Consider the following 109,935-nt stretch of genomic DNA (forward strand, 5'->3'; position numbering starts at 1 on the left):
CTTCTACTATTCCATATAATCCTTGTCCAGAAGGGGCGTATTCGTCGCGAATCGAATCGCGCAAATTCATACGCGCGTTGTCAAAGTTCTAGACATCAATACATCGCGTCCACAAGCATCGCGCGAATTCTAAATATGGGCGTAAATGACGCGCACTACGCCAGACCACTATCTTTACTGTGGCCAGACTCTCGACGCGCGCTTGATTCGCGCGTATTACGCGCGAGTCGAGACGCCTTGTTGCGTCCTGTTAATGCACGAACTCTAGAGGGAACTCCATGTTTCGTACTGAATTCCTCTCCAAATGCTCGCACCTTGTGGACGCAACGGTCGCGCGTAATACGCGCGACAGAATCGCGGCGAATTCGCCCTTTCTGGACTGAGCCTTAGGTACTTCAGTTCAATACGTACGTAGCTACATCAACATAGGCCTTTGAGAAAGTTCCGCCAAACCCTTTCAGCGCGTAGTTTGTAACGAGAAGTTTGTTAATCGTGTTACACTTACTCGTAAATTCACTTTGCTTCGACAACAGCCTGCAGCGACTCATTTGCGCGGTGACCCAACAGTTGCCTGCTTTTACACTGTGTTTACGTACCTAACTACTTCAAATAGTTATCTTTTTGGGCAGTTCTTCGCGACTTCGTTCGCTTTTAGACCTATACAGGGTGCTCGGGAGTATCTCCCATAACTTCAAGGAGTTGACGAGTCCACTTATAGGAGCCGAACTGCATAACTAATTTTATTTTTCATACAAAGTAATTCAAATAATTCCGACTAATCATTTAACACACGCCTTTTTATTCTGCATTTTAAAATAGGGTAGTGGCACCAAAAGATGAACGTTTAAGCGTTTTGGTCAACTTTGAATGAAACGCGTGAAAACAAAATTCACGCAGACGAAGTCAGAAGTCAATACAGGGTTACTACGTCACGCGGCCGTCACTCCAAAACTACCTCCCTGTCAAATATCATCGTTGTATGTCAGTTTTCAATATTTCGTGAACAGTGACCTATCGCTTTCAATTACGTTTTTATACTTTAACTGGAGATCAGTTTGGTTCCCCAAAGTCTCCAAAATCTGGACCTCTGAAACATGCTAACTTCGAAGGCCACCACTGGTCCAAAGTCCATAATTGGCTTACAATTATTTATCTATGGTAGGAGCATAGGATGCTAAACTTTCAGCCTTCGTAAAATGAGGTCTGGCTATCGCAGGCTCATGTTCCACTTTTAAAACGTCAAGTTTGACTATTAGTAAATACTCTACCATCGGTTTGGACTTCGGACTTTGAAATAAATACGGGAATAGATACGTGTATCTACCTAGCTTTTTGACGAAATTACTAGAAAAGAGTGATTGAGTGATGAAAGCATTGATTTATAGAGGCAATGAAACACTACATAAATTGTAAATGTTAAACGAAACATTTGCTGTAATATCTACGAGTGGAGAATAAAAATACTTTGGAATGTTAGTTTTCTGGTAAACGATTTGAAGGCTAACTCGTCCAACCTGGTTGTCTATATAAAAGCTTTTCCATAAAAAGATCTACTACTAGTGTATTGTCCTATTAATTATATATATTCTGTAATGGATAAAAAGCGTTAAGACAGTTCACACCATAAATGCATAATATACAAAGATATAGACGGCCTCCGTGGCGCAGTGGTATGCTCGGAGGATTTACAAGGTCCTGGGTTCGATTCCCGGCTGGGCCGATTGAGATTTTCTTAATTGGTCCAGGTCTGGCTGGTGGGAGGCTTGGGCCGTGGCTAGTTACCACCGACAAAGACGTACCGCCAAGCGATTTAGCGTTCCGGTACGATGTCGTGTAGAAACCGAAAGGAGTGTGGATTTTCATCCTCCTCCTAACAAGTTAGCCCGCTTTCATCTAAGACAGTTCACACCATAGATGCCTATTATACAAAGATCGCGGATACGGACGAAGTAGCGGGCAACGGGTAGTAAAATTATATACCTACTTATTCGTAAAAATATTCTCATTAATCATATCTCTCATTTTACGGAAGTAAGAAATTTTACGAAACCGTGAATAAGCTTATAATGAAAATTATGAATCTCGCTCCAACCAAAGATTTTATACTATCAGATATGTCACTAACGCGTCGAAACTGAGACGAACAAAGGCACTTTGTCTTCATTTCATAAATCGCATAGTAAACAACGAAAGTTATTTAATCAAATAATATCTAAATATTGTCGAGTTGTGTGTTCAAATCTATATGTATAATAAATCTGTACAGAGGTCAATTTTGTACATAAAATATATTTCCAAAATAACTATCAGGGGCTGATGAGTGATCGATACTGATGCCAAAAATGCAATCAGTAAAATTTTCGTCTGTCTGTCTATATGTTCGTTACAGAAAAAAAAACTACTCGACGGATTTTGACGAATCTTGGTAAAATAATTCTTCATACTCCTGGGCAGGTTATAGTATACTTTTCATTACGCTATGATCAATAGGAGCAGAGCAGTGAAGGGAAATGTTGGGAAACGGGAGAAGTTACTCCAGTGTTACAGCGATACTACTGTAAAGGCTGGATTAAAGAGGTCTAAGGGCGGACGAAGTCGCGGGCGTCCGCTAGTTTATAATATAAGTAAACACAAAATTGAGTATGTGTGCTCTCAATGGAGTATATATACTACACCCATACACGATGTGTACTGTTGACCAACAAACAAAATATTAGACATGAAGTTAGAAAATTTTAATAAAAAATAATAAAAATTTTAATAAAAAAAATACAACCGACTTCAAAACCTAAAAACGTACCCACTAAACTAAAAAGCGAAAAATAACATCATAATATGTTCTACCTGCTGATCAGTATGAAGGCGATGCTAAGCCGGTGATGTATTAATTCAAGCCATGTGAGCATATCTTATAGATTTAGATTTTGCAGACAGTGTTGTTTCATGTGGTCCTGTCAGAAATGGCTTAAATTAAGACAACACCGGCTAAGCACCGCCTTCATACTGATAACATGAAAAAAAAATATCGACCGAATTGAGAACCTCTTTCTTTTTGAAGTCGGTTAAAAATTAAACCAACTTCAAAAACATAAAAAGACTAAACTAAAAAGCGATAGATAACATCATTTTGTGTTCCTGCTGCTTTGCTGTTGATGCTACTGCCCAATTTGCTAACCCGATTAGCACCCCCTAAATGTATTAATCTAGAGTAAAATCTATTTTCATTCCAAATTTCAACCAAATCGCTTCAGTAGTAGCGGCGTTAAAGAGTAACAAACATCCAAACATCTATACAAACTTTCGCGTTTATAATATTAGTAGGATTGGTTTCACTTTTTGCGCTGATTTTTGACATAACGTATTTAATATCTAATACTATAAAATATCGTTGGTTCCAAACCAAAATAGTGGTTCGAGTCAGCCATGCGCCACTGTATTATGATCAAAGGATTCGGAGTATTTTGATTTGATGACGAACACAAGATTGTCTCCGCCAATTCACTCTTGTATTTTCTTGACACGATTAATTCTAAAATAACGGGAAGAAAATTCAGTAGGTACAGTTGGAAACAAAAGTGTTATTTTGCCAACTAGCGGTTACCCGCAATTTCATTCGCTAGAAATATGTATAGGAAAGTGTATGTTTGTGTCGTGACTACAATAGGGATGATGACAGTTTTTTAAATTGTATATAAATTAAGAGTATGCTAATAGTAAAGCAATTTTGTAAAAGTAACAGGGTATCTGCGATCATTACTTTCGGAGCTACAGGGATTTAAAGAGCCAGATTTGCGGCGCTGTCGCGGATCCCTGAAAAACGCCCAACGATAAAAGATTTTTAATAGATTTTGAATTTTTATAATCTCATTTATTTTGCAAATATCCAGTCAATCTTTGCTTTTTATGTATAAATTAGTTAACATTGACCTTATTTACCCGAATGTATCATAAAAATAAATATATTCAAACCTAGTCATCATCCCCATTATTTATGCCACTGTCGCGTAATGGGGGGTTTTGTAGCATGAGTGGTAGAATTGTCCAGAGTGCCATTAAACAGATTGGTGAAGGTCGTTTCTAATACAGATCTTAGACTATAAATTCAGTATTTGCTTGAAAAATTAAAATTAAATTTTGTCGGTTTTAGGCTGCTGAAGTAGCAATGCGCAGGCCACATAGTTCGAAGAGCCGATGGACGTTGGGGTCCCAAGGTGCTGGAATGGCGACCCCGCACCGGAAAGCACAGCGTTGGTCGACCCCTCACTAGGTGGACCGAGGATATCAGGTTGCAGGGAGCCGCTGGATGCTGGCCGTTCGAGACCGTTGTGCATAGAAGTTGTGCGTAGAAGTCTATGCAAGAGGCCTACGTCCAGCAGTGGACGTCTATCGGCTGATAATGATGATGATGATGATGATTGGACTGGTGTCACTTGAGCACCATTCAGTCACATTATGATCAAAGGATTCGCGGTATTTCGATGTGATGACGAAACCGAGTACGTACGAGATTATCTCCGCGGGTTCATTCAACCCGACGTATTTTCTCGACAAAATTAATTCTTATAGGTACATCTTACTTCGGAAAAAATTCGGTATCGTCGAACACAAAAACGTTATATTTTGAATTTTCGAATATGCAATTAACAATGTAAATAAAAGGTACCTACGAATGTTACCTACCAATGTTTCATACATAACAAAAATTTTAAATTTTGAAAAACCCCCGAAGGTCATGAAATTATTAATTACACTCTCGATCAAGCCATCAATATTCTCTTTCAGTGCGCTTTCATTTGAGACCCCACTCGAGTATATTTGCAGACATTCGGTTAATCTTTTCCACTTTAACCCCCCAGAACTTTTAAATGGCTCAACCTATTTTCATCAAACATGTCTAAGAACACTCGCACATAAATCACCTTTCAGACAGAATAAACTAAATTGAAATCGCTTCATCCGTTCGGGAGCTATGGTAACACAGACAGACTGACAGACAAACAGACAAACAGATAGACACGTCAAACTTATAACACCCCTCTTTTTGCGTCGGAGGCTAAAATATAACCCTTCCAACAAGTTCATAAGTCCAGTGTAGGTAGTTGCGGTTAAAGGAGATGGTCCATTTCAAGTCCACTCTTGTACCCCGTATCATAAAAATTAAAAAAATACAGGGTATTTGTTAAAATATAAATTAGTGAATAATTGTAACTAAATAAAAATAAATAAATAAAATTAAAACCCAAATTTTTGTGTTATATCAAGATGGCGCCCATAAAGCAACTATGACATGACAATTGACAGCAAACATCAAATCGACTACTGCATCGAAAACGTCATCAATCCGCCATTATTACCCATATTAGTGTTGGGAGAGAATGAATATTATGAATGAATTTAAAGTAAATTCGTAGATTTGTTTAATCAAAAATAGTTAAAAAAAACATTTTCTTTTATTGCCGCCAGGGTACAATGACTGATTCTGGGCTCCATACAAGTTTTTACCATCTCCTTTTGATAGGCGACGACAATTATATTGCTTTCAATCATTCATTTAATTTTTTAAATTTATCTTTCAATAAAAAAACATATCCCTGTAGTTAACCACCTGATCTCAGACTATCATATTTTATTCCACAAAATAATTCTGCTTATAATTATGATATGCATCATCAATGTCGGAAGCAGATGAAAATATCGAGTGTATTCAACACACTTGATTGTGTTGACAAAACCATTTGAAACCCATTGGGCCCATGATGAACCCATCTATTTACTAGCAGAACCACGCGGTTTCACCCGCGTGGTTTTCGTCGGAAAACTGGAATAAATTATGGCCTACTAACGGAATTTATTTTTTCACAATAGATTTTTCCGGGATAAAAAGTAGTCTATGTGTTAATCCAGGCTATATTTTATCTTAATACCAAATTTCAGCTAATTCGGTTCAGTAGTTGAGGCGTGAAAGAGTAACAAACATTATTTTCATCAAAATCATCAGTTTTCGCAAATCTCGGGAAATCATAGGTTTTTCGGCATGAAAAGTAGCCTATGTGTTAATCTATAGTAAAATCTATTTCAATTCCAAATTTCAGCTAAATCGCTTCAGTAGTAGCGGCGTTAAAGAGTAACAAACATCCAAACAAACATACATCCAAACATCCATACAAACTTTCGCGTTTATAATATTAGTAGAATAGGATAGTATAGCACTCAGAGATAGTGTAGCTTCCCAAATTAAAAAAAAATTTCAAATCGGTTCAGTAGTTTTAGAGCCTGTTCAACGCAAACAAACAATCAAATCTTCCCTCTTTACAATATTTGGCCCACTTGTATGCGATTTTCTGGGTGAGTCAAAATTATGAACGGAAATCTAAATGTCATCTTTCAGACTTCCGGCAAATATGCCCACTAAAAATTGTCCTCTAAGGTTACCTACCACTTGATTTTAAATTTCTTACTTTATCTATTTTACAAAAATCGGTTCTTAGGTTGCAAAAATTGCATTTTTTTCTATAGTTAGTAGTTAAATATTTTATTAAATAAAAGAAAATACAACCTAAAACCTAATTCTTATTTTGTTTTGTTAGTTATTTTGTTGTGTAACTTGATTTTCTTTTTCTATTTCCTGTAGAAGCACCGAAAAAGTTATATGACTGCGAAAAGCATGCCTGAGACACTTCTGACAATCGGTAATTAGTAACGGGCCTTGGTGACTTAAAACGAGGAAATGTGCGTAACGCAGTTAAAGATCGACTAAACGTGCGTACTTGCTCGACGTTTATACAATGAGATAACTATCGTACTTGCCTAGAAGGTTGAAGGTTATAGATTGTAATATAGGGACTTAGAGATCTCCATTAAAGGTGGTATGATATTTTCGTTTCTTTTTGACCTGTGGCCTAATTCACTATTTTGGTCTTTATTATCAACTTATTGAAGTGGACAACAAAGTGTCGTCTACATACTATATGATATACACCGTAAGTACCGGATGACATTTGTAATTTGTATCATAGTATGTGGATGACATTTTGACAACTGATTTGTTTTTAATTTTGATGGGTTGATAATAAAAACCCTAATAGGAAATAGGCCAGCTGTTGTTATGTGACGATGCAACCTTATGTAGAAGCAGGCTAACTTGGAATGAGGTACAACCTTAATTCTACTTTATCAATCTTACCATAGACCTACTAACCTCTATCGCGGCATTAGGCAGAAGGTTTCGGTTGGCGGTACTTCTACCAGTAGGATGGTAATGCTGATTCCTACCACCATACCTGATCTAATTTAGAAAATTCTAAATCCTTATTTGAGAAAATCACAGCATTAACACCAGAGACGTCATCGTCGAGGGTTTTTGCGGTAAAATATTTCCGACACCGTTAATAAGGTCATCGAAATGTTTGTTAACTGAATGTCTCATCGAGCATGTTCGAGCGTGGGTACGCGGCTTTAGATAGGGACCGATGACACGTGGGATGGACTGAACCCAGTTTTATTTATAATCCCAGTATCCATCCACGACGATCTCTCGCGGACGTTTACTTATCTAACGCGCAAAAAAATTGTGTCGGTGAAAAATTACACAACCAAGAGATACAAAAAAACCATTAAATCAAAAAAAAGACATTTTCTCCATACATAAATCGAGAAAAAATATACTTTTAAAATGGATACCTTAGAAGTGCCCGGTTATCCACCTCCACCGCCCCCAAAAAGACCAGATAAACCCAAAATAACCCTCCAAATCCCAAGTCCCGTACCGACCACCCCTAAAGCTCCCACTACAGCCTCAACAGTGTACTGGGGGCCAAAAACTACAAAGTATTACGGCAAAACCCCTCAAACCCCGGCGTCTCTCAGATCCGATCCCCACAACCCCTATTTCAACCCCTTCCTCCATATGTACCAAAACAAAGCTTCGGACTTCATGTTCAAACAGTTCGAAGGGTTCAAAGACTTCACCATGAACACGGCAAAAAGTGGCCTGAGTGCGGGTGAAAAAAGTGCTTTTTGGTTCTACAATAAGTTGAAGCTGCTCTCAAAGAAGTGGTTCACGCACTTCTTTTTGACGATATGTTTGGTGCTTTACAGTATCATGGGTGCTGCTATGTTCATGGCTTTGGAAGGTAAGTACCATATCTACAGCTCGTGCAGATTAACTTGACATCTGGCTCGAACTCAGACCAATTATTGTATAGGACCTGCCTCGCTAGACGTTACTTTTCTGTCAAAGTATATGATCACCGATCTAATGCGATTATAAAAACTGTCTCTATAGAATTGATGTTAAATAGTTCCAATCGTGTTCGTCGGTTAAAGAGCACCGTAAAAGTACCTTTTTGTGTAATTGAATTGTGTAAAAAAACGGGCAAAAACTTCTAGTTTAGTTTAAGATATATACCAAATCTAAGCTCGTTTTCCTCAGAAAATGACAGACAATTTTGTTCGTGACTATGAGTGCGATACAGGTCCTTCTATAATTGGTCTGAGGGCTCGAATGATGTTTGTACTGTGTTTGTGTGGCTGAGCTTAGTAGGCAGATGTCAAGTTGATGTTCGATTTATACAATGTTAATACTAGCAGTGTGTGATGTTACCCTAGTAATTTCTGTTGATGTGGTAGAGTCGGTATAGAAAGCTTAAGCGATATTCTTACTTTAATCTATCTTTTTTTATTGAGAAATAATACAATAAGGAATTTAAGCTTATCCTAATAACTATTCAAATCATGATATGCGGACGACGGGAGGAAAGACTGCGCGGGTGTGAAATCGTGCGTGCGGGGAAATGAGGTGCATCAGTCGTGGGTTTTTTATTCATCGCTACACGCCCCCCGGTGGACTATCGGGAGTGTTACGAACGAAGTTGCCAAGCTATAGGAGCATATGGTCTGAAAAACTTTGAGCTTTTATAATATGACGAAGTTCTGGCCGTTATAGCGTTTCTCTAGAAGATCATTACACCATAATAGCATTTTTTTATATTTTTTTTTCAATTCTGTACAAGTCAGCCCTTGACTACAATCTCACCTGATGATAAGTAATGATGCAATCTAAGGTGGAAGCGGGCTAACTTGTTAGGAGTACGGTACGTCTTTGTCGGTAGGGTAGTAACTAGCAACGGCCGAAGCCTCCCACCAGCCAAAATATAGAGGGAAAGATAGAAAGAGCTGCTAATTCTAAAACTAAAACTATGAACATCCACGACCCTTAATCATAAACTTGTTGTATTTTATTAGAAAAAATCATTAGCAGTGATTAAAATTCAATTAAGTGAATTCAATTAAGATTAATTCATTCAATTTGTATTTTCAATAGAATTCCCATGATTCTCTAATAACCTCTCTGATTCGAATAACGTTCCAATATTCCAATAAAGGAAATTTCCTATAAACCACCTCGAGCCATTTCCGCTTGGCAGTAGACGGGAAAATGGATTGATTACTTTTGTTGATTTACATTGGAACCACGTATTGCTTCTTGTTTTAAACAGCCCCTTTGGTACAGTGGTTATCATGTTTAGTAACGCAACATAATTGGATTAGATTCGAGGTATATAAATATTATATTTTTTTTTAAAAAGTAATTATGTTCATAAAACACAAACAAGTACTACAATAAAAAGAGAAAAATAACACCTATCAGTAAAAGATCCGTATTAGAAACGACCTTCACCCATCTGCTTATTGCATGAAAAGTGTTTTGTATTTAGTTCGTTATAAAATATTGTTGGAAATAGTAGTCTGCGACGGATATGACATCGCTCGATCTCGTGTTTGCTCATGCCGGCGCTAGGTGGCGTGACTTGTTTCGTAAAGAGAAGGGATTTAGAGAGGGGTAGCGATCGGTTGGCGGGAACGAATTGCGATATAAGGCGCTCGTCGTCTGGTCTGGCTTCAGACTTCAGTGTGCTCGTGGCGTTCGAGCCGTCCACATTACTTGTTGTGTAATTCTTTATGGGTTACTTGGGATAGGCGGGGAGAGTGACTTGAGTGGAAAAGGGGAGTGTTGGTTAACTATCAAAGACGTCTTTAACACACAATGTTCACAAGTGCGTGATTCCACTCAAGGTCATTCTCTGCCATTCTAGGGTCTTATTTTGGTTACAGTTCGATTTGTGAATTAAGTTGGTTTTCTTATTTTTGTAATTCCACTTCTGAATCTGCTAAAATATATTGCCTAAAAAGGAGATCATTCACGCTCCATACATTCTTGAAAGTGCCGACCAACAAATAAAAATAGCACGAATCGTTAGAACTAATCATTCGGAGCAATAGGTAATATGACATGAAAGTTGTAGGAGGGCTCTGAACCAAGTTATACAGGTTCGAACATTCGTTATTTCCATTCATTTTATCAATTTTCAAGTGCCCGCCCAGAAAAAGTCTCGTATCGTTAGAACTGCCCATTTGGAGCAATAGTTAGAATGGCACAAATGTTGTAGGAGTGCTCTGAACCAAGTTATACAGGTTCGATGACTCGTTAATTCTATACATTTCACAGAGTTTTGTAAGTGCCCACCAACAAAATAAATGATACGCATCTTTTTATCTAGCCATTTGCAGCAATAGTTACTATCGCATAAATATTGTAATGTAGCTCTGTGTCAAGTTATATAGTTTCGATGATACGTCAAATCCATATACCTATCATAATGATTTTTTAAAGTGCCGTTTTACTAAAATATGGTGCTTATCATTAGAACTGCCTATTTGGAGCAATATTTAGTAGGTATGACACAAATGGTGCAGGTTTGGTCTGAACCAAGTTATAAAGGTACGATGCCTGGTCACTTCTATGCATTTATTATATGAGGTCAATGATATAAATAGATGAAAAACTTGTGTTGTTAAAACGTAAAAGGTCCACTTGAAAACTTCAATATCACTGTTATACAATCTTTTTATGACTTGATCACTCGACACACCTAATTGATGATAACAGAGATAATATAGCAAAAGCACCTTTCAATATTGCTGTTAAGTCCTCTGAATGACGGACAGCTTTCATAAGCCATTATGGATTAACATTCTATAGTAGTCAGATACACCTACTTTTATGAAGCACTAGCTGACGCCGCGCGGTTTTACCCACGTGGTTCCCGTTCCCGTAGGAATACGGGGATAATATTTAACCTATAGCCTTCCTTGATAAATGGACTATCTAACACTGAAAGAATTTTTCAAATCGGACCAGTAGTTCCTGAGATTAGCTCGTTCAATCAAACAATCTTTTCAGCTTTATAATATTAGTATAAATGTAAAATTGTCCCTTCGCGCGATGGATTTATAAGACGGCGGTCTTGGGTTCGATGCCAGGCTGGGGATTGAGATATCCTTAATTAGTCCAGCTGGCTGGAGGGAGGCTTCAGCCGTGGTTATCACCCTACGTAAAGACGTACCGCCAAGCGATTTAGCGTTCCGGTACCGAAAGGGGTGTGGATTTTCGTCCTACTACAAGTTAGCCCGCTTCCGTTTTAGATTGCATCATCACTTACCATCATATCAGATTGTAGTCAAAGGCTAACTTGTAAAAAGTAAAAAAAAGCTAAGACGAGACTCTAAATTGGAAAATTGAGGGCCTGGACAGTTAGTTCTAAGTATTCAGGCTAGTACAGTAGCAACTCTTAGACATGGTGTTGTTGTGTGTAAAACTTTACAAAACTACGTCCTTTACTCAGCTTTTTACACAAGTGAGGCAATTCTGCAAACGACGCCTGATGAAGGAACGGCCTCATAACCATAAAACCACCATTGTCATCCCGCCCGTATCAAAAGTGTCTGTTTATTCCCCTACGTTTAGGCTGACTACACCATCGCGACTATCGCATCGTGCCGCGTTTTTGTACTAAAGCACAGTGATATCTATACTAATATTATAAAGCTGAAGAGTTTGTTTGTTTGATTGAACGCGCTAATCTCAGGAACTACTAGTCCGATTTGAAAAATTCTTTCAGTGTTAGATAGCCCATTTATCGAGGAAGGCTGTAGGCTATATTTTATCCCCGTATTCCTACGGGAACGGGAACCACGCGGGTAAAACCGCGGAGGCGTCTACTAGTCTAAAATATACGGTATGTAATTTATCATGAAAATAAATAATGTGTCTGTGTAAGATTTCAAAACTGTTTTCTCAAGTGATTATAATTATAAACTTTCTTCAATTTTTTGTCTCCAGCCTGTCTGTCTGTTTGCCCGTACTTATATTTGAAACGGTTAAACTTTTTCTATTTAAGGGACTTTTTGGGCATATCAAACAACATCAAGAGCCTTGTCCGTACCTAATATTCTCTATTTTATATTAGGTATGGAGTAGAAACTTGGAACATAAAAGCAATAGAAAGGCATAGAATAGATGCGTTTGAGATGACCTGGTGCTGGAGGCGCATTTTAAGAATACCTTGGACAACCAAGCGCACAAACGTGTCTATTCTTTCGCAGTCCCGAATCAAAGTTAGGCTTTCCTTGTGTTACCAACATAATACTGGGTATTTTAGGCACATTATGCGCTGTGGTGACAGATGACTGCACCTTAGATAGGTGGTTGATAGTAACAGGCGTCACTGACGGGAAAAGACCGAGGGGCCGCTCATCAACACTATGGGTTAACCAGCTGAAAGAGGATAAAAAGACGAATGTCTAACAACAGAAGCCGGTGGAAAACGTAAACCCGCAGGTGGTTGGGATCTTATCAGGACCACGATCTTCAGAAATCAAGGAATGATTGATGAGGACGTACAGAGAGAGAGAGAGAGAGGAGGTTTTTGGCTTCTTGTATCGCGACAAAATCCATAGTACCCGCGGGATTTACGATAAACTGAATATTATGCGGAAGAAGTCACTGGCATCCGCTGGTGGCTAGCAAGTAGTAGCTACTATTATGTAAATAAGCAATGGTAGACTTATGAAAATACACGAGATTTGTGAGATTTTTGAGACAACTTTCCGAACACCAAAATACAGATGTGTACGAGTTTAAAGATTATTACGTCTCTCTCTCTCTTCTGAGGATGATCTCGTTATTTTTCTTAATAAACCGACTAACATTAACCGAATGGAAGGTACGGTAGCTTGATTTAGATAACTTGATTACTTACGTTCTGTTTGGCTGATTTACGATCTGTACAATGGTAGTGAACAGGGACTTTTTGTCTATAGCCATTCAGAATGCAAACGTCTTAATTCAAGCGACTGTCGTATAAGCTTGTGTAGCGAGCCTTATTTCGCCGAGTGTATATTGTACTTCTATGTCCGAAATATAAAAACTCTATTAACCCTTATTGCCTTGACTTTAAGGGCCAACTTTGTATTTTTTACGCCACTCCATTTTATTTCGTCTAGAATTTTGTGGGTACAATAAAAAAGGATTATTTTTATGATATTCTGAAGAGGGCCGATCGTTTGGAAGGTGCTCATGTTTCGTATATTCAAAATAAGAGGCATAACGATGTTGTTTTTCGATACAATAACGTTCTCGTTGATTTATTGTGTTCCATTTTTGTTCCTGGTATAAGGCTGGTCATCAGAGGCGGATTATCCGTAAGGCAAACTAGGCACATGCCTAAGGGCGTGTAGTTTTAAATAAATGACACATCGAGGATTAAGAACTAAATGCTGATCTATAATCTAAATCTGTAATGATATATACATAACACATCATCATCTGTCAAAACACTTTAAGGCCTATTTCCCAGAGCAGAGAGGAATCATGAATTTCGAAGTTCGTTCTGTCGTCTCTCTTGATTTCTTCACAGTAATAACGTCATATTTCATTCGCGCATTAGCGTAAGTACAAGGGTCCTGATCTACAAAAGTCTAGGGTTTGATGATACAAAGTCATCGTAATTGCAAGAACAAATAGTTAAAATTTATATTTTGATAGCCATCTATGGCTGGTACAGGGGCGCCGATAAAGTGATTGCCTAGGGCGTTCTGGACCTTTAATCCGCCACTGCTGGTCATAGCACACTTATCGACTCAGAAAGAGATCGTAACCGTATTATTAATTATTATTATTATTATCATTATCAACCAGGCGTCGACTCAGTCAAATCGGTCCAGTTTGCGTTTATTGTTTACGTATAAAAATACAAACCTTTTCTCTTGATTATGGATTTTGGTAATATTTTGATTAATTAATCTTGTAAACAAAGGAGATGGTCCAAAATTGTATCGAGCCCAGGATCAGTCATTGTACCCTAGCGGAAATAAAAAAAAATATTTCTTTTAACTGTTTTTGATATATCTATACTTCTATACTAATATTATAAAGAGGTAAAGTTTGTAAGTTTGTAAGTTTGTCACATTTTTTAAATGGGGTAATCTTCGGAACTACTGGTCCGATTTTAAAAATTCTTTCACCAGTAGAATGCTACATTATCGGGGAGTGCTATAGGCTATATTTTATATTGGTATCATATATATTAGCCGAGTTATCACAGTTTTTGTCATACAGGTCGGACTGAAAATCCTCTTAAACAGACTTATTCGCATGCGCTGCCTTAACTATTGTGTAAAATTGAAATTAATGTACAGAGACTTTATGTATCTTTAAAAGTTCTACAAAAAAGTCCGCAACACCATATATCTATCTTCTATATATTAGCAGATATAGTACCTTTTGTGTTTTAAAAATTATTAATTTTATATACTTAGGTTTACGTCATTATTTATACAACTAAACTTTAATCCTTATTTAATAATCACAAGGATATTATGGAGATAAGATTTGCCCTTTACAGTATGTTAATTTCTTAAATAGTTTCGGAGATAATACAAAATTTCTAAAAGACGCAGAAATTCCGCTATATGACGCCCGGCGCTTTCATTCAGGGTAGGGGTAGGGTAGGGGTAGGGTATATGTAGGGGTTGGGTAGGGTAGGGTTGGGGTAGTGGTAGGGTAGGGGTAGGGTAGGGTAGGAGTAGGGTAGGGTAGGGGTAGTAGTAAAGTTGACATCGAAATTTACGCGGACGAAGTCGCGGGCGTCCGCTAGTACAAATATATTTTGATATATACAAATCTACAAAGGAGATGGTCCAAAATTGTATGGAGCCCAGGTCCAGTCATTGTACCCTATCGGAAATAAAAGAAAATATTTCTTTTAACTATTTTTGATTATACAAATCTACGAATTTACTTTAATTCTGTCGAAATAATATTCATTATTTCCCAAGAAATGTAACACCACGCAACACTAATACGGGTAATAATGGCGGATTGTTGACGTTTTCAATGCAGTAATGGATTTGACGTTTGCTGTCAATTGTCACATGTCATAGTTGCTTTAAGGTCGCCATCTTGATAAAACTCAAAAACTTGGGTTTTATTTTTATTTATTTCTTTTTATTTAGTTACATTTATTGACTTATTTAGATTTTAATAAAATCCTTGTATTTTTTAAATTATAATGATACGGGGTACAAGAATGGACCTGAAATGGACCATCTCCTTCTTTTAATACTATTATTTATATAATTATAACAAACTAGCACGGTCTTTCGAAAATATTTTTACGTTACCAAATTTATTTTTACGTTCTAAAAACAAATATTGAAACGAAGTCACGGACAGTGATGTAAATAAAAATAGTTCAGTTTCAATAACGAACGTTTGTTTATAACTTTATACACAAACACACAGTTACACTTTTTTTAATGATTCCATTCGTTTATTTGTTCGTGTCACATTTGGTTTTGCAGTCTTAATTATGACATTCGTAATTATCGTTCGAATATTTTAATAAGTTGATAATAAAGACCAAAATAATGAATAGGCCAGCAGCAGGCTAATTATTCACTATCTTTGACGTATAGTTGACATATAAGTATTCTATGTAAAAAAGTCATCCGGTGCTTACTGGTGGATATCACACAGTAGGTAAATGACATTTTGTCTATTGGTATGATGTTTATTTTAATAAGTTGATGATAAAGCCCAAGGCTTTTATACCGAAAAGTGCCATGTCCACAAATAACCTAACATTTAATCGATATCTATGTAATGCTGCAAATGTATACTAATATTATAAAGCTGAAGAGTTTGTTTGTTTGATTGAACGCGCTAATCTCAGGAACTACTGGTCCGATTTGAAAAAATCATTTCAGTGTTAGATAGCACATTTATCGAGGAAGGCTGTATATATTATCCCCGTATTCCTACGGGAATAGGAATCACGCGGGTAAAACCGCGCGGCATCAGCTAGTCATATCTAATTAAGTATTGAAGTACTAATTTACTTTTTTATAACCACATAAATTCATTTTTTGTTGAGATTAAAGGCCCTACTCACACATCTGCCGCAGGGGCAATCTAGGGTGTAGGAGTGGGGATGACCCTTAATTGCATCCTTAATTGTGATGTGTGTAGGCATGTCGGGGCAATTTGGGAGGATGGCCCTGCGGCAGGGCGGCAGGGGCGCGAGACTATCCTTGATCCCTAAGTCATCCCTGCCGTCGGTGCGTGTGTAGCGCGATTGGGGCAATTTCTCAGTCAGTTTGTCAGCAGCTGTCACACGGAGTGCACGTACAAACAGCGTAGAATTAAAATGTGTACTTTTATAATATTCATGTGGCATAACTGACTTCTTTTCTGTAGCTATTTCTTCACCCAGTATCTCCTTTTCCTTTTTTTTTGAGGTAGCACCACAGAAAGCGCCAAGGCTACTCCAATCTTTTGAGTGGTCGATAATATGTTTGGCTCGATGAAAGAAGGGACTTATTAGATCTCACATTCTTATACAAATTACTGAGAAACCAGATAGACGCACCAAATCTTCTAAGCAAAATTAACTTTAGAGCACCTAGTAGATACCCTCGCAAAGCTATTACTTTACTTGTACCGCAACGCACTAGAACTGTTTTTGGCGCCTATTCTACTATGCCCAGGCTATGTAAATTATATAACGCACTTAGTCGGTCTATAGATATCCACAAAGACTCACCAAGGACATATCGCAAGTTAGTTTTGCTAGATTTGCTAAACTAATTTTTCTTTTTGTTTTTACCAATTCCATTTTATTTTTTGTATTATATAGTATATCCAAATAGTAGTTGTAAAATGTTTCCTTTTCTTGTTATAAATGTTTTTTTTTCTTATGTAAACTGATTTAATGTAATCGTCAATTTATTTTAATATTACGGAAATGTGCATGCCGTGTCTACCTTCATTTGATTGTGCAGAGCCTTGTGTTTGTGTTTTTTTTTAGATTGTATTTGTGTAAATGCTGCGACAGTCACTGGTGGACCAAATAAATAAATAAATAAAATATGGGTGCCATTCTCAATACGTGTGCTCAGCTCGGCTTATTCTGGAACACTGCACGGCAGGCAAGTGTGTAGAGATACTCCCGATATCGCCACAACCGCCGTGCTCCCTAGTTTGCCCCTGCGGCAGATGTGTGAGTAGGGCCCTTTAGAAGAGAATTTAAAACTGACATAATTATTCTAGAGAGGCTGCTCTTGTCATTATTTTATTTTATTTTTTGACTATAAAAACACGAAAACAAATATGTTATTTATCTGTGGTGTTACTTTAATTAATCAATTTATCTGTAACAATGACGCACAGATTAAAAAGGTATCAAAAAATAATTGGAAAATAAAATGGAAAAATGTGGTTGTTATTTATATATTGTATTAGTGTAGAAAATTTTTAACGCCAATTTTCTACTCGTCTGTACATTATTCATATAATTTCCTAGTAAATGCCCTCTTCGATGTTTAGTCAGTGAGGAAATTAATCTGTGATCTTTTGGCGCGAGTCTCGTGTATTTTGGCGCCAGTACTCAGAGCATCAGATAGGTAACATTGATATTTCTGTACTTTTCTCTTCTGCGGTACGAGGTTTTTTGACCTCACACTAAAACTTTATGTGGTGTTTCTGTTTGTTTGTGTGTCCGTCTTTAGCGACAAAACGAATTGACGTGATTTTTTAAGTGGAGATAGTTGGAAGGATGGAAAGTACATAGGCTACTTTTTGTCTCTTTCTAACCCCCCACTTCCCTAAAATATGGGGTGGAAGTTTGTATGGAGTATTCGGCAATTTTCAAGGTAGATAGCTAAAAATTGGTATGCAGACTATTTGTGACAATTTTAGGGTAGGGATACCTACCCTAAAATTGTCACAAATAGCCTTACCTTACCCGTACCCTACGGGTAAGGTAGGGTAGGGGTAGGGTAGAGATAGAGAAGAAGTGCACATAAATCAAAGCGAAGCTTGACCGGGTCCGTTAGTATAATATGTATAAAGGAGAAAGGTCACTGTTTACAGTTTTACTTTACACGATTGATGGATTCGTTTTTAGTAAATTCTACGTCATAATAAGTACGTTTTATTTAAATTAGCGGACGCCCGCGACTTCGTCCGCGTGGAAATCAATGTAAACTTTCAAGCCCTATTTCACCACTTTAGGGGTTGAATTATAAAAATTTTTAAATCATATTATATTTCGTATCTTTTTACAACAAACAAATTTTTGTAATTTATGGTCTCAAACCAAGCAAAAATTCGAAAAAAAAATATTTTTAGATTCAGTATCGATTATATAATGCCCCCCCCCCCCCAACAAAATTTTTCAAAACATCTTCAATGTACAGAATGTAAAAATGTACCTGTTACATTTTTAAGGTCTAGATGGCGCTAGTAGTCCTTTTTGCTAAGGTAACGAACGTTTGGTGTAACAAATGGTGTAAGAAAAATCTCAAATTGCGAATTAATGTATAGAATTCGATCAGTTTTATTATAAGTACAGAGTATGTAGTTATATTTCATGTACACATAATTTGGCTTTTCAGTTTATATGAAGAGTATATTCATTATGATGAAGCAATATAAAGTGTTTCCACAAAATGAGGCGCAGCGTAAGCACTTTATTAAAAACATGGCGTGATGTTTCACACGGTTTCAAAATGAAAATTTACTTGATCCTATATTGTAGGGTTCCGTAGGTAAGTTCTTACCTACCATAAACATAAATACTGATGGATTAACAGCCTTTGACGCCAGGCTTTCCTATTTCTTCCTTCTACACTATAATTATTATTAGAAAGAGGATTTTTTTTTAATTTAAACTATCGTGAGTGTTATTTATTTATATTATTATCGCGAAAGTTTGTATGGATGTTTGTTACTCTTTAACGCCGCTACTACTTAAGCGATTTGGCTGAAATTTGGAATGGAAATAGATTTCACTCTGGATTAACACATAGGCTTTTTATCCCGAAAATATCATGGTTTTCCTAGATTTGCGAAAACCGATGTTATAAATGTTTGTTACTCTTTCACATCTCGACTACTGAACCGAATTAGCTGAAATTTGGTATTAACATACATTATAGTCTGGATTAACACTTAGGCTACTTTTTACCCCGAAAAAATCCATGGTTCCCGAGGGATTTGTGAAAAACTAAATTTTCGCTATTTTTTTTATAAAAGGAGGCAAAGGTCATATCCACTGGGCTATCATGGCTTATAGGCAAGTATGAAAATATAATAAAAATGTAACATATGAGTACTCATATAAAAATTCAAGACTCGAATCCAGCACTTAATGCTCTTTACTCACTCGGCTAACCATTGAACCAACAAGGCATTATATGATTGTAAACTGTTTAGATTACTACATTATGAATATTGCTGCCAGACAAATACCTCGCACGCTAATAAATCATTTTAATAGTTCTGACAACCCTAAATATATTTACTTAACGCAAAAATATCCTGCTTCGAGTAAATTATCGAAAGTATGTTTCATCATAATAAAGTGTTTTACGTAAAGTGAGTCACTCTATGAAAAAAGAACATTTTTTAATAAACTACGCGCGGTATTTTTAAAATGATATTGAATTCGTGTGGCCATTAATTTTGTTTTATCGTGTTTTGCGCGGGAGTTCTATATTATTTTTGGTAACCATAATATAAATATTGAAAACACTATACTGCGAATCATAATCACCATTATCAACCCATATTCGGCTCACTGCTGAGCTCGAGTCTTTCTCAGAATGAGAGAGGATAGGCCAATAGTCCACCACGCTGGCCCAATGCGGATTGGCAGACTTCACACACGCAGAGAATTAAGAAAATTCTCTGGTATGCATGTTTCCTCACGATGTTTTTCCTTCACTGTTTGAGACACGTGACATTTATCACATCATGTCATATCATATCATATATCTTTCTTTTTTATTACGGAACACTAACTTTATATACCAAGCTATTAAGTTGGGTGACGGGGACGAACATCTTAGCATTCCATGGATTCACCGTGCGTGTCCAACGAGTTGTAAAGAGAAAAACTCCGAGCAGAGTCCTGAACTTGTGACTACAGGATGTAGGGTAAAGGAATTCCTTGACGATCGATCAACACTCCCCGTTCTCTGCTCGTGTTGTTCTCCCTGCCTAGCCAAGTTTGGTAAGATCATATTAGAGCAGCTTTGGATACTCGTTCTAATATAGAACTAGCTGCACTAGAGAGGTCAAGGTCATTAAGCAAGTTATAGAGAGATTTTGCTGATAGTCCTTTCGCACCTATTTCTACGGCGTATGGACTAACTACATAGTCATTTTTAGTTAGTTCATTAGTTAAGTCATAATATTTATTCACTTTTATACTGTGGTCTGTAACCAAATCAAATCAAAAATCATTTATTTCAAGTAGGCTCAGTTTACAAGCACTTTTGACACGTCAGTTGACTATTTGTAAAGATTCTACCACCGGTTCGGAAGGCAGGTTCTGCTGAGAAGATACCGGCAAGAAACTCAACAGTTGCTCTTTTGAAAAAGTCATACAGTATTATAATTTACAATTGATAACAATTACTGTTTACATTTCCTATGGTTTTACTTTCTGTGTGAAGGTGGAAGCTGATCCAACGGCCTCCAAGCATCTTTATCATTAAGGAACTCATCAATGTTGTAGTACCCTCGACTAAGTAAATGTTTTTAACACATTGCTTAAAGCTATGCATTGGCAGGTCCATCACAGTCTTGGGGATCTTATTATAGAAGAGTACACCCAAACCTACGAAAGATTTTTTTACTCTTTGCAGACGATATGCAGAAATAACTAACTTATGCCCGTGTCTAGTAAGACGTGGGTTTAAATCTCCTTTTCGTTTGTACAAATTAATATTTTGTCTTACATATACTGTCTGTTATATATATATATATATATATATATATATGCCTAACCTAATGTCAACTCAGTAAACGTGTAGTTATTTTAAACCACATTTCTGGAGCGTGTTTTAAAAATAGACGTCAACTTGTCACCTTCGGAGCGAATTCCAGACATAACATGGCTACGTACCCAGTCGTAAATATTCTTTTTTATTCGATGGGTACTTACTACCTCAGACGAGAGACGTGATAGCCCAGTGGATATGACTTCTGCATTCGATTCGGGCGCAGGTTCGAATCCGCCAGGGCATCTCCAACTTTTCAATTATGTGCATTTTAAGAAATTAAATATCACGTGTCTCAAACGGTGAAGGAAATCATCGTGAGGAACCTGAGAATTTAATTCTCTACGTGTGTGAAGTCTGCCAATCCGCATTTGGCTAGCGTGGTTTAGCCTAACCCGTCTCTTTCTGGGAGGAGACTCGTGCTCAACAATGAGCCGAATATCGATTGTTAATGATGACGTAATAAGTTGTTGGTCCAGTGGTTAGAAGATTTCAGAAAACTGAATTGCTCTTTCTTTCAAGAAATTGGTTGAAATTTTCAATGTTTATATAATACAACATATAACACAAAACACTATCACACTAAAGCGAAAGTTTGTGTGTGTGTATGTTTGTTATTTGCGCTGCGGCTAATGAAGCGATTTGGCTGAAATATGGAATGGAAATAGATTTTACTCTGGATTAACACATAGGCTACTTTCCTCCCGGAAAAATCCATGGTTCCCGCGGGATTTGTGATAAACAGAAAACCACGCGGACGAAGTTGCGGGTGTCAGCTAGTCGTTACATGTATATTATATTATACTAATATTATAAAGCTGAAGAGTTTGTTTGGTTGAACGTGCTAATCTCAGGAACTACTGGATCGATTTTAAAAATTCTTTCAGTGTTAGATAGCCCATGCATTGAGGAAGGCTATAAGGCAATATATTATCCCCGTATTCTAACGGGAACGGGAACTACGCGGGTGAAACCGCGTGGCGTCAGCTGGTTATAAATAAAATGGAAGTGTCTGTTTGTTATAAAGAGAACTGTGTTTTCTCATTTCGTCTGTCTGTCTTTCTGTTAGTCCGTGCTAATCTTTGAAACGTCTGAGTCGATTTTAACGGGACATTCACTGGAAGTTAGGCTAGACTACATTTATCTCAAAAATCGGTTGCTGTAAAGTCGATTTACTGACGATAGTTGAACGTGACAACGTCAAAAATACTGATGGAATGGTTGCATTTTTCAAAAGGAAATGTCCGTTTTTCTAAAATACTGTTTAATAATCTTGATAGACCAGCATATACTTTATTTCTTGTAAAAAAAGTTGGCAACTCTAGAGCGAGGGAACGACGCATGACGTCATCTTTTTTCGAGTGTGCAGCCGTCTCCATCGAGTTATAAGAAGTTGTCACGTCAAATAGTCCAGGATTCCCCAGGGGTTTCCGCTTTATAAGTACTCGTAAGTATGTTAGTGGCTGTACAGATTATTGCGTCTTAGTTTGTCTAGAATTTCCCATTTTTCCACTAACTTTTCTATGCGTAGGCGTAATATAGACATTAGCAAATAACTGAACACGTAAACACCTCATAGTTATAAATACGAAGTGATTCTTTGAATATTTGGAAGTAAGAAATGAACTAATTTCAGTACAATTTGACTGACTGTTTGGATGAGTGTTACTTTATTTTTGTATCAGACGGCATTTGTTTACTCATACTTCGTATCGAGTTATGAAAATTGTCGCGAAGATTTACACGTAATAGGAGAGTTATTTTTATTGAATAGGGATGATGACAGTTTTTTAAATTGTGTATAAATTAAAAATAAAGCTTTGACGGAGGTCCTGGGTTCGATCCCCGGCTGGGCCGATTGAGGTTTCCTTAATTGGTCTAGGTCTGGCTGGTGGGCTTCGCCGTGGTTAGTTACCATCCGAGCGACAAAGCCGTACCGCCAATCGAATAAGCGTTCTGGTACGATGTCGTGTAGAAACCGAAAGAGATGTGGATTTTTATCCTCCCCCTAACAAGTTAGCCCGCTTCCATCTTAGATTGCATCATCACTTACCATCAGGTGAGACGTGGTCAAGGGTTAACTTGTAAAAAAAAACTGAAAATCAGTGCTGTATACTGAAGCGTTTGCTTGATGTTAGATAATTCTTCTTTCTATTGGTTTCTAAACAGGAAACGGGCATAAAAGAACTTCGTATCAATATTTTTTAAAATAATAATTAGGTTAAGACAGTTATAAAATAGGCTGTATTATGAATAAACAATGTAGTACCTAAGTAAAATTTTGGGTAGGATTTGCAATAATATAGCATATTCTAAAAAAAACGATGGTTTTACAAAAATCTTATTTACACTGCGTGCCCACGATACTAATTTATAAGCACAAGAGTCGTAAAAACGATACGTCAAAACCCAACATTGTCGCTTTTATTTGTTTTTATTTTAATTCATTCATTATTTCCATAGCTCAAAATTAAAAAAACAACAACACTGCTACTTGCAACACTGTTTGAAAAAAAGCGTCGCGTTTTAAAAACGCTGTGGTGTGGGAATGCATTTGATACCCATATACTTGGTATTGCAAGTTTTTGTTGCAGTTGAGTTGCATTTTCAATTTTGAGCGTTGTAAATAGACCTTCTTTTAACTTCATACCTTATTTGAACGCTTATTTAACGTCCGTTAAAAAAACTCTCGTGCGAATGAGGGCTAACAGAACGAGTTCAATAAAAGCTTCGTAAAAAATGTTCGTATTCCATTCAGTGTCTAGTTACACCAACCAACACAAGCTACGTCAGCAAAAAAAAAAAATAACATTTAATTTCAACGCGCCAGTATTTGTTCAGGCAACGGATAAAAATGAAATAAATGAAAATGTCGCAACGGTTTGTTTGTTTTCATTCGATTTTTCATTCGATTTAATGTGGAATATGCATGTGGTGGAGCTATGCTCTAAGTTTCTCTGAGCGATCGAATCAGAAATGAGGAGATCCGCAGACGAACCAAAGTCACTGACATAGCTCAGCGAGTCGCGAAGCTGAAGTGGCTATGGGCAGGCTACATAGACGTTAGGGTCCTAAAGTGATGGATTGGCGATCCCGCACCGGAAAACGCAGTGTTGGTCGATCCCCCACTAGGTAGACATAAAGCGGGTGGCAGTTCCGAATTTACGTAGAAAAAAAAACGAAACCCTTATAATATCACTCGCGCACATATAATATCACATTTTAATGTCTGTCTGTTTCTCCAAATGTACCAAACCAATCCCAGTTAATATTTAGTACACATCAATTCTTGTGACCCAAACGCAGAGATGTATGTGAGTAGGTGAAATTTGAATATGGTATGTTCGTTTCGTTCGTTCGGCCATGTTCGTTAGTTTATACTAACGAACATGGGAGGGTAAGATGCAAAGTTGAAAAGAAAATTGTGTAAAATTCATCGTGTGATACATCAAATAAAAGGTGAGGCTTGTGAGGATTTTAAAAATATTTTTTTTTGGAATTTAAAAAAAATCTTGCAAGTTATTTAAACAAATAAACGACAATTAACCATGCCCTTTTTCTCCGAAACTACTGTATGTAAAATTTTTAAAAAATACAAAAATTAGCTTTTGATGATTTTCGGAAACTTTGAAACCATTTTAAAACTCTAAAATTTATGTATATGAAGGTCACTTTTGGGGGCAACATGGAAAATTTAAAAAAAAACTCGTGTGACACATTCAAACAAGCGAGCTTGGTAAGAGGATGGCAAATATATTTTTTCTTGTAATTTTGAAACAAATAGTTTCCAAGTTATTCGAGAAAATAGACTTCCAGTGGGACCGACCGAGTGATGGACGATTTAACTGAACAGATAAAACTGCAGGTCTGTAGCACGCTTAAGACTAAAACTATAATCAATCTGTGACAGTAATAAAATAAAAAATTGACAACTGACAGCAATAAACACAAATTCAATATCAAAATTCTTTATAATGAAAATTCTGAAGTTAAAATAAAACTAATTTTGGTATCCATAACCACTTCAAAACATTTTACAAAGAAACAATCACTAAGATATTTGAATAAAAACAATAAAAAATATCGAAAATAGATAAAATCATAATAATCTTAGTACCGAGTAATAACCGAACATAAATATGCCGAGTAAGTTTTAGCTTCTCTAAATTATACTTCTAGGTCCATCATCATCATCATCATCATCATCAGCCATCAGCCGAGAGACGTCCACTGCTAAACATAGACCTCTTGCATGGACCTCCAAGCACAACAAGGTCTCGAGCCGCCAGCATCCAGCGGCTCCCTGCAACCCGCTGCAAGTGGGGGTCGACCAACACTGCGCTTTCCGGTGCGGGGTCGTCATTCCAGCACCTTGAGACCCCAACGTTCATCTGCTGTTAGAATTATGTGGCCTGCCCATTGCCATTTCCATTCCCTTCCAACTATTTTGAAGTTTGTGTTTCTAATTGAGAAAATTATTTCCAGAACGCAAGGAAAATGACATTTGTTTCATCGAGCCTCATAAGCAGAGAGCAGATTTTTCCCTTCTGAAATTCATTTTATCATGCCCAGTGTACATGATGTTTGTCATGCTGAGGATAATCCCAATTCTGTGTTACATTTGCCTGGGAATAACTTTCTTATTCTGTCAACTGGGGTGTTGTCTTCTTTTCTGTACATGACTATTGTATGTGAAAGGCACAGCCAAATGCTAATAGAAACATCACTTTAGTGTGTTGTATTGTACTATGACTGAACAAGTAGAATAGAAAAGTAAAGAACCCAGAAAGAAACTGTTCTATTCCTGGCTATTAATTATGCAAAAAGAACATTACAATGCTAATAGAAGAGTCGACTAAGTAAGTTGTATTTTGGTCATTTCTTGTAGCTACTAACGATTTGAAGAAGCAGTAAAAAAGAAGAGTAAAAGAAAGAAATAAACAACTATTTCCTTAAAAATAAGTGAGTTATATTATAACTATTGCTACGAGTATGTAGATCTACCTATAACAAGCGGAAATAGAATATAAAATGAAACAGTTTTTATGAAGTTTTGTTTATCTGATCCCTCTAAGCACGCAAACAAAAGCTTTCAATCGTTTTACATTCTGTGTAAGTTTGTAACGTTATTTCACCACGCTCAAAGTATGTGGTTTGAACACGCTGCGTATTGTCTGCGTGGTACAGATAAATATATTACACAGAACATGGAACGAAGAACTCTAAACACAATATTCACTTAAAATTAGATCTGATTTAAAGTATTGTGCTCTCGGGAACCATAGATTTTTCCAGGCTAAAAAGTGATCTATATTCTACTTCAACGTCCAATTTATCTTCATACTTTTTCGCATTTATAATATTAGTATGGATTTAGTGTGCTATTGCCACTTCAGTTTCGCGACTCGTTGAGCTACGATTAGGTGACATTCGTTCTTCTGCGGATCACCTATCTCATTCGATCACGCTGATTGATTGATTCAGATGCTCCGAGTACAGCTAGCTCCATCACCCGCTGAGTGCTGAGCCTTCTTATAAGGCAGTGCTTCTATGACAATATAAATCAACAATTCCAACAATACGTGTATTTCAGTATGCAGTAATATCCGTATTTATGGCGAATTAACGAGAATTTTTACGAGTTCCCCCGCTTTATCGGTCGTAAAGTCGTAACCAACCGACAGTTAAATCTTGTCCCCACATCACCGGACATATCTCATACAAACCTTTTTATTTGCATATTTTTTACAGCCGGCGAAACAACACACAATATATTTAAGTTTATTTTCTTTATATTTCTTACGTTTTTATTTTATCTATTTTATTAATGTTGTGAGCCGTGATAGCCTAGTGGATATGACCTCTGCCTCCAATTCCGGAGGGCGTAGTTTCGAACCCGATCCGGGGCATGCACCTCCAACTATTCTGTTGTGTGCATTTTAAGAAATTAAATATCACGTGTCTCAAACGGTGAAGGAAAACATCGTGAGGAAACCTGCATACCAGCGAATTTTCTTATTCTCTGTGTGTGTGAAGTCTGCCAATACGCATTAAGCCACCGTGGTGGGCTATTGGCCTAACCCCTCTCATTCTGAGAGGAGACTCGAGCTCAGCAGTGAGCCTAATATGGGTTGATATTGATGATGATGATTTATGTTGGGTATTGTATGGGTTATGCAGTTATTCGTATGTCTAAAATAATATACTTTCTTGATGGGTATTATAGGGTTAATCTCTGGATCTGCTGAACCGATATTGAAAATTCTTTTCTTCACTAAAAGGCTACGTTACTTGTGAGTGTCACAAGCTATATTTTAGCCCCATATTCTTACGGAAATAGAAAGTACACGGGTGAAACCGTGTGGCGTCTGCTAATTCATCTTAATATCATCATTATCAGCCTATTTTAACGACCTACTACCAGCCAGGCCTTCATTCAGTAGTTTCGGAGCCTATTCAATGCAAACAAACAAACAGTCAAATCTTCAAACATATTGAAATATTATAATTCTTGTAAATTGAAAAATTTTACCTTTTCACTGCTGTTCGAACAAGCTTTTATACCGAATGTGAAATATTTCGAGTTTTATTTCGATATAGCGCGCGTGCCGCAATAATATCCTTTTGTGAATACAGCAATCAAATTAAGCAAATAATATGCAAATTATTATTTGTATCCACAGTCAAAATATTAAATGAAAATCTTGATTGGCGCAGATTTTCACAGAGTTTACTTGATTTATTGACATGGTGATTAATGACTTTAAATTATGGCTCGTTTTGTGAAGTCTGAAAGTGTGCCAATGGCAGCATAACGTGACGGGTAGCAAGCGATTGTACCATCATTTAGTTTTAGAGGAAACACATCGAGCAGGTCCCAGGACTTGTGACCTTGGGTGTAGGTTTAGAGGATCCTTCCAGAATGCATTAACACTCGCCTTCCCTGCCCGACATGTTCCATATGCCCGCACTAAATCTTACTTAATATTATAAACGCGAAAGTTTGTATGGATGTTTGCTTGGATGTTTGTTACTCTTTAACGCCGCAACTACAGAACCGATTTAGCTGAAAATTGGAATGGAAATAGATTTTATTCTGGATTAACACATAGGCTACTTTTTATCCCGAAAAATCCTTGGAATCACGAGATTTACGAAAACCTTATGATTTTGATGGTAGGAGTGTTTGTTACTCTTTCACGCCTCGACTACTAAAATGAATTAGCTGAAAATTAGTATTGAGATATATTATAGCCTGGATTAACACATAGGCTTCTTTTTATCTCGGAAAAATCCATGGTTTCTAAGGCATTTGTGAAAAACTAAATTCCACGCGGACGAAGTCGCGGGCGTCCGCTAGTTATCTATATAACATGCGAAAGTATAAACATAAGGAAAGTTATAGGGGTTGAAAGTTAACATCGATGCACCCGCGGACGAAGACACGGATTGCCGCTAGTCACACTAATATTATAAAAGCCAAAAGTTTGTGTAAGTGTGTATGTTTGTAACCTTTACGCTGCGGCTACTAAAGCGGTTTGGCTGAAATTTGGAATGGAAATTGATTTTACTCTGGATGAGACAAAGGCTACTTTTCATCTCGGAAAAGTCTATGATTCACGCAGGATTTGTGAAAAACTGGATTGCAGACAAAGTCGCGGGCGTCCGTTATCAACCCATAGTCGGCTCACTGCTGAGCTCGATTCTCCTCTCCGAATGAGAGGGGTAAGGCCAATAGTCACCACGCTGGCCCAATGCGGATTGGCAGACTTCACACACGCAGAGAATTAAGAAAATTCTCTGGTATGCAGGTTTCCTCACGATGTTTTTCCTTCACCGTTTTAGACACGTGATATTTAATTTCTTTTCGCAGCCGTCCGCTAGTACTAAAATAAATACGTTACCTTCTTCAGCGAATAAAAATTAAAACATTTTTTGATGTCCGCTAAAACTCTCGGTTTTAATTCCCATACTAATTTCGTAATTTTCTTTCAATTAATTTTAATCTGTTAATAACTTTCACAAGATGCCTAATGAGACTTTTGGGGAGCCCAGATTTGATTTGATAAAAACCGATCTTTGAACTTAAGTAAAGTTGTTTTGGAAATTGGAAAAGTGTCGTCCCAGCTTTTTATTTATCGCTCCAATTTAACTGTTTTCCGTTTGAGTTTCGTTTCGTTTATATTCTTTTTACGTCCGCGGTTTGGAAATTAAATGTTTTTACAAGGAAATTCGGTTGGCTTGTGGTGACTGACTAGATAGTAACATATTTAAATGATTTGTTAAGATAACACATCAAAACACTGTAATTATATATTTAGATGGTTATTCATCAAGTACCTATTAGCTGATGCCGCGCGGTTTCACCCGCGAGGTTCCCGGTTCCCGTAGGAATACAGGGATAATATATAGCTTATAGCCTTCCTCGGGCTATTTAACACTGAAAGAATTTTTCAAATCGGACCAGTAGTTCCTGAGATTAGCGCGTTTAATCAAACAAACTCTTCGATTCGATTTGAAAAATACTTTCAGTGATAGATAGCCCAATTATCGAGAAAGGCTATAGGCTTTATTATATTTTCAAAAAATTAGGCATCCTTCCTGAAACTCCAATAATGTAACCCAAGGTGTACAAAAGTTTTGTTTACATGGCGTGCGATGCAAAAACTATTGATGTTAGAATAAAATAATGTACCTAGGACAACTTTGCAGAACACATCATTTTCTACAAAAAATGTCGCAACAGCATATATCTATCTTTTATATTTTAGCAGATATAGTACCTTTTGTAATTTAAATAATTATTTAAATCATATACTAAAATTCCTGTTCCCGAAAGAACACGGAGTAAAAAAATTGCCTATGGCACTCGCAAATAACTTCACGCTTTTTATCGGTGAAAGAATTTTCAAAATCGGTTCTTAAGGGTGTGAAATAGGGTTGAAAATTTACATCGATTTTCACGCGGACGAAGTCGCGGGCGTCCGCTAGTATAGTATACATATAAAATTTCATAAAAATCGGTCTAGCCGTTACGGAAGAGTATGAGAAAAAAACATCGTGACACGAACATTTTATATATAAGATATAGATTACGGAATAAGCCCATAAGTTTCTATTCTAATTGTCACTAAGCAAAGTCGGCTGGCCATAAAGAAGAACGTAATCTCTAACTTCCTTAGCGAATGTAGGTTAAATGCTGAAATCTTTATCTTCTGCGATATTTTGCCAGCAATATACTGCACTGTTATTGTCTATTTTACGGTTTAATTTTAAAACAGATTCTGTCGAGCACTAGCGGTCGTGTGCGACTTTCTCCGTGAGAAAATCTGTGTAAGCTTTCTTTATATCATCATCATCATCATCATATCAGTCGATGGGGTACACTGCTGGACAAAGGCCTTTTGTAATCAATCAAAATCAATCAAAAATCATTTATTTCAAGTAGGCTCAGTTTACAAGCACTTTTGACACGTCAGTTGACTATTTATAAAGATTCTACCACCGGTTTGGAAGGCAGGTTCTGCTGAGAAGATACCGGCAAGAAACTCAACAGTTGCTCTTTTAAATACAGTATTATAATTTACAATTGATAACAATTACAATTTCTTATAGTTTTATTTCCTGTGTGATCCAAATCTGATCCAATCCTGAAGCTGATCCAATGGTTTCCAAGCGCCTGTAGTTACTTCCAAACATCACGATTCTGAGCCACCTGCATCCAGCGAACCCCTGCGACTCGCTTCCATTGTTAGATATGTATGAATTCCTCTTGTATGAACCACGCCCCTGTTAAGCATCTCTCTGTTACTCCTAAATATTTCTTTAGTATACTCCAGCGAATCTGGTGAGTTGTATGCATCAATGAAAAATTGTACACCCTTCCCTATATATGATTATATATTACTTCCGCTATTTATAGATTGCCTGGAAGAGATCGCTTCTTAGCTTCTTATTTTTGGCTGGTGGGAGGCTTCGGCCGTGGCTAGTTACCACCCTACCGACAAAGACGTGCCGCCAAGCGATTTAACGTTCCGGTACGATGTCGTGTAGTAACCGAAAAGGTGTGTGGATTTTCATGCTCCTCCTAACAAGTTAGCCCGCTTCCATCTTAGACTGCATCATCACATACCATCAGGTGAGATTGTAGTCAAGGGCTAACTTGTAAAGATTAAAAAAAATTGCGATAAGGTCGCCTATTGTACCTACTTAATTTATTTATTTTATATTCATTTTACAATTTTCGGTGTACTATTAAGAGTATTTTCATTTCATTTCATTTCATTATATTAAAAATCAGACTAGTAGTTTTAGATATAAATGGGTAGATTGCACAAATATCCTCTCACCACATAAACCATATATCACAAATATTTGTATTAAAATATATTCCCATATTTCATATAACACCGAGCTTTTTCCGAATGTAAGCAAATATTCAGTTGATTTTATATTGGTACAACATTGGGAATTCAAAGTAAGAATAATATCTACTCTATATTCTGATATTTTCCATTTTCCCCTAATTCAATAATAGACAAATTCAATTTGATATTTTCTGAAGTGATAACTTCTTATGGGACGGTAAACATTGGTAACGTAACGCGTTACGGCGCCGCTGTCTGGATTTTCTTTCTCTCACGCTCGGCAGTATGTTGTCATCACTTTTCTTCGTTTCTTTTTAACAGACTTCAAATAAAAGACGGCCTCTGTGGCGCAGTGGTATGCGCGGTAGATTTACAAGACGGAGGTCCTGGGTTCGATCCTGGGCCGATTGAAATTTTCTTAATTGGTCTAGGTCTGGCTGGTTGGCTGGCTGGAGGCTTCGGCCGTGGCTAGTTACTACCCTACCGACAAAGGCGTACCGCCAAGCGATTTAGCGTTCCGGTATGATGTTTAGAAACCGAAAGGGGTGTGGATTTCATCTTACTCCTAACAAGTTAGCCCGGTTCCATCTTAGATTGCATCATCACTTACCATCAGATGATATTGTAGTTAAGGGCTAACTTGTAGAGAATAAAAAAAACACTTCGTTTAGTTAAGGTTCAGTGTTTGCATGACGTCACGAAACAGCTAAAATAGACCATTATGACCGACAGCATTATGGCTTCTAAATTGTCAAAAAGTAAATATTTAAAAATTAAAATTATTATGTATTCATGTCCCAAAAAATATTCAATCTAGCTGAATCGTAATGAACAATTTATGACTCTTTTAAAAACAGTGTCAACTAGCCTATTGACTATACAAAAATCGAATCCAAGATCTCTGTATTGAAAACCGCAGCATAGTTATGCGCCAGAGAGAACATCAATAAATCAGGTATAAAGATAAAAAGTCCAACATTATAAGGATAAACAGATAAAGTGTATAACAAATGTTCCTCTCAATGAGAACTCATAAATAAGTCTCTTAATAGAACAATCCACTTCAAGCATCTAATGAGGGAGTATAGATCTTCCCAGTTTATTTATACTGGGACACACTGCAGTATAGCCATCACACAGTTGGGTTGCAAGAAATAATGAAAATGAATCGAAATGATTATAGTATGCGCATTATCATCTGAGTCGTCCGGTCATAAAAGTCAAAAAAGATAGGAATGTGCAGCGCGCCTACCTGCGCACCCTAATTATCGATAAACGGCTACCTGCGCACGTGCTAATGATGAGTCAATAATGATTTGGACGATTCTGATTGGTCGGTTTCTAATGTAATTGCATTGCGTATTTTTTTTGCTATAAATGTGTTTACTGCAATTAAATAAATACATTCATGTGTTACTCGTTGCGCACTATGGATACTAATATATAATAAATTTGGCAGAAGACGAAGATTCTGATGATGAAGACTCAGATGAAGATTAATTTTATTTAGTTAATAATTATATAATATGAAATATGTATTATATTAAATCAAATATTGTTAATTTTTTTAATTTTGTGAACAAGATACGATAATAAACTTTACTTATCGATAATATGTCTTTCATTGTTACACCCTTCACTAGACGGCTCCATAAGACCCATAAGTGCAAGCGAGATAGATATAGAGAAATGATTTATGGCCCTAAGACTCAGTTGTTAATGCTATTAGTATAGCTATCGTGCTTGTTATAAAGTGGAAGTTTGAAACCTAATATCACAGTGGACCTCTGTAATTCGACAAATTATTTGCAGGGCAGTGTCGAACATTCGAATTAGTCGTATGACTGCTCTTGATCCCTGCCTAAAATCTGGAATTTTATCAAAAAGAGAACTTTGTTTTGATAAAATACAGATCAAAATTACAAGATTCTATCTGGACTACAAATCATACTACTTAACAAATAATAAGTAGTTGATGATTTTGATCACAGAACATAAATCGCTTAAAAAACTACTTTTTTTATTTATTTTTTGTTCAGTTAAATCGACTATAAACTGATTTTTTAAAAGGAAGAGGATGTTTTAGTTTGAAGGTCGCTATATTAAGCGCTTCTTCGTGTTATTAGACTACTTTTATATCCGTTATATTATGTGAATTGTTATTTGAATCATTAAATACTTAATAAATAATTTGCATGCCAAATTGGCAAGATACATTTACCATCTACATCTATCGATCTGTACATATAATGCATGTATCTGCAAATAAATAAATTGATTGATTGATTGATTGATTGTGGTATGTCCAACTGACAGGCTAAAAACTTCGTTTTATATACATAATATGTTATATGTGTAGAAGCATATTTAGAACGGAAGTTTTGTTTTAGTCGTTTCTTGTGAAAAACTCTTTCATGTGCTGTAAAATTGTGATCGTCATCTAATCGTGTAGTCGTTAAAATAGAATGTAGGCCACTTATCTGTTAACAGTTTAGTTGACACGCTTAACTGTAACGGTTGTTAAACATGATTTTATTACCGGACATTAAGGCATTCGCACACTAGCTGGCCACGACCACATCTGCAAAAATCATTCTATCCAATATTGGTCCTGAATGATTTCTAACTCAATGATAATTTTATGCTATAGATCGGTTACGTCCCTACAAAATCACCGCAAAAAGTGATCCTAATAGCTACAAAACTGAGCGCACACATGCACAATTTTGTCTTTAATTTCATTATTTATTTATGTATACATAGTTTTTACACTTCCTGAACACACAAGTCGACATTGTAGACGATATTTGGGTAATGTTTGTATAAATAACGTTCGTTGTTGACCACAACTAACATTGAGTTGTGGAAATTTGCTCTTTTAAGCGCCTAATTTTTCATGACCTAGTAACACATCTAACAGTATTTAGCGTCATTGTTCTAACTGCTTTCTACACTTCTGATTAGAACTTGTTTTTTTCTTCTCAGGTTTTATATTGCAGTCGGGGTTTTTTTCATTTATTTTTTTATTATACTTATTAACTTAACTTTTACAGCTTCAAGGGACTGAGTAATTGAGTATATAGTTTTAATTTCAACTCTTCACTTCTCGAGATAAAGGGTCTTGATATACACAGACAGATAAACATACGAATAACAAAGATTCTAGCTAGTGATCCTATAAAGATATATTATTACTCCGTATTTTCCTTTTGAGGTACAGAACCCTAAGCATGGCTAAAAACGACGATTTTAAGTAAAACCTAAACAATTATCCCACAAGCACATAAGCTGGAGCTGTGACGCGTGTTTTTGCTCACATGTTAATTACATTTTACATGTACCCTCATTTTCCTCGCGTAACTTGGAACCATAGTGTAGATTAACAGTAAATCAAATAAAAACGTTTTTAATTCATCATCATTCTCAGTCTATAACAGCGCACTACAGGCTAGGCCTTGTATAGGATAGGGTAATAGAACTTTGATTCACCACGCTCCTCCGATGCGGGTTGGCGGGGTTAGGAGCGCCGAATAACTTGTTCTCATAGGCACGGGGATGTAATGTCACTGTAAGGGCCAGGCTCAATAAAAACACAGCTTTTGGTAAAATTGGCTTATTTCTTTGGATACGTGTGTGGTGACCGTTGCTCGGGTGAAGGAAGAGTCGTTGGTTTTCAAATTGGTTGTCAACGAGTGACGTTTTGATTTTACTGACATTGACGTTTACCACACACGTTCCGTTTCGCCTTTTATTTAAACTCAGATATATAATAACAACATGTGGCAAATGAATAATATTAATACGCGTCGTTTACAGTCACCAACTGATGACGCTCAGTATTTCATAGCCCTCTAGGATTTGAACCCAGGACTTCGTTATTCGAAGGCTAATGACTGGAGGAACTGTTTGCAGACACTTTTATTCTGGTTATATCTTAAAACTTTCATTACGAGTCGGGTTTCATAAAATAATAATTGAAAACCATTTTTATTTTTATTAAGTTCTATAACTATCAATCGAGATTCAACTTAGAATTTCTCAAATTGAAATTGATATTTACTTTATAAATAGCTGTAAAACGATGTATAAAACATGCTTAAAATTCACTATTTATTGGTGAATTAAGTTCAATACTTATTCTGGTTTTACTGTCTGTGGTACCTTTACGAATGAAACAAGGCTTAAAATGGCTAGAACTTAGAGCTGTAAAGCCAGTTTATCAAAAAACAAACAAACGTAATGAAGGCCTATCTATACTAATATTATAAAGCTGAAGAGTTTGTTTGTTTGTTTGTTTGATTGAACGCGCTAATCTCAGGAACTACTGGTCCGACTTAAAAAAATCTTTCAGTGTTAGTTAGCCCATTTATCGAGGAAGGCTATAGGTTATATATTATCTTCGTATTCCTACGGGAACGGGAACCACGCGGCGTCAGCTAGTTATGTATAATCTCAGTGTACAACTCTTGGAGTTTCAGGAAGGATCCCAAATTTTTTGAAAATTTAATATACCCTATAGCCTTCCTCGATAAATGGACTATCTATCACTGAAAGTATTTTTCAAATCGGACCTGTAGTTCCGATCAAACAAACAAACTCTTCAGCTTTATATATTAGTATATATTAGGTTAGGCCTGCTGATATTGTTAGACTGTGTCCAAGTTATCTCGTTCTACGTACGCGTCCTCGTATTTGTATTGCATTGTATCCGGTGAGCCGCCTGAGCCGTTAAGCCAGCTACACACACCGTGTCTGACGTATTTACTCACATGATATGGCTTTATTGTCATTTAATTGAATATCTGAGAGTCCGCGCTTCGATTGGCGTTTCCTGTATAATTTAATTGTTTTTTTAACCGACTTAAAAAAAGAGGAGGTTCTCAATTCAAAGTGCATGTTTTTTTTCATTATGTTTGTTACCGCATAACTTCGTCATTTCAAAACCAAATTTAAAAATTCTTTTTGTCTTTGAAAGAGTATACTTTCAGATTGATTTCATTTAATTTTCATGAAAATCGGTCCAGTAATTTTGTGTTAAAATGAAAATAACGAAATTTCCCGTACGTACGCGCCACAGTACGGGATATTAGTTTAGTTTTTCTTGTTTGGTGAGATTCGCAGCAGGGTCACTGGGATGGATAGAGAAGAAGCTATGCTAGATGAGGCTACCCTGATCTGGCTTCTAGAGAGCCAGAGAGTTTCAGAGGCAGCTCTTCGATCTCTCTGGCACAGTTGGTAGTACTGCAGTTCTCAACAGACATGATTCGATTTCCAACTGGGGACAGTTTAGGATTTTGTTTTCTAAACTAGCCCAGGTCTGGTCTGGTGGTGGACCCTACCAGCAGGCTAATTCACTAACTTATTGACGTACGTATGACGTATGTTGACATACGAAATTGAGATTCTATATAACAAATGTCACCCGGTGCCTATTGACATCCCTTCTATACTAATATAATAAAGCTGAAGAGTTTGTTTGTTTGATTGAACGCGCTAATCTCAGGAACTACTGGTTCGATTTGAAAAATTCTTTTTGTGTTAGATAGCCCATTTATCGAGGAAGGCTATAGGCTCTATATTATCCCCATATTACTACGGGAACGAATATCACGCGGGTAAAACCGCGCGGCGTCAGCTAGTATCATATAAAATAAATACATGACATTTCTCAGTTAATATGGTGTTTATTATAATACGCATGTGCACGCTGTGGGATGCAGCGCACGGTGAAAGGTGTGCATAATAGGTTGCGCACAAAAAACGTAAAGCTGTCATTCGTTCATCGAATTTTATTGCCCATATATTTTTCATCGGTATCAACCCATATTCGGCTCACTGCAGAGCTCGAATCTCCTCTCAGAGTGAGAGGGTTTAGGCCAATAGTCCACCACGCTGGCCCAATGCGGATTGGCAGACTTCACATACGCAGAGGATTAAGAAAATTCTCTGGTATGCAGGTTTCCTCACGATGTTTTCTTTCACCGTTTGATACACGTGATATTTTAATTTCTTTGCACATAACTGAAAAGTTGGAGGTGCATGCCCCAGACCGGATTCAAACCCACACCCTCCGGAATCGGAGGCAGAGGTGATATCCACTGGGCTATCACGGCTCTATCTTTTCATATATTTATGGGGGCATCGACTATATTCTACTTCTGATATTGGCGGAACCGTAGTCTAAGAGCAGGTTCTAAGCATTATGTGTCAAGGATAGCAGATACACAAAGCAACACTATCAATCATCACCAAATCGATCACTCAACTCTCAACTACAGTTCTACCCTCTATATTGATCAAGTACAGCGCTGATACTATCACATGTAAACCAGGATTAACTATCGTATGGCAAGGAGTCAACCACCAGCGAATGTCGGACTTGTAACCGATCCAGTTGGGTTAAAGACGTCTTCTACAGTTAACCAACACTCCCCATGCTCCGCTTGTGTTGGCTCCCAGCCAACTAACTAACAATGCAATGGCGTTACTTCTATTAACTCACCCACTGAAGTTCCGAAACACTATCACTATTTTAACACTGCACCATTACTATTTAACAAATGGAAGACGAGAATCCATTCCGAGATCGCGATTACAACTGAGTTACTCAACTAGCAGGTTACAGTGGAGGCAAGGTGCCCCACTCTGTTAAGCGTACCGGTCACCCGCCATATTGGACACAATGCTATTGGACGGGAGTCACGTAATCAATTTTTCACAGTCTTATTTATTTAAACAGTAAATAATTAAATCCCAATTCCATGAAAACCTGATTCTAATATTATCACAATAATTAACGTAGATTTTGCTAACTGTTCAAATAACTCACTCGGCGACATATGAATAATCGATTCTTAAGGAACTAAACTAAGCTAAAGTAAACATAATTCAAACATTATACTGAATTTTCTCTATATTTGAAATAAGCTTAAAATGCTTTACACAGTTTATAATCGTTGCAAGATAATCCAAGAGAGATCCAGCGTCTATCGAGTACGTAGTAGCGGCAAGTAAAATGTGTTTCATTTATTATCCCACGGCGAAGGGAGGGCTTTAAAACCCCTCTCCGCGAGGCTTTGCGGGGATTTTTCACAGGAAATATAACCGTGACGTGAGACGGATGATGGTGGTTGCACCATTTCCACTGCCATACGATATTTATTATTATCTATTGATAAAATTGAAATAACAAAAACACAAGCTGAAATGATTAAACTGTATTCCAAATATCTTATTACTCATTCTTAAACAAATCGTTACTTTATTAGATGGTTAATACATTATTTAAATTACCACTTTTATTTAACCACTTAGCATTCTTGTCCTAGACGACAATTACCCCACCAAACCTCAGAATAAAACCTTAATCATTAATAAACAGTACAGATTAAAATATTTATTTGGGAGAAGGAGTTTTTATATGTTATCTTATGTATTTATAATTATTAAATAATTAAAAATCTAACACTATACTAATATATAAAGCTGAAGAGTTTGTTTGTTTATTTGATTGAACACGCTAATCTCAGGAACTACTGGTCCGATTTGAAAAATTATTTTAGTGTGTGATAGCCCATTTATCGAGGAAGGCTATATATTATCTCCGTATTCTTACGGGAACGAGAACCACGCGGATGAAACCGCGCAGCGTCAGCTAGTAAAGAATATTTACTAGTATATTGACGTGCCTCCGTAGCGCAGTTTTGAGCGCGGTGGATTTACAAGACGGAGGTCCTGGGTTCGTTCCCCAGCTGGGCCGATTGAGGTTTTCTTAAGGTGGGAGACTTTGGCCGTGACTAGTTACCGCCCTACCGACAAAGACGTACCGCCAAGCGATTTAGCGTCCCGGTACGATGTCGTGTAGAAACCGAAAAGGGTGTGGATTTTCATCCTCCTCCTAACAAGTAAGCCCGCTTCCATCTTAGACTACATCATCACTTACCATCAGGTGAGATTGTAGTCAAGGGCTAACTTGTACAGAATAAAAAACAAAAAAAAATACTAAGCAGTGGGTCGTATGACCCGGTTGCGGTCGCCAAGAACCGGATGCTACCTTTACAGTGGAAACGCGCTACCCTCGTGCTGTTTTTAAGATGAATAACAATATCTTATTTAAGACAACAGCTCTCCCAGCAGCAGAATGTTAAGAGATTCTTTTGCATCATTATTTTACTCTTTCTAAAACTATTACTGGAACCACTTATTTTTTTTTTAATTTAATTATAATATTTAAACCGTCGAGAATTCTTTCTTTCATAATAATAAAAATCCGAGAAAAAGGCTTGGTGCTTGGTGTTTTTTTTGGAGAATCATGTTTATGAAGAGAAACTTTTTTAGGGTCGTCATTATTTGAAAGTTAATGAAACGAAAATGCGTCACGACAAAGGAATATACTAGGATGAGGGCTTGCGAGAGCCAGATCTTCGGTCGTACCACCACCATACCGAAAAAGCGATGAATGAAAAACCCACGACTGATGCACCTCACTTCCCCGCACGCACGATTACACACACGCGCAGTCTTTCCCCCCGTCGCCCGCATATCGTGGGAGTGTCATCAACGAACTTGCCAGACTATATTCAGTTATTTTGAAATCACAGACAGAATTCAATTTTATTTATATGTATTGATGTACAAATCCTCAAATGCCTCTACTGCAACTCATCTGCCAACTGCTTATTGGTCCAGTGGTTAACCTATGTGGTTTCCGGACCACGAGGTCCTGGATTCGAATCCTGTTTCGGGTTATATTTACTACTAGTACTAGTTACGGAATCGTTAATAAATTAAACATTATCACCCAATGCCCGCCAACCCACTTTGAAACGCATGGTGGGTCTAAGTTCCATAACCCCTCTCTTATAAGGGGGGAGGCCTAGCCCTGTAGTGAGCCCTTAAAATAATATAAAATAATAATGATTACAAATCCCCAAAGCAAATCAAACTTTATTACTATATTTTTAAAGCCCATAATATTTTTTTTTAATTGAGCGTCGAAGTTTTTAAATGCAGTTCAAAACTCCGTTATGACTATCACTGAAACATGGTTGGGACGTAAAATTCAGTTAAAACAACTTTTGAGTTCATTTAACAGCTTTCCTGCGGCTATTCTGTAAGCCAACAACCTCGCTCTCGACGACGAAGCTTCAGGTGTTGTGTTCGCTATTGTGATATGGTTTATAAGTCTTGGTGTCGATTTACCGATGAGGATAAATAGAAATACATGGTTTTTATTTTCACTAACACATTTTTTTTACGTACCTCTTAACTGTAAGCCTTTAGGTTAATAATAATAATAGTAATTTATTTGCTGAAACTGTGGGCTACAATGGTTCTTACACTATAGAAAAAAAATTCCAACACAATTTACCGATATATCAGCGTGCAAATATTTACAGTATTTTACAATAATTATAAACATACCTACATAAAAAGTCAATATTTATACATTACAAAATTTCATGTCATTTATGTACTCGTCAACACTATAATAATTAGGTATATTTTATGTTCGTATTTATCACAAAACAATATCAGACGAGCACAACAATGAAATATGTAATTTTAATATTTAGTATTAAATTATAGTTATAGGATCTTTTTATATACTGAAACTATAAGTATATTTTATTTTCGTATGTACCTATCACAGCAAATAATTCATTGACGAGCACAACGATGAAACAATACTTACTAAATACTATATTGTAATAGACCCTTTATATAAATAAAGGATCTAATTCTATACCGGGAAACATTGTAATATTTTCCCGGATATCCGGTCGAGGTGCATTTTCCCGGATATACCAACATAGCCCTTTAATAATATTGCCGAGTACATAAGAGCCTACCCAAATTGAGAGATAAATGATTGTTATTTTGATTTTTTTAATATAATAATGCAATATCAAACTAAATCGCACACCGTGGTTTATCTATACTAATATTATAAAGCTGAAGAGTTTGTTTGTTTGATTGAACGCGCTAATCTCAGGAACTACTGGTCCGATTTTAAAAGTTATTTCAGTAATATGTAGCCCATTTATCGAGGATTGCTATAGGCTATATTTTATCTCCGTATTCCTACGGGAACGGGAACAACGCGGGTTAAACCGCGCGGCGTCAGCTAGTAATATATAAACACTGAATTTTCATGAATTACAAAGTATGCAGAATACCCTGTTTCATCCCCTTCTGGTTAAATTATAAATTAGGGACAAAAAGTATCCTATAATCCTTCTTCGTATTATTGTCTCAAATCGCGCTTAGATTCAAATGAATTCATTCAGTAGTTTCAGTGTAATCGGTCTTTATATGGACAGATAGACAGACAGACAAATATAAAAAAATCTTGATTTCAATATCGATTACCTTCCAACTAAAATTATTAAAATATCTTCAATGTACAGAATTTGGCCTGTTACAGTTTTATTATAAGTATAGATATGTATTGATTTATTTGCAGGTCCGAACGAGGACCAGTATGACAAGAACTTAACAGAGGTGAGGAGGGACGTCGTCACAAGAATACAAAGCGCGATCAACAATCAAACCGCTTTACAGGTAATTTTTAATAGTTATTAGCGAAAGCCCGAGACAAAGCGAAGTCTTCGATCAGTGCGTGTTGCCAGTGATGACATACGGATCCGAGACTTGGTCGCTGACTATGGGCCTTATTAGAAGACTCAAAGTCACTCAGCGGGCGATGGAGTGAGCTATGCTTGGAGTTTCTCTGCGTGATCGAATCAGGAATGAGGAGATCCGCAGACGAACCAAAGTCACTGACATAGCTCAGCGAGGCAATGGGCAGGCCACATAGTTCGAAGAGCCGATGGACGTTGGGGTCCCAAGGTGCTGGAATGGCAACCCCGCACAGAAAAGTGCAGTGTTGGGCGACCCCCCACCAGGTGGACCGAGGATATCAAGCGGGTTGCACTGAGCCGCTGGATGCTGGCGGTCGATGCAAGAGGCCAATGTCCAGCAGTGGACGTCCGTCGGCTGATAAGGTACGGTTCTAGCGGAAGCCCGAGACTTCGTCGTTGATCAAAAACATTTGTATATACGATTGTCAAGGAGACGCGTGACTTTTGTTTTTTTTAAATAGGTTTGACCGGCTACGTTGCTTGTAAAGACTCACTCTGGTTACTCTGTGGGTTTGCAGAACAGTCCAGACATCCTGGAGCTGATAGAAGAAGACCTGCAGGAGTACGAGCAGCGCTTCACGGAGTACATGAAGCACATCAACAATAACGACACCAATAAGAAGACCTGGTCCTTCTGGAATGCCATGTTCTATGCTGGCACTATTTATACTACTATAGGTAATTTTAATAAAAAAAATATTTTAAGATTTTTTTTACCGACTTCAAAAAAAGGAGTGTTATCGCCACGTTGCAACGACTTGCGGTACGGACGGCTTCAGTGAGCTCGTGGCGTTCGAGCCGTCCACATCTCTTGTTGTGTAATTCTTTGTGGGTTACTTGGGATAGGCGGGGAGACTTGAGTGAAAAAGGGGAGTGTTTGATATCAGTCAAAGGATCCTCTTTAACCCTACATACATCGTTCACAAGTGCGTGACTTCACTCAAGGTCATTCTCTGCTATTCTAGGGTCTTATTTTGGTTACAATTTGATTTTATTTAGATTAAGTTGTCCTGACAAATGTTGTGGATCATAACCTTTCTTCGACGTTAGTTTTCTTATTTTTGTAATCACCTCTGAATCTGCTAAAAGGATGAGGCTATATATTTTTCATATATAGCCCCCGGTATGAAAAAATATTTGGCAGTAAAATTCGATGAACGAATGACAGCGTTACGTTTTTGTGTGCAATCTATTCTGCGCACCTTTCACCGTACGCTGCCGCCACAGCATGCACGCCGCAGCCTGCTGCTCCTTGGTTGCGCACCTTTCACTTTTCAAGCGTAAGTATTGAGATGTACACAGTGTATGCTGCGGGGCAATATACACTTATTCAGACAGTCGATCTGAAAGAATAAAACTCCATTCGTGCGTCGGAGCTGACACAAACTTTTTTTTTCTTTTTTTTTGTCGTCAGGGTCTTATGATGGGATCCAGGAGAAATCGGATCCTGGAAAAAAAAATTTGATAAATATACTAATAGACCACCACGCTGGCCCAATGCGGATTGGCAGACTTCACACACGCAGAGAATTGAGAAAATTCTCTGGTGTGTAGGTTTCCTCACGATGTTTTCCTTCACCGTTTGAGACACGTGATATTTAATTTCTTAAAATGCACACAAATGAAAACTTGGAGGTGCATGCCCCGCACCGGATTCGAACCTACGACCTCCAGAATCGGATGCAGAAAAAGAAAATCATTTATTTACTTATACTTATTTTTGATTTTATAGTATTTTATCAAACAATCGTTCAAATTACGAATGCAGACTGAGATTTGTTATCACAAAGGCAAGGGGCGCCTTATTCATGAGATTGTTCGCGACGCAAATCAAACTTCAGTTTCTTGATAAATCAACATTGTTACCACGTTCAGTTACAGTTATCTCTCTACCGCTTTGTTTTGAAATGTTATCAAGCTCACAATCACGTAATTCAAATCAAACAAAAGATCAAACTTCCCCTCCCCCACCCCAGTTTAATTTAAATTGCCCGCCTTCGGGGAAACTCATTTTCTACAAAAAAAAAATCTTTCTTTTTTATGGAATAATATACAAAATTAATTACTTTATTAATTTAGTTGGTAAGGTTTATCTTGTTTTATTTTATCTTATCAACTAGCGGAAGCCTGCGACTTCATCCGCGTGGAATTCAGTTTTTCAAAAATCACACGGGAATTATGGATTTTTCCGGGATGAAAAGTAGACTATGTGTTAATCCAGAGTGAAATCTTGTAGTGTGTTTGTGTGGTTGTGGGGGTTAATCTCTGGATCTACAGAACCGATTTTGAAAATTCTTTCACCGATAGAAAGCTACGTTATTTGCGAGTGTCATAGTCTATGCTTTTACTCCGTGTTCCTACGGGAACATGAACTATGTGGGTGAAACTGCGGTGCGTCTTTTAGTGGCATTTTTTCGTCTTTTAAAAATTTTGTATTATCTCCGAAACTATACGACTAATTAACATACTGTGAAAGGCAAATCTTATCTTTATAATATCTTCTTGATTGTTAAGTAATTTGTTTTGGTAAGAATTTAAGTTTAGTTGTGTAAATAATGACGTAAACCTTAGTATATGATTTAAATAATATATTAAAGTGCAAAAGGTAGGTATATCTGCTAAAATATAGAAGATATGATGTCGCGACATTTTTGTAGAAAATGATGTGTTCTGCAAAGTTGTAGTACATTATTTTACTCTAATATCAATAGTTTTTGCAGCGCACGCCATGTAAACAATTTTTGTACAGCTTGGGTTACATTATTGAAGTTTCAGAAAGGATCCCTAATTTTTTTATATATATAATATAGCCTATAGCCTTCCTTGATAAATGGGCTATCTATCACTGAAAGAATTTTTCAAATCGGGCCAGTAGTTCCAGAGACTAGAGCGTTCAATCAAACAAACTCTTCAGCTTTATTATATTAGCGTAGATAAAAAATGAGAAAATTATGAACAAAGAAAAAGAAGAAAAAGCTAAATAAAACTTTGTATTATTAAGTTCTTTTGAGAATAATTTGAAAGCTTAAATAATAATTAAGCTACCTCAAAGCAAGCGGGAGAAAAGTGCTTAATAGGTAGTTCAAAAATAATACCTAAATTGTTTTATAAGTCATCTTTTTTTTTCAAAGACCGGAAACTTAATACCGGATCTCTTTTGAAAAGCATTTAAAAGTTTCAAAGCGCCTGGAATAATGTGAAGAGCAATTTTATACTCGGGCGTAAATGGTAATTTACATTCATAATACGTCAGGTAATGTATTCATCATGAGCAAACTATTTTATTTTAATTTATAGAAGACTAGCGGACGCCTGCGACTTCGTCCGTGCGGAAGTCAATGTAAACTTTCAACCCCTATTTCACCACTTTAGGGGTTGAATTTTAAAAATTCTTGAATAACGTTATACTTCTTATTTTTTATGATTATGAACAAATTTTTAAAACTGTAACTGTGAGAATGAAGGACTTTCCAAACAAACTTTCAACCCCTATTTTATCCCCTTGGGAGTAGAATTGATTGAAATTCTTTCTTAGCAAATGCCTTCGTCATAACATCTACCTGCATACCGAATCACTATCAGATTTTAGAATCGCTATCAGGTGAATGATACGTTATAAATGATACAGTTCAAAGAATGGATAGAAGTTGGGGTTTTTTGGGGTCCTGGGATCAAAGATTTTATACTATTAGATATGTCACTAGCGTGTCGAAACTGGGGCGTACAGAAGTGCCTAATTGTCCTAATTTTATTTAGTTGCATAGTAAACAACATGTTTTTCAAATAACGCCTAAATATTGTCTACAATGTCAAATTGTGTGTTCTGGTAGTGTATACTATATAAATACGAGTATATAAATATAGAATAATGTAAGTAACTTGACGACACACAAAATTGTGCATGTGTGCACTCAGTGGAGTAGCTGATTTCGGATCACTTTTTGTGGTGTGATTTTATAGGCTCGTAACATATTTCATCATTAACAACCCACATTCGGCAGACTTCACTCCCGTAGAGAGTTAAGATAATTATCAGGTATGTAGGTTTCCTCACGATGTTTATCCTTCACCGTTTGACGCACGTGACCTTTAATTTCTTAAACATAAAACATCTAATAGTATAAAATCATTGGCTGTGATGGCAACCCAGTGTATCGGAAACCAACGACAACAATCGGGTCACAGAGAGGCACTTGATACTTGTGGCTCGAGATTGTGGTGTTTGGAGGTCCATACAAAAACCTGTGTCCAGCAGTGGACGTCCAGCAGGGCTGATGATGTGCAGATGTTAATGATAATCACAGGGTTCGGCTTATCGTGCTCTCCGAGGCACAGGCTTACAATACAACGTCTTCCATATTCTGGGCTGAGAAATGGAAGCATTTTGTACGGTTTTTGTAAAAAGTGTTTAAATATTTCAAAGCGCCTGCAATAATCTGTAGAGCAAATTTAAACGCGAGCATTTAAACGGTAATTTGTGTTCATAAAACTGGCAGGCGTTATATTATAGTGAAGCTGAGAGTGTTTTTTTAATTTGCCATCCGCCTAGCGAATGTACCTACAAAGATTGTCTTTTTATTTGTTTTTCTTTTCCCTGCACTCGCATAAAGCTCTCAAAGAGAATGGGAGGAGGTAATTTTGTTTCTTTGTTTAAAAGAACACAAGCATAGGTATACTTACCTGTGACACAATCCTATAATGCTCTAAGCTTGGGTGGCATTAGACAAAGACTCCTTTGAAAATATAAACTGAATTTTCTTTCTATATTGTTACTCAATAGGTAGTTATGAGGCGAGAGTAGATAGAGACAAGCATTATTATTTTTAAACATATTTGCTGCTTTTAATTGAATTTAATTCACTTGAATTTGTTCACATTTTTTTTTATGTTAGCTGTGACGTCACACGAGTCTCAGCTGAAAATCAGCGCCGTGTGTTATGCTTGTATATAGTACACGGCATATGCAGAGCTGTACACCCTTTCTTTTTAAGGGTTACAGACAGACATGCTGTCTTTAGGGTACTGTTTGTAATTTTTAAATCTGAATAAATTTATTTTCTTTCTTTCTTTATTGCCTTCCTTACATGAATGACACTTTTAACTAAAAGCTCAAATAAGGATTTGAATTTATTATGTGTGGTGGAACGTTCGTCATGTGGGTTGGATACCCTAAAGAAGAAAAAAATCAGTGAATTTTCTTGCTTACTTAAATCTGGTAATAATTTTTCATACGGGAGTAAATGACTGAAAAAAAAACTTTTTTGTAAAATTTTTTTAGCCTGGCTCGGTTACAATTGTTTTATTACTTACAACATTAGCTATCCATGGTCTAGCCGTTTTAGAGATTAGTAACATACAGACATACAGACAAAACATAAAGAAATATACATTTTATTGAAATAAGTGTCTTATATACTTTCGTAATAAGATTACTTTCGTATGCATTTACTGGAATGCTGTTCAATTGAAATTACACACCGAGACTTAATAATATTTTATTAGTAACGATTGTAGATATTTTTTTTTAATATCTTCAACGTTATTAGATCAACATCTGAGAATGCTCTGGTTTCGAAGTGTAACGTACGTAGAGATTGTCTGTCAGATCTGAGTGACACTTGGATTTGTAGGGTTTTCACGAAGAATAGCGAAATAAATCAATTGTACCCAATTTTCAGTTCAAACAATCAATCGACCAACAATCCAAGACCTCTTTAAATATACAAAATCGCATATTTATAGTGCTAAGTACAGGTCAAACTGACTGGTGACTGTAGTTCATATTATTTTTAACCACGCTACGTATATACTCTTTAAACGTAGATACGGTTGTTCCAAATTTGGAACACTGCCCAGTCGCCCGGCCAGTGTGCCGCGCATTCTGGACGTTTTAACAAAACCCCACATCCATTTCATACGAAACAATACACGAACAGTTATCTAGGACCTTTAAAACAATATATAACAGTGTATTAACCAATAGCTTTGTACAAAACAATACAATATCATCAATTTCAATGTTTGTTTATTTGTTATGCGAAGTGTCAAGAATAGATTCTTTTATTAGATCACTGTTGATCTCAATGCGTTTTGAAAGATTTTTAATAATGGTGAGTACGCAATTTTATATGTATTTATTTTGTAGCCTTACTTGTCAACACTGGATTTTATTGGCAAGTGATTGGCATCGCATTGCCAAATATGTTAATGTTAAACTATGATGTGTATTTTCATATACATATTCAATTTGTGTTCAACTGTTCAGTACTGATTACATTTTTAAACACAGTGTTCTTTGTGTTTCCAGGATGAGTGATGACGTCAGTGACATTGCTTTAACAATAAAAGTTCCCCAACGAAGGAATAGTGAAACGCTTCCACCCGTTAAAAATAAACCTGTCGATATGGAAGAAGAATCACAACTGCAGTCGATGTCCATTAGGAAGAGGAGAAATTTATCAAAAAATCGCGGCCAGATCACGAGACAACGTGAAAAGACCCCTGAACCAGGGAGGACTAATATTCCTCATGAAGACACGACGTCTGATGATGAAGATGCGTTACCAATACGTTCTTCGAGGGAAATTGAAGCTGATAACACATATGAAGAAATGAAACGCTTAGTTCAGGAGCAAGCTAATGCCAAAGATCCTGATGATTTAGATACAGATGAAATACTAGTAGCTAGAGCTCAAGCAGCTACTGAAAGGCGGCGTAGAAGTATATCACCGTTTGCGTTACCCGATAAAGAAGAAATTTGTCATCTGGAACGAAAAGGCAGTTTTATCGATCCTGAAAATAAACTTCTAAGTACCAACTACAGTTTGAATCTTAAAGATGAAGGCTTAAATAGAAGAGGTTCACTACCAATGGAACCCCAAAATAAAAACGTATCTAGAAACTCATTATCTCCTCCAGTGTCTCCTACAAATAAAGAGTTGCCACAAAGTTTTCCCACACCTGCAAAAAAGTTAGAAGAAATGGTTTATCCCGATGAAATCAACAAGGAAACGGTAGAAAAACCAAAACAAGTTGAAACGATAAAGCAAGAGGAACACATATTAGAAAAAGAAGTAAAACAAAAATCAGGACCTCCACCTGCACCCGGAGAGCTTGTAACTAAAGTTATACAAGTCGAACGAACGCCAAGTAAAAAACTTAGTCAAGATCAAAAGCCTGTCGTGCAAGTAAGAGAAAGAGTTGTGAGGACCCCTAGTAGAAAGTCTGATACTAAGCCAGTGGTGGTAAAACAAGGGGTCACTAAATCATCAACTGAAACACAAACTAAAGTGCCGCCAGTAAAACCAGCCAGAAGCAAATCATCGACGAGAATAGTGGTTAGTTTCTATTTAAAATTGTTTATTGTTATAATCATTCTTTTAATAATAGGATTATATTTCCAATTGGCTCCCTAAAGTTATATTTGGAGTACGAAATATTATAAAATTACGAAAAAATAACTCTAATATAAAACATAATGAAGATAATATACTAATCAAAGTTATTCATAATAATATTTGCAGAGTAAAACTAGCGAAAGTGAAATGAGTGAAGATCAACAAGATGCCAATTCTAAACGTAAAGTTGTAGCAGCACCGCGACGATTTAGGAAAAATAGATCACCAAGAGAAAACAGATCTCATTCCATTCAAAGAGTTGAAAACATAAGAGAGCTTGAGAAAACAGGTACAGGAATGAGTGAAACTAGTCGCGAAATAATAGAACTGTTGCAAAAAGCACGAGCTCGAAGTTTATCTATACCTAAAGATGATCCACGACTACCGTCTGAATATAGACAGTACAGTAAAACTTTGAAAACTCCCAATAAAACACCAGTAAATTTACGTCACACAAGGGGCATATCATGTCCAAAAACTATACAAATTATCAGCGATAAGGAAATTTTATCTGGTTTAACAAAGACGAAAATAAACGGAGAAAATGATAGATACAGCAGACATAGTTCAGGTTATGTCGATGCGAGTCAATCTGAGTATACATCAAGCTGCTATTCTTCATCACCGAGCGAAAATGAGTATGAGTTCGATTTACTTGAAAGATCGGCTGAATTAACACGTAAACTAAATCAATTAAGTAAGCGAGAAAGTAGAAACGAGAGGGACAAAAGTTTGATATCAGAATTAGACCAAAATACTGAAGTTGATCTAAAGCCAGTGCTTAGAAAACGATCAATAGCAGATAAACATTTTGCCAAAAAAGTTGAAAAAGAAGTGGACAAGAAAATAGATAAAGAGGAAATTAAACCCAAAATCGTGAAACGATCAAGATGGAAGTTTATATCTAATTGGCAAGATTTTAAGAAAGAACATAATGTAGAATGTGCAAAAATAACATCACTTAGAAATAGATGTATTTGCGATCTGCTTTTGCTTGTTATAATGTGTGGTTTAGGTGGAATGATGTTTAGAACTTTTGAGGGATCCTTCGAAAATGCTTATAAGTGTAGTACAAGAAATGTCAAAAGGGACTTCATTGAAAGCCTATGGCGTGGAAGTCATTACCTCAGAGAGGAGGATTGGAAGTCTCTAGCTAGGAATAAACTGTATGAATTTGAGGATCAATTGCATACAGCACATGAGGCTGGAGTAACATCTTACAGTGGACAGAGATCTTGGAATTTCATGAATTCGTTTGTCTATTGCATGACCTTGGTGACGACTATTGGTAAGACATTTTTATTGAATAAGAAAGATGAAATTTCTACGTAAATATTATGTGATTTCATGTTACTCATATTCGAATACATTTATGTTATTTGTAATTAAACAATGATTATGAAAGTTTCATTGTTATTCGTATATATATATATATCAAAACAGTTTGATATACATCAAAACAGTTAGCAAACTGATTGTTTATGATCACCATGGTTTTTGTATTCTGTAACTTAACCTCACTATGCATTTTCGTGGAATATGTGCACAATTTGTATTCTATTAAAAGTATATCTGGTATATTTGTCTTTGATTTTCACTGTAAATTCCACATTCGTCATGGTTCTTTTCTGTGTTTCTTGCATGCGTTGTTTAATAATGGTTTTGAACTTTTCAGGTTATGGTCACATAGCTCCTAAAACCACGTACGGTCGGGTTGCCACGATAGTTTACGCTATCATCGGCATACCGCTGTTCTTGATCGTGCTGGCTGACTTCGGCAAACTGTTCACTAGGATCATCAAGTTCTTCTGGGCTTACATACGTCGGTTCTACTACACTCGAAGTTGCAGAAGAGTCAGAAGGACGGTGCCTGTACAGGTGAGTCTTCATTGCAACAGAAAGATTTTCTTGTCTGTTTCTTGCTTCTTTTGTTTCTTTTTTTTTTTAGCTTTTTTGTCGTTGTTTGTGTTTATATTGGTTTCCCATAGATTTATTTTGTTTAATCAATGAAGTTTCACGGCTTCCGTGGTGTGCGCGCTGGATTTACAAAACGGAGGTCCTGGGTTCGATCCCCGGCTGGGCCGATTTGAGGTTTTCTTAATTGGTCCAAGTCTGATTGGTGGGGAGCTTCGGCAGTGGCTAGTTACCATCATACCGGCAAAGACGTACCACCAGTTCTTGTTTTTATTAACCAGCTACTTGTTTAATTAACTAAGTTATTAAGAATGAAGAAATAATTTAATAAGTTTCATCAAAATCTGTTCGCCAATTTTGCAACCATAAACTCTTTAATTCGGAGCTCTTTCATTTCAATCCATTAAAAGCGGCAGGATTTCTTCGTAACATTTACTGAAAAACGTACCTACTTCTGATTTCGAATTCCTAATGGTATTCAACATTTATGGTCTAAGATCCGACATTAGAAATATATACTCTCATCTATTCACAATGACACATTGCAAATAGGTTGCCTAATCAAATTGCGGTGAGAACCATTTTGCGTACAAAATCTAGAAAACAATGAACTAGATCATAGGCAATCTAATACAGTTAAATTAAGCATAAAATAGGCTTTGATTTGACATATTAGACGACTAAATAACTGATGAGGGTATTTATATAACATTACTTTACTGGTTATATCTGGCAACCCCACAGTTGCTGTGTGAAAGCAGGCAACCTTTTCAATTCTTTTAGGTATATATTAACTAGTGTAGGTACGATTTTTAATTCACCAATAAGGGAAGGAGATTAAATAATAAAAAAAATATATTTAATACTTACTATCCAGTCGCACATTTTTTTTTTGTTGTATAAATAAATTCCAACCGTGTCAATGTGAATATTCACCACTAGCTGACGCCGCGCGGTTTCACCCGCGTGTTTCCCGTTCCCGTAGAACAATGGGGATAATATATAGCCTATAGCCTTCCTCGATAAATGGGCTATCTAACACACAAAAATTTTTTCAAATGGGAACAGTAGATTAACGCATTCAATGAAACAAAATCTTATATTGTTAGTATACATTATTTATTTCTTATCCAAAATAAATAATAGATGAGGGTATATATTTCTTACACCGGATCTCGTACTACGTATACATACGTATATTTGTGTACGTTATTAGAGAAAATTCGCCTTATCTTGTTCAGGGGAAATGTTTCAAATTACTCCTTTTAGAAAGGAAACAAAGCGTGCAGTTCCCTTTTACTCAGAAATGAATAATGATTTCGCTTAGAGCTATTATACTCATACGTTGCTGTATGTTTTAGTATTCTTTATGGAACGAAAAAAATCGTCTTGACAATGTTAAGTAATGTGGAATATTATCGATAAACCTCCGAGATTGTTGGTTTTTTAGCTATGAAAAGGGAATGCACATACCCGATGGCCTACACCAACAACTCGGCAATTTACTTACATCTAAAAATCTTGATATGAGCCCAGTGGATATGACCTGTGCCTCCGATTTCGGACGGTGTGGTTCGAATCCGGTCCGGGGCATGCACCTCCAACTTTTCAGTTGTGTGCATTATAAAAAATTAAACATCACGTGTCTCAAACGGTGAAGGAAAACATCGTGAGGAAACCTGCATACCAGAGAATTTTCTTAATTCTCTGCGTGTGTGAAGTCTGCCTATCCGTATTGGGCTAGTCCAGCATGGTGGACTATTGGCCTAATCCCTCTCATTCTGAGCTCAGCATCAGAGGAGACTTGAGCTCAGCATAAACCCGATTATGGATTGATAATGATGAAAAATCTTGATTCTAATTGAACATTACAGTATCAAAAAAAGTCTGCTACAACAATTCAAGACATTTTAAGTTCATCTTTAATTTTTCCTTAACGAGGGCAACGATCGTTGACCATACAACCTGAGTTTTAAGACATTTTTTGAAAACTCATGATTTGTTTGTTTCTTCGTTTTCTTGTAATACAGCTTCACATGTTACTTCGCCGCTTTGGTACCTCGACGAATTTTTTGAGCAAGAAGTGTGTAAAAGATTTTTTTTTCAAAAAGCATATTTTTATTAAGCCAATTATTTAACCAAGTCCTTGTTTATACATCATATCATCATCTTCTTATACTGTTATACGGGGGTATACCTGGGTTCTCGAGGTCGACGTTGTATTGGCAGGTGGGCATTATCCTTTGGGTTATGCTTTTTTCAAGAAATCCTCAGTACTAGCCCCGAGATGGGAAGTTAGTTGTGTTGCGCCCCGGTCATCATCATTACCATCTAACAGCGATAGTAAACTTTGAGCCACAAAGGAAGTCCCGTGGCTTAAACCTGAACTAAAATTGACAGCGCCTTACACAAATCACAATAAGACCGCCATTACCAAATGACAATGAGGTCTAAACCGTCTGTTCTATTAGACATAGATGGATGTAGAGGAACGAACTAGTGATAGGTACATAGTCAATAAAACCTTGACCCTTATTAGAGCATGAGAAATCTAAGCTGCTAATCCTTTTACCTACAAGGAAATTGACTTATATTTCTAAACTTTTTTTTTTATTTTTATTCTTTACAAGTTAGCCCTTGACTACAATCTCACTTGATGGCAAGTGATGATGCAGTCTAAGATGGAAGCGGGCTAACTTGTTAGGAGGAGGATGAAATTCCACACCCCTTTCGGTTTCTACACGGCATCGTACCGGAACGCTAAATCGCTTGGCGGTACGTCTTTGACGGTAGGGTGGTAACTAGCCACGGCCGAAGCCTCCCACCAGCCAGACCTGGACAAATTAAGAAAATCGCAATCTGCCCAGCCGGGGATCGAACCCAAGATTTTTGTAAATCCACCGCGCACACCACTGCGTCACGGAGGCCGTCAAAAACGGTACAGTAGTAATATGGTATCATACTGTTTTTCAGGAGGTCATGAAAGGTCTGAACACGTTTTACGACGTGGTACGTCGGCCATCACAGATATTCTCCGAGGAAGACATGGAAGGTGCGAAACCTGATGGGGACCAGCCACCTCCGTTGCAGAGAAAGCCTAGCGATGCACCACCACCTTTGCCCCCAAAACCTGGAACCCTCCCTAGGGACTTCGAAAACGAAACCGAACCAGAAACCCCAGCACCATCTGTTTTCGAAATAGACGACGAATTCAACTTACCAATATCAGTAGCTATATTTATCTTGGTAGTTTACATAATAATCGGTGCTGTAGGTTATAATATATGGGAGGATTGGAGCTTTTTCGAGTCATTTTACTTCGTTTTCATATCAATGTCTACCATAGGTTTAGGAGACATGGTGCCTGATCATCCGATGTTTATGATGGCGTCAATTTTGTATCTAGTTTTCGGTTTGGCTTTAACATCTATGTGTATAAATGTTGTGCAAGTCAAATTGTCTGATACATTCAAGCAAGCCAGTGCGAAGCTTGGTGCAACCATTGGTTTGAAGGTAGCAGAGGAAGATGGTAGTCTGGTTCCAATAACTCCACCACCTATAGAAGTACCGGCTGTCCATAAACCAAAATCAGATACAGAAGAAAGCAAAAGTAAAGAGACGATAGACGACGATGCAAAGACTAGGTAATCTTTTGCAATATTGTTATATAGGTTATAGTAGTGGAGCCGAGATGCTAAATTTGCAGTTACTAGAAAGTCATAGGGACCGTTTGCATTTGGTAGATTAAATCATAGAAAGAATAAAAGGTTATTTACTTTTTTCGCTTTTAGCGGTGAATAAAAAACTACAGACTTGAAAAGCAATTTTTATTACTTTGGCTTACTGAAATTGTCAGGAAATTTTAGCGAATAATTAAGAGATTATTTCCTTCAAAATAAGTAAAAAATTAATCGCGCTTGTAACTCGAGAACTAAAATATAAGGGTTTTATTTTATAACTGTGGGACCCTCCTTTTCCTTTACGTTACGCTCAAATCGTCAGATCTTCGAAATGTACACCTTTTAACTATCAACTCAACAAAAACAACAACCTTATCTTAATCTGACGTGCTGGTTGAGTATTTCTGTAGTTAGTTATTTTTTTGGTTGCCCTAAACGTACCCACCAATATTAAGGGCTCATACTTGGTAGAGATACTCAACAACGTGCAGGGTATCCTTTATGTTCATCTGCCGCGCTCGAGTAACTGCAACAATCCCCTCTTCGGCTCCTCTACTATTATGTGTGATTAGTTAGGCATTACAAGTGATAAAGTTATTTAATTTATAAACTTTTGTATACATTTACAAGATTTTATATCGATGTTTGTGCTGTGTGTGTAAATAAATTATTGTTTCCACTTATGTCGTTTAAAATATTTTATAAATAAATCACACTATTATCACAGAACATAGGCTACTTTTCATCCTGAAAAACTGAATTCCACGCGGACAAAGTCATGGGCGTCCGCTAGTAATCAATAAGACAATATATCGCTGTCTATCCACAAGGTAAGTATATCTTTTGTTATATGTAGTAAAGGAGCTGCTGATAAATCTATCTATCTTTTTACCTGATGGTAAGTGATGATGCTTTCTAAGATGGAAGCGGGCTAACTTATTAGGAGGAGGATGAAAATCCACACCCCTTTTCGGTTTCTACAAGACATCGTACCGGAACGCTAAAACGCTTGGCGGTACGTCTTTGTCGGTAGGGTGGTAACTAGCCACGGCCGAAACCTCCCACCAGCCAAAAAGCTTTTAAGAAAGGTTTTTTTGGTTTACGATTTAAGATTTGGTAACTGCCTTGTTTAAGGCAATAGCTAGCCTGCGCGACTTTGGATCAAAAACTCCCGAGTTTTCCAAAAAATTAACATAGAAATTATTTCCGGGAATTCAGCTGTTCCGGATATAAAATACGTGAATATCAAATATCTGTTGTTCTAGCAAAATAATGGAGAACATCGACAAAGAGTTAAAAAATAAAGAATACAAAACACTGTATAATTCCAACAGTGATTGAATGGCAACAGCGCGCCGTTAGGTCCCGTCTACACTATTGCCGCGCCGCTATGATAAAATATCGCTATTATTTTCAAAACTGGAATCAGACGGTTAAGGTTTCGATCGGCGCGCGTTGGAAGGTACTATTCGTTATAAGCTCAAACTTTTCACTTACTTAAAATTTTGTTTAAGAATAATACATTATCTAAATGGTTAGGTTAGGTTACTTCATGAACTTACGAATAATAATAATAATTTTTAATCGACTTCAAAAAAAGGAGGAGGTTATCAATTCGTTGGAATTTTTTTTTATGTATGTTCACCGATTACACGAAGACGCCTGAACCGATTTGATTTTTTTTCGTTTGAAAGGGTTTGCTTTCCAGTTGGTCCCATAGTAATCAGTGAGGATCTGATGATGGAATCCTGGAGAAAGAGAAAAAATATTCTTAATATTGTTTTAGATATTGTAAGTGAAGTGCTTACAAAAAATTATTATCTATTTTTATCAAATTGATAATAATGTAAGTAATTAACTGTAGATTGATATTATACTATAGCGCCTGTAATAAGTTATACTCGGTTACAATCGTAAACCCGAGCGGCCTCTCCGATCGGCGAGCGAGCGTCTCTATCTTCATGTCGACGCCCGCCGCCCGCCGCCTCTACCCTTCAGTGCGTTCCGAACCATCAAGCTATGCGTACGCGCGGTTATGCTTGCTCCCTTACGTACTCAGGGAAGTCCGTAGCGTTTGTTTCTCGCATATGTTTACCTCTGTTGTAAATGTTCGGTTTTATATGTTCAATATCGTGTAATAGTAGGTTTTTTTGACATTAAACGTATGTCGTTTTAAAGAACTGATTTTCTTTGTTTAAAACCCGCCATAATACAAATATTAATTTATTCGAATTTATGTTTCTATGTTGCTCTACAAGTTACCCCTTGACTACAATCTCACCTAATGGTAAGTGATGATGCAATCTAAGATGGAAGCGGGCTAACTTGTTAGGAGTAGGATGTAATCCACACTCCTTTTGGTTTCTACACGACATTGTACCGGAACGCTAAATCGCTAGGCGGTACGTCTTTGTCGGTAGGGTGGTAACTAACCACGGCCGAAACCTCCCACCAGTCAAAAATACGAGTCAAAGTAAATTACTATATTAAAACGCACAGCGTGTACCGGCCCTTATTTCGCAAATTGGCAACACGTAAAGGCTAATGGAAGTGACGTTTACCTCAAAAGGTTTGAAGAATTTAATTATGGTTCCTGTAATCCTGCTGGGAGATTTAGCACGTTTTAGCGAGCGTGCGCGGTTGTGACGAGCGTTTTTACCCGAATGCACAGATGAATCAATAACATACAGATGGAGCGTACGGAGCACGACAGTGTCGTAGCCGCTCCAAATTACGATATATATCAATATATTAATAAACACTGTATATAGGACGAGATGGTCAAATGAAATCCGGTATTTGAAACTTAACTTTATTGGTGGTAATTACATATAAGTAACAAAAACAGAGACGCGTCTAACGGTGCCTAGTTAATAGGCCAGGATGAAAATCAATTCATGACATGACATGACATGACATGACATGACATGACATGACATGACATGACATGACATGACATGACATTCATCTGTCACAAATATAACACAGGCGTTTCGGTCGTAGACACACTGTTTAGAAGAATATTATTTTGTCTGCCACGGCACGTGTCTGGCACGCTCAATGTCTGTAGATATAAACGGACCTTTATTGGTGTCGCTGGCGTGCTCGGCCGCCTTCACAGAGTATTAAATATTGATTGATTACACACACGTTACCGGGAAATAATGCCTGCACAGCACTTTCACCAAATTAAAATGAAGCTATTGTCAAAGAATGCGATGATTTATTTACAAGCGATGGCTGTACGTAGGTAGGCATCTACGCAAGGATTTCATACTATTAGATATGTTACTAACGCGTCGGAACTAAGACGAACAAAGGTGCCAACAGTTCTTGAGAAAATTTTCCAGTATTTTTCAGATTTGGCCATAAAAAATTATAGTACTGTTTTTTTTAAACTATATTTTATTTACACTTACCTACAGTATTTTTGAAAACTTTTTGTCTTGAGTAAATAAGATAATTTTTCACGTTTTTCAAGCTATTTTATTTCTCGGAATCCTAAATGATAGAAAAGTTCGGATTCGATGATAATGTTCATAAAGTTGTTGAAAATATAGTATTTTTGCGTACTATATATTACTTCAACAGTATATAGTACGCAGACCCGAAATATAGTACAATATACTATAGTACGATTGGCAACCCTAACTGGCACTCTCATTTTATGACATTAATAAAGATAAAAATGCTGCCATTTTTATATTCACTGAATTTCTTCTAAATACCTAAACGTTAGATAGAAGTCAGAACCTTAAGAGACAATATGTATTGTACCTTTTCACGATAAACGGTGAACAGCGATTCCCCTTATTGTATTGTACAAGAACAATAAACGCGTTATTTCAATAATAGGATAAGAGCTTGTCGGCATCACAAAGACGAGAAATCCCATTATTATTGAGAATGCGTACGCTCTTGGAATGTGATTACGTATTTTTTTTTTGTTTTTGTCTTCACGTTTATAATTTTTTTTTTATTCTTTACAAGTTAGCCCTTTCATATAGGTAAATGCCACTGTCAAATTCAAGTTTTACATCAAGAACTTTTTATTGAACTTCAAAAAATTCTATAAAACGAAGATAGAGAAATGAATAGGATGGAAAATAGTCAAAAAAAAAAAAAATATCCCCACTTGACATGTTGGGGAGGTACACTAAAATAAATATTTTTCAAGATTTTATTTTACGATTATGTTCACATTTTTAATGTACATTTTCATGCCAATTTACAGCATTCCAGCAGGGCTACTATCAACTTTAACCTAGCGATCCAAATCCGACGCTATTCAACTTCGGTTCCTATATTGAATCGCTTTTAATTCGTACCATGACATCTCCTAAACTGAATAGCATTTGAATCGTCTATTGTGAATGAATGATCGACATTTGTCTCTGATCTGCGGTTGAATAGCAATATGTTTGAGAGAGACAACGCTACAAAAAGTCAAAAGAAAAGCGCGAACTTTGAATTTATTTTGGTTTTAACTTTAAATTGTTAGTTTATCTTAAGTATTATAGTTAAATTACTTAACAAATAATGTATGCTGTTAGTATAATATCAGTTACGAATTAATACGCAGTATAGGTGGACTGACATAAGTACCTACCTACCACTTCAATACAAGAATTTTAAGTGGTATTTTTTACAGAGAAACACGAGACTTAGAGGTAGTTCGCCACATTTATATTTACACTTCTCAAGCCAGAACATATGGCTTCAAATGACCATAAATATTTTGTCAATAAGTTGTTTAAATATATTATTTTATGAAACACTGTCTGGCACAGAAAGCACAACGTACCTATTTTTTATTAATACACTGCACTTACCTGCTGCACGCTTTGCACTGTAATTTACGCACACACACATTACGCACTTTTTTGTTTAGCGACAAATCTGTCGATTTTGTTTTTAAAACATTAGCACATACGGCATATAAAATTAGCACCATTTCTATAGACATCCACTATAAATCAAACAAAGGATCCTTTTGTTCCCAAATGAAGCGTCATCTTTGTTTACGTGTACTTACTATTTATTTCACTATCGTTTTTCATAAAATCGAAAAGTATTATTCATCAAACATCACTACAAGCTTCCAGAAATTATTTATTTACGAACACTAATACTAATTTATTTATTTTTAATCAATTATAAGTAAAATACGTGAAAACGATTCAGTTCCAGCCATAATATAAGTAACTTTATTTGGTCGGCTTAGTTTGACAGCTTAACGATTCAGTTTAGGTTACAAGATGACTTCATAGTACGAGAAACCGTATGAATGGATTCCGTTAGCGACTCAGTTTAGGTTATTTTTCGCTACAGCGTCAATTGGTCGGATATAGAACTTCGTGGTACGAAAAATCGAAGCAATTCAGTTTAGGTCTGCAGTTGAGTCGCTATTATAGTTGATGGTAGGTATGCAGTAGTAATAGTCTCTGCGCTGAACCGCTAACGGTCGGACAAACGGACATAACGAAACTATAATGATTCCTTGTGGACTACGGAACCCTAAAAAGGACTCCATATTAGCGTATTACCCACAAATAAATCTACGGACGCTATTACTCTCAAAGGCTGAAAATTGCAAAACACCAGCGCCGTACAAATTGCTACTCGTCCGATATTGGAGATAAAACGTGTACGCAGTTTAGTCCGAAGTTGAATTATGTCCCTCGGGGTATTGTTGCGGGAATAACGCCGCAGCGGAATGGGTGTGGGTTACATCCGCGCAAATTGACAATGCTATAATGCTACTGTTACACATCCTCATTCCAAGCACGAAAGCATGCTACTATTGAGCAGTTGCTATTTATTAGCATGTGTATAGCAACATTGCTAATAATGAGCATGCTTATTTCGAGCTTGCTAAAGATTAAATAGTCGAGCGATTTATGAGCATGCTACTTGCTGCGCGGGTGGAAGGGGCGTTCTTATAGCGCGTATGAACAGGTTTGCTTATTGAGTATGCTAGTTGATCAGCATTGCTATTCTGTATTCTCTTCACCTTCATCTCTCCCTGTCTAACACGATACTATAGACAGAGAACGAGTAATTGGAATTGGAGTTTGCTTTGAGCATGCTTATTCAGGAGCATACTTAAAAATAGCATGCTTATTGCTTTATTGCTAGCAAATGTAAACTGATGAAGCATGCTCGTATGGAGCATACTTAATAGCACGATTTTAGCATACTATTTTAGAGGAAGTGTAACAGTACCTTAACTTTCACTGGTATCAAAACTTGGTTCATAATGGTCATTTCAGCTTATGCGTCTTTCCTTATTGCTTTTTTACTGTTGCTTAATTAATAGCACATAATACGACTAAATTGCACAGAAGATATTTGTATTTTATAGAAAAATCAATATAACTTAAAAATCGTAAAGTTGCGGCTAAGATATACTGCGATATTTTAGTAGGCCTTGATGTCAGCTATCACCCTGTAGTACAGGGTGTCCCGTAAATGTCGTAATATTTACGGGACACCCTGTATTTCACAATATTTCTGCTCCTTTATCATTCCTCAGGAGCGAAAAGCCATGAACACGGCAGCTTATGTCGTTGACATGTAATCAACTCGCATGAAAAGTTGTATAACACGTCATGGTGTGGTGGATCGAGTTCCTGCTTCCTTATTATAATTTAAACTGATATTACTTACCGATGTAAATTTACTTTATTAAATTATACAATATCTAAGAAATGAAAGACAACGAAAGGACAGACAACTATAAAAGTGACTGAACAGAACATCTAGCATATTATATTCATGAATAGAAAAGGTCATAGCCTATTGAAGCCACCCGGCGCCAGATCAGCACTGCCTCACCGCGAGCAATTAGTATTCTTTGTATAAAGATACTTTCAGTAGTTCAGCGCCTCGCCGAGCGAGCGACGAGTGGACCGCTCGGTGATCATCTTGCGTTGACGTGGACGACCCGAATGGATCATGCGCTATATGTGATTTAAGCCGGAATTATATTTGTTTGATGTGTCGTGTCGTGATGCATCAGAACGAAATCGGTTTCATAATTTAGTATGGAAGCATCAAAAGCAAACACATTTACATGCGAGGTCGATGCACCAGTCATATTTACTGGTTATCATCGACATTCGTCCTTGGATCACCTGACGTGCACTGATTGGCGCATGGTATTTAACCGTGAACTATCTAGTTTTCGAAGTGGTGCTGATTAAGTTGTCGGATGGATTCAATGAGCTATAACACTTAACAAGCAACGTAAAAAAACTAATTAAGATTTAAAATTTTGTAATTTTACATGAATACAGCGTTCAATTTTAAAAACTTATGTAGAATTTTCTTCGTTGGTTCTAACCTATACTGAACATACTCGGTAACCAAATTGTCGTAGTAATATCTGGCCAACACTTTTTTCATTTTACTTTCCAAAAACCACATGTCAGTCAAATATTTGTTATACATTTGAATATTGTGTTGTCTGTATTCATCATCTGTATAATATTTTAATATTAACTCCATGTTATACGTAATGTGAGAAATTATCATATCGGAGTTGAATATAACTTTGTACAAATCATCACCGTTGAATGAGCATGCTTTTGTTTCTATATCATCAAGATCAACTGTTTCACCACAACGTAGCCATTCAGTCAAATCGTCTTTAAGATTTTTGTGAAAGAAGTCAATGGTGTCATGACTGTTGGTCATGTCGTGACCTTCTCTAAACTTTTTGATTAACAACAAATTGAGGTATAAACTCGGTATAGCCACGGGAAGAAGTTCACAAGGCGGTGCTCCGTGAAAATATCGCGACCAGCCCGTCAAGATTATACCTTTGAAGCTATGAGTGTCTACCTCCCCACCAAATTTGTAATTCTGTATAAGCAACATCCAATCTAAATGATTTGACAATCGGTCCTGGACAATCGGTAAAGTTGCAGTCATCCCATCAGCTCCTTTGAAAGCAGATGCAATCCAAATGTCATCAAAGTTCTTGTGATATTGATATAAAGCTGCGTGCGATATTTTTTCTTTCATGTTGTATCTCCAGTAAACCGGTTCTGCTCTCAAATTCTTAGCGTGACCCCAGTCTTTTATGGAAATCTTTCGCAGCATGTCGTCCCACAGCAAAACTGTTGTTTGAGGACTTATCTCCTTCACGAAGTCAGTCGTTTCTTTTACATGCTTGAGATATATTGTTCTGAAAATTAGATAATTTATATAGATTAGAAAGCGCACTAAAAAGCACAGTGTTGGTCGACCCCCCACCAGGTGGACTGAGAACATCAAGCGAGTCGCAAGACGGTGCCGGAGGTTTGCCCACACAAATATATATCTGTAAAGGTACACAAGTGAAGTGGAGTGTTTCAAGTGATTGATTCGATTTTCTCGCTGGATTCATAATAGGGCAAATTATTTCATAAAAAAAAATATTACTTTATGACTGGTCTGCGAAGTTTAATTATGCGCTGCGAATGAAAAAAAAATAATGCAAAACTAACTCTGTCCGCTAGTTATTTAAAACCCTTTCGTAAATGGTAAAAACAGTTGAATAAAAATCCATCCACTTCGAATTCCATCCGTCCAATTCATACATTTAATTAAAAAATAAAACCTCAACACACATTCTGAATAAAATGAAATACTTACGCGTTTGTTTCATGACGTTGTAAACATTGCTTGCATTTATTTATATGGTAAACTTCATCCGCTCCAATGTGGAAATATTTTAATGGTAATATACTTTGATGGAATTTTATGATCTAAAAAAAATATTTACACTAATATTAGAGTCATCATTATCAACCCATATTCGGCTCACGGCTGAGCTCGAGTCTCCTCACAGAATGAGAGGAGTAAGGCCAATAGTCCATCCACCACGCTGGCCCAATGCAGATTGGCAGACTTCACATACGCAGAAAATTAAGAAAATTCTCAGGTATACAGGTTTCCTCACGATGTTTTCGTGGAGGAGGTGAAGCGTTATAATATTAGAGTAAAGATTTGTATTTGTGTATATATGACACCGTGAAATTGTTAATACCGTTAGACTATAATCTATCTAGCGAGATTGTGAACTGTTGACAGTTCGCGAGATAGATTATAATTACAATTTGTACACCTTCAAGGCTTGAATAGGCGTCTTCAAGGCAAAGCCTTCATCTTATATGAGACCTTATCATTCCATCAGGCAACTAGTCAAGCGAAATCCTATGCAACATAAAAAAATTCAGCTGGATTGGTCTAGTACATTCGGAGAAAACAGACAGACATTAAAATGTGCGCAAGTGAGATTATAAGGGTTCCGTTTTTGTACTACGTACGTTCGGAACCCTAAAAATATATAATAAAAATAATCATTGTACAAGTTACTAGTGTACTTTTAGTTTTTGTGAGAATACCAGGATAAGTGTAAAAAAATCATATTTCAATTAGGCTTAGTTTACAAGCAATTTTGAAATTATATTCAAGTTATGTCATGATTTCATGGTAGTAATTAAAGAGGAAAACTTAAAATTAAAGTTACAACGGTTCCAAATGCGCCCCGGTCCGAGGAGAGAGAAATAAACCGATTTAGAAAATTCTTTTACCACTAGAAAGCCACGTTATTTGTGAATGTCATAGGCTATATTTTATTTCTTATTACTACGAAGGTGAAACCGCGTGGCGTCGGCTTGTTAGATAAATAAGTCGTTGTAAAATTGTAAATACCTACCGTTAGATTATTGTACAATTTAATAGTGTACGCTTTAAGAGCAGTGGTATGCGCGATGGATTTGCAAAAACCGGAGGTCCTGGGTTCGATCCCCGGCTGGGCAGATTGAGATTTTCTTAATTAGTCCAGGTCTGGCTGGTGGGAGGCTTCGGCAGTGGCTAGTTACCCTACCGGCAAAGACGTACCGCCAAGCGATTTAGCGTTCCGGTACGATGCCGTGTAGAAACCAAAAAGGAGTGTGGATTTTCATCCTCCTCCTAACAAGTTAGCCCGCCTCCATCTTAGACTGCATCATCACTTACCACCAGGTGAGATTGTAGTCAAGGGCTAACTTGTAAAGAATAAAAAAAAAACGTGTTTTCTGTAGTTTTAGATAAATGCGAGATAATCCTACCAAAAAAATATAATTATAATATTTACCTGCTCCAACATATGTCTGATCAGGAGGCGACTTTCCGACTTACTAGGGCAGATAACATTGGACTGTGTAGGTAGCTCCCTCAGATGAGCAAACTCCTTGTTCTTCAGGACATGTTCCATGTGTCCAAATGTTTGTACCAATGGAATCACATCGAAGCCGAAGTGTATAACTGTTTGTAGGAAATCCTTTAACTGTAATAATGAAAAAATCTATGAAGTAACCTTAAAACATTCGCTGCGGTATTGATTTTTTCTTTACTCTCCCCTGGTGCGATACCAGGTTTTTTGACCTCGTACTAAAACTTTATGTGGTGCGGTTCGAGGTCTATCGGCCTCGTTTTTCTTGACGACACTAGACGTACGAGGTCAGTTGACCTCGTACCGCAGCGAACGTGTTAATAAGAGCACCACCTTCAAACCGATCAATGGAAAGGATATAGGTACGATATTATTTTCCGCTTTTAAATAATGCATTTTAAATGTCGGTTAAATTTTTTTTGCTAAATAGATTTTATTTACGTATCGATCGTATGGTGAACGATCTTTGCCTGTCTCGTTGGGGACAAATTAAAGAATAAAATTATCGTAAAATGTTGTAGCAAACATTTTTGAGAAACTAATGTTTCCATGGAATAGCGACCCCGCACCGGAAAGCGCAGTGTTGGTCGACCCCCCACTAGGTGGACCGAAGACATCAAGCGGGTTGCAGGGAGCCGCTGGATGCTGGCGGCTCGAGACCGTTTTGTTTGGAAGTCCAGGCAAGAGGCCTATGTCCAGCGGTGGACGTCCATCGACTGATAATGATGACGATGATGATGATGATGATGATGATGATGATGAATGTTTCCATAACTAAATGAAGTAGAATCAAGATTTTGGTAGGTCACGGCACTCACTTTTCAAAATCGATTCAGTAGATCCAGAGGTTACCCCGACAACCTCACAAACTTCGTCGTCATCAACCCATATTCGGCACACTGCTGAGCTAGAGTCTCCTCTTAGAATGAGAGGGGTTAGGCCAATAGTCCACCACGCTGGCCCAATGCGGATTGGCAGACTTCACACACGCAGAGAATTAACATAATTCTCTGGTATGCAGGTTTCCTCACGATGTTTTCCTTCACCGATATGTTTTCCTTCACCGATGGACACAAACTTTAATCGTTATAATATTAGTATATAGCTTGGCAACTTCATTCGTAACACTCCCGATGTTGCGCGCGGCCGGGGGGCGTGTAGCGATGAATGAAAAACCCACAACTGATGCACATCACTTCCCCGCAGGCACGATTTCACACCCGCGTTTCCCCTTGTCGCCCGCATATCATGGAAGTGTTATCAATGAACTAGCCAGATTAAAGAATATTAGATTTTAATGATCTACATACCTCAGTTTTATTGTAAGCATATTTCGTACTCAAATTCACCAATCTACCTTCATATGGGAACATATCTTCATATTCGATGAGTAAACCTGTCACGCCAAGTTCTTGAAGTGTTGGCAACAGAGCCTTCAAGTAACTCAGCTTCGGGGGGAACCCCTTCAAGTCCAAATGTACCACAACGTTGGGCAATTTTATCGCTGTGATGTTTTGGACTCGGATCTTACTGGTGAAATTCATACTTTCGCTCATCAAGTAAAAAGATACGCATAGGTATGACGAAAACAGAATCACTGCGTATAAAAAGAATCTTATTGATATCACACGATACCTATTTCTTGAGAAGTACATGTTTTGTTTGGTTGTTTCTAAATTTCTTATCTATAAAGGTATTTTTATCTGGTAAGAAGTTATTTAGTTTCGCCACAAATTGTCTTCTTTTACGTGCTCGATGTCTTGATATATTGGGTATCCCATTTTATTCACTTTATTAATTGAATACTATAGTATTAATAATGATAATGAATGTTACGTTTGAATTAATAATAATTAAGTATGTCTTTTTACTTTCCTCGTCATAGATAATACACTATATTTCCTCGTGATGTCAAATCTGAATTATGACGCAGAACTCACAGATGTATAGATGTTAAAGTTTTTATACAATCTGGAGTAATAATTTAAATAAAGACTTATTGTTATTTATCTTTACATACCAATAAATTAAATAGAAATGTCTGTTTGTAATTTTAAATTAACTGCTTATCAATAAATGTTTATAAAGGATGAATACCGTAAAATTGTCGTTAGTCTGAACCGATTTTTCATTGTTAGATAGCTGATGTTATAAGGAATAACTTAAGCGACTTTTTTTTATTAAACAGCGTTTCAAGCGAACCACATTGCCCGCTCGTGTTAGAATAAAACTTCTTCTTAGCTACTTTGTCAGTTAAATATTTTTTTATATTATTCATCGAAGTTTAAATAACCTATTATATCAACTTGTCTTACTGTTTAATATATTCCTAGATCAATAGCAAAACAAAATCACTTCACAATCACTTTATTCACTTAGGTACTATAAACCGAGCTTTGTCTAGAATAATATTAATAGTAATATTAATAGGCACTATCCAAACTGCGAAGCGGCAGCGCAGCGCGCAGCAGCTCGCATCGCGCGCTGGGAAAGGTGTTCGAAACTAGTTTGGCATACTCCGACCTCATGTGAGTTTTAGCCGTGTTTTATAATCAATTAATATGAATAACACTCACGATATTTTAAATTCTTAATAGGGTTTATTGATTTAGTACATTATAAACTTGTCTATGGTTAGAATATTTGGATTTATATTTCATTAAAACTCGTAATATTACTGTAGAATACGTGCAAAGAAAGCAAGTCACCTAACACTCGGTCAGAAAATGTTCTTTCTGACTTTGCATTTACGGGGCTTCGTCTAATGTTTCTTACGTTAAATCTCTTAAAAGATTTATTATTTCTTACTTATTGTGTCCTGTGGTTTTACCTACTAACTATCTAGATACCGCCGTCTTTTACATAGCTTTACATTCAAACTGTACCGAAATATCGCGCTTTGGGAAGTAGAGGAAATATCTGCTGTATATCGTCGATATAAACCCATATTCGGCTCATTGCTGAGCTCGAGTTTCTTCTCAGAATGAGAGGGGTTAGGCCAATACTGCGCTGGCTAAATGCGGATTGACAGACTTCACACACGCAGAGAATTAAGAAAATTGTCAGGTATGCAGGTTTCCTCACGATTTCATGTGCTATTTAATTTCTTCAAATGCATACAACTGAAAAGTTGGATGTGCACCGGACCTCGGACTAGATTCAAACCCACACCCTCTGGAATCGGAGGCAGAGGTCATATCCACTGGGCTATCACGTATCCTACCATTTTATTACAATAAATAAATTACAAATATGTTTGTAATGGACATTATTATCCTATGTGAATAAACATAATTTTATTTAAGTTTGTAATCATAATTTACAGCATAAAACTCTTTGAGTGTATGAGTTATATAAAAGATTAGTAGCAGTAAAGTATAATGAAATATTTAGCCAAATAATACCAACGCTAAATCATAATCGCTCAAGCTATAATCTAATAAAACGCGCACAAATTTCAAAGCGTTGCGGTTGGAACCACTCTAGCAGCTTAGCGAATTCTAATGCGCCAATTACGTCAGCTGTAACTATAATAACCATAGAAAACCCTGCAAAGTGTCGCCAAAATGTTTGCTCTTCGCCATTTACCGTACACACGTAATATAGTAAAATAAATTAACATCAACATAAAAGCATTTCGGGTTTAGCGTAAACTCTGTCTGCTTAGAAGGCTTTTTTTTTTTTATTCCTGTGCCTTTAACTGTGTTTTTTGCCAGAAAATTAGAGGAAAAATGTTTTTTTTGCAATAGGTACTATTTTCCATTTATTAATTCCGTAGAATTTTGACATTTATATTTCCGTTTCCAGTATTTCTATATGTAAAACAGTTCCCATAAAAAAGATGAAAATTCGTTAAAGAGTAACAAACATCCATACAAACTTTTTCCATATAATAGTAGTAGGATTATTTAGTAGTATATATTTAGTAGTTTTAATATAATAATAATGGTTTGGTTATTTTGGTTAACCAGAAACAAGAAACGTTAATTATATTTTACAATTTTGTATCTAGTTCATATTTCTGCGGTGTCGCATTCATCGAAATTCAAAGCCGCACCACAATTAGATTGGTACTCTTATTATTTTATAGATTTAAACATTAAACAAGAGCCGTAGTAGAGACTCGAGCTCAAGAGTGAGCTGAATATGGATTGATTAACATAAATTGTAATAACATTACAAAAATTTATATTTTATTTACATCGCGTATAACTTTAATAATAGAGCCGTGGTAGCCCAGTGGATATGACCTCTGCCTCCGATTCCGGAGGGAGTGGGCTCGAATCCGGTCCGGGGCATGCACCTCCAACTTTTCAGTTGTGCGCATTTTAAGAAATTAAATATCACGTGTCTCAAACCGTGAAGGTAAACATCGTGAGGAAACCTGGGCTAGCATCCATGGTTTATTTCATCATCCCGAAAATCTCGGGATTTTCGGGTCCGGGATCGAATCCCTACTCACCAGTCGAGGCAATAAACCGCGATAATTATTATCGATCCAAAGCTATGAAGTACTTCAAAGCCATTAACAATTATATTACTTAACAAGCGGTGATTAATTTGAATAATACAAGTATTTCAATTTATTCACTAATTTCATTGGTACTCAATTAAGTTTTAATTAATTGTTAATGAATTCACACTCTCTTTGAAAGCTAGACTTAATGAATTAAATTGGTTTGGAGGTTCAACGATGTACTTGACTTGGACCCTTACTGTAACCGATTATTAAAGGTGAATGCCCACCGGCCAATGCAACTTCGGCCCCGGGAACCCAGGTATACCCACGTATCCTACTATTCTACTAATATTATAAACGCGAAAGTTTGTATGGATGTTTGTTTGGTTGTTACACTTTAACGCCGCAACTACTGAACCGATTTGGTTGAAATTTTGATTGGAAATAGATTTTATTCTGGATTAACACATAGACTACTTTTAATCCCGGAAAAATCCATGGTACCCGAGGGATTTGTGAAAAACTAAATTTCACGCGGACGACGACGCGGGCGACCGTTAGTATAGGTGTATGGAGATGATAATGTGATGTATAAAAAAGGTTTAATACAATATATAATATAATTACAATATATAATATAAATTATAATTGGTTTAATAAAAGTATGTTATTTGAAGAAAAATTTTTTCATCACTCCTTGCTTAAAAAGTTTGGTACACCAAAGCGGCGAAGTAACAATTGAAGCTTATTTTTTTCTTTCACCGGCGGTAGGGTGGTAACTAGCCACGGCCGAAGCCTCCCACCAGCCAGACCTGGATCAATTAAGTAAACCTCAATCGGCCCAGCCGGAGATTGCACCCAGTTTTGTAAATCCATTGCGCATACCTACTACGCATATCTACTTAATTTTTTTTTCTTGTGAATATTTTTTAATTAATGTGTATAACATAAGTACTATTGTAAAATATTGGTAAAAATTTGCACTCTGATCGGTAAATTGTGTTGGAAATCATACTATTATTGTAAGATCTATTTGTAACCCACAATTTGGAAAATAAAATATTATTATTATTATTATTACCACTGCGCCACGGAGGCCGTCAAATACCAATAAGTGAGACCAAACGGGAGATTATCTTGCATAAAACATTTAAGCTGATAGTGAAACTAATAAAACCCCTCTTGTCGGCTATTAACAAAGTAACTTTGTTGCTAAGCAACGCTAATTGCCACAGTTGCCCTGTAGTTTGTCACATTAATATTTTAATTGTCGACCTCGTATACACTGTGATCAGAATTCGTAATGAAAAACATCTATAAAAGCCCTGTACCCATCGACTACTGCTATGTCATATATGAGTAAAACAACTAGTGTACCTCCGCGACTTCAAACACGTGATATTCTCTTTTACACAAACCCCGCGGGAATCATGTATTTTTTGGGATAGAACGTAGTATATTCTAGTGAAAGTCCCATTAAAATCGGTCCAGATATTAGCCCGGATGCACAGACAGACAAAAATTATTATTATTTTCAAAAAGTTTGATAATGTTCAGTAGGTGTTGTGTAAATAACCATCAAAACAAAATTACTAAAAATATATCAATTAGTTGAGTTACGAGAATTGGTATATTTTTACCGACCTACTTGGGTCTCACAACTTTTTACTTTAACATTTTTGAAAGTTGTGAGACCCAAGTTGGTTACTTTATTCAGTACGTACTTAACGGACCGTCTATATTAAGTACTAGCGAACCCGGTCAAGCTTCGCTTTGACTTATGTACACTTCTTCCCTATCCCTACACTACCCTACTCCAACCCCTACCCTACCACTACCCTACCCTATATATAGATTAGAATTAGCTCCTTATGTATACGTACGTAGCTAATTTAAGTAGCTTAGTTAGTCTTATTTTTCTCAGTGTCCCGATCCTCAATTGACCAAGTGTAAAACGTAGTTTTTTTTAATATTTTCTACGGAATATCATGATAAATCATACCCCGTCCAGAGCGTTAGACGTCCTTAAAGTTTAAACTTCAAAGAAGAGTTGTCGCGACGCTACTATGGTACAAACGCATTATTTTAAACAGCATTGTAAGTGTGGCACTGCCTTAACCTACGCCGCAAAACTGGGTAGAGCGGGGCACGCGATGCGTTGCGGCGCCGCATCGCAAACATTTCACCGTATCAGCGGGCACACGAGCGGTGCGGCGCCGCGACGTTGTTATGTCGCTGCGGCGCCGTAGCAGCGTTGGACAGTCTGTAAATAAAGTAATGTTATGACGCATTGACAACTGAACGGTGCCGCTCTGACGTCGCAAATTCACCCCTCTCCGCCTCGTCTCGGCGGTTGCAAGTCCGGTGCGACGCTGGAGCGCATTGTGTGACATGCCACAGATATTTCTATGTAAGACGACGGCGCGTGTGCTCCCGCCCTAAAACGTATAGATTAACTGGTATGACGTCATCAATCCCAATCTGCCCGTAATCCCGCCTGAGGCACATTAAGCCTCACAGTTTATAACGTCCGGACCCTCCGCGTTAATGCTAAAAATATGCAAAGTACAGGTAAAATATTATCAGTGTATTTTTAAAACACCATAAAATAAAAGGACGCCCACGAGTTCGTCTGCGTGGTTTTTAGAGTTTTACCGGAAACCATTTAAATCCAGTTTGAAGTAGCGTTTACACATTTCTTAAAAAAAGGAAAAACAATTTTTTTTTTCGAAATCGGTAGGTACATCTTTGCCCTGTCTACCCGAAAACAATTTTATAGCTAACGATCTCATCTATCACCCTCTCTCTATAGGAAATACGTGGCGATCCATAGCAAAATTATATTTTAAGCAAAAAATCATTATATTTTCAAAATTACGATAAGTAAGTTTTGTTTTATAATCAACCAGCGGACGCCCGCGACTTCGTCCGCCTTTAGACCTCCTTGATCCGGCCCTGTCGCAAAATCCATTCTTAGCGGATGTCTACTATCTTTAAACTACCTCCATGCCAAATTTCATCTTTGTACTTCAAGCGGTTCTCGATCTCGAGATTTCATGATGAAATGACCATTTGCATTTATGTATTAAGATTTGAAGTAGAGTAACCCATATTTCTTGAAAAAAGACTAAAGCCTCTTTTTTTCAAAATCAGTAGGTATATTTTTGCCCTATATGTTATCGCCGCGTTGCGGTACACATAGACACACTAAAACTGGTCAAATTCCTTACATTTCTTCGCAATTTGAGATTTTATTCATACCATTTGTAACAACAAACGTTAGCGTGGCATAAAAGACGCTAGCGCCATCTAGAATCTATACTTATAATACGAATTCTGTACATTTTGTACATTCTGTACATTGAAGATATTTTGAAAATTTTTATTGGGGGGCATTATATAATCGATACTGAAGCTGAAAATATTTTTTTCGAGTTTTTGTCTGTCTGTCTGTCCGTGTTTTTTTTGTTATTCAGACATCACGCTGAAACTACTGAATGAATTCAAATGAAACTTGGCACGGTTTAAGGCGTAATACGAAGAAGGTTAAAGGATTTTTTTATTGCTAAAATAAAATGAGAAGGGGGTGAAATAGGGGTTGAAAATTACAGCCGAGGCGATATTCCAAGCTCGAGCCTTGCGAGAGCTATAGTAAGGAAGCAGAGGCTATAATTATCAAAGCGCACGTATGTCATATCACTTTTTATAACACATTTGCGATTAAACACTGTTTGAAAACACTTTTTGAAAATGAATTTGCATCTTTGCCTGTTTTCCATATGATGACATTGTGACACGTTTGTCAATATTACACAGATAGTGAAGTGCGAGCACCAGCGCAAGTTTTTTTTTAGGCAAATGCACAAAATACAGCCAGTATTACTAATTAAGTAAATTAATATTTTTGTGTTTTTGTTACAGATAAATATTTGTCATTTATTGTCAAAATTAATAAAATTAAAGAATTAAATGTTTTTTTATTAAATTTTATCTCACAAAGTTAATTTTATTTATAAAATGTTGAGCACTTTTCTGTATATTATAGTAGTTTATCCTACAGATAAAATGCATAATAACAGATATGTGCTCTGAAATACACCATTGATAATGTAATCGCGGCAACTGTCGCCTGATATGTTCCGACACTGACTTGACTATCTCTCCCGGGAGACTGTAACAACATTCAACCTTCCTCATTATGATAATTACTCATTAAGATGTGTTTTGTACATTTTGTTAAAGTTAAATTGCTTTAACGTCCGCTTTTTAAAATATTTACCTCGTTTCATTTGTACTCATTACTAAATTCATATTAATATTATAAATGCAATAGTATGTCTGAAACGCTCAACCGGTTTGGGTGAAATTTGAAAGAAATAAATTGGACCTAGCAGAACATATTATTGTAAAAAATTTTAATAAAAAAAATTCAACCGACTTCCAACTCAAAAAATAACTTTAACTAAAAAGCAAAAAATAACATCCTACCTATGTGCTACCTTCTGATCAGTTTGAAGGCGGTGCCAAGCCAGTGATGTTTTAATTAAATACGTTTAAACTACAAAACTTCTGTGGTTATTCCAGAAACAGCTTTAATTAAAACACGACACTGGCTTGGCACCGCCTTCAAACTGATCAGAAGGTAGCACATAGGTAGGATGTTATTTTTTGCTTTTTAGTTAAAGTTATTTTTTGAGTTGGAAGTCGGTTGAATTTTTTTTATTAAAATTTTTATTTTTTTATTTTTAGTGTTAGCATACCCACTGCGTGTCACTACCTATCTAAGTGGAAAGTTCTTATCAATACAAAATTATCAAGTCCAAACACAAGGTAGCTACTGTGAGCCGTCGAGGAGTTCTCTTCAGTGTGCTTCGTCTTCATCACCAGACCCTTAATACAGTCGCAATCCATCTAGGTGGAAAGTTCTCATCAATAAAAAATTTATCAAGTCCAAACACAAGGTAGCTACTGTGAACCGTCGAGGAGTTCTCTTCACTGTCCCTCGTCTTTATCATCAGACCCTTAATACAGTCACAATCCATCTAGGTGGAAAGTTCTCATCAATACAAATTTATCAAGTCCAAACACAAGGTAGCTACTGTGAACCGTCGAGGAGTTCTCTTCACTGTCCCTCGTCTTCATCATCAGACCCTTAATACAGTCACAATCCACCTAGGTGGTAAGTTCTCATCAATACAAATTTATCAAGTCCAAACACAAGGTAGCTACTGTGAACCGTCGAGGAGTTCTCTTCACTGTCCCTCGTCTTCATCATCAGACCCTTAATACAGTCACAATCCACCTAGGTGGTAAGTTCTCATCAATACAAATTTATCAAGTCCAAACACAAGGTAGCTACTGTGAACCGTCGAGGAGTTCTCTTCACTGTCCCTCGTCTTCATCACCAGACCCTTAATACAGTCACAACCCATATAGGTGGAAAGTACTCATCAATACAAATTAATCAAGCCCAAACAAAAGGTGACTGCTGTAAATCCTTGACGAGTTCCATCGTCTGTGTTTCGGCTCCATCATCAGACCAACTCCAAACCTTCATAAAGTTGTAGTGGTTTAAAATACCTTATGGAAACACTAACAAACGTACTAGCCGTCTCTACAACTTTCGAAAGTTCCCCTCAATTTCTCCAGGATGCCATCATCAGATCCTGACATGAAAAAAATGGGACCACCCTGGAAGTAAACCCTACAAAACAAAAAAAGAATTTTCAAAATCGGTCCACAATTGACGGAATTATCGCTGGACATACATAAAAAAAAAAAAAAAAAAAAAAACATACATACAGCCGAACGTAGAACCTCCTCCTTTTTGGAAGTCGGTTAAAAATTGTTTTGCGGGATTTGTAAAAACCGCAGATTGCATTGGCATGCACCTCCAACTTTTCAGTTGTGTGCATTTTAAGAAATTAAACGGTCTCAAACGGTGAAGGAAAACATCCTGAGGAAACCTGCATACCAGAGAGTTTTCTTAATTCACTGCATGTGTGATGTCTGCCAATCAGCATTGGGCCAGCGTGGTAGACTATCAGCTTAACCCCTCTCATTCTGAGAGGAGACTCGAGCTCAACAGTGAGCCGAATATGGGTTTGGTTGGGAAAATTCTGAGGTAAAAACAGAATATGCGCGAAAGTTGTCGCGTACGTTCGCTTGTATTATATTAAACATACCTTAAACTCAAATAGATGCAAAATAGTGTAATGTGATCGAAATTACATTTAATTTACACAAATATACAAAAATCGAGTATTTCTAGTTAATTTCCTGCAATTCGCCATTGGAAAAAGTTGCTGTGTCAGGACCCTTTGGCGCAAATGAGACAGCACCTAATTAAAAAACAAATGATAAACACAAAGTAAACAGCTGAAGGCCGCATATTATTAGCAAAGCCAAAATAAATGAAAGACAAACAATGACGTTCGAAAACCAAAGAGCGCTGTTTTTCGATTGCTGTCTGCGTATTGCATCCGACAGGCGAGTGAGAATATGCAAATGATTCGTGTTTACATCTCACGCAACCAGTTTTAACAATATTAACAAACAAACCGGGAATACTGAACGTTTTCTGCGTTATATTGGAATTCCAATTTACATTTAAGAATTCAATTCAAAAATCAGATTTAAGATGGAAATTTACAACAAAATAAACTAAGAAAAAAAAAGAATAATAAAATTGAAATTTAAGATAAATAAAATAATTATAACAAATACACCCAAAATTGGAATTTGTAATAAGTTTTTCATATATAATTCTTTGTAGCTGCTAAACTACACCCAACGTCATCGTAGTATTTATAACTGATCTCAAAAAATGGAGGAGGTTCTCATTTCTTTTTTTTTCTCAATTTTCTCAGCTTCAAAGTGTCGCATCACATCATCTCATCATCTAGTATTGGATCTTTACATAGTATAAAACAAAGTGGCTTTCCGCGTTTGTACGCTTAGATCTTTTGAACTACGTAATATATCTTATAGCGATTTTCAACAATAGATAAAGAATGTCGTGATACAGAGTTTTTACGCCGAGAAAGTACGCTAGTAGGTAGGGTATGGCAGATTTGGCAATTTAAGATTTTTATGAATCAAACTCCGATAGGCTAATAAACTTTTAGCTTTGATAAAATGACAGTCTTGCGATCACAGGATCTTAGGACCTTTAGGTTTAAAAACATTAACCTTAACGGGAGTTGCGAATCGTTTTTTAATGCTCCTCTTTTCAGTTTGAAAGTCACCCTCGGGGTAAATGTGAAATTTCAGATAAAGGGTACGCAATACCTGGCCGATGTCACACAAACTGTATAATTTTGTTTTTATTTGTACGAAAACCCAAAAATATTATTCTGTTGGCTTACATTATAGTGAAGCTTTCATACTTTCCTATTTTGCGAGACAATGGATAAACTAAAAGGAAATGCTGTGATCATTTGTCATACAAATACTCTCATTTTATTTATTTTTTTACAATGTTATTAATACAAAACACTATTTAATAAAAAAAGAACAACCCTTCCGCTGCGGGACATTTGAGTGCCCAAGCAACCGGTGGTCAGGACTCCAGAGTGAGGAACCTCCTCACAATACGCGCCGTCTCAAGAATGGGGATGATGACTATGTTTGAATATATTGATTTTTATGATACATTCGGGTAAATAAGGTCAATGTAAACTAATTTATACATAAAAAGCAAAGATTGTCTGGACATTTGCAAAATAAATGAGATTATAGAATTTCAAATTCTATTAAAAATATTTTTTTAATACATGAACTATAAACATAAACGCACAAATAACACAGATATTAGTAATTTTGTTTGAACACACATACAAATCTAATGATCATTACCTACGACGTCATTAGTTCGTGCCATTTTGTATGGGGCGTTTTTGAGGGATCCGCGGCAGCGCCACAAATCTGACCCTTTAAATCCCTGTAGCTCCGAAAGTAATGATCGCAGATACCTTGTTACTTTTACAAAATTGCTTTACTATTAGCATACTCTTAATTTATATGCAATTAAAAAAACTGTCATCATCGCTATTACTGCCTTCTGTATCCGACTCTTGATCCAACAGTTAAGCGAAAGCTTCTTAAGGTGTTAAGGTCGAAGAGACTGAAAGAGAGACGACATCCTTGACTGGTACGCAGTAAGTTTAGTTCCCCCCTCTCATGATGATCTATTTGGCGCCAAATAGACTAATTAGTAGTTGTAGAATCTACTAAAACAAGACCCTGCCATAGCCAGACAAACTTTATTTTATGAAGGCTGAAAGCTTCTCAACCCATACTCTTAACATGGCTAAGAACGGTAGATTATACAATTATAGAGTTTGGATTGTGGTGGCCTTAATATTAAGTACCAGCCGATGGACCATTGTTTCACCTGCGTAGTTCCCGTTCCCGTGGGCATAAGTGGATACTATGACCTATAATACTCACAAATAACGTGGCTTTTTATTAATTAAAAAAATCGAAATCGGTTCAGTAGATATGCCACATACAAACATGTTTATAATCTTAAAATCTAAATGCGAAAGATATCACGATAAGAGTTCGCGACAAGATTTACGTAATGGTGCCTTGATAACTGATACCGTGTCAGAATTAAGGTTAAAGTTGACCAAAATTACTCCTAACATTGAATCCTACGACAAAAAACAAGGACACCCATCACATTATTATGCTACTTTATGTGTTACCTTTTATTCAAATAAAAACCTCAGCTTCTTCATCAGACAATTTTTTTTTCTGTTTCATTAGTTAGTTCGGCGGGGGGACGTTCCATTAGTTAATAAGAGGTTCGCTGTCACTTGGATTTTTTAACAGGGGTTCGTGGAAAAAAAAGTTTGAGATTTGTCCGAAAGTTTGAGAAACCCTGATCTAGACCAACGAATCAGTTATAAAACAGATAGTAAAGAGTGAAGCATGCTTAAAGCTACATCAATACTCCGATATCGTACACATGTTGGTACACTCAAACATTCCTATCTTTGCCACTAAATGCAGGGCTATTAGACGGGCTATATAAATAGCCAGCCATTGTGCAATACATCCAGTGTTGCCCAAAATGCGACTACATGGAGCAATTAACTGCAATATTCATGTCTCGTTGTTATAAAACGGTGAATGAAAAACCTTAATAGTTCCACTATTAAGTGTTCGCGATCGATAAGTCCGAGAGGTCTTGGATTCGATCCTCAACCCTTCGCTCCTATACTTTTCGCTACTATACAAGCTTTGTCTTTATTTGGAGAGAAATAGATTTTCAATATTAGTTAAAACTATTATCTATAAGTATAGATATTTTTTTTTTGTAACTCACGAAATTAACAATAATATTAAGTACTAACATTAGGTTTAAGATCAACTAAAACTATACAATAGTTTTAGTTGATCTTAAACCTAATGAATAAGCTAAGGAATAAGGGTTAATAAATCGCTTTATTATTGTTATAGATAATAATTTTAACTAAATCTTTAAAACCTACACACTTGTAGTGAAGTTTGTAAATTTAAATTAACAGCTTTTGATTAGGTACATAATACAATAGCCCTCGTATAATACCTACTCGTATTTATTTTGAGAAATCAATTTAAAAAAAGTTTCATCCGTCTCTCTGTTTGTTTGTTTTGGTGCATCTTTGAAACAGCTGGACTGATTTAGATGAGAGTTTGCAGATTGCTAATATATTTAGGAACAACATAGGCTATAGTTTATCCCTATATTCTTACGGGAATAGGAAGTACAAGTTGCGAAAACGCGAAGCGTCCGATTCGGATCCTAATATTAAATATAGCCTATATTACTTGCTGATGATGTAGGTTTTCTTTAATGATAGGATAGTTAATAGTGAAGTAGTTTCGGAGCCTAATAAAGAATCTCTAACAAAAAATCTTTCGTTTTTATAATATTTGTGTAGGTTACCTGAATTTTTTTTAAAAACGGGCGCTGATTTTATTAGTTTTAAGATACTCAAAAATGTGTGTACTATTTTTTTAAAGTTTAAATATTATTGTATATTTATATAGTTATAAATATTATTACTTATTTTTAAAATAGGTTTATGTAGTAATTGTATACTGTTGTTTTAGTTAGTGTAAATAATTGTACACATTTCAACGATTTAAATTAACTACCTAAATATCACCCACACTTTATATTTTCAAACAAATAATTATCGGCTCAAATATTACCTCAAAAGCTTACCGTTCAATGGAAAATTATAAGTACAAGTTTGTGAAAACTTGCCCGTCTGAGATTCCCTCAGAAATGTAATTCAAGAAACTTCCGTTCCCGAGGTCGGGTCACAGTTGTGAAACCGCAAAACGTTTGGATTTTGTGTGCTCGCTCGCCATAAAGTTGCAATAAAGGGGACATTTTGCGACGATATTTTAGAATTTCCTCGCAATATTTACCTACTTGCTATCCGGGAAACTAGAGTTTCTTGTAAGAGTTCTTCTCTTCCTCACCATTTTTGTATATTTGCATCTCAATAATTTTTTTTTTTTATTCTTTACAAGGTAGCCCTCGACTACAATCTCACCTATGGTAAGTGATGATGCAGTCTACGACGGAAGCGGGCTAACTTGTTAGGAGGAGGATGACCACACACCAATACACACGTCTTTCGGTTTCTACACGGCATCGTACCGGAACGCTAAATCGCTTGGCGGTACATCTTAGCCGGTAGGGTGGTAACTAGCCACGGCCGAAGCCTCCCACCAGCCAGACCTGGACAAATTAAGAAAATCTCAATCTGCCCAGCCGAGGATCGAACCCAGGACCTCCGTCTTGTATATCCACCGCGCATACCACTGCGCCACGGAGGCTGTGAAATTTTTTATGTGATAACTCTTAATCAGTTGCGTGTGTCGGACTTTAGAAGCGGATTTAAAGAGCAAAACACAATTATTGAATAGTAACCTATCAGGTCTAAAAATTCCCATTAAGAATATTACCAACTAGTAGACGCCGCGCGGTTTCCCGTAAGAATACGGGGATTAAATGTAGCCTATAGCCTTACTCGATAAATGGGTATCTAACACTGAAAGATTTTTTTCAAATCTGACCAGTAGTTCCTGAGATTAGCGCGTTCAATCAAACAAACAAACAAACAAATTTTTCAGCTTTATAATATTAGTATAGATTTATTATAACTTGGCAACTTCGTTCGTAACACTCCCGATGTTCCACGCGGGCTGGGGGGCATGTAGCGATGAATTAAAAGCCCACTTCACTTCCCCGCACGCACGATTTCGAACCCGCGCAATCTTTCCCCCTGTCGCACATATCATGGGAGTGCTAACACTTTAATACAAAAAATACAAAAAAAAACTAAATGTAAATCGCTTCATCCGTTCGGGAGTTATGATGCCACGGACAGATAAACACGCCAAACTTATAACATCCCTCATTTTGCGTCGGGGGTTGAAAAATAAATTAGTTTCTTACTTTATCTTATTGAATGTCAACCGAGTAAGTGGCTGCTGGCGCCGTAACCGGAGTTGATAAGAGGCTGAGCGTCACTCCACCTTGAGAGCCTCTCGCCACGAGGAAGTACACACAGACGTGCTCTAGAGACACTTGAAATAACTTCTAACAACTATTTCTTTCTAACTATACCTATAGAATAATAACTTCGAACAGTGCATGTTGCCAGTGATGACCTACGGATCCGAGATTTGGTCGCTGACTATACGCCTTATACTTATACGCGCGCTTGCCTATTCACTCTTTCCTTGAAGGTGCACAAATTGTACGTGTCAGGAAACACAGACGCTGGAAGGGTATTCCACATATTAGCAATTCTTATCAAGGTTCTTAACGAGGTTCTTATTAGCCATGCGTTTATGAAAAGAAGAAGCAAATCGCTTCGTACAAGTTCTAGGGATGTCAATGACATAGGGATGGAAACTTCTCGGTGCCTTGCAGTGCGATGGTAAAAAGGTTTTCTTTTTCTTCTTCTGGGTCTACGAGAAAAATAACTATAAGCAGATGTGTTCTGTGATAACTTCTCGCTTCATAAGGTAATGATTTTTTTTAACATTTTCAACTGGAACAAAAGAGAAATTGAATTTCCTTGTTCTCAAGTGAAAAGAGATCATCATCATTATTATCGATTAGAGGAGAGAGGACATAAAGTTGAGACCCACCAGGCTGCCCCACTGAAGGTTGGTGGCTTTAGGATGCTCGTTATAGTGTGTAACGACCAATATAAAAATAATTGGCGCCGACAGTTTTGCGCTCTCCGAGGCACGGAGGTATGCCATCGCCTCAACTAACTCTAAGCAGAAGTTTACCTACAGAAAATTTCTTAGAAGAGATAACTGAATGCCTAGTGGCACTTTTCAATGTTTTCATACTGTGACGATCGCGTAACCGTAAACGCGAATTTGTAAGGAATTGAAACAGTGCCATCTAATGACACTGCTACACGGTTCTTTCAATTAACCTTTGGGCCAAATAAGCGCCAGTTCTTGGGTCACCTGACGCAACGCTTGGATCAATTTGTCAGACATAGCATTGACAAATTTTTTGGTATCTGTTGACCATGGTCATAAAGCCTCAAAGACAAGCTCCGCAAATACATGGTCATTTTGTTATTTTAAAGATGTGAACTTAAATAACATTGTCGTATTATTTCATGTCTGACAATTATCTATCGCTAAAAACTATTAACACTACTTTAAAATGCACTACTTTTTAACGCGGCCCGCGAACTAATTTGCATGCTGAAGTTTAGCCCAGAATATGTCAATGGTAGCCCATAGCTGGTCTAAACCATGACCTCGTGTTCCAAAGTGAAATGGCTACCGACTGATTCAACCAAGCAGTCAACAGATAAATGAAAAAAACTTCAATAGAAATTTGTCAGTCAGAAAGAACAAAGACGTAATAGTTAGTGAAAGACTAAGATTAAGTTATTGGACATTATCTTAGTATAATATAATATACAAAGTGGTTAAACGATTACGACCTTAATTTCACCCACATATGGGGTATCGTGTAAGTAGTCTGCACGCCAATATTTATTAATTTCTATGCAGCGGTTTAGCCACAGGATAATTTTTTCACTTAAACAATTTTTGAACACGCTGTAAATGTATTACAAATACCTCACGAAAATTCACTAGGTCATTCACCTTGATAAACCAAAATAACAATTTAAAATGTGCGTTTTAAAAAATATTGGTAACTTACAAAAAACAAAAATCCTATTGAAATTTAGACCTAATGCACATAAGAATAAAAATTCTTATTATCTTTACCATACTTACCTACAATAATTATTCGGCATCACAAATTTTGTACCTATTTTTAATGTAAACAAACGAAAATTGCGACGTTGTCAATTGGGCACTAATAGTCCAGGGTCCGGGGAACATTTTTACAGTTGATCACTACCAAGTTAATTTTATGTGAGTAGCTTTGTCTTGATGAGGCATAAATAACATTGAATTTGTAGGACAATATGGCTGAAAAGTTGTATAAATTAATAGTTATACAACTTATCAGCCATATTGTCTTACAAATAGCGTGGTCAGTTATTTCGTTCCTATGCTCAGACATTTTTGTTATCTAGTAACTCTGTTAGCTACCAAAATAAATAATTTTCGAAAATTTAAAAGTTGGGCGCCTCATCAAGGCGAAGCTACTCATGGAAAATTAACTTGACAGTCATCAACTGTTAAAATATTCACCGGATCCTGGCCTATAAGGGCTTTCATTCAATATCATTTGTTTTTAGCTAACTGTAGGTGTTTGGAAGATTTACTAAGTGGGAATAGGATAGAAATACATTTAGTGTTTTTGCTAGATTTGGTTCCCGGCGCGGGCGGCGTCTTTTGAATAGTGGCTCAGTGAGTGATAGCCAGTTGCTACCCTTGCGCATTGTTTTATACAAATCAAACATTTCTTGTGATTTGTGTAGTTTTTTTTATTGTGAAGTGTGTTTTGGTATTGAAACATAATGCCACGTTTCGGTAATACTGCTACTGAGTATTATACCGATATCTCGCGACGTTGTAACATGTGTATTTTAATCAATGGTGGACATTTCCAGCATTTAAAAATTTAAGCTAAGTAGGTACTGTAAATACGTACGAGTACCTACCTATACCTATAATGTTTAAAATGTTTGAGTTTTGATTAGTAACATTTGTAACAATGACATCTAGTGACAAGAACAATAGGTATCTACTCGTCTCGTGCGGCGTACAAAATACAAATTAATTCAATTTTGGCGCTTCCGCCCGGCGTGATGATTTTTATGTAGATAAGTACCTACGAGTTGCATGAAAGAATTTTACGCACTACAAACGGACCGCCAAATAACCAAAAACTAGGAGACGCGATGTTGCCGCTTTTACCTACAGGTCACTTGAGGTTAGTTTTATATTATTATAAAGGATGTTGTGAATTTTTTAGATTATTTCCGAATTTATTTTGTTTGAAAATTTAGTTTTTTTATTTATTATACAATAATTAATTTAATCACCTAATCGTATTTTGATTGATTTTTTTTTTTTTTTTTTTTTTTTCTGTCTGAGTAGGTGCCGATAGCTCCCTGCGGAACCACTACGGCGTCACCGGGGGGGTTGGGCGAGCGCAGAAGCATCGCCTGATGTGACCCGAAGGCTGAAAGAAAGATAGAGGACGGAACGGCTCTCTAAGGGCGTCTCCTATGAGACTCGGACCTCGGCTTAGAAGGCCATTCTGGAGGAGGTAACCGTGACCTGAGTGAATCAGTCCGGACGCCCCCAAGATCGTGAGTTAGAAAACCCACGTCCGGGTGACGTTAGATATCGGGGACCTCGTCTTCGCCGGCGAAGACGCTGTGTAGCTTGTGATTGTGTTACCTGGGAAGCATTGTCGGTTGTTATGTCATCGTCTGGATCGTAAAGGACGTTCTTGGGACGCCTCTGCTTGCAGTTAGCGTTTAGGTTGGGAGTGTAATTGCAGGCCTCAACCACTAGTTGGTTGGGATGGATGGCAGCTCTGTCAAAATAGTTTTGAGAGAGCTGTTTCATGTACTTAGCTATTGTCGGTAATTCTAGATCTCTATGGAGGTCATTATTGCGTAAAAACCACGGCGCGCCCGTGATTTGACGCAGAAAACGATTCTGTAGGGTTTGAAGCGGCCTAAGGGTCGCTTTTGGACGGTGGGCAAAGACTACACTAGCGTAGGTTAAGATCGGACGGACTTTTGATTGACTGTTAGCGATCGTGTATTAATTTAAGGTCGTATTCCTGGCACCACTTTGTATAGTATATTATAAGTTTAGGTTAAAGTTAAATTACTAATTAGTCACATAAGTAGGCTAGATCGTAATTTTATGAAGTACCAAATTGGTACTTTACAATAGAGAAAAAAAAAAGTTAGCAGACGAATAAAAACTTCAACAAAAATGTATAATGATAGTAACCTTTGATGTAATATACTAGGTAGTACTCATAGGTATACAAGATTTATGAATTGTACGCAATGCTGACGTCATTAGGTCTCGAGACGTAGGTCCTTAGCGCGCTGAAGCATCATTTGGCAACGCCGGCGTGCCGTTGCTATATCGATGGTACTTCGTCTTAATTTAGTGGTTACAACTTGACTTATACTGGATACTTATACAGGCTTACGATGTTTCGAAATGGAAAAGAACATTTTTTATTTATTTAGAAAGAAAAATTTACAGCTAAAAACAGAGAGTAAAATAACAATATAGAAAAAAACAAAAGTAGCAAAATACAAGTTGTCGGAAATAAATTTTACATATTAAATCGAATTCCTCTAGTAAACCCTATTCAATCCTAGGTTCTGCACCTGATTGGACTTGGTAATGTATACGTATGAAAAACATTATAAAATCCCAGAGGATGTCGCTATTTAAACATCTAGACCAGACATTTTCCTTTTTTCCAAACAAAATAAGCGCATAGTACTTTTTGAGCTTGTTGTGCCGTGGGAGACTAACATTCCGAAGGACTACAGTATAAAAGTCAATAAATATTATGAATAATAAATAATAAATATAACAAATGTGTAATGTATGCTAGGTTAACATTTGTAGGTAGTCACATAATTATGTCATCTTTCTGTGTGTGATTAAATGGCGTATGGTAAATCGTGTTGTAACTATTATTTCTCTCTCAATATATTTCAGTGGCGACGAAGTGGTTAAAATGTCGATCGGTAAAATTTCCGAGTTTAATATGCATTCGGACAATTGGAAATTGTACGTAGAAAGGTTGGAACAGTACTTTAAAGTGAACAAAATTGATAGTGACTTGTATGTTCCGACATTAATAACAGTCATGGGTGCCGAGTGCTATGAACTGTTGGTGAATTTGTGTACACCTGCGAAACCCACGTCAAAAACTTTCAGTGAACTAACGGTTATATTGGAAAAACATTTACAACCGAAACCAAGTATACTGGCGGAAAGGTTTAAATTTCGACATCGCAAGCAAAGGGAAGGTGAAAGTATAGCAGAATATGTTGCTACATTGAAATGTTTGTCCAAGACTTGCGAATTTGGCAATTGGTTAGAAGAGAGTTTGCGGGATCAGTTTGTGTGTGGCATCACGAGCGAAACGATACGTCAACGGTTGTTCGCAGAAGAGAAGTTGGATTTTGGGAAGGCGTACGGTTTAGCTATGAGCTTAGAAGCGGCAGAGAAGAACGCGGCTATCGTGGAGGCGCCTCCGAGTTCAAGTTCAGGGCTATCGGCGGCGCGAGCAAGTTTGCAGAATGTCAGGCCATCGCGGGCGCAGGACGTCGACGGGCCCCGGGTGGCGGGGCGGAGTCACGGCGCGTAGATGATGACGGTCGCGGCAGGCGGCGTCAGTCGGGATTCCCTCAGGGGGTGCGCGCGGACGTCCGCTCGGCAGTTAACCCATTGACAGGTTCAGTGTCAGCGCAAGGCAATCGCTGTAGTGTGTGTGTGGGCTATTCCATAAAGGCGGCGGCCGGGACACCTGTAAATATCGTCAATACTTCTGCCGAATTTGTGGCTCCCAAGGTCATCTTCGTCGTGTTTGTCCTTATCTGGCAAACCAGCACCGGGTAGAAGTAACAGAAGGCCCTTCTACCACTGCAGGCAGTGATAACAGTGAGGATAGTGACGAGGTAATTAGTACTTGCATAAATAATCTGTCAATCCAGCAGTGTAAGCCTATAGAAGTGACGTTAAATATTCAGGGTCAGGATTTGACGATGGAGTGTGATACAGGCAGTGCCGTGTCATGTATCAGTTATAATTGGTATAAAAGAAAATTTAGTGATTTAAAGCTATTTAATAGTAAGTTGCAATTGAGATATTACACTGGAGAGTGTATATCGCCCGTGGGCCTTTTGAAACCACTAGTAAGATATGGACAGACTAAAAAATATTTAGATTTGTATGTAATAAATAATGGCAAAACTAGTCTATTAGGTAGACAGTGGCTAATTGAATTAAATGTAAGAATACCCAGTTTCGTGAGCTCTGTTAATAGCATCGTAGAGGAAGTTTTTAACATGGAAAAATTCAGTTCCAGATACTGTAATGTGTTCGCGGACGGCCTGGGACGGTTCACCGGCGGCCGGGTGAGCATCCGCCTGCGAGAGGACGCGAAGCCCGTGTTCATGCGCGCGCGCCCACTCGCTTATGCGCTGCGTGAGCCAGTGGAGCGTGCGTTAGAACAGCTGGTAAGGGACGGCATCCTCACTCCGGTCGACCGCTCCGACTGGGCGACTCCAATCGTACCGGTAATTAAGAAAGACGGAACTATCCGGATTTGCGCTGATTATAAACTCACGTTAAATAAACTAATTGAAGTCGATCGATACCCATTGCCGAAAGTCGACGATTTATTAACGCGTGTAAACGGGGGGCAACGATTTAGTAAGATTGACTTATCGCAAGCATATGCACAATTTGAACTGGATGAGTCAAAGCAGTATAGCGTGATAGCGACGCACAAAGGTTTATATATGTATAACAGACTTATATACGGTCTTGCTTCGAGCAGGCATTTTTCAAAAGAAATTGGAAGCATTATTTGCAGATTTGCCTCAGGTAGGTGTTTTTCTTGACGATATTATTATTACGGGAAGAAACGACAAGGAACATACGTCGAACCTGCATAAAGTTTTCGATAGATTACAGGAGTACGGCTTACGTGTAAAAAAAGAAAAATGTGTTTTCTTTGCCGAATCTATTAATTATTTAGGGTACTGTATTAGTAAGAACGGGGTTCATACCTGTCCAGATAAGGTAAAAGCAATTGTTGATACACCAGCACCTAGCGACGTATCACAGTTGAGAGCTTTTATCGGTATGGTGATGTACTACGCGAAATTCATTAAAAATGTTAGTACTATTCTAGCACCTTTATACAATTTGTTGCGCGCCAAAAATAAATTTGTTTGGTGTGAACGATGCGAGGCTGCTTTTAGAGAAATTAAGCGATTGTTAGTTTCAAGCGAGGTGTTGGTGCACTACTCGCCGGATCTGCCTCTTGTGCTCACCGCTGACGCCAGCTCCACTGGGCTAGGGGCGGTAATATCGCATCTCACACCGGAAGGAGAACGGCCCATAGCTTTTGCATCAAGAACTTTAACCTCGGCTGAACGTGCATATGCACAAATCGATAGGGAAGCATTAGCTATTATATATGGTGTAAAAAAATTTCATCAATTTTTGTACGGCCGGGAGTTTATTTTGAGAACAGACCATAAAGCACTTACTTTTATATTTGGCCATAAAACAGGTATACCGGTGATGGCAGCGTCACGTATACAAAGATGGGCAATCCTGTTAGCAGGGTATAATTATAAAATTGAATTTGTTACATCGGCTGAAAACTGTGCCGATGGATTATCGCGCTTACCTCTTATTAAAAAAGAATGCCGTAGGACAGAAGGGTTGACTTATTTGAACTTAAGATCTAGGTTAGATTTGTTAAGACCAAATAGAGCGCGGGAAACTAGGGTACTAGAGGCTCAGCGTAAGCAGGTAGAATATGCTGGCGGTGTAACGAGACAGCTCGCCGAGGGGGAAGCGGTTTGGACTCGGGAGTATGGCGGAAATGAAAAATGGGTCAAGGGTAAAATATGTAGGCAAGAGGGAACTCGTAGGTATGTTGTAGACAACGGGGATGGCAAAATGATGCAACGTCATGTAGATCAGATCAGACGCAGATCGCGGTTATCCGATGTCGCATGTCCCATGTCGGATAAGGAGTTGAGTTCTACCGAGAGTGAGGTAGCTGTCGAGGAGTCGGTAGTGGTGCCAGAAGAGGGTGCATCGGAAATAGTCGTGGGGAAGGAGTTGCAGATGCATAAGGATTTGCCTTCGAGCGCTAGTACGCAGTTATCACCTCCAGCTCTTCCGTCACCACAACTGACAGCTGTAGTAGAGAACCGTCCCAAAAGAGTGCGTAACCCAGTGGTACGTTTCAGAATAGAATAAGATTAGTTGATAAGTAATTAGGGATTATAGTACATTAAATTCATAAGTTCTTTTAGTTTGTAAATCAAATGGTTTAGTAGATTTGGCAGGGAGGTGTAATGTATGCTAGGTTAACATTTGTAGGTAGTCACATAAATTATGTCATCTTTCTGTGTGTGATTAAATGGCGTATGGTAAACCGTGTTGTAACTATTATTTCTCTCTCAATATATTTCAAAATGAACTAACTGAAAATGGCTATGTAGTTAGTCTATACGCCATAGAAGTAGGTAGTACGCCATAGAGCATTACCAGGAAAATTTCTCTATAACGTGCTTATAGACCTTGGCCTTTCTAGAACTGAAGCAAGTTTTATATTAAAACGGGTATCCAAAGCTGCTCGAATAGGATCTTACCAAATTTTTCTAGGCAGGGAAAACAACACGAGCGGAGGAGGAGTGTGTTGATCGATTGTCAAGGAATTCCTTAACCCTACATCCTGTAGTCACAAGTCCGGGACTCTGCTCAGAGTTTTTCTCTCTACCACGCCATGGACCCGGCACCTGCACGGTGAATCCATGGAATGCTAAGTTCGTCTCATAGCAAGCACACAAGGAAAGCATACAATACAAAATCCAATGTGGTAAAATATATTAAAATGATTTGAAAGAAAAGGCGAAAGAGAAAAAAACTACAAAACCTAATTGATAAGTAAAGAAGCTAGCTTAACATAAACAAGTTAAAGTAATGATTGGTCAGTGATCTACGGGCAGTGGTAGCCGAGGTACAGAAGAAGTCGATTTCCTGATCACTCTCTTTCGATTTTAAAAGAAATATATTTATAGTGATTATTTATAATGATATTAATAATTTCTTGGAGTTTCTCTGCGTGATGGAATCAGAAATATGGAGATCCGCAGACAAACCAAAGTCACTGACATAGCTCAGCGAGTCGCGAAGCTGAAGTGGCTGAAAGTGGGAATGGGCAGGCCACATAGTTCGAAGAGCTGATGGACGTTGGGGTCTGACGTTGGGGACGTTGCTGGAATGGCGACCCCGCACCGCGCAGTGTTGGTCGACCCCCCACTAGGTGGACCGAGGATATCAAGCGGGTTGCAGGGAACCGCTGGATGCTGGCGACTCGAGACCGTTGCGCTTGGAGATCCATGCAAGAGGCCTATGCCCAAATACCCATATATTGTTGTAAGCTGATGAAAATGATAATAATGCAGAAAAGGCCCAAACTATGACAGTTCCATGCGTGTAGGTATTTCATAGAAATACAAAACATAATATCAAGTGACGAGACAAGGTACATTGACCTCGTTATGCCAATTTGAATACAAAAGGCGAATTCTGTAGCAGACTCCCCTTGTTATGGCGTAGATATGCCATGAGATATGAGTATGGCGCACCTTATTACTGGAGTCGCTGCATACCGAAGCAAAACACGAATAAGTGGTTTGATAATAACAAAATGTAGTTGTAAGAAATTGTACAATTCAAACGCAAGATTGTTTTATTTTAGGCACTTTTAATATAGTTTTAGCAGACTCAGAAGTGGGTTACATAAATAAGAAAACTAATGTCGAACAAAGGTCATTTGTCAGGACAACTTAATTAACAAATCAAACTGTAACCAAAATAAGACCCTAGAATGGCAGAGAACGACCTTGAGTGGAGTCACGCACTTGTGAACTTTCTGTGTTTTTTAAAGGAGGCTTTGACAGTTATCAAAAACTCCCCTTTTCCACTCAAGTAATTCCTTCCGCTATCCCAAGTAACCCATAAAGAATTACACAACAAGAAATGTGGACGGCTTGAACGCCACGAGTATACTGAAGCCGACCGCACGACGAGCGCCTTATATCGCAAGTCGTTCCCGCGAACCGATCGGTACCCCTCTCTAACTCCCCATTCTTTACGAAAACAAGTCGCGCCACCTGACGTCATATCCGTCTCGGACTACTATCTCCTAAAATAGTAAACGTACTATAACTTTAGCTCTTTATAATAAACAGGCTGAAACTGAATCCACATAATAAGGTCACTTTTTCATGATAAGAGGGGGGCAGCAGCCCCCCCCCCCACCTCATTACGCCCATGCTCAAGAGTCTGTTCTGCCGTGGATATGGACGAAATCGCAGGCGTCAGATTGTATAAGAAAATCAAATAATCAAGGCAATCGGACGGTATAAACAAGTCTTGTTTACAAAGATCTTAAGATACAAGATTAAAATGTACTACGGCCAACATACTTTGTAGTTGGGAACTTCCAAGTCTCTCAACTCTCCGAACTCTCTCATTACGAAGTTAGTCGGACTTACGGCTCGATAACTCACGAGTGAAGGTGAAAACGAGCACTTATTAACATCCGCCGCCCAAATTACGTCGTTAAAACCGTTGTAGACCAAGAGCCGGTAGCACAAACTCACACTTTGCTATAGCTATAAGCTCGCGCTTGACCTTGACCTTATTATTCCTCCAAATTGACATTGATTTGGAGGAATAATAAGGCACTAAGATTTATATTATTATAAATTAAATTTAGAAGTAGGTATAGCCTGACCAGAATAATATAATAGTTTTTTTTAAGTTTCGAGTAAGGGTAATTATTCAATTCAATTCAATTCAATTTATTTGCAATTGTACAGTTACATTAGCTGGTATACAATAAATGCTGAAATAGGTACATTATACAATTCGCCATATACTGGCATGCAAATTTCTTAATACACTATCTAAAAATCACTAGTCAAAATAAATACAATATTAAATTAGTTTTTTACAATATCATATGCGCACTATATTTATTTATATATCTTCAAATGTCTTATTCTCTAAATAAATTGTCTATAAATTACGTCAAAGTTTATTAAAAAATGTCAATTAAATAATCTTTAATAGAATAATAACATTTCTTGAGCAAAAATTCTTTGACCTTATTCTTAAATACGGCAGCACTCAAGTTTCTGTCGGCTAACTCTGGAGGCAGTTTATTGTACAATTATATTTTGTAATAACTCAAATCATCATCATCATTATCAATCCATAATCGGCTCACTGCTAAGCTCGAGTCACCTCTCAGTATGAGAGGGGTTAGGCCAATAGTCCACCACGCTGGCCCAATTGCCAGACTTCACCCACGCAGAGAATTAAGAAAATTCTTTGGTCTTTAATTTCTTAAAATGCACACAACTGAAAACTCAAATAAAATATATAATTTATCACAAAAAGGTATATTGCATTGCGCAGTAATTCAATAGAAAAGATAGTATATTCATATACCTGAATAAGATCTCTTTTGACAACCATCTGACTGTATTATGTTAGAAAACAATTTGTCATTATAAAAATGTTCAAAAATCGGACGTGCAGGCACTAAAGGACTTTCATTTCTAGGAGTTACTACAGAAGGGAAAAGTACACAGGAAAGCATCGTAAGAAGTATCAGCGACAAACGGAGTTTTTGGCCGCTTTTAAGATTATTAATAAGATTATAGTTATTATATGATAATTTATTGATGCAACCGTTATTGTTCATAGTCGTTTCAGAAATTATAGCAAAAAGCTTCGACCAACGTCTAGAAAGCTTTCGCTTGACCGCTAACATAAATTAAAAATAGCTTATCTAGTTTACGCTTCGATGTTGCGAAACCTCGGAAATATTTTATAAATTTTGTCGTCAGATAAGCTGTCGTTTTTTTTTAATTCTGTTTTATATTTTACCTATTAAACATGACACAGTTTTATAATTTTGCAGATACCTATGAGTAATATTCTTTTATCTAACGTTGTCATACTTTATTGCACCTACTCTCTGACTACAAAAGGCATTTTGTGAAAGTTTTGGCAGTTACAAATTACCATATCACTTTAATACTGTAAAGTATTTTTGAAGATAATTATGCTAAATAGATTGATATCTTACCTTAACTTATCCACAAGTAGCAAGGTTCGATTCCCGGGTGAAGTCAAATAAGATTAGTTATTGAGATGTTCTATGAAAAACTGAAGTACGTCAATAGTCCAACGAGCGTTAGAACTCCTTACCTCTAGGTGTTGAGTCCAACTTCTTAACCGCTAAGGCTGCCATATACGCATATTATTAAAAAAAAAAACATACATACAGCCGAACGTAGAACCTCCTCTTTTTGAAAGTCGGTTAAAAATTAGACTAACTCTGTGTAAAGTTAAATTAACAACTTTTCACTAAATGTATAAAGAGTAATTGTATTAGTAGTAAGTTGTATATGGTATGTAGGTATTTAATTTTCTTTTGTAATTTTTGTCTATCCGTTTGTACTGGTGAAACTCTGAAATAGCTGCAGCGATTTTGACGGGTTTCACTAACAGATAGCCAGATGCCAGATAGTCAGATGGTTTAAAAAGTAATTTAGGCTACTTTTTATTTAGATATTCTTACAAAAATAGGATCTACGCGGTTAACCGCGGAAATTTGTAGTATTTTATAAATTTTGTACGTGACAACTAAGATAGGATTGTGATAAAAATATTTTTAAGACCTATAAGTAATTATTTACAATCTACATGTACCAAATTTCTGGCAAAATGAAATTATATTAATTGATTTTGATATTATTATTAACTATTATGATGTGTAAAACTGAAAAATGAGTATATTTAACAAGTTTTACGTTGTTTTGTATGTTGTAACGTATATCGCACGTTAGGAAGGCTGTCGATACAACTGACGGCGTGTTTCGCTGAAAATCAGGTCGCAACGAAAGCCTTTCTGGTTCACGGCACACGCGAGCAAATGGGTTGCTAAGAGCATTGTTGATAGTTCCCATAGTGCCTAATAGTTGCACTGCTCCCTATAGTTCAGTGGTTAGGTTTTTTTTATTCTTTACAAGTTAGCTTTTGACTACAATCTCACCTGATAGTAAGTGATGATGCGGGATGAAGGAAGCGGGCTAACTTGTTAGGAAGAGGATGAAAATCCACACCCCTTTCGGTTTCTACACGACATCGTACTGGAACGCTAAATCGCTTGGCGGTACGTCTTTGTTGGTAAGGTGGTAACTAGCCACGGTCGAAAGCCTCCCACCAGCCAAAAAAGTTGATTGGTTGCAGTAAATTAGGTTCCTTGTGTTAAGTTTGTAAAATTACTATATTGTAACGCAGTGTTATGTGCGGTGGATTTACATTTCACAGGTCCTGAATTCGATCCCCGGCTAGGCGATTGAAGTTTTCTTAATTGGTCCAGGTCTGGCTGGAGGGCTTCGGCCGTGGTTACCTTACCGGCAAAGATGTATCGCCAAGCGATTTAACGTTCCGGTATGATGTCGTATAGAAACCGAAAGGGGCGTGGACTTTTATCCTTCTCCTAACACGTTAGCATGCTTCTAACTTATATTGCATCATCACTTACCATCAGGTGAGATTGTAGGCAAGGGTTAACTAAAAAACTGTTAAAATGTAGAATTACTCTCACTTATTTATTTACACTTCTTTTTTTAATTTTTTACAAACACAAACGCACAAATAACAAAGATAATTCGTAGTTTTGTTTGAACACCCATACAAATGTAACGATTTTACGCATTGACGTCGTCATTCACTCCTATCCACTTAGTACGGGGCATTTTTTAGCGATCCGTAGTGACGCAGCAAAAATGATCCTTTAAATCCCTGTAGCTCCGAAAGTAATAATCGCAGATAGGGTATCTGCGATTTGTTAACTGTGTTCATCATAATCATCATTATCACCTATATTCGGCTCACTACTGAGCTCGAGTCTCCTCTCAAAATGAGAGGGGTTAGGCCAATAGTCTACCACGCTGGCACAATACGGATTGGCAGAGGAGATCCGAATAAGAACCAAAGTCACCGACATAGCTCAACGAGTTGTGAAACTGAAGTGGCAATGGGCGGGGCACATAGTTCGAAGAGCCGATAAACGTTGGGGTCCCAAAGTGCTGGAATGGCGACCCCGCACTAGTAAGCGCAGTGTTGGTCGACCCCCCACCAGGTGGACTGACGACATCAAGCGAGTCGCAGGGATTCGCTGGATGCAGGTGGCTCAAAGTCGTGAAGTTTGGATCGTCCTGCAGTGGACGTTCATCGGCTGATATGATGATGATGGTGATGATGATGATGATGATAAAATTGTCATCATTCCTATTGGTGTGATATTCTCTCAGAAATGGCTAAAACATGTTTTAACGGTAGATTTACACTCGCGGGTCATGCGAGGCCAACTGTTGATTCAGTAACGGACGCGGGCAATGCATTTAAATGGTCACATTAAGTTTGAATTGTACACACGAATACGCGCAACCCGTTTCGTTTCGTACAACCACAACTTCGGCTATAAAACAAAAACGTGCGACAGCCATACTCACCTCATTTTATGTAAAAAGTTTTCAATATTATAAATACTGTTAGTATCGCGTTGACTTTTTTTTTTCGTGTTGAGTAAATGCCGATGGCTCCATGTGGGATCACTACGGCGTCACCGGGGGGTTTGGGCGAGCGCAGATGCTTCTGCGCTCGCCCGACAACTGATGAGACCCGAAGGCTGAAATAAAGATTGAGGACGGAACGGCTCTCTAAGGGCGTCTCCTATGAGACTCGGACCTCGGCTGAGAGGGGCATTCGGGAAGATGTAACCGTGACCTGAGTGAATCAGTCCGGACGCCCCCGAGATCGTGAGTTAGAAAACCCACGTCCGGGTGACGTTAGATATCGGGGACCTCGTCTTCGCCGGCGAAGGCGTTTCATGTAACGGCGAGAGAGCTGTTTCATGTAACTAGCTATTGAAGGTACATCTAAGTCTCTATGGAGGTCGTTATTGCGTACAAACCACGGTGCGCCCGTGATTTGTCGCAGAAACTGGTTTTGCAATGTTTGGAGCGGCTTTAGTCGCGTTGACGTAAACGCGAATTTATATGGAATTAAAACAGTAGGGCGGTAGTGCCACTAGATGGCGCTGTTTCAATTCCTTAAAATTCGCGTTTACGTCAACGCGATAGTAACAGTATCAAACTGCCACTAGGCCCTATGAAGGTTTGTCGGTCTATGTTCTTACTACATATATGGAAGTACGGATGACAGTTGACACTTTTTTTAAAACTGAAAAATCTTCCTATTAGATCGTAAAAAATACATTTAATTTTTTGAGACTTTCTAAATGAGAACAAATTTTAAATTCAACATTTGATTAAACGTCTGAAAACACTGTAATGATGGTCTATATAATGTTACACTAGCTGACGCCGCGCGGTTTCTCCCGCGTGGTTCCCATTCCTGTAAGAGTACGGGGATAAAATATAGCTTATAGCCTTCTTCAATAAATAAGCTATCTGACACTGAAAGAATTTTCCAAATCGGTCCAGTAGTTCCTGAGATTAGCGCGTTCAAACAAACAAAATCTTCAGTTTTATAATATTAAGTATAGATGTGATATTACGTCAAGCAACATTGGCTTACCAGTTTCAACCTTTCATAATATTATTAAATGTTTTTTTAATGTTTACACTGTAATTACACATTTACATGATAATGATGATGATGATGATGGTGATGATGATATTTGTATAACGATAACGAAGTTGTTTACTAAATGATGTTAATCGATATTACGTAATACCAAACAACGAGCAAACAACCAACCATATTATAATAGATTATCCGCTCATTCGAAATGTGAATATTCAACAAATATTCCATTATGGAAGAGCATCATCTCATTGGTATTCCATTATGTGATTGGGCGGACTTAATAATAATAATGGATATTCGATTCCTACATTATGCAAAATGGAAACAGATGGATAAATATAAGTCTTGTATTCCAAAATCAAAATTATTGGCGACTTAGATACTAAGCTTTTCGGGATAGCCTTGTGGATATGACCTCTGCCTCCGATTCCGGAGGGTGGTGAGTTCGAATACGGTCCGGGGCATGCACCTCCGACTTTTCAGAAGTGCGCATTTTAAGAAATTAAATATCACGTGTCTCACACGGTGAAGGAAAAACATCGTGAGGAAACATGCATACCAGATATTTTCTTAATTCTCTGCGTGTGTGAAGTTTGCCAACTCGCATTGGGCCTGCGTGGTGGACAATTAGCCTAACCCCTCTCATACTGAGAGGAGACTCGAGTTCAGCAGTGAGCCGAATATGGGTTGACAATGATAAATACGCTAACGCTTCGAAAACTAAAAAAATGTATGAGAATGACATTAGCTATCGACAGGCCACGTGATCAAGCTTTCGATCGAATCTGCCATTCCCATACATTGTTTTTTAGTTTAGCGTCAGCGTTTGTAGAAAGAGAATCGACAGCTAGCAGGCCGCGGTCATTTATCTATTCTATGTGATAGTGGTCATATTTGTCACTTTAAGCCCACCCGCATTGTAACAGCGTGGTGGGTCTAAGCTATATATCCCTTCTCTTATTAGGCCAATGATAACAACAAGGAGGCTTAGCCTGTAGTTGAAAATCGGACAAGTGCGAGTAACTCGCGTCACGAGGGTTCCGTACGATGTTAATCTATCGTGATTTGAAAACTGACCTGAAATTGTACATACAGGCTTATTTGTTTCGTTAAATATTTATCTAAACCTATAATTATTATTACAATATGTAGTATAATATTAGTTTGGATTTAACAAAACTTATCATAAGTTTAGATGAATAGGTTTTATGATAATATGCACAAGTTTTCCTGTAATCTACCTATAAGTATATATTTAATTATAAAATGATGAGATCATCTTAACTAAGCCTTTCATGATGAGTACTGTTTACCAACAAACAAATTAAAAATGAGGGTATAAATCACTAGTCATTTCACACCTAATAATAATTATAATTAACTTGTTCTTAAATTAATGAAAATAAATTTGATTAATAAGCTTAGAACAATTAGATAACGTTAATATATTTTATATAACATTTTATAAACAAACCATACATAATTTAAAATAAATAAGTTATGAAATGACATGCGTTTTCTACCTTCGTTTTTAATTTCTTTGTTGGTAAACAGTACTTATCAAGAAAGGCTGTAGACGCTGTAGTATAGCTATTTCATTTGTTATGTCAAATAATGCTGTTTATATTTTTTTTATTTTCCATCTTTGCCCCCCAAAAATGAACATAATATTCAAAAATTTCAAAAACACTAAAGCATTTAGCTGATATTACATATCAAGGGATGTGCGAACTAACCGTCCGTAGCACTTTTGACAGCGTAGCCTCCAGCGTAGCTCGCCCGTAGCTCGGCTACGCGTGGCGTAGACACATATCAAATGTTTCTATGAATATTATATTAATCCGACTACGTGATGTAAGGGAGGGTTATGTATTACTAGCTGACGCCGACGCTGGTTTCCGATCCCGTAGGAATACGTGGATACAGGGAATACTTTTGATACGTCAGTTGACTATTTGTAAAGATTTTACCACCGGTTCGGAAGGCAGGTTCTGCTGAGAAGAAACCGGCAAGAAACTCAAGAGTTGCTCTTTAAAAAAAATCAATACAATATTATAATTTACAATTAATGACAAAATTACAATTTCTTATAGTTTTACTTCCTGTGTGAAGGTGGAAGCTGATCCAACGGCCTCCAAGCATCTTTATCATTAAGGAACTCATCAATGTTGTAGTAACCTCGACTAAGTAAATGTTTTTAACACATTAAAGCTATGCATTTGCAGCTTTAGCTTAAGCAATGCGTATTTTATTTTTTAAAAACTCCATCCCTTACTATCTCTGAAAAATATCGATAAGAACGGACTCCTGAAAAATATTTAACACTATAAATAGTTAACTGTCCTCGTTCAAAGAATGCCTAGTAACTAGGGGCGACTCATTATGCCTGCCCACGGTGGACGAGGAGTGGTTCAAAGTGTTTCAAGTTCCATTTACTGTGCAATTTTGCTTCCGTTTTTTACTGACACTGCGTTGGAGACTTAGGCCTTGTACACACTGGTTTATAGCTCCCAATAGTTAAGAAAAGTTAAATTAATAGTTCGACACCGAGTTGTTGGACTATTGTCGTATCATAGGCTTTCCGCTCAACTTTACAGGGAGAATATTGAGCATGTCTTAAAATATGACTTTACTAGCGGACGCCCGCGACTTCGTCCGCGTGGATTTTAGTTTTTCACAAATTCCTCAGGAACTATGGATTTTTCCGGGATTAAAAGTAGCCTATGTGTTAATCCAGGCTATAATATATCTTAATACCACATTTCAGCTAATTCGGTTCAGTGGTTGAGTCCTAAAAGAGTAACAAACATTCATATCATCAAAATCATCAGTTTTCGCAAATCTCGGCAAACCATGGATTTTTTCAAGATAAAAAGTAGCCTATTTGTCAATCCAGAGTAAAATCTATTTCCATTCCAAATTTCAGCCAAATCGCTTCAGTAGGAGCGGTGTTAAAGAGTAACAAACATCCAAACATACATCCAAACATCCATACAAACTTTCGCGTTTATAATATTAGTAGGAAGTAGGATAGGATTATGATAATCACAAATACAGTGTGGATCACGGATTTTTCGCAGATAAACCAATGTGTTAATCCAGGGTATTTATTTATTTATTTATTTATTTAAAGCACGCCAACAATACACATATTAACCATTAAAAACAATACAATATGCCACAAAAAATCTGATATGTATACTAACGCTAGGCGCACATAACATTTTATATAATTTCATGTCAACACTTTCATAATAATTATATGTCAAGCTTATAATAATATTATATTATGTCAAAGTAAACTAAAAGGTATCTAAATCAGATATGAATCTAAATAAATTTAGTCAAATTACAGCTTTATTTTTTGCGTGAAGGAGTAAAAAACATACACACACGATTTTTCGTTTTTAAAATACCTACTAGTAGACGTCCCGCGGTTTCACTCGCACGGTTGCCGTTCTCGTTGGAATGCGGGAATAAAATATAGCCTATAGTATTAATTGATTATGAAACACGGCTAAAACTCATACGGGTCCTTAGTCATAAGCTGTTTCTTGCAACGCGGCACAATCCAAACTACGAAGCGGCGGCGCGGCGCGCAGCTGCTTGCATCGCGCGCTGTGAGAGGGGTTGAGTGGTGGGGAGTGAAGGTTCCGTTACACTCTGCGACGGTTCATTAATATCATCTTCATTAGACTCATCTTCTTGTAAGCAAATCGAACTACAATCTCGCCTGATGGTAAGTGATGATGCAATCTAAGATTGAAGGAGGATGAAAATCCACACCCCTTTCGGTTTCTACACGACATTATACCGGAACGCTAAATCGCTTGACGGTACGTCTTTGTCGGTAGGGTGGTAACTAGCCACGGCCGAAGCCTCCCACCAGCCAAAAAAAATCTAAATAGCCTGTTCTAAAAATAATTTACATTGACATCCCGCTCTCAGCAACACTGGTCCCATGGCCATAAAAGATAAAATGATAAGAGCCAGCTTAACATCTCAAGGTAAAAAGGCTAAAGGGCAAAGTACATCCCAAAGTTTGTGACCCCATAATGCCACACGTCTCAACCCGTATAAAGTTACTTAACCCATTATAGACGGTGCAGAATTGTTTACTTTGTAAGTTGATCGAGTAGAGGCACTATCGACCCGATGCGCTGTGAAATATTATTGCATAGAATGTTTTGACAACGTCAAGGCTTTCGAGCTGATATAGTGTGATGGTAGAAATTGCTCTGTTCGTTGTTTCAGTTATCGCTTCACTTTAAAATTCTAAAATCTTTTTAGACTCCGACGCAAAAAGAGGGTTATAAGTTTCACGTGTCTGTCTGTCTGTCTGCCTATATTGATTTATCAACAATTTTGCAATAAACAAAGAAATTAGAAGTTTTAATACAAGCAATTGTTATTTCTACTATCCTTCAAAATCACAACCCCTTAGAAAAAATTTAAGCGCAAGCGATAACTTTTTTTCTTAAAAATTTAAGAAAAAAATTTATCGCTATTAACCCCGAAGCCACCTCTTTTCACCCCTTTGCGGACACCTGAGGGCTGGGAAATTTAAAACAAGGTACGTAATTATTAAAAGCCGTCATAGCCCAGTGGATATGACCTCTGCCTCCGATTCCGGAGAATGTGGGTTCAAATCCGGTCCGGGGCATGCAGCTCCAACTATTCAGTTGAGTGCATTTTAAGAAATTAAATATCACGTGTCTCAATCGTTGAAGGAAAACATCGTGAGGAAACCTGCATACTAGAGAATTATCTTAATTCTCTGCGTGTGTGAAAACTGCCAATCCGCATTGGGCCAGCGTGGTGGACTATTGGCCTAACCCCTCTCATACTAAGAGGAGACTCGAGCTCAGCAGTGAGCCGAATATGGTCGACGACGACGTAATTATTAATTATTAATTTCACCTTCCTTCAAAATCCCCACCTCTATAGAATTATTTAACGAAAGTTATAAACAAAACCGAATTTCATCCCTTTTCGAGCAGGTCTACTCACCACCATACGCTACAATGATTGTAGCGTATGGTGGTGAGTACGCTACTCGCTTATTGTGGCTCACACCGGCCACTAAACGCCACCACAAGCCACTCGCGATTCTGCACCCTTTTCTCCCTTATCTCAGTAAACCTGTCAGAGTCGAAAAATAGCAGCCACCGACCATAAGTGTCGACCACCGACCACAAGTGGCTGTCGCGTGCTTCAGCTACTTTTGTGGCCCCTTCTTGCTTCTTGTAGCGGCGTTTGTGGCTATTGCGTGTTGCCCTCTCGTCTGTGGATCACGCTTAAGATTGATTTTGAGCAGCCTGTCTGTGGATCAAGCTTCTAAAGATTGATTTCATACTCATATCATTTTGACCTTTTTTCTGTTGTTTTAACCTATTCTTGTCACACTCTAACTTATTTCACATGTAGTAAAAAGAACAAGGATGGCATATAATCACTCATTACCTCTACAAAACACGTCTGTGATTAGTACTGACAGTTTTTAAAACTGCGCTCTAGGAGCGCGGTCCACAGACGAGGATTTCAAAATCATATTTTTTTTTAATCTTTGTACATTACGAGTGTTTTATTCTTTGGTAGAGTAAAATAATGTATAGATAAAGTAAAAAACCAAAGACAATCTAGAAATAAAGGTAAAAATTTGAATTATAGCGGGTTTTGTGCGACAGTCGGGCAACTATCGCGCGTTCGGATTTCAATATTTTATTGAAAATTACTTGTTTTTACTGCATTATTACATTTATTAATTAAAATTAACTTGTTTAATAACAATTCCAACAAAAAATATATATTTAAATAGCTCCTATAATACATTTTAATGCAATCGGGCGTTTTAAACACGCGTGACCTTGGAACGCTCGACTTTTAAAGATGGCTCCACAGCCGTTCTTCGACATTCGGCTTCACAGTGGAGCGGAGCGGCGACACTTAGCATCGAACTATGACGTCGCGGTTATAAAGCAAGACATCCATCTGCGTCAGAGACACGAGTCTAATTAATATTTCGTGGTGATATACACAGCTTTTCGTATTTCCACCACGATTTTCCTCAGTATTGTCTTGTAGCTTGCTATTTAACGGTAGATTTATAAAGGATATTTGCCATATCTTTTATATGTAACCTATATATTTTTCCCCCTCCAATTAGTCGGATAAACTGTGATAGGAGGTTAAGCGAATAATGCCTTGAAATAAAGATTGAAAAAACCATCACACAAATCGTCGATAAGAATAATAAAATATAAAGTAATTTATATGTAACTAGCGTCCGCGTGGAATTAATTTCTTGGAAACCATGGATTTTTCCGGGATGAAAAGTAACCTATGTGTTAATCCAGAGTAAAATCTATTTTCATTGCAAATTTCAGCCAAATTGCCGCAAAATTGACGAAATTTCATATAAACTTTCATCCCTTATTTTATCCCCTTGGGGGTACAATTAATCAAAATCCTTTATTATATGCCTACGTATACATACATACATAATATCTACCTGCAGCCCGATCCGTCCAGTGGTTTAGTGCGTTGATAGAACACTATGTCAGTCGCCTTTGAGTTTTACATATTTAAAAATCTTCATTTATTCCGAGTAGACTTTTTAGAAGTAAACTATCTGTATTGTTTTACTTTTTTGGAAAAAACAGTTAATAATAAAGTTAAAAACCATCATAACGGTGTTCCCACCGCTGCTCCCCACACAAAGTCTAAACAAAGCATCGACTTGCGCAAGTAGCTTGCTTGGTTTAGCGCTATGAAAACATTAGCGCGAGTAATATTTCACGGCGCGTCGATCACTCACCAGCAAACACTCGTGCCTGCACATAATGCCTTGAAAAATCATTCCTACTAGAACGAGTAGGTAGTACACTATATTTTAAAATTTGAACTTATAGTCAAAGATCCGTATTAGAAACGACCTTCACCCATCTGTTAAATGGATGGAAAATATTTTATATCAAAATTAGTATGCTAATTAATATATCGTGAGTAAGTGAGTAAGCCTCAATAACTCCTGGCCAAACTATCATTAACGATGGTTAATAATCATCATCATCATCATTATCAACCCATATTCGGCTCACTGCTGAGCTCAAGTCTCCTCTCAGAATTAGAAGTGTTAGGCCAATAGTCCACCACGCTGGCTCAATGCGGATTGGTAGACTTCACAGACGCAGAGATTTTAGAAAATTCTCTGGTATGCAGGTTTCCTCACGATGTTTTCCTTCACCGTTCGAGACACGTGATATTTATGGTCATATCCACTAGGCTATTACGGCTAGTTAATAATGGTTAATAATAATTTGGTTAGGAGATTATTAGGCAACCTCCTCGCAATGTATTTTTATCGAAGTATATCACAACGTAATCTATACTAATATTATAAAGCTAAAGAGTTTGTTTGTTTGAACGCGCTAATCTCAGGAACTACTGGTCCGATTTGGAAAATTCTTTCAGTGTTAGGTAGCCCATTTATCGGAGAAGGCTATAGATTATATATTATTCCCGTATTTTTACGAAAACGGAAACCTCGCGGGTGATACCACGCGGCGTCAGTTACTTTGATATAAAACACTTTTCATCCATTGAACAGATGGGTGAAGGTGGTTTCTAATTCGGATCTTCTAATATCATCATTATCAGTCCGCTGCCTCGCTAGTTCAGTGGGTAGCCTATGTACTCGTAATTTCGGATGACGAGGACCTCTTGGGTTCGAATCCTGGATCAGTTCATGGGATACATACTCATACTTATTGAGTTTTTCTTTCTTCTAAGAAATTGCCTGTGCTGCTAAAAATAACGGCGTTATTTCTTTATAAATTTATGTTTAGTTCAAAGACGTTTATTGACCCAAGTAACCATAAATTACGGATTAAGTAAAGGGCTAAATCTTCAGTAATTGGAGGGCCTGTACATAATGGCCCTGCGTACTAATTAAGGACGCTCAATTAGGCATTTCTTGTAGACAGCGGTGTACAATAATTTAGATTTCTTTATTTAATACTAGCAGATGCACTTCACCCACGTAGTTCCAATTTTCGTGGGAGTACGGGGATAAAACATATGGGTTGATAATGATGATGATGATGATAGCCTCATCATCATCATCATTATCAACCCATATTCGGCTCATTGCTGAGCTCGAGTCTCTTTTCAGAATTAGAGGGATTAGGCCAATAGTCCACCACGCTGGCCCAATGTGGATTGGCAGACTTCACACACGCAGAAATTTCAGAAAATTCTCTGGTGTGCACGTTTCCTCTCGATGTTTTCCTTCACCGTTTGAGACACGTGATATTATTTCTTAAAATGCACACAACTGAAAAGTTGAAGGTGCATGCCCCGGGCCGGATTCGACCCACATCCTCCGGAATCGGAGGCAGAGGTCATATCCACTGGGCTATCACAGCTCTCAATAAACATAACCTATGACACTTTTATACAACGTGGCTTTCTTCTCGTAAAATAATTTTCAAAATCGGTTTAGTAAATTCATAAATTACCCTTACAACCTTACCAACTTTAGTTGGTGGGAGGCTTCGGCTGTGGCTAGCTACCACCCTACCAGCAAAGACACAGCGCCAAGCGATTTAGCGTTCCGGTACGATGTCGTGCAGAAGCCGAAAGGGGTGTGGATTTATATCCTCCTCCTAACAAGTTCGTTAGTTCCATCTTAGATTGCATCATCACTTATCATCAGGTGAGATTGTGGTCAAGGGCTAACTTGTAAAGAATAAAAAAACTAACTTTATCTATGAGTATCCCTCTCTCATCTGGATTATACTATTGAATATACTCTGAATATGTTTCCTAGGTAATTTTGTAACTAAGTTTCAACAATAATCAAAAAACTTTAGGGAATTTTAAAACGGATACTAAATTTCGTGAAGCAATACTTTTTAATGTGATTTTTAAGTGAATTTTCAGAAAATGATTTTCGTTTACACAACTTGCTTGTTTGGAATTGTTGGGAACAGCAATCCATCACTGGAGCGTTATTACTTTAGTTGAAACTTCTAAGTTTTGACATATCAGTTAGCTGGCAGACTGGCAAACACTTGTGATGGAGTGATGTAGAGTTACCTTAACGCCATGCGAAGTCTATAATAATAATATAAACCTGTTTTTTTTTTCGTGTTGAGTAAGTGCCGATGGCTCCATCTGGGATTATTAAATGAATTAATTAATTTATTATTATTAATAAATAAATTATATATAAATGAAAATTATTATTGTAAGGCCACGATTTTGAATGGGGTTTTTTGGCAACTTTTCTATCCTCCCACTTCGGTTACGTTCAAATGGCGTAAAAAAATCGAAGATGTGTGACAGACAGACAGACAGACATTTTTTTGACATCGCAAGCCTTAAAGGTACCGTTTTATCCCTTCATATCACCCTAAAAAATGACATATAGCAGCAATTCAACAATATTTATGACACGTACGGCAAATTGCCACGCGTCACGCGATTATTGGCTTTTATAAGTTTCCCCCAGTGTGTGACATATCGCCTGGCTTGACGACGCTAAGTTTTGCTCATTTATTGGCAATATTGTCACATAAATTCTGAATTTTGGAAAAAAATATTTTTTATTGTATTTTGCTTGCTTGCTCTTTTTTCATTTAACGTCAAGAGTGATGATGAAGTGTAATATGGAAGTGGTCTTACTTCGATGAGATACCTATACAAGTACGTACTCGTAAATTTACTGGGAGCTGGTAAATAGACTTGGTCGAAATACCACCAGAGCAGACCTGAACTAATGCAGAAAATATTAAATTCTACATTGATTTGAGCTGGGAACCCAATCGATGATCTCTCTGTTAAAAAGGATTGGGTGGTTTTTAAAAAAATGTTCATTTTTTAACGCTGATTTTATAGTCTTACTAGCGGACGCCCGCGACTTCGTCCGCGTGAAATTTAGTTTTACACAAATCCTGCGGGAACCATGGATTAAAATCTTGCGACGTTAATGGTTTTATCTTTTAAAATTAAGAAATCCCATACAAACATTCAACCTCTATTTCAACCACTTCATCCCTTTTTTTCGCAATAAAAGGTAGCCTATGTCCTTTCTCAGGGTCTAAAGATTGTCTGTGCTAAATTTCATCAAAATCGGTTGAGAGGTTTAAGCGGGAAAGCGTAACAGACAGACAGACAGAGTTACTTTCGCATTTATAATATTAGTAGGGATTAAATCTACAGACATTCTGTTTCTATACACTTTATTATTTTAACTATTTGTTTTTTAAAGTGGGTCTCTTTTGAAACGGTGGTATGCTCTACTATGTAATGAATATAAATAAAACCTTGACTTAAAATTGGGCACAATAATAATAAACGAAATAGCAGTGCATTGTTCTACTGGGACCGAACGATTATCACTGACAGGTATATTGTAGCCAATAGACCTGTTATAGTGTTAGTCGATCGGTCGGTGCGTCGTGCAATAATTGTTGATATTACTGTTCCACATGAAGATAATCTAGTTAAAGCCGAAAAGGAAAAAGTTTCAAAATACTTGGACCTTGCTCACGAGATTACCGCCATGTGGAATTTTGAATCAACTATTATTGTTCCGATAGTTGTTTCAGTCAATGGTCTTATATTTATGAAGCTTTCGCTTAACTGTTGTATCAAGAGTCGGATACAGAAGGCAGTGATTCTTGAGACGGCGCGTATTGTGAGGAGGTTCCTCACTCTGGATCCCTGACCACTGGGGACTCAAATGTCTCGCAGCGAGAGGGTTGATTTTTTTTTTATTAATTTTTAATAGTGTTTTGTATTTTATTTTTATATTAACATTGTAAAAAAATTTGAAAAAAAGAACAAATATAAACGTTAAACGACCTCACATCCAATTTTATTCTTAATTACTTTAGATAACAATAAAACGAATGATCCAAGGCTGTCTATACGAATAAAAAATAGCCTTTGTTATAAAAGCGACATATAATGTCGTTCATTCCTTTTCACCACAGTATCGCATAGTTGGGTACTTTATCAAGGCTTGGCAGGAACACGCTTTGTCCATCTATTTGTCGTTCCCATATAAAGCAGCCTTTATAAAAATAGAGATACGAATGACAATGATATATAACCATAAAAGATTATGGTTTTGGCATATGCCAAACCTTACGATGGTGTTGACGATTTTTGGCATACCAAAGCCGCATAATTCATCATATAAGCTGTTGGACGTCCACTGCAGGACATATGCCTTTTGTAGGGACTTCTAAACATCACGATACGAGCAGTCTTCGTGTTGATGATGACCTATGGTTCCGAGACTTGGTCGCTAACTATTGGCCTCAGAAGAAGGCTCACACACCGGGCGATGGAACAAGCTATGCTAGGAGTATCTCTGAATCTCGAATCAGAAATAAGGAGATCCTCCCAGGTACGTCGTTACTTGGAAAGGATCGTCGTTACTTGGAAAGTCAATATAGTCTAGCTTGATTCCCACTTCATATTATTTATTTTAGTCAGTCAGTGATGTTATATACTGTTAGATGTGTTACTAGCGCATAAAAAATGGGGCGTTCAAAAGAGGAAATTTAAACACATCTCAATGTTAGTTGTGGTCAACAACGAACGTTATTTAAACAAACAATACCTAAATATCAAAGATATTTTATTTCAATTGATAATTTAATACGTCAGTGAGTTTACAAGCATTTATTTAGAAAGGTCAAGTTATGTTATAAGTTAATGGTGATAATTAAAGTCGAAATCTTTTAAAAAAATCAAGTTACGCGGAGGATTCGTCAGGGGATCGAATAAACTTGTACTTACTGACTTAGAGTGCATTGTCACTTGACATCAGATGAAATCGTAGTCCAGCAATTACTATGTTTGACTTATGTAAGTTGACATAAACGAAACTGAGATTCTATGTAACAAATGTCATCCGCTGCTTACTGGTGGATATCATACAGTATGTAGATGACATTTTGTCAATAGTGAATAGGCCAGCAGCAGGCTAATTCACAATCTTTAAAGTATGCTTTTTTAATTGTAAATTGTCATCTGGTGCTTACTGGTGGATATCATAGAGTATGTAGATGATATTTTGTCAATTTATTCGATGTTTATTTTAATAGGTTAATAATAAATACCAAAATAGTGAATAGGCCAGAAGAGCTATTATTTAATTATTAATTATTATTATTTAATATTTGACGGCCTCCGTGGCGCAGTGGTGTGCGCGGTGGATTTACAAAACGGAGGTCCTGGGTTCGATCCCCGGCTGGGCAGATTGAGATTTTCTTAATTTGTTCAGGTCTGGCTGGTGGGAGGCTTCGGCCGTGGCTAGTTACCACCCTACCGGCAAAGACGTACCGCCAAGCGATTTAGCGTTCCGGTACGATGCCGTGTAGAAACCAAAAGGGATGTGGATTTTCATCCTCCTCCTTACAAGTTAGCCCGCTTCCATCTTCGATTCCATCATCACTTACCATCAGGTGAGAATGTAGTCAAGGGCTAACTTGTAAAACAATAAAAAAAAAGCTAACAAAAAAATAGACTTCGAAGTGATTTGGTGCTACAATAAGTGACTACCCCAATCGGATATCACCCAATGCCCTTTCTATTCAATGTGTGTTCCCTTATAGGAAATAATCTCAACATAATGAATAAATTATACACAGGCGGACGATTTTCTCCACACTCATCGATATTCGGATGGAATGGAGGCATTGCTTCGATATAAACAGCTAGAGAATGTGTTATGACTTATACTGGAGATTATTGAATTATTCACATAGATACGCGAATTAATGACAGATTGTTATACACCGAGTATTTTTTTTCGTCTTTAACCGAAATCCCACATCGTGTACATACTGTCTATTATAGATTAGTGTTATTATAAAAAATAACAAAGTACAATTCAAGATGTTACAATTGTAAGAAACTTTCAAAGATCGATTATTTTGAAACATCCTATATTTTCAAACACCTACCCCCTCTCGCAGTCACGTCGGCGGCCCGTCGGTCCCTTTGTGATCATTCACTTAAACCTATTTCTTTAAATTTTATTTTATTTTATTTTTAAGGTTACTAACCCATAGCCGTGTCGGCAGTTGTTAAAAGCTTTTGATAATGGGCGTGCATACCGCAAAGGAACATAAAGAAAGTGCCAAATATGTGTCACTGCT

The 109,935-nt window shown here is 37.2% G+C and overlaps 3 protein-coding genes and 1 long non-coding RNA gene across 5 annotated transcripts; 3 read left to right on the forward strand and 1 right to left on the reverse strand.

Moving 5' to 3' along the window:
* Positions 1-7,545: 7,545 nt before the first annotated feature.
* On the forward strand, positions 7,546-55,866 carry LOC112054902 (TWiK family of potassium channels protein 7). 2 transcript variants are annotated; one of them, XM_052889048.1, is made up of 5 exons: positions 7,546-8,132; positions 42,019-42,116; positions 42,715-42,874; positions 51,269-51,471; positions 54,481-55,866. In XM_052889048.1, the coding sequence occupies exons 1-5, from the start codon at positions 7,673-7,675 to the stop codon at positions 55,153-55,155; spliced, it is 1,596 nt and encodes a 531-aa protein (XP_052745008.1). In that variant the 5' UTR covers positions 7,546-7,672; the 3' UTR covers positions 55,156-55,866. The 2 variants fall into 2 exon arrangements, with proteins under 2 accessions (XP_052745008.1, XP_023950613.2); XM_024094845.2 differs by lacking the exons at positions 7,546-8,132; positions 42,019-42,116; positions 42,715-42,874 and adding exons at positions 48,064-48,306; positions 48,504-49,533; positions 49,720-50,881.
* Positions 55,867-62,059: 6,193 nt separating this feature from the next.
* Positions 62,060-68,114, reverse strand: LOC112054910 (hexosaminidase D-like). The gene is made up of 6 exons (XM_052888900.1): positions 67,968-68,114; positions 66,702-67,076; positions 65,314-65,505; positions 63,828-63,940; positions 62,556-63,378; positions 62,060-62,149 (listed from the first exon to the last, which is right to left on the reverse strand). Exons 2-6 carry the CDS (start codon positions 67,044-67,046, stop codon positions 62,060-62,062), a joined length of 1,563 nt encoding a protein of 520 aa, XP_052744860.1. The 5' UTR covers positions 67,047-67,076; positions 67,968-68,114.
* Positions 68,115-74,263: 6,149 nt separating this feature from the next.
* On the forward strand, positions 74,264-75,594 carry LOC128199449 (uncharacterized). Its single transcript, XR_008252090.1, has 2 exons — positions 74,264-74,765; positions 74,897-75,594. It is a non-coding gene; the product is annotated as an uncharacterized LOC128199449 (long non-coding RNA).
* A 10,363-nt stretch (positions 75,595-85,957) lies between these two features.
* On the forward strand, positions 85,958-89,489 carry LOC112054909 (uncharacterized). The gene has a single exon (XM_024094852.2). The coding sequence runs from the start codon at positions 85,974-85,976 to the stop codon at positions 86,673-86,675; it is 702 nt and encodes a 233-aa protein (XP_023950620.1). The 5' UTR covers positions 85,958-85,973; the 3' UTR covers positions 86,676-89,489.
* Positions 89,490-109,935: the final 20,446 nt, after the last annotated feature.

This window comes from Bicyclus anynana, chromosome 24, assembly GCF_947172395.1.
Source record: "Bicyclus anynana chromosome 24, ilBicAnyn1.1, whole genome shotgun sequence".
Taxonomy (NCBI): domain Eukaryota; kingdom Metazoa; phylum Arthropoda; class Insecta; order Lepidoptera; family Nymphalidae; genus Bicyclus; species Bicyclus anynana.

Coding starts and splice junctions, on each gene's coding strand:
- LOC112054902 (XM_024094845.2), top strand. CDS start 48,505: ATGAGTGATGACGTCAGTGACATTGCTTTAACAATAAAAGTTCCCCAA. Junction 49,534..49,719: donor AATCATCGACGAGAATAGTG/GTTAGTTTCTAT, acceptor TAATATTTGCAG/AGTAAAACTAGCGAAAGTGA. Junction 50,882..51,268: donor GACCTTGGTGACGACTATTG/GTAAGACATTTT, acceptor TGAACTTTTCAG/GTTATGGTCACATAGCTCCT.
- LOC112054910 (XM_052888900.1), bottom strand. CDS start 67,046: ATGTACTTCTCAAGAAATAGGTATCGTGTGATATCAATAAGATTCTTT. Junction 63,379..63,827: donor CAACGTCATGAAACAAACGC/GTAAGTATTTCA, acceptor TCTAATTTTCAG/AACAATATATCTCAAGCATG. Junction 62,150..62,555: donor GATATTACTACGACAATTTG/GTTACCGAGTAT, acceptor AATCACATATAG/CGCATGATCCATTCGGGTCG.
- LOC112054909 (XM_024094852.2), top strand. CDS start 85,974: ATGGTAAATCGTGTTGTAACTATTATTTCTCTCTCAATATATTTCAGT.